This window comes from Rhea americana, unplaced genomic scaffold (genome assembly GCF_003343005.1).
Source record: "Rhea americana isolate MKP2758 unplaced genomic scaffold, rheAme1 scaffold_144, whole genome shotgun sequence".
NCBI lineage: Eukaryota > Metazoa > Chordata > Aves > Rheiformes > Rheidae > Rhea > Rhea americana.
Genome location: NW_028185528.1, coordinates 2,314,093 through 2,458,271, shown reverse-complemented (window position 1 = coordinate 2,458,271; position 144,179 = coordinate 2,314,093).

Genomic DNA, 144,179 nt, shown 5'->3' with positions numbered 1-144,179 from the left:
GCACTACGTTATATCAATAGACAGATATTCAAAAGGAGATTTAACACATACAGATATAGTCCTTTAGAAAAGCTCATGGAAACGCTCTGGCAGGTATGAGAACACATTTTTGAAAGGGGTACTGAAATCTAATSCCTTCATAACAGAAAGGATAAAACTCTTGATACTGTAGTAAATTCACACCTATTTTACTCTAAAGGGAAGCTACAGCCTTTAGTCTCTACCACATTCAACAGGAACCATGTCAGAGTTTAACACAATACTGTATTAGTGCATGATGTAAAATAGAGTTATCATCAGAAGAACCTGCAATAAATTTTTTGAGCCTATGAGCAATAAGTCAGCAGCTGGTGTGTRCCACCACTATGCTGCGGAAAACATATACAGACTTTTCTTTGAAATAGCAGCAACTCAGAAATATGTTTGCTTAAAAAAAAAAARAGAGAGAYAACATGCTGTCTGGWACCAAAGAAAAGAATGTTTGGGCATTTTCAGAAATAGTTCATTCATGTGGAAGGGACACTTGTGCATTGTGGCCAAGGTCATGGAGTCCTTGAGTAATTCATTAAGAAAGACATCACAAGCTAAAGTGCCTTAGAAACAGAATTAACAATAGCACAAACTTTCCACACTGAAAACACGAGAGGAATAGCTTGCTTCTTGCAAGGTGCACGTCACTCCTGCTGATATTAATGATATGGCTTCCTGTATCTACCATCAATATTAATGAGGTGCATGTGCCACTAATGTTAATGGGAAATACACATGCGTGTAACTCCCATTAACGATCATTAGATATCCACAGGAGAACCCTCATTAATGCTAATGAGTGTTGCACATACATGTAATTCCCATCAGTATTAACCAGCGATCTATGCGCATGTATTGCCCATTAGTGTGAATGARAGATATACATGCATGTGGTTGAAACTGTCATTAATGTTAACACAATGTGTGCAGGAACCGACAAAAAATGATGCTTTATCATGATAACCATAGCTTGCCCTTTGTGTTTAGGTTCTAGTGCATCTTTAGGAAATTAGTTGCTTTCTATTAATAATCTAGYTTGGGTAATACTATGGCCTTCTATCTAAGTGTCATGCAAAAATGAGACAAACTGCTGAGATTTGTTTTTCAAAAGTTGTTCAGTCTCTCTCTCTCTCTCACAGATGAGAGTATGGCAATTCRTGGGTCTATGCCAGGGTGGTCAAGATGTTAAAGCTAGCAAGTACATGCTTTGCTTCTATGGGTTTTCATCAAAACTGTACTTCTTAATTGCAATAAATCTCATACARTAAAGCTGTACTTACTCTGATAGGCTGTTAGGTAGCTGAGATCTACCTTGAACTTTCCTTTCACTGGAGAATCACTGGGGTCTGCAAAATTTGTGGCAATTTCTGGTAGAGATTGTCAGTCCCTAGTTGATTGGAGGTGTGTCTGGAGGATGAATTGGCTTGAGTGAGCTTTTTCCTTAAGTGGAAAGAGTCAGTGGACTTACAGCCTGGAAACATATTGTCCCTTTGCTGTTACCAAGGGACATTGCCATCTTCTAAGCCTGCCTCTTTAGGATTAAGTCATCTGAATTTTACAGCATTTCTTTCATATTATGCTAAAAGCCCATAGACATTCAGGCAGCAAGGAGAGAARACTGTGAGGAGAGGTGTTAAAATAAATGTTGAAAAATAAATTTCTGCTAAATCCTTCTTATTTAAAATTTTAAACAGGGCATGTCACACAGTCTTAGAAAATCTCAAAGCCTCTTTAGAGGAAAGAAGTAAAACTTCTTCACTGAAAATACCTTGTACAGTCACTTATGGCTTACAAAGTAAGTGCAACAAAACAGCAAGGTAGAACATCACACCTACTTTGCACCATATACACCAGTCCACAGAGAAATACCTGAGGAGGGTGGGGGGTCCATGGGAGCCATGGCGCTGCACATCCTTTTAATTGCCCTATCTGTTTTAGCAATAGTCTTATTTATTAGGGCTGGGAGAAAACAGACTGATCAAAAAGAGAACTTGACAGCTCAATGAGCCATATGCTTGTAAGAAAAGTAAGTTTTCTGTGAATAAATAAGCCTGCTGCAACATTGTTTTATGCTCACAAACACTTTGGGCAAACTGACACTTAATACTACTGTCTGTAATGGAGGGTCACGCTGCAGCTATGCTCATTAGTGAATCCAGACCAAGAAATTCTTGTTCCCCACTTTATCCCACACCAGCCATTTAATCCCTTCCTCACACCACAGCCCCCCAGTCATGCCAAAACTGTGAAACAGCGCTATGAACAACATCACTGCAATTGAATGGTTTAGAGAAAGYGCATAGCACTAGGCTGGTTTGGGGCTGGGGTTGTTCTTTTCCTATTAGCCAGATCATTTGATAATCCAAGTTACCACAAAGGGTCRTATCAGCATAGCTGCAGCAGGAGGGTAGAGATAAAAACCACCTGCACAGTGCAGGAACAAGCATTTTGGGAAAGGTATTTAGCATAAAGGAAAAACATCTTACAGCTCTGCATTCTCAGGTCCACCAGTGAACACCCTGAGGGACTTCTGGAGGCAGTAGAAATGCAGCATCCACTGGATTTTCAAGGACCAGTCCCRCACCCTAGAAAACAATTAAAAACCCTCTGAAAACACACACAACAGGTTCTTCCTATTAACCACTTTTGTAGATGCCCCATTATGTCATGTGAGCTACACTTGGTCTTAATTGCATTAGTGCTACCAAGCAGGAAGCAGAGGTTCCAAMTTAGGGGAGCAAATACAAGATTAAAGCCAAAAGCCCCTCCAAACCTAGAGAAAATAACCACAAAGTTAACTCCTGGAACAGCACGCACTTGAATCTAGAGAATAGAGAGTTTAATTTGGCACGGTGCTTCACATTAACAGCAGACTAAGAACTAACAAAAGTGTACCACAAAAACATTACTTAGGGCTCAATWTTCCTTTCTGAGCATGTAACCTTTGTTTACATATTTGCAGCTCTGGGGCTCAGCAGGGTAATCAAGTGCTCCTGATTTTAATTAAGGGAGTAAAATTTGCATATGAAACCCCTCTCTTAGTGGTGTTAATGCTGYAGCAATGCCAGCAGCATTGAAAGAACTAAGAAAAAAGGCAGAAATCCAAAAAAGCAACATTTAATCAATTTTGCATCATTAAAGTAAGGGAAGGAACAGAGACAGCAATATAAATATTTCCAATAATATCGTTAACAAGCCTGAACCGAGATTCTGGTCTGGCTTTTAACTGAAAAGGTGTTTTCATGGGTGATACCAGATACTCATGCTGTCACAGAGAGCCTGAGATAAATGACACAAGCTGGGATTTTGCCATTCCATGGGAAAACTGCTCAGGTGAAAAGCTGTGTTGTCTTGAGCAACTGCTATTCACAGAAGTGCCTTCCCAACCTAGAAAGAAAGAGAAGAGGGAGAAGAGTTATTAATGATTGAGAAGTGAACTCATACATCTTAGGCATTCACATGACACTCCAGCTTGCTGCTATGGCTTCCCTTCTTCAGGATCACTAGAAACATGCAGATCCTCTATGGGGGATGATGATAAGTATTAGTGCTAGACAAAGTCTGGTATATGCATTATCTCAAAAACAGAATAAATCCTGTGTGGTTGAGATAATGACATTGAGATATTCACAAATACAGCAGAAACCTGAGATTTTTCAAGCAAGCATGCATGGGGTAACGGGATTGGAAGGAGTTACAGGTTTTCCATGTTAGTATATAGGTTTCTCCACCAGAATTTGGGCAGTGGCATAATTCCCACTGACCTGCAGAAGGCCCCTCCTTTCAATAGAGAGAGACATTGGCACTATACAATACTGTGCCATACTGCTTGGAGAAATCTAATTTTCCATCCAAGCACCTGAGTGGTTACACGAGTTACAYGATGAAGGTGCACAGCATGGAGCTCGGTGTGTCTGCGTTAGCACTGGAGATGCCCCATGCTGGAGCATGCAGTACACAGAACAAGCTCCAGAGGAGCCGTTGTAGTCTGTTGGGTAAAATATGCCTTTTTAGAATTGCTAAAATGCAAATTTACATGACAGACTGAAAATACAGAGCTGGACTACTGAATAAACACTGCAGCAAGCTTCAGAGCTGTTACGGTTTAGTGAGTAAATAATAAGTTTTAAAATGGTCCAAGTATGTATTTTCACAATAGGACAGAATCGCTTCAGAGGAAACTATTGTGTCAATGTCTGTGAGTGACCATTCTTTTCCTTTTTGTTTCACCATTTAGCCTAGCTAAATGACATAGACCTTACATAAATACATACATACATATACACATATATACATATATTATACATAAATAACATATACTGCTTGCATAATGGTACATGGTTCTCTCCAGACCCTGGTCACAAATTACAAGAATCTCCCTGGAAATTCAGCCTGTACTGAAGACATGCTATCTTAAATGCTGGGATTTTAGGAAAAGGCTTCAGCGACTACTGTAATATAAGCCTGGGGTAAGGGGAATGAAAGGTGGTGATGAGATGGAAATTGGGAAGAGTTGAAATGATTTCATATACATCTACCGCAGACTGTAGTCTTCCCTTTATTTTCTGTTGTTATTTTCAACTTGACTCTTCCTTCCTAAACTGATAATGGAAGGAAATCCTTCCATAACACTCCATTTCATGGTAGAGATAAAACACATTTTCATCCATAGCCACAGCTAGGTTCAGTCGCCATTTTRTTTCATCCTATGACTTCAAAGGGCTTTCAGAGAATAAAACTAATCACAAGTCTGATTCACCTACTCTGTGAAATACAATAAATTAAGACCATCCAAAGAATTGATTCCTACTAGCAGTTAGCAGCAAGTTTGTTGTCTAATTATCCAGTGCCAAACTATTCATAACTGACATTCTCACAGCCTAGAAACAGCTAAATTAAYAGGGCTACGTCTTGTTCTCACGTCTCAGGCAGGAGATACTCCACTAGATTTTACAGCGGCAGCTGCGAGCAGAATATTTGCCTGTGAGGTGCTCTGCTGCCTCGTCCCAGGAGCTCTGCTAGAAGGCTTCCCYGGGGAGGAACGTTCCTGGTCCCACAGAGAGCAGTCAGCCAGCTCCAGGGAGAGCGTCTGCACTGAGCCCGCTAAGCAGCATCGCTCGGCGGGGAGGCAGGCAAGCGCCCCGGCGCCTGTGGTACCGAGCAGCGGAGACAGACCTCCGCAGCCTCCTCTTCGCTCACGTGCCAGTGGGTCGAAAGTACAGAGAGTGGAAGCCGTAGCAGGAGCACGCTGTTCCTAGAACAGAGTGTGAAGATAAACAGGAGGCAGTGCACTATCCTGCTGAAAGGGAGACGGCAGGATGTCTGCAAGGAGTTATGGAAATTTAACGTAAGGAACCCRGAGAATGAGAATGAGTTCCAGAAACGGGTAATGTCTCGGCTAAGTGTCTCAGCCACAGTCCCCTGCGTTTGTCTCCGGAGACAGAGAGAAAAGCAGCTCCAGGACGGGACTCCTCTCCCCTCGCCCTGCAACCTGCAGACCGTACACAGAGCTGTGTGCCGATGAACTTAGGCAATCGGTTTGAAACAGATGCTTTACTTTTCAGACTGCTTAGGTTAAATGAGATTAATTCGGTACATGGCATGACATGGGGCTGATGTTTCAAGAAATATATCAAATGTAGATGCTTGGCACCACAGACTATTGGCAAACAAGAATTTTCTACACCTGGTTGGTGCTTAACAATACAGCAACAYAGCGCTCGCTCAGCTTTTGGGGTGACTTTCAGTTAAGTATAAGAACCAAACCCAAAGTTTTCTATAGCCCAGAAATTGTTGACAGTTGAAAAGAAAACTACAGAAACACTGAACTTTTATGGAAGCTCTGTGAACTCAGAGGTGGAATACACTTTGAATGATTTTAATTTTGCAGTGTATATTTCAAACAGCTCTAATGAGACACAGCTTCCAGCAATCACCAGATCCATTGCACAGGATATGTAAAAGGATTTCTCATATGGAGAACCATACTTCTCGTATCAAAAGAAATAGTAATTTTGAAAAGAATGCTCAAATAGTTTCTGAGATCACCTACTGGTTTCATGGGGGCTGGYTTGAGTTTTTATTCAGAAATGATTTCCCAGTATCTCTAGGTTTCTCCATACGAGAGAAATGGTAAATTCTCTTTGGTCCCACAGTAAAATAAAAAAATCTTGATCAGCTATATAGCAAAGATGTAAATCATTAATGAACATCTGTGTGCTTTTCATTTTAATATCCTGTTATGGAAAATAAAATGATTTCCAATATTTACTGATGTGATTATTTTTCTGGAAGCGAAATCAAAGAGTTTGTGTTTTTTTTCCTGTGAATATATGATTTGTCAGTGGCCAGAAAATTGCCATTCTTATGGAAAAGGCATGCATTTGTATGCTATTATATTACAATTAAGTGAATTGTTCAAGGCTATCTGAGGAGAGAAAGCAGTAACACTTCCATCTATGCACTGAGTCCATCAAGCTGCAGTGCCTCTCAAAAKTAAAAATAGAATTAATTCTTCCACCAACTGCAGTTGTAATTTAGCAGAACTCCTGCTTTGTACTTTGCTCCACCACAGTCCAAGGAGACTTACTGATTCACATGGAAAGGTCTGCTTGGGCCCATGCACACCCGGCATTAGGTTTGCAAGGCTCTGGCAAGGAAGAAGCMTCTGCAAGACAGTTTGCTGGAGACAGAGACAGGCTCTCAAACACAGCTAAAGGTGTGAYGTCTTGCACTGGGGAAAACTGGGCTGAAAGTGCCCCTCCATCCCCCGGCTGCTATGGAGTGATCAGGCCCGCAACTGGGAGGTCTGGCATGGTATTGGGTGCCTAGCTATACGGTGAAATGCCCGTACTCACCCGGCTGCTTCGAGCTGCAGAAACCTCCCGCGAGCAGCCCAGCGGCCAGCGGGGCTTGGCCGCGGCACGGCGCGAAGCGATGGTTTGGTGCGCTGCCTGCTCGCTGGTCCTGCCGCAGGCAGCGCCGCTGGAGCTCAGCCGCCCTGGGCTGAACAGCCAGCGACCTCGGAAAATATGCTTCTTGCTCTTTGTTGGGCAACTTACCTGGTTAAAAAAATAGCTTGGGATTTCACACCTACTTGTCACCTGGCTAAACACCACTTTATCCGGCAGAAACAGAATGTGACCTCTTAAGCAGAACATAGGCCAAGGCTGTCCTGATTAAGGAACAGTCGTTACCATACACTGTCATCAGTTTCCACGGAGACAGACCCAGTAAAGCAGCTATCCCTATTCAGCATTCCCAATTACGTAGAGTATACAGTAATAATATTTTACATTTATATAAAGCATTCATGCATTCATCCTCAAGCACTTTATAACAGTGTTCGGATACCACTGTGACGAGTGTATTATAAATACCTCCATGTAGCCGCACTGAACTGCACTAGCTTTTCAAGGGGAAGGCAGCAGCCAACTGGCATCCTGTTTTCCGAGCTACCATGGCTGTGAGAACAACATTGCAGTGCCCTGAAATAGAAAAACCCATGCTATTAAAAAAAAAAAAAAAAAGTTATGGAGTTTCTGACTCTCCCTTGGGCAGAAAGATACTCAGTTTTAGATCTAATCAGAATAAATCCATGTAATATAATGCACAGAACTCAATCAATTTAATTTGAGAAAACAGCCAAGACATCTCTTCCTATGTACAAATCCACAGATCCTGAAGATTAAATATTTCAAAATCTGATGTTTGGACTGCTAAGCTCCCTTTTCTGATGGCTGAATGCTGATTGTCGAATGCACTTTCCTGTTTTCAGTGTCTAATTTCACTTTTATTTCATTCTTACACTGTAGAAGGAAGGTATTTCTCACTAACCTCCCATTTCTTCCACTCTTCATTTTTGGTTATGATTCTCTGTTCAGTGAATCCAGAGAATATCTTGTCTCCACATTCCATTTATAAATGAAAAGGGAAAYGACAATGAGGTATTGAGTACTTAGCTACCACCTTTCTGTGCAAGTTCTGTGCAGTAATGGGAGGAGACTTATCACCCTTGAAGTCTTCACGCTTGAAGTGCCTGTAGTTTAACAAACAGCCCAGCTGTTTATTGCGAACAACCCTTTCCATCTGCCCCCTTCAACATATATTACTCTCAGCTAATAGAAAAGCTAAACAATTTGTTTAGGTGGTCCTGTCTGCAGTTGGATCACATGTGCATTTCTCCAGAAGAAAGCTGTTTTTTTTTTCATCAAAGATGCTGATAAACTTCTGCAGACTTACTGCATTAGGAGACATCAGCTTTCAGTTCTTCCGCACTTCTGCTGTGTTTTGTATATCCTGTGAAAATACTGTTTGTAAAGTGCCCTATTTTAATATACTTTTACAGAGAGAAATTCAATAAGATTATGAGTTACAGGATTCAGGAAAGATGAATATATTTAGTTTCCTTTTCTTTAACACTGACCATGCACTGGATAGGAAATGAGGGGTAACACACTGACACTGTATAAAAACAGCTGCTGGCCATTCCTGTTGTTCATACCTAGTCTATACATTTTGCTGCGCTATCATCCATCAGGGCTCTTGTGTTGAGGAGGTTCCTTATGGATGAATTCCTCTCCAGTGAACGGCTCAAAGCTGCAGGGTGGCCAGCAGCCCCGGAGAGTTTAGACCATGTCAATCCAAGTCCCATGGCATGTCCATCTCCAGCCTCTCATCCCACCAGTTTTAGCTGTTTGACCCAACATTTCTGGGTAGGCAGTTGCCCAAGCAGTACACAGCTGTGGAGTTATGCACATTACAGTCATACTAACAACTACAACTTTTATGTAGATACAGAATAGCATAAGTTGCATTATTGTGTAACTTTGGTATTTAACAAAGACCTGTTATTCACAGCACCACTCCTTATGTCAGAATATGGGCTTGAACCTTATAGGAGCAGTCAATTGAGTTATGCTCCAACAAAGCCACTGTTAACACATCTTTTTCACAGTGGGAAGGAATATAGTTTRTTGCCATTCTCTCATTACTCAAAAATGGATGAGGAGGTTTTGCTCAAACTTGTAGAAATAAAAATATTACTTCTGAGAAGGACTAGGTTCAGAAGGCTATTTAAGTACCTGGTTAACTCTGGCATATGTTTACCACTGGTTGTGAGGGGACTTAATTCACTTTCACTTAGCATGTGCTTTTTGAATAGAGACATTTTTCAGAACCAGAGTAGAAGTACAGCAAAGTTTAGCTCCATAGGTGACTGTTTTGGAAGGTTAATAGCCTGTGGAAATAGAGGAGCCCTATGTTATGTTTAGTACTCACTACGGCTGAAGGATGAAATAGAGACTCACTTCATCCAGCCGCTGAAATGCAGCCACCTGTGGGGAGTAATGTGCCAGCTCTTTAGCGCAACAGTGCAAAACCGTTTAAGCGGGAAGTGAAGCGTTGTGCCATAGTCCAAAGGGAGTGTTTGCTGTTGTTGTTACTGAACAGCATGACATTTTTCTCTGGGCAGAAGGAGGTGTTCGTATAATGCTTCCTTCAAAAGGATTTGGGTTTGGATGCTCAGGAAATGGGATCACGCCATCAGCTAATCAATAACTCACTGCCATGGACCAATCTCCCTACTTAGCATTGGAAGACAACCAGCAGAGACAACAACATGGGCAAAGTGAATGTTAGCTAATGTGAGTGCCTGCACAGAAGGGTGTTTTTATTTGTCAGTCCTACAGAACTCTTAAAAGACACTCAAATATTTGGTACAATGAAATGGCTTTAGTATTTCTCCTATAGCTTAAGGTCACAGTTTAACTGATGTAACGTTTCTTCTCTTTTTTAGCAGAATTTGTTGCTTCTTCATAATTAAAATGAAGTGAGTTTCTCCTATAAGCTCAGGTTTAAATCTGATCTGAATTTCAATCAATCCAGATCTATTCACTTTACGGATCATCTTTATCTTTCCAGGCTAGGATGGGAAGGGCAAAGTGAAAGTCTAGGAAAACTTCTGCAAGGGACAAGGCAACAGAAAACGTAAACTGCAGAAGACCAAAAAGCATAATTCTAATTCTCTGAGATGATTCATTAAAGGAAACCACCCTTCCTATGGGTTAAATATATTGACTGTGTTATTTTTATTCCCTCTGCTTTTCTTTTGTTAGGCTCAAGGAACTGAATTCCCCCAGATTCACAAGTTCCCCACATCCTACTCCCCAAGCAAAAGCACTAAAGTGGTTTTAAAGACTGAAAAATTGCAAAACACAGGATTCTGTGTTGACCACATCTCCCTAAAAGCTTGTATACGCTTCGGCCTGAAGGTGGCAACATTGAATAATATTCTGAGGAAAGACTTTTCAGATATAATGTCGTTAATTAAAGTTTTATATTTTTAAACGAATATTCTTCTCTCACCTTATTTACTCACAATGTGTTGGGAGAGAAATATGATGGGGTATCATACATTTGTTTCAAATAACCTTGAGTGCACGTTATGCAAAATTATTTGTAAATTAAAATGAAAGCAGATGCACATGTAATGTATACATAAGCCAAGCCCTCCAGCTCCTCAGTTTAAAAGCAATTTAAAGTATTATAGGCTCTATGTCCTTTTCATAATATTACTATCAATAGATGCTCTTAACTCCAAATCAAAATCAGTGCTGATTCTTTCAAATCGGAGCTTGCCTTTATGCTAAGTTATTTCACCTGTATTCAGTAAATGTTGTGTTATAGAACGTGATGCATTAATCAAGTAATAGGACCTGGCAGTCTGCGCCTTGCGCTGCAGCACGGCGCAAGCCGGGTGCATTGCAGAGCAGCGGGTGAAGCCCTGTGCTGCCAGTTCACTCGAGGTGGGCTTCGCGTCAGCAAAGCAGCCTGGCCCCAATTGTTTTGGGGAAAATACAAAACCCAAAGGATATTAAATACTATTTCTAAGTTCTTAGCTTAAAGAAGTTTTTAACTTTGTTCCTAAGAAGGAAACCTCTAAACTCTTAAAAATAAATCTACAAGTAGATACCTGACTTTGGATTATGAAGAAGATGCTTCAACATCCCTTGAATTTCTTAATCTTTCTTTCATATTTCATTTTTCACTGATTTCCACAGTGCTCTGTGATTTTTCTTTTGACTTCTGGAAAATTCAATGTTTTCTGTTGTCCCACTGATTACTGTCCTTGAGGATACTTGAAGAAAATTGTTATACATAAATACACGTATAAAAATAATAGTTTTACATAGTCCTCACTGGTAAGGCTACATCTGCCCTGCTCTGAGCATTCCTTGGTATGAAAGAGTGGTAGATTAAAAAGGAAATTAAAACACAACACTAACTCCAACAATACTTAACTAGGGCAGTCCACAGAAGAAAGAAAAAGAAGAGAAAGAGAAAGAGAAAGAGAAAGAGAAAGAGAAAGAGAAAGAGAAAGAGAAAGAGAAAGAGAAAGAGAAAGAGAAAGAGAAGAAGAGGCTCAAAGTTCAGAAGGCAGTAACTACTGTATTAAGAAGGGCTAGGAGAAAAAATCCACTGTTGAATTTGCCCTGTCTAGAGAGAAGATGACATGATAACAGGCTGCAAGTACTTACAAAGAATTAATAAAAAGGAGGGGGTGGAGGCTGATGTGRGAGGATTGTTGGCAGCACTGGGAAAGCAGGCAGAAGTATAGTAATAGCTTAAAATTACTGAAGGGAAAAAGGTAGATTAAACAGTACAAAATGAGAGAACAGGGAGGTAATATGGCAGAGGGTTGCTGATTTCAAGGCAGATGCTCATCCCTGAGGAGCATGTCAACCTATGCTGTCTGCAGAGGCTGGACTAGGTGACTCCAGAGGTGCTTTCAACTCCAGTGCATGAATCACATCGCTCTTCTTTATGGCAGTAATGCAAGGACTGTTTCACACAGAGCACGGGGCTGCYGGAGGGCGCTAAGCAAGCCGGGAGCTCGGCTACGTGCACCCCGCTGGTTCCTGCACCTTTCTAACAGCCCTAAGCTTTGCACAGCCTTTTCCAGCCTGCAACAGCAGAGGAATCCCTTGCAAACGATTGCCCCGCTTGGCTCTGGAGAGAAACCGATATAAATAAAGCGTAAACAAGAGCTCCAGTTGGAGCAGTTAGACGGACACCATTAGTTCAGCTGCAAAAAGTGCTGCCAACGAATYGTTGACGTATAAAAACAAATAGGTTGCATCATCTCTGACAGAGGGTTAGATTTTGACTGCATATCCGCCCCTGAGCAAAGGGAGCAGTAATTATCACCCGTCCAAGCCAGAAACAAAGGGCACCGAGGAGGAAGGAGCTGAAAAAAGGCTCCAGCCTTTCCCTGCCTACTCTTACCCTCCGCCTCGTCTAGGGGCAGGCATAGGCAGATGAATGCTCTGATACTGTTATACCTCTGGAAAAGAGATACAAACCAGGCCCCTTAGGGCTTAAGGGGGGTTCCTGCTGCCTGACACCACAGTCACAGCCTTGCTCTTGAAGATTAGTGACTTTTCTGATGGGGTTTCAAATGCTTTTCGGGGGCAAGCTCTGAACTACTTTTTAATGCCTAAATCCACTCTGTGATTTTGAATGCACTTAGTCATTAAAGCAGACTTACTACCTTTGGCATTTCTATTAAAAYTGCATGTTCAGAGAAGGAGCAGTGGCACAGTGAATCACTGACACACACAGGTATCAAAGGGAGGAAAAAAAGATGATYATTTCCAGGCATATTCTCTAGGAAATTGAACAGACTGGATGAAGAATTGGCAAAGTTGTAATATAAACCACAACATCATGAGGTAACGGAGCAGAAAAGCAAAATTAACACGATCCCAGCCCTATATATTCAGCTCAGACTCCATRTTCTGAAAGAAATCATAAAGAAATGAAAGAAAAATTTCCTGTTCAGTGTGGTACCAGACCATTCGCAAAAGCAAACATGACATTAAATGGTCATGAGCAACGGTGTAGGCAGCCTGCTTTGGCGAGACAGCCATAGCTAGAAAAGCTCTCAAGCTGCAGCTGCAGGGATGAATTAAGTGCATGAGTAAACAGGATCATCTCAATACAGGAATCGCACAACAGCACAGGTTAAGATGAATTAAACAACGRAAACACAGGAGTGAAAATAACATATTATAGATAAACACAGCTAACTCTCTATGGCCTCTGGAAAGCTTTGTTTCAAATAGAAATATCTTTATCAGAGTGTTAAAGCAAATGCCGCCATTGGCCTTTCTCAGCTCTGGTGGGATTTCATTTTGCAGGCTGAGAACAGAGAAGGCAGGTGCTGCCCACAGCTCCCCCAGTCCACGCCTGGCACCCCGAGGAGCAGAGGCAAAAAGTAGTGCTGGACTCCCTGTTCCCAGAGCTAGTATAGGGATGGATCTGTCCCAGGCACGCTCTTGTGCAGGCTCAGGGTGCATATCTCCTGCYGATCCTCGGGAAGTCACTCTGCCTCTGTGTCCTGAGCACATCAACTCCAGCCTCTTCTCATTCTCCAGATGGCCACTGCTTCCCCTAAGGTAACTTTCAAAGGCACCCTATGGGCCATGACGTGTTCTACGCAGGTAAGAGTGGACTAGTGCAGACCACCCTTATTCTGACTCTCTGCTGGGGCAGTCTGAAGCTCACTYGATGGGACTTCCTAGACCACAAAGTAGCTTTATGGAGCCAGACTCCTGCCCTACCCCACTCACCCTGATGTCTTTGCAAGGTGCAGAGCTCCAGAACACCCAAAGCCCCATACCAGAATACTTCATCAAGCTAAAGCATCTCAGAAGCTACAACAGATTTTACAAAGCATAGTTCGGTAGTAAATTTTAATGAAATCACATGCTCCAATTATTTGTGCTCTAATTAAGATGTCTCTGTTACTCTCCTGAACTGTGTGCATTTTTTTCTCAGTAAGCACACTTTTGATGAACATGAATTAAAGCCTGTGATACTTATTTTGTAAGAACAAAAGTTTTCACACCTAACAAAATGAAGACTGGGTAAATCAGCAAGAATTTGTCAAGCTCGGTGCTGGCTGTAATGACCCATGGTTTTGGCAAGGTCTCTTTTAATAAGAGAACCTTAGTAAACCTTGCTTTTCTTGGTGAAATTGCATCTTAACCTGCCTTTGGGACAATGTCTTCATCTGCTTAATGAGACACATATTTCACACATGTAGACATAGCTACAATGCAATTTCTTTTTCTTTTTTAAAAAAAGCTTGCACAGAAAAAATGATTTGCTGTGTGGATTGTCTTACCAGTTAGTTCTTGGGCCCTGGGAATGGTTTTATTTTCTTAGCCAGTGGGTTATCTCTATTATCTCAGATGAAATATACTGTACCATTTATAGGACTATCTCTGAAAATATTTTCTGTATTTCCTAATTTCCCTGTCCCAAAAGAACCCAGGGAAATCAGGAAAAAAAATCAACTTCAAGTTGAAAAAACCATTAATAAAACGAAGAAATACTATGGCAGGTTGTTCTGTAAGATTCATTTGCTAAATTTTAATGTATGCCACAGCAGGATGGCATGAGTCTAATTGGATTTGAAAGCTGTGTGAATCTCTTGTAATAAAAGGCATATTTGCCAGGGCAGCAACAAGAAAACATTATTCCTATTGGGTATTTAGGGGAAAGCAGAATGAAAGAATGAAAAAAAAAAAAAAAAGGCAATTCTAGTAAATATCCTTCCATATGACTGTGGAATACAGTGCAACTTCAAGTCACAGCTTCAAAAACCAGGATTTATATTAAGTTTATTTAAGTTGTCTCCAACCAGCAACCTCGTATTGATACCCTACCTGGGGGGAAGCTTTAAGGGAGATTAGCAAAATAATCCTTTCATGCTGGGAGTTGCATTTCTCCACTTAAATGGCTATTGCTAGCAATGAAAATGCAGGCAAAACTGACAGCAAAGAGGATATCAATAAAAGTCAGAATCCTGAGTGTTTTCTGGAATCAGCTTAAATTATTTGTTAACAGGCAGCTGCTACACACTCTTCTGACTTCCAGTGAAAATGTATGATGTATATTACACCAGTATCATCTGTTAATGAAGTTTCATTAACACAGATGTCATATGATTTGAACCATGTATTTATTTATTTTTTTTCCTAGGGAAAAGTTATCTGAAAGTTAGCATTCAAAATTYCCTTTTATTTCCAGTTAAACACATTTTGAGACATACAAAAGAATTCCACAAGCACTGTCTATATCTTGTGAGGGACATAAAGGATTTCTCACAATACTTAATAAAGCCAAGCTTTTCTCAGCTCTATCTGCAATGACAGATCAAGGAGATTTTTGTTGTTAAAAAAGACTGCCTCCAGATAGCTTTCTTTCTTTAAAGGACAATGTATGGATAAGAGGTGAGCACAACTGTTACGGTCAAACGTGTAAACAACAGTATTTGACGTGGCAACCCCATCGAATAGAAATATGCATTCTCCTTAAAAGATAACATAAACATAACACAAACAAATGGAAATCACAGTCTTGAGTGCTTTTTTGTTTCTTTGTCTTTCCTTATTCCTGCAAGAATAAAACAARAATAACTCCATTTTCCTAACTAGTATTTCACCATTTTATTTTTTTGTGTATGACCCTACTCYAGGCACAGTCTCATGAATAATGTAGCTGATCTCTCAAGATAGCCATAGGTAATGTTCTTATTACCCAATCATATTTTATATTACCCTTGCTGTAAAATAAGCAACAGAGCAAAGAAAGCAAAACACGGCACCACTTAGGATCAAACCCTGCACCACTCAGGACGGATCTATAGTCTTTGCAAGAAGTAATGGGAAAAGACCTTGGGGATAAAACTGCTTGTTTCTGCCTAAGGGAAGGTTTATTTTTAGCCAGGCCTAACCCAACTATGAGGAGATTTGTGGGCTGAAATATCAGTTACTGTTTTTCTATGCGAGTCTCCCATAACCGCTGTTTTGGCAAAACTGCAGAGATTCGTCTTCCACAGCATGGATTTGCTGCTGCTCTTTGCCAGTTTAAACCTTTCCAGATACTATTGCCAGATCATGTTCAGATCTGTGTCGCAGACTTGCAGTTCCTTTTCCTGGATGGCAACAACAGCCAACAGAGATAGGAATATTTATTCTACTTCAGCGGCTCTCTCTACAGCGGATGTAATGAATTTTCCTATATCTCTGTACCAAAACCAACCTTTGCCATATTCAAAWTACAGCCTCTGCTGTATTCAAAATACCAAGGAAGAATTCCTTTACGGAATCTCTTTTATTGATAGTCTTCTCCCCTCAGATTTTGAATTTTTGTAAAGCTTAAGGAGTGAGAAGAACCACTTGAGGCGGATGCCGACTTGGTTGTGTGTGCGCCAAACTTTCCAGTAGCAGTCACCRATTCAGAGAGTTCTCAGCCTTGCTGAGACCAGCCCCTGTCATTTTCCTCACCTGGGCAAAGTTGGGATGACTTGGACACAAATGGTAGATTTACATATTTTGTGACAAAATATCTTCTGTTCTATTTGAGTGTGGGCTCCTCCTTGTCCAGTGCCTTTTGTTGTAAGGATTAGTGGTTCCTACACTGAATTTTGACATGAAAATACACTTTAAAAGTTATGCTCACTGAAATTTCATTCCTACAGCTTTCCTGAGAACTCCCTGTTATAGCTGCATAGGGTAAYACTGGGAGAAAAAGAGGCTAGGCCTTGTTAAGCTTGCTTCAGAGGGGAAAAATTCAGAGTAGGCAACAAGCCTTATACGATACAAACTAGTGGGGCTTCATTGAAGGAAACTGAGGGAAGAAAAGCTCATATCATTTCCTTCCTGCATGGCAGACATCAGTCTCAGACTGAAGGGCTACACTACAGAATTTCTACCATGGGTCAGAAGGTCAGAAAGGATCTTTTTCTTTTTTTTTTTCCCTAGTTAATGTCAATCCTGAGATGCTCACATCACAACAACACATTTTCAAAGTAGCAAACTGGTGATTTGTTGGAAGTAAAAAACCTTTACACAGTTTTATTTGACTATATAAGATGCAACACAATGGGAAAGCAGGCTAGTTTCCTCTCTTTATAAGCATCCAAAACCAAAAGGGAGAAAAAAAGAGTAATAGCAAACTAGGGACCTGACTATGATCTAACTCTACTTCTTTTATCCTGAAGTAAGTTACTTGGTTGCAGTGTACTTTCATTTAGGTCAATATGAGAATGGAATCAGGCCAAATGGATTTACATCAGTATAAGCTTTTACAGTTACTATGAAAAACATTCCTTGTCTCCCGTGCCCCTGTGTAATACAAGCCAAGACTAAGCCAATGAATTTACAATTAAAAAAAAATTTTTTTTTTCACCAGAGTAATGCTAGGGAGACTTAAGTACATTGAAAGGAAACACTGAGACTGATGGCTGCATCCGCCGCTGTGTTCCTCATCARATACAATCTCCATCATTACTGTAACGTTAACCTTGACTGCCTTTCAGGGGTTGCTGCTATTTTCAAATGGTGCCAGATGCTAGGACACTGGGTGCTAGTATAGATTAAGCCACATCCCTAAATGCCATAAAATCACCCTAGCTACCTGCAGATGTATTAGTACTTGGCTAGTAGTCCAATATCTCAAGGGCACTGATATTTATATTTAAGGCAAAATCTCTCCAAATTTCTCTCAGCCTCCAAGTTTTCCTATCCTCCAAAGTTACTGGGATCTCACAGTAGGCAGCTCAAACCTTTAGTGCTTCCTTTTCTGGCCCAGATCCTATCTTCTGCTATCAGTGGACTTTGAGGCTTCTCAGCACCTCAGAAGACTAATTGCGAATCAACATTTCATCTCTCACACTGAAATCAGCAATCTGATGCATCTTTCTGTTAACTAAAAACTATATTCCACAGAGATCTTTGAGAACTTTGTGCTGATACATCTAAACAGCAAAACAGTTTAAGGCAAGATAGCCATTTTCCAGCTGGCTAACCCCAACTAATAAAAAAACATAATTGTGTTTACTCTACTTCATTTTTGTTCACYACTCAAACTCTCTTAGCCAATGCAYATATAAAAAGAGACCTCCTGTAATAGCYACTATCTCTGGCAAATGGAAAGCATTAAAGAAAAGATCCCTACGCATTGTAATGTATTGCTCTCAACTTACCTGTATCTTAAACTCTTAATGGTGGACAGGGTGAAATACATGGAAAGCACAAACAAAGGTATTGCTGCTGTAAAGATGACTTGGAGGTGCAAAAGGAATGAGATTTTTTTTCTTTTTTTTWAATAATTGATCAGAAGCAGGTCAGTCCCAGAAAATAGCCAGTGACAGAKGGCATACACTCTGATTTCTTGATGGTTTTAGCTTGTCTGAATTAGACTRATCATCTCAAAGCTGCAAGTACCTGAAAAGCCTGTGCTTCCCTTCCCSTTCCTTTCTTGCATTCTTTCTCTTTCTTGCTTTGCTGCATTCTTTACATACGTGTTGTGYCAACCTTAGAAAATCTTTCTTGATCTCATTCTCCTCATAAGGGAGGGAGAAAAGATATTTTCTTTCACATATATGAAGAATAACTTATTTTTTCCATCTTTATGATAATTTTGATATAATTAAGGAAAGACAATTTTCTGCCTGTGCTGGAAAATCAACAGGATAATTAAAATACTATTGCACATAGAATCAAAGAGAGAGAGTGAAGAGCAAAGGGGAATATAACAGTCAAATAGATACAACAATCAAATAGTCTTTAGTCAAAATTAAAGATTGTATTGAGAATATGTTATATATCTTTCCAGATTTTTAGAATAAAAACACAGATAATTACACTGCAACAATCTTTCCAGATGCTTAAACGATTTCATCACACCAGCATCTGAGACTTTGATTCAAAGGACAGTACATTGGTCCAGTTCATAGTCAAATTAAACCTTCATTCAGGAGTACACACAATATCCCCAACATCTGGCATCTAACTGCCTCAGAACTTTGATGAAATTTAGTGTTACATCTTTGTGTAGTAAGCAAGATTAGTGCCATTGCCAGTGTACAGATAAGGGAATGAGGAATGCAGGTTTTGACACCCAGATCCCCTAGTTCTTTATACATCTAATTCCCTACACAAGAACCTGTGTTCAGGACCACTGCTGATGGCACAGGGGACTGCAGTTAGATCCAATAAGCTCCATCCAGCTAGAGTCACAAGACCAGTCTTTCTCCTGTTGTATTCAATGATGATAAATTTTTCTAGATAATTGTCATGTAGCTAACTAACTTTAAAAAAATGCTTACGGCTGATTAAATCTTACGTATGCAGGATTTTAAATTTCAGAATAATCAATATTTTTGAAAACAGAGGCAGACAGTCAGGAGCTTGATAGGAAAATATTGTAATTAAAACTACACTGAAGGCATGGGAATGTTGAGCTTCCTCATAGAAAATATTGAGACAATATTTAAGTCCCACATACCAACTATGATTTTTCAATTATCTGTAAATGAAAAAAATTTATGAGAACTTTCAGATAAAATTTCATAGAGAAAAGTTTAATCTTATATATATATTAATTCAGTCATGACAATTTGATGTTTTTTTTTTTTTACAAACATCTTGTAGTGAAGGAATCTGTACTGAACCCTCTCTATTTTTTAAAAATCTTTTTAAATTAAACAAAGAATCCTAATTTGTACAATTCATAGTTAGCTATATTACTTGTTCATGCTGTCATTTTCCTCTTCACATTACTTGGTGATAAGAGATTTTATTATCTTTTTTTAACCTTTTACTGATGAGTTTTATTGTTATGGCACTTTAAAGCCATGGATTTCAGAGTCAGTTTGAAGATAAGACAAATAGTTCGTGGCTAAGTGGAATTTGYCCAACATTGCCTGTCAGTTGCTTTCACTAGACATTTAATTAGCACTAAAACAAGCAAGAATACAACATTAAACAAATCATGAGGATACTTGATGACTCCTCTGACAGAAAAGATTTAAAATAATGTTCAAAGGAATAGGATACAGAAATCAACKCATAGTGAAACTTGCTCGTCTCAAAACCAAAGTAGGAAAAAAAAGATTATGTTTTTCAGAGCTGGAAGAATGAGTTCTTGGGAAACATCAAAATGTGAACTAACTGACAAATCATGTTATATAATTGCCTCATGTTAAATGTGGCTTTAACTTAGATTATAATTATTTGGGAATTAGAATTCACTGAAGAACCAAACATTTCCTAATTTGTACAGCTTGCTTTATTTCTGAATTGGTAGAGCCTGGAGTGTCTCATTTCATGTCAACTTTAAAGCAGAGAGTGTAGAGAAATAGGCTGTGATTCAGAAGTCCTAGACCTGCTGCAAACGCTTTCCTTATGGTGGACCAGTAGACTTATTTCTTTGCTCATTTTCTTGATGAGCCTGCTTAGACATTAATAGATCTGGTTGACATCGGAGTTGGACTCAATTGGATTAGTGCAGCAGAATAAAGAGGGACACCTCTGTAGACCCAAATAATGAAACTTCTTTTTTAAGACTGGAAATTATTATTAACTAAACCAAAGGCTTTCAGCTTCACATTTGGAATGTTTTGCAAATAAGTTCAAGCACAATGAAGCAGGAACCCTGGTCTAAAGCTATATCAGAACATGAGCAGCATATTCTTCTTTACCAGCTACCAGCTTGGTGTTCCTTTAATTAGTATTTTGAAGCTCTACGTTATTAGGTATTATTGCTATAATTAGCTTTGTCTCCTTCTCTGAAGTATTAAGTATATTTGATTGTTAGAAATGTCTAGAACTAGTAGTAAAAGCAAAGTCTGGAAACAGATCTAAGCCAAATTTTGGCCTCAGCTGGATTCCTTATCTGTTCTTATTCCTTTTTTTCCTCTTTTCCCATTCCAAATGGAGATAGGACTATTGAACGAAGTTGCACTATGACATTCTCTAATAAAGAAAACAATGACTAAGGGAAAATTTTGACAGCGAAGCTGATAGCTTCTGCTCTTCTGAATCACAGAGAGAGATCAGGCTCTACTGGAATCGGAAGAAAAAAATACTCTGTACAAATGACCATTACCTGCCTAAGTTGGATCCTGTACAGAGAACAACTCAGACCTAGGTCTTGCATCAAAGAAAAGGAAGAACTTGAAACATGGAATCCAAACATAGCTGAACCAGGAGGTTTGAACTTTCCCAGGCCTATGTTTATTTGGATTGACTACATTATATTGAAGGCATATTAATGACAGCCTAATTCCAGGCTGTGGGATTTGGACATCATCAGACATCAGCAGTTACTGCTGATTAAAAATATCTTACTTTCACTAAAAGTATTTCGCTTATTATTCTCTTATTCTCTTAAGTATTTTCTTATTATATTTCTCTTTTAATTTTTACAAAATGGCTGGATACAGGAAACATTAGAAARCTTCCTTAATCTCAGAATATGACAAGTGTACTATCAGATCAAAGCTAGCTACAGTTTTTAGAAAGAAAAATTGTGTCCCCATCCCTTTTGAAGTCTATCTRTATGTATGACCATTGAAACAAATTTTTTTTGAGTTTGATTTATAAGTATAYTGAGACCTAAAGTGCTCTTGGGGCTCTGAGAGGGTATCTCCATTTTGCGTTGTGTCCAAAACTATCTCTGAGGCTTTCTGAATGTATGTCCACACAGGTTAAGCAATAGTCCTGCCTCAGGCAGTTCTTGCGTGGCTGCAGATGCCAAGGTTTTAGAACAGAATTAGGTGTCCAATGCGCTGGGTGATCAGAATAGAAATGGAGGAGGTGTTTTGTCTCAGCTAAGAAGAGGTTCTGAAACCACCCTTCTACAGCAATTGACCACGAAGTTGCTACCAGTCTATTTCAGTACAAAGTCAGTGTAAGTCAGAAATAAACTGAGGTCCACGTGCTTGATTCTAAGCAGGACTTACCTCGGTTCAGACAGCAGAGCTAGTGATCCAGACACCACAAAGAAGGGAGCTCCGGGGCGGTGAGGAAGGCCCATCTTTCACTGCCTTTTCCCCCAAGGAGAACTTCCAGGCACGATCATCACAGGCACTGGGAAAAGGGCCCAAAGTTTAATGGGTTTGTATTCAAGTACAAACAGGCAGAGCTTAAACAGTGTGAACGTACTCTGGGGATTACATTTATCATTTCTTCTGTTAGGTATAATGTACTACTCTCATTTGTTAGCATTTGTATACTTGCTCTGCACAGGTATATATGAAGGCAGTATAGAATTAAGCCCCAAACACAGATTATGATGCAAATATTCACAGTTAAAGCTATATTCCAAATTGTGATTTTTACAAAGGTAACATAAAACCTGCCCTTATTGATACCTTGCTGTTGTCATCACTGTGATATTATATGACGCTGTAGCACTCAGTCTCACTGGCACTGGGCTAGAAACTGCATGGCTTTTTGAACACAAAAAAGATGCATTAGCTTCTYCTACGTCTAATACAGTGACATATGCAAGACTCTTCACCACTACGTTCTGTGGTGGGAGATGAGTAGTCCTGTTCGGGTGGAAGAAGAATAAATATAAATAAAACAYATAATTTACCAGTGACTAATAAATAAATCTCATTGAATGCCATTAAATTCAGATGATTGAATAAAAAACAGCTTCTAGAGTTAAAAAGCTTGTATTCAGGTAATACATACTCGTATCGTGCAATACGTYCCACTTTCTGTAACATCCCATGATTTCTTTCATTGATCCATCCTGTCATTCAGGCAACATAGGGTTCAAAATCTTTTTCTCACCATTATTAATGAACTCTTGCATACCCTGGGAGATCGTCTTCTTTATATATAAGAATACTTTACCAAAGCCTTTACTGGCACTAAGCATGAAGGGACATCTCTACCACTTAATAAACACAGAACAGATTTAGCAAGGAGATTCAGAAAAGTAAGGAAAAGTAGGTAAAAATGTACTTCAGCATTAAAAGGGATAGTCTTGAGACTCAACACAGAAGATTAAAGGATTACTTCTATCTTGGAAGCTTTTGAGAGTGAAGGATCTAGCTAATCTATGTACCACTAGCACTGTTTAACTCTCTGATACAGTCTTACTTTTCTGTTTTTCTCCATAAGATTAAGTAGTTATCTGAATGATAGTCCTAATGTATTTTAAATAATGAATCCACTATTAATAAGGTTGGAATAAATTAAAAGGTGGGGAGTATAGTTTAATGAAATCKCATTTTGCTGTAATCCACTTCATATTTTTATTATTTGTCTAGGAGATGTAGTACATATGAATTTTCTTTTGGTCTACAAAATACTATTTATATTATACATATTATCCACTGGGAAGCAAGGTGTACTTTTTGGAAATGATTAGAATAGTCTATATTAAAATATAATCATGATGCTCCAGTGTGGCAGTAAAGTATTCAACAGCCCTAGATAACACCAGATTTTTCCAGTGGAGAAGGCAAAGATTTCCATCTACATCAGATATCAGTAAAAATGACAGTTATAGTATAGTACAATATAATATAATAAGGAATTAGGCTTCACTTTCTCATCTTATTTTKTACTGATATTTGTAGATGGTTATGCATTTGAATTGTTAAGGGATTCTTCTGTTAAAGCCTTATTCTAACTAGTGTAGTACCTGTTCTAACAGCTTCTTTGCATACCTCATCAATGTCACCCTTCATGTCAACGCATTTTCCTGTTCAYACTTCCATTACCAGAAAATACCTAGAACTTCAGATAAACAGCTCACTGAATGAACTGATAGGCTAGTGGGTCCACTTTGTAATGCCAAAGCCAAACAGACAGGAGAATCCTTGTAAGTACCTGCATTTTGGTAATGACCAAAAGAATGTTTATACTCATTTACTTTATGCCTTTCAAGGAAATAGTGCATCTGCATCAGCAGAATATACTTTTATCAACACACTTCATATCCACTCTGAGCACCGCCGGTGCAGCGGTATCAGGATGAGCGTGTAGCTTAGGCAACCTCTGCATCCTCGTAACGGAGTTCAAATGCAGGCTGCAATCTAGTGCATCCAGAACATTGGCTAACCCCCCTTCAAAGTCAGGGAGTGAGCAAAGGGTAACTAGGAAACTGGGAGAGAACTGACCCACTTAAAAGTGAATTTTACATTTTGAACATTTCAGAGACAGTTAACCACTTTTAAATAGAACAAAAGCATAAGGTCACCACAACATTGCAAACAACAAGGTAATGAGCCTCACCAGCATGGTACAGAGTGCCTTCAGCTKCAGAAGGAGGTGAGAGCCTGCAATACTGAGCAAGTGACATTTAACAGCTTGCTGGATTTGGGCTTTGAAAATTGACTCCCAGTTTTGGCTTGTCAAAGTAGATGATCTAGTTGTTTTTATTAAAGAAGGAAACAGTTGTATAGAAGGTTTGAGGGTCAGGGAGATAACTTGCTTCTGTAAATTACATAAAGATGGGACGTGGCCCTGAAAGCATGTGTAATTCAATTTCTGAGTAGTTTTGCTAACAAGTATTACAACATCTTCTCCATCTTTCCAGTTTTCAAGGACTAGTAAAGCTTAAACATTTGCTTTGAACTTCCAGGTCATCTAATTCAGTTCTCATAAAAGAAGCATGAAGTGCATGTAGGTATCACACTGATGTCAATCACTAAAGCAGACTTGTATGCAAATGTTTTTTTTTCAGCATAATGTAATAGGATTTTATTATGACAATCAGATTTACAAGGAACTGCCTCTGTCATAACTTTRGGTAGAAAAGCTGAGAAGTCTATTTAACCTAAGTTATCATCATGCAAATTCATATAAAGTAATAGTCAAAATTAATTTTCTTGCCAAATGAAAGAGAAAAAGAGACTCATTTTGCTCGGTTATGTCTTACACATTAAGGTACCAGACATTCTAGAAATAGCTAGCATATTATTTCTTCCTACATTATCATAAGCAACGAATACACTGAATGAATGCCACTGAATATGTGCATATGTATCTGTTTTCCAATGAACAATGCCTACTTGTTAACGTTAAAAAATGCTAAGATATACAGTCGGAAAATGTCCCCATTTGCAATGGTGAACAGCCAATGAGTTCGCTGAAGTTCTTTCTTATTTATCTCTGTATGCTGTTTGAAAGGAGAATCAGAGCCAAAATTAATCAAGAATGAAAATCACATTAGTGTACTTGGACAAAACTGATCCTTGCACAAGCCATCTTAACTGTGAAGTTCATGCAGGAGGGAGAAACTTATTGCTAGTGATTTTCCCTGATTTAAATTTCATTTAGTTGGACCAAAAACAAAATTAGAGTACGGCACTCAACCTCACTGTCTCTTCAAATGCACCCTGAAAGCAACTCTGAAACATACTTAATGGCCTGAGCTATGTATTCTGCAGGTCAATAATYTTCAAGAATCAAAAGTGAAAGAAAACGTTGAATAGATATCCTTCCAATGAGACTGTCRTGCTTCCAAGTGCCGAAATCCTTACAGAGGGTTGTCTCAAATGCCTCAGCTCATTTTGGTGACAAGGACAGAGTCCGAAGAAAGAGGCAGATTCAAAAGATGCAAAGAAGAAACTAAAACCAGGAACCTGTTCTGATTACGGAAGCAGTACACGAAATCTATTTAACACATGATAATATGCTCTACTCCCTACAATGCTGCTGAGCTGAAACTTGAAAATTAACTTTACAAAATGCTCAGTGTAATTTAACCTGGAAACAAAAAAGCATGGGGAACTATTGTGAGAGACTCAGACAGAAAAGAGCACAAGCTCTTTGCCGGCTGAAGATGGAAAAAGTGCTTTTGGCTGCTGTCTGGACATCCACAACAGGTGAATATCCAATAAGACACTTTGACTGTGAGCTTTATTAAGAAAACAGTGTGCTTTTAGTTCAGATTTCTTTCCATTAATGGCACAAAAAACTTATTCATTATTTGTCCAAGCTATTTCAATTCATAGGTATAATCTGTCTTCTTCTTATATGTACACCTTTACCAGCAACCCAAAGAAAGTCAGAATTTTAACACCAGTATTTGAAGTCTGTATCACTATGGATGTAAGAATGAGAATCCTTGACATCCTCAAAATGTCATTCCCCATTAGCATCAGGGAATACTGGTTGTGGAGTAGATCTGCCCCAGATCTACTTTTCAACAGGTAAAAAACAGGTAACAAAATATTTTCATGTTCACACTTTCATTAACATTTCCTTTCACATGGATATCCAGATGCCTCCTAATCTGCACCGCTTCCCTGTCTTACCTGGCAAAGTGACAACTCAGTCAATCTGTATTCACCATCAGCAATATTGCTATTCTGTAAATAAAGAGAAAAAAAAAAAAAAAAAAGAGAGACTGTTGTGAACTTGGTTAGATCAATTATGTGCTCTTATCAACTGTGGTGCTACAGTGATCCATCTTTCCAGCCTCCTAATTTATGAAGGACATAACTTACTAATAGATATAAATCATCTCCATATTTTCTAAATCTGTTCCCTGTTTTCTCTCTGCCCTGTACTCATACATACATAAATATCTCCATATTCATAACAAGACAGACACAGTACTATTGCTACTATTTCCTTAGTGTCTCCTTCATACTCTAAGGAAATATTCAACACTTATAACATAAACATTTATGTCTTTTCTATGACATACTTACAAAAGCATCTGCTGAAGCAACTCTCAGAGTATAAAATGACAATACTATTTTAAAACTGTTTTTGGATGAGGTTTTGAGATCTGAAATTAAAAAAAAAATCCCATAATATATAGCTTCAGTGCATCAGGAGTAATTTCCCTACTAATGGAGGAATATTTAGAAACAAAAACAACTTTTCTTTATTCAACACTTACTTAGTTTATTTGAGAGCGCCATATTTGCTCTGTAATCAGTGTATAATTGAAGAGCAGGGAAAAATAAAGAATAAACAAGAGTAGTTCGTTTTCAGAAGTCTCGAAAACTTTAATAAAATGATCTCAGAACTGCCCACACATATGTTGGTGCTTCTCTAACAGGAGAAATGAGAGSTCTTGAGTTTAATTTTCCTCTAAAATGGCTTCCAAATACAGCCCAACTAATTCAGTCTGGATTAGATCTTGAATCAATCTTGTGTTCCTGAAAGACTGCAGGGAACACGAGCCCTCCTGCTGGGACCTGGTGCCAGTGGACGTAGGAGCCATTTCTCCTTTTCTTCCCCAAACAGTGGCAGGACCTTCTCATTTTAGCAGCTGTTGGAAAACACAAAGGGAGGAATAATAGAAGAAAATGAAGTGTTGCTTCTGAGCTCTGCACCACCCTACTGCATGATAAGGTTATGCATGGTAAGGTTGCGGTCAATGAGTATGACCATTTATAAGAAAGTTTTTTTTCTGTTTTGATCACTAGCTCTGCCCAGCCAGAACATCCAGCAATGAGCAGCAATGAGCACGCAGTCCATCCTTGTATGGAGATGTGAGTAGACCCTCAAGAAGAAATGGAAAAACTCAATTAACATTTAAAGGTAAAAACATTTTTGTCAACTGCCCTTTTTCACAAGAGTTAATGTTCCAGACCTTCTTTCAAGATATGCTGCCATGCTTATCTTTACATGGGTCTTGAAAACACAGTGCCAGCAAACATGTCTAGCACCCCAGACAGTCCTTCTGGGGTGCTGGGGAAGTCTTCCTGTTTGCACACCCCTGCATTTAACATCTCTTTACYTTTACTTTCAGCTGCACCATGTCTGTGGAGTCCTTCTTTATAGCATCTCTAAAAGTGGGACAAAAAGTATCAGAAACTCTGATAATGTTAAAATGTGATGAGTAAGTTAAGTAAAATGAAAAAGGGAAAGAAAAAAAAMCCCAAACCTGCTCTGCTTTTTAGCTATAGTCATTTCAAGGGCTTCATGTAACAAGAGAAGACACCAAATTTTCAGATGGAAATGTGATTTTCAAGTTGACAATACAGCTTTAATTAAATGAGAGTCCAAGGAAAGAACATATCACTGAGAAATAAATAGGCTATAAAAGAAGAAAACCACTAGTGTGGATAACCAAGGAAATTAAGGGAGAGAACAGGAATCAGCAAAGACCATATGAGACATCTATTACAAAACATMAAGGTCAATGCTACAAGTGGTGACATGGACAGGTAAAGTGATAGAATTTACAAAAACGATCAAGGAAGCAAAGCTCAAACGTAAAAAGCAAACTGGCAGATTCTTACTCTTGTGCATGCTGACCTGTCCAGAACTGCAAAAAGAAGATTTTTTTGTGTTAAAATATTTGTGTCAGGAAAAAAAAAACAAAAACAAAAACCTACATTGAGGAATGTCATAGTAYTAAGTAAGAATCAGACATCAACTTCAAAGTATAAGCAACTATGGAAAATAATTTTTTCAATATTCTAAGTAAAGTTACAGACTCTTTTCCACTTTAAAAACTTCATGCTAGATGAACACTCCAAAAAAAGCAGCAGACAGTGTTTGAAGCACCAAACTTGGAACTGGCAATTTTCAAAGTGCRGTTCCAGCTCCTATCTCAAGACCTGTATGTACCTGAACATTCTGGATTTTCTGTGTTCCTCAAAATAAAAATTCTGAAGGAAAACATTCTGCAGCTAAGGAGAAGCTGTGATGGGCAGCATGGAGCATCAGAAGCCAGAGCTCCTGCGGTGGCTCCAAGCTGGAACCAGGCACCCGGGAAGCCTGGGCTGTGGGATAGTCCAACCGGCAAACCAACATTTACTGCTAAGATTGTGCTATGCTGGGAAATGAGTATCTCACATAACTTCCACTTCAAAGTTGCTCAGTTGTAATTCTACTACATTTTACTCTCATAATGGTGATAATCATATTACTCCTCCTGGTAACCATGCCTCTCCATGCTACTTTTGTCTCCTTCTAGTTGTTTAGTTACTTTTTCTTTCTGTCATACSTTTGCTGTTGTTACTCATTTATCTCAGCTAAGCCCAAATCAAGGAGCTACCAGTCAGATCTCAAACAGATAATTGTGAAGGACATTTGCTATTCCAGAGAGCTTATACTTCATGTCTCAGGAAGATATGCACGTTTGTACACCATATCCAATAAATCTGGCTTGAATGGAGTACCYATTAATCCAGTCATTTTGACACGTCACTTGTTTTATCAATAAGAATAATAACTGTATAAACAACAGGCACAAACACAGATATTCACTGCACACTTGAATGAGGGTTTTTTTTTGACTCTCTGTTAGAATGACTTTACMAATTTTTAACAATTATATTGCCCTAATTTAAGGACTCTCTGTCTGTCTTTCATCTGCGCTCTTCCTCTTCCAAATTCTAGCTTCTACTTTTAGCTCTCAAATTGTAGTCTTAGGCTTCCGGTTCTTGTATTTGACCCTAYAGTTTAACAAGATTTCCTCTTTGAGATAAAAATAAAACATACTAAATCTGACGAGTTCTGAGTCAGCCCATCTTTTTTTCTCTGTCCTAAGGAGAAAATTTCAAAAGAACAGCCCTATCCCTGTTCCTGTGATTATAACAATCATTTTCTGAGGAGGATAATGTTATATCCACAACTCACCAGTTGTAGCAAATTTAAACTGAAGCAAGAAAAAGTAATTAAAGAGTGTCTATTTTTTCTTCAAAAGAATTAAAGAAATCTATTCTTACAAGATTTATGYACTCATGCTTTAGTTGCATTTGTCTCCACGGGCTAGATTCCCTAGGGGCTTAGGAACAGAGCTTGTGGTCATGGGAGCACAGGGGAGTGGGCGCTCCCGTCCCCTGGAGGAAGGCACACTGCCCATGCCCGACCTCCAAGGCAAGCGGGAAGGAACAGGACTGCTACCACCAGCTTTACCTGAGAGCACCATGGCTTAATTTGCTGGCTAGTTCCAGAAAACGACTGTGGTTGTTGATCTTGTGCTTGAAGCCCCAGTTCTCCTTGGTGAGCTACWCYAGTTTCGTTAGTCTTCAGCATTTTYCTCTTCTGGTTGCTCCCTACGGCATGTGCACGCTGGGAGGCTTATCCATCCCCGGGCACTCGTCCCTCCCTGCAACGCACAGGGARCCTGGGTGCCTTTGCCTGTGAATCTCATCAAGCCACAGCACACCTGACCATGAGCCACTGCAAAACTAAGCTTAAAACTTCTGTGGAGCTAGCCTGACAGATATCTATTTTTTGGCAATATTCTTAGTAATATCAGAGGAAATCTTGAAATATAGCCAAACATAAATAAAGATGCAATTTGCATTGCTTTTGAATGCACTTATATCATTCTTACACAGGTACACTGAGAATATATTCAGAGTTGGGCACTGGGAGATACTGCCAAATTACAGAGAATATAAAGAACACCAGAAAAGGGAACCAGTGTGCTTGAATTTGAGGAATATTTAGAAGAATAATATATATTCACAAGAGCTTAACTAAGCAGAAACTAAGTAGATATATGACCACAGTCTACAAATATTTGAAGGGTATAAGCACTGCATTAGGAAAGGAATTATTCGTCATAAACATTAAGGAAGCAATGTGAAAAATGGATGAATATCTGGACACTGTGAGTTCTCCTAGCTTGTGAAGTATAAACTTGTATAAACACTAATACATTTACCATAAGGCGTAATTTTAGGAAGGTAGCCTGAGTGACTATTTGATTATCACAGAAAAACACTGAAACATTAAATAAGTTTTGTTTCAAGTGTCTTCTCCAAGTCTAAATTTGTATGGGTTAAAAAACATAAGAAACTTTTCTGTCAGTTATCCTCTTCCAATTTTTTCCCCYCATTTAAATGAGAAGAACCCTGTGACCACTTTAAACTATGCTGGTCAATACTTTCTCACGCAAAAAATTACTGTTCAACTAGAGCAAATAATAGATTAATTTTGGATCCCTTGAACCTGTCTCACTTCACTGGGATATGTTTTGACAACGCAGGAACGGAGTGCAAATACAGCAAGCTTTGAAYGGTAGGGTCAGTGAGCAGTCATGACAGAATGAGTCCTTCAGATTTACTTGAAACAATATTTYATTTCTTTCTAGCTCTTGAAGCAAAACAGAGTCTGTTTTTTTTTCACTGCAGTCACAGACACTCACACTAAATAAACCTACACCTACTCCGCTGGGGTAGCCAGCAGACAGCAGTGAATCAACGCATCTCTTGCCTGGCTTGGCTATGGCCTTTCCAAGGCAGAGCGTGTCTGTATATTAAACCTTCTCAGCAGCATATTCTGGGGCTAAAATAAGAAAAATTGGGAGACTATAATCTATTCCTGACAGTCTTTCTCATCCTCAGTTTAGGGTGGGTTCAGATCCATGACTAACATCATCTGCTGGCAATGTCTTTCTTATTTATTTTTACAGCTTAACCAGCCGTTTTGAAATAGATTGAATAGCCAGCTCAGACCAAGTTGTGTATGACATTAACAGAGGAGTAAAACATCAAGGATCAAAAATGCGTTGCCATTAAGAACTTTCATAAGGCCATTAAATCTATGTTTAACAGCTCAGTTTCTCATACATCCTCTCCCATATCTTCTGGATCGAGTCAAGATCAAATTTTTGTTTCACAGTCCCCAAATTTCATGCTATGTTGTATCACAAGCTTCATTAACATTTATATTTACATATATAAAAAGCAAATTTACATAAGGATGAACTCATTGTAGAAAAGAGCAGGCCCTAGTAATTKCTTGTTTGGGTCACATTATTTTAAACATAATAAATACTTTTATTTTTTTCTCTTTTTTAATATATTATTACCAGCAGTATATTTAGGGCTCTATAGCACATAGGAAGTTCCTATTCCAAGGAGCTTCTCTTTTATGTACCTCTATACTTGTATCAATCCTTCTAATAAAAGCTGTGTCTCACCGTGCTTTATTTTTTATTATACACATAGAAAAAATTAAACGAGCTTGTTCAATTTTAAATATGGACCATGTAGCAATAACTATATAAATAACTTCAATTAAACTTAAATCTGTGCTAAATTTTTGGCCTGTCAAAGAATACATATTTTGATTTTATAAAATCTTAAAAAAAGGGTTGTTCCTGTAATTGTCCTTTTTTGCATTGCTGTCTACCTAATTGTTATAACAGTTCTATATGCTTGTGAAACACAAACATTACTTCTGTGCTGTTGTATATTTTATATAAGTATACTCTAGGGACCGCTTATATAAACATAAATCCCTTGTACCGGAAATAGAAAATGCAACAACGACTGAAGAACTCCTCCTGTATTTTAAGAGGATCCTCTGCTACTGAATCCTGAAGTGCCTGCGTCTGCCGTGTAAACTGAACACACTGAGCCCAGCAAGAGAGCGGAAAGGGTACTTTTGCTTCATTTTATCCTCTTAATGCAGCTCCAAGGTAGCAGTCACCTCACACTGCAGTTTGCCCTATCCACCCCGAGAGACTTTACAATGCGGTTTCGTTAAGGAATTTTACATTTCTGACTTAAATAAATCCTTTCCAAATATAGGAGAGTTAAAGTATCTAACCTTCTCGTTCATTTCCTTTTGTAACATGTTGAACTTGCTACTTAGCGTGTTGCTACTTACCATAATGATGCTCTATTTATTACAAATGCCCCGAGTCTTTGCCGCCGTGTAAAATGTGCTTTGCAGAGCCATCAGTGGGGTCTGACTCACCTCACGCTTAGACAAGTTTGACTCCTGTGTAATGGCAATGACTTCAGCGACGTCCTTCCAGGTTTACACTGCCATACTGGGGAGAAAAATAGGGTCCAGCTCCACTCTAAAGCAATATTAGAACTACTACTAAGAGAAATAAGATTAATGCTTAATGCTTTGCACTCGTTTCCTAAAGGTGTACGGCCGAGAGGYGCGTTAGGTCAGGAGCCACATGTGGAGAGCAGCAGGACTCTCCAGTCGCACTTCCTGCAATTCTGGCTCGCTTCGATAAGCAGCCTCACAGCCAGCTGCAAAACGCTGCTGCCAACACTGGCATGAAAGGCTTGCATGTCTCTGCTGCTTATATCGTGTGTGCATGTGTTACTTGAAGCAAGTGTTCATGAAGTAACTTGCATTAAATTACCCAGACGTAATATTTTGCAAACTGCCAATGAAAAATATGATGAGCGTTCCTAATTAGCTGATCATCAAGCTATAATCATTTCAGGATAAATTAAGCTATGGATATTATAGAAAAGTAATGAAGTGCTAGGTATTTTCTGTAGCTGTTTTTTTATACGGTACAGTCAGATGAGAGAGGCAGAGGATGTTTATTTGCCTTTAACCTCTGTTTGCTTGTAGTAAGCAAATATGAATTTCCCAAGGCTCAGAACACAACTCTGGCTTAAACTGAACATTTCATTACCAAACAGGTTTCTCGGCAGTGAATAATCACTTGTCTTTCTCTATTTTGAACCTACTTGTCTTCATCAAGTTACTTTTTGGATGATGACTTTTGACTTTTATGACGGCCTTCAACAAAAAAAAATGACGTACTGATTTAAGCGGCTCTGAATGGTTTTCTCAGAAGTTACACTGGTATCCTGAAAAAAATTAATGAAGCAGGATCATCTTCCCTCTTATGACATTTCAGTCACTGATAACATATTACTAAAAAATCTATGATATAAATGGACTTAAATTAGATTAATAGTCTTTAAAAAAAAGAAAAAAGGTATCTAGATTCATAATTAGCTAACCAAATACTGAATGCCAGCATGTGTAATAATGCAAAGGATCCAATGATAGTGTATTGTGACAGCTACTAGCCAATTTAAAAGAAATTAAAAATGCATAACCTAAAACACATGGAAATCTTCAGTATATTAGAGGTCTTTAAACCCATTTTAAAAAGGAAAACTGTTCAATAGCAATATAAATTGTGGACATTCTAATAATACTTTTTGACTTTTGATATCTAGGGCCATTTCAGAAGGCCTTGTTTATATGGGTTCTACTTGATTAAGTTCTCTGTTTATACACAAACCATGGCAATTTCAATTTACATTTCACAGACATGGCCCTCGAAGCCTTGCTGAAGATTTTAGCTCTAAAGTAATTATGCTTTATAATACATTTGGGCCCTCAAGTTTGAATGAGGTCGGCATGGTAGATTAGCACATACTAGATTCATTTCACAAATGCTTCGGATTTCCTCCACTCTGGCATAAAGTGAAGAAAATTTCCAGTGATGATGAATTTAGAATTTTAATAGACTGCAATTAATCTTTTGTCGCTCTTTTCCTAAATGTGGATCTAACATATTTGCCTTCCATCCTAATTTTAAGACTGGCTGTAACAGTATAATTTGCCATGCAAAACAGCTGTTTCTGGATCTTCTGTTATACTGAAGTCAAGGAACTGAAGTGGAGATACATTTGGAGCCAGGGAATGTTGACATATAATAAATTACAATCCAATTTTTTTTTAATATGGGCCTGAAAGAGATGAAGTCTGAACAGCAGAGACATTGTAAAAGTTCTTTTAAATACTGCTCTTACTACCTGCTCTCTCTGACTTTCTGAATATTGATGGCTCTGCAGGACCATGGTAAAAAGAGAGTGTTTTATATAAGACTAAATTTGACTACAGCTTGTAAGGAAGCTACGTGTAAACAGGTCAGTGATCATAAAAAATACAATGAGCAAGGTCTTAGCAACGATAAACGATGCAGCATTTATCAGTTTTCAGAGTTGTTCAAACACTAACTAACCCTCATCAAAAACCCTCTGAGAAAGGCAAGTATTATCACCATTCCGTGCAGCAGCTGATCATCCCAGAGTCCCTTTGGGACTCCACCTTGATTTTACACGATGATGAGAAACAGCAGCATGAAACGCTGAGGAGAGGAGGCAGATCAAAGGCTGGACAGTAGCACTGCATGGGTTTTTGCCAAGTTCGAGAGGAGGTGCCACAGGACACATCTCGAAGATGACGAGTACTCTGGTAGTTAACCTACCATCTTAGCTCTGACTGGCAACCAAGGAGAGCATATTCGTCTACTTTTCACTTTAAGCCCTACTACAAACAAATAAAACAACGCCTTCCTTGAAGCCTGCTGTGCCTTTTAAGARAAAGAAGAAAACAACCAATGGATACACACCACACACAAATCCAGAACMTGAGGACCAATTTTTCTAACGGCCAGGTGACCACAAGCATGTGTTTTCAGATGCTCAGCCTGAGCTACCTTGCACCAGGCTTTGACAAATTGAAGGCAGCTGCAGCCCATGCTACCTTTCAAATAAAATGTGACGTTCATCAGCTCTGAAAATCCAGCTTCCTAGAGGTTCAATTAGGACACTTAAAAGTGAGGCTCCAAAACTGTAATACAATTCTGTGGTGGCACACAGTGGTGTGCTTTTTTTTTTTTGGCGGGGGGGCTCTTATTGAGTTTTAATTAAAATGAAATATTTAATATGAAAGTAAGTTCTTTTTACCTATGGATAAGAATTTTAAATAAAATATGAAATGCTGAAATGAAATGTAGACACATGAACTGATTTGTCATTTTAAAATGTTTTATTCATTCCACTATCACTAGTCTCATGGAGTAGAAATCAACTTTTTCAGCTGATACACATAGTTCTGCACACTTCATTTAAGAAGTGGAAAAAATCAAACTAAGAATTAGTGATGGTCCAAACTCTATCAGCTTAGTGCTCATAACTATCCAAAAGTGTAATTCCTTACCCAAATTGACTGAATATACAGGAAGCCTTAACTCAGTCAACCCCACTCTTTTCCAGGCAAGAACTTTTTGCTGCAGACACTGACTGCTCTAATATCCTTTCAGTGAATGAAAGGAGTCAAATGGTCTGCTACAGGCCTCAAACCTGCTTCAGTCATATACAAACAGTGCAAAATAACTGAGAAGTCTGAAAAGGTCATGACAGAGTGTTTGGTTGACATTTATGCACATCTAATGCATGACACAGATGCAAGACAGAAACAAACTTTACTTCTAAAGCTTTTTCTTGATTATAAGTGGTTATTATTGTTGGAGAAGGATCCATTATTTTAAAGTACTGCAGAGAATTTCTATGGGGTTTTCAGTAACATCAAAGCTGTTGATCTGAATTGCTATATTAGTAATAATATCTGAGTTAATTGTATATTTAAAATCTCTTCTACTATTAATGATTTGCTTGATGCATATTTTAATGTATTTGCTTGACAGAACAGCTTCAGTTTCAGGCACCTTCTGATATGATTCAACCAACATCTTGGTAGACAATAGATTTATCAAGTCTTTAGCAATGACGCTCCTGGACTCCCTAAGAAAGTTCCCTGGTGCTTCTCAAAGTTTCCCACAATCATGCAAACTCTCAGATTATTTGGTAGCATAAGGACCTTTGCTTGCTTGGCTCAAGTTATGGTGCAACACTAGTCATTAATACAGAGCTAGACAAGATCATCACAATCACTGAATTTGATCTGGAACAGATCTCATTTTTATTGAATTAGCCAAAAATTGTATTTTATGACAACTTCATGTTTTACACCAGCTGCCAAGGGCAGATGATGCTTGATCTGGCTCTATATTGACTGATGAGAAGTTAACCCATCAAATTTTTTGTATCTTATTGCTAGGACACTTTTATCAGGAGTCCTGAAGCCAGATTTACTGTGTCATTGTCTTAACATTGAAGGTCTTTATTTACCAAACTTAGTCTAAGCTATTGTGTTGAAATTTCACTAGCAGGTGGTATGACAAAGCTGGAAGTCTCAAGGAACTTTTGTACAGAAGAGAAGCAGTTTTGTGTTTAGTGAAGGCTCTGATTTTATTTATTTTTTTTTGTCGCTATGTGCCATAGTGAATCAACTATCTGTATTAACATTAAATAAATTACTTTGTTACGTTTTTGCCTGTACCACCACAAATACAACCTCCTACTGGACTTCAGCTTTGGGGAGGAGTAGTGGACGGCTAAAAAGAGGAAAAAAAAATCCACTCCTCCTAACAAGCTGTGCTGCCAGAGCACCGCAGGACTAAAGGAAGCAATTATGATAGACTACAAATAACAGGAACAATCTGAAAAGCTATCAAAGATGAAGCACAGACCTGGTGAAAGTAAATGCAGATTGGTGGCTACGTCACAAAGTGAGTCAGTGCTTGAATTCAGAGCAACTGGGCCAAAAAGCTATCCTAGTTTGGGGAGTGAGAGTATTTCTCTTTGGTAAAAAAAAAGAAATAGTCTTCCATTCAACAAGAACCTTGGCAGTGAATGCTGAGTAGTTCTAAAGATCTCTGCAAGATTTTTCATGTCAGAAAGCTGCAAAACTTCAAATGTTTCATTTCAGAAAAAGAAAACTCTCTCTCTCTCTCTCTCTCTCCCCTCCCCCATAAATAATCACAGATCTGACCAGATCTTAGTATGACACTGCTGAAAACTAAACTTTTCCTCCTCTTCCATAGCAGCCAAGTAAGTGGAAGTTATTTGATAATTTTTTAAGCAGGATTCACAAACATCCAAGAGCTCTCCAAAGCTTTGCAGTTTGTTCTTCAAGAAGAATTGCTGAGTATCATTTCTCAGTTACTTCCAATAAAAGATTTGCCTCTGCAATCAAATATCTCACTGATCTCTTTATTTGCATAGTGAGGAATCCTGTCAGCACTCCATTACTGTTGTCTCGTTTGATTAAAGCCCAGATTTTAAACTCAACCTACTAAGGTCTATTTATGAGAGGAATTGGCCCCTGCCCCAGTAAGCTGAGACAAGACAAAACAAAGCTAAATAGAACAGTATTAATTTTTTTTACGATTATCTCTGATAGTTTCAGAAAAGATTTTGTAGGAAATGGTGAATGGTAACAGTTTCAAAACTTTTTCAAAACATCTGTAATCTCTCCTTTCTTTTCTCAGGTTTTTGCTGTTGGATTTCGATTTATTTGGTTATTTAATTATTCTTCTATTTGCAATTTATTTCCTTTCTAAAATGGAAAATTCTAAACTGATAGTGGCTACTGGTAATCCAGCCTCTCCTTCCGCTGCTCTCATACACAGTGGATCGTGATTTCACCGCCTCTTCCTCCACCTCATACACAAAAAACACTAAAGAGTTAGTAAAATCAATAGGCCTGAGTTAATCACTGTCATACTGGAAAAGACTCCATCTTTCAACATTCCTGGTTTTATTTATTGGATATTTTTCTTGGCTAAATATTTATATCCACCACCGCTGGCAGAACTCAAACCTGTCAGAACTTTGACTGCACCTCAGACCTCTCCATGCAAGAAATCAATATTACTGATTCATCAAAAGTATCATTCATCAAACCTAGCTCTGGCATACAACACTGTGGTTGACTAAATAAATTTGTTGTCTTATCCTTTAGCCCGCTGCCTCTTATGTTTGGCATAGTGGATCACTTCATTATTTGCCAATACCCACCATTTTCATATGTTTTAGCTGGTAAAACAAGAAATTCTGAAGGTGTCTATTTGAATGTTTCTTTTATAAAAATATGTCTTGCTATAAAAATATGCCTTAATTCTAGCAAAAGAACAAGGCTATAAACAATAGCTTCAACTATTTTTAGTGAAAAAATACAGTAAGTAAAATTTAGTCAAAACTGGTGGGAAGAAACAGTACTGTGCATGCACAAAGGTAATAAAAACTAAAATAATTTCACATTTGGAGAGTTATATTAGTGTCTGACCATTAAAATGTTAACATGATGATAATCAATCTTAAATCAATTACTGTGTAATTGCTGAGTCAATAAAAGCGTAGTTAAATATTGATAAGTGTCTAAAAGCTCTATCAGGACATATTGACAACTAGAGAGATGAATGGAGGCCTGTGCAGGAGGAAAGTCTGGCTTGCATTGCTTTGATGGAAAACAGCACAAGGTTGAGTTTACATTCTTATTACTACCGTTAGACGTGCTGATCGATACAGGCGGCCTCTGCCCTGTCAGCACGGAGCAGTGGAGATGTCAAGGTGTTATTTCCAGTCTTTTCATCTTTACAAGTATTTGGAGATGACCAAGCAACACCCAGTGTAGCAGAGGGCAAAAGACTTCACAATCAAAAGATTTTTTTTTTTTTTAAAAAAGTGTATTTATCAAATGATATGAAGGAAAAAAAATATTTATGTCTAGAAGGGACACTGCTGTTTCTGTTTAGCATTCCTGGGTGATTGCAAAGGTAGTTGCAGTAGCCTGCAGCCAAACTTGCTGCAGTGGCTATGGTTATAAATTATGAATTAAGACTCCTTTTATTTTAATAGATATGAGCAAAATAGCTCCAAGGATTTACACTAATTCCACAATTAGATAAAGTCAAGACACATTTTAATTACACATAGTTTTAGTTTTGCTTATCAAAAGAGTCACTAGTTTCATTCCATGATGAAAGTGGAGCAGTTAGCCTTATCGTGCTCTTGAACACATAAAAACTCTCTTTGTCTCCACTATATTAAGCTATTTCTGTTCAAGTTTGCCTATGTTGAAGAATATATCCTTTACTATTCCTTTTGTACCTATGAGTGGGTGAATAATTGGTGTCTAGATACCAATATTCTTTGAACGAACCATGTTCAATTTTATCTGTAGCCAGCAGCAAAATATACAAGAATAGAGAACAGAACCATTTGTTGTTGGATTTGGGTCAGATAAGATACATTACTACAGTAAGCTCCAGGTAGCACAAGCTGTTCAGGTTATGTCAGGAATGTCATTATAACTTTCTGTTTCTTTCATGCTAATAACTTTTTGAAACATTCTCTTCTGCTGAAATTTTCCTACTTTATGCCAGTCCAGAGGCAAATTGTTTTTAGCAAGTTTCAGCTGAAACTGTTCAGCTGTTTCACTTTACAGAAAGATTAAATTCAACCTCCTTTCCAATCCCCTTAATAAATATTAAGGCACAATTTTGTTCTTGCAGCAACTGCTGAATGAATCTTTCAGGTCAGGCCTTGGTCTGTGCCTGCCCCTCGTGGTTGGCGCTTAGGCACAAAGCTTCTTCCAGATGCTGAAGCCACTAGCAGACAATGCAGTGACTTCAAGAAATCAGTCATGGGCCCCAAAAGCCCCAAAAGTTGAAAAGTTGCTCTGCAGAGCTCAGTTCAGAAGGAGTTTTTGAGAAGATATCTCCTCTGACTTGTAATGTATCTTCTCTTTCCCAGGTACAAGTTTGAAACTTTGCTGCTAGACACTTGCCCTGGAGTGCTGACAAACCCTATGGATCCTGCCCAGTGTGGAGGAGCCTTCCCAAATTCCAGTCCCACCAGCTCTCTCCAGGTCATCATGAGGCTCAATATGAACCCAGCCACCAGAGCTCCCACTTACCCACTTTGAGGTCTCACGAGCCTCAAAGGCTTCCAGTGCTCATGAGCACACAACTGCTCGTGGCTTTGGTTGCTATCGCATTGCTCAGCAAAAAAAAGGGCGAGCAGTTCTCAGTGACAGTGGTTGTTTAGCTCCCTAAGTCTTAAATGAACTTTGACAAGATATGCAAAGAAGGAAAAGACAATTTGCCTGCAAACAGAGCAGTGGTTTGCTGAGGAAAATTAAATTCAACCATGCTGGTCATTGCTTAGCGAAATATGTCTTAATTTACAACCTGCTTATCTTGTTGAATTTGCTTCTGATGGGGAAAAAAGGAGCCCTTTTACAGCTTCAGTTTTAGCTCCATCATTTAATGAGAAAACCAAATTTTGTTTGGAACATAGGTAATTCTAGGAGTGAAACAACTGGCATCACTCAGTAGAACTATTTGACAAACAGGCTGAGGCCAACACCCAACACACCACTTTAAAGATAGGAGAATTTTTTTCTGTTGTCATTAAGTTTATATGTCTACTCAGTGGTTGCAATACACACCACCAAGCGGCAACCTACGTTCAAGAATATAGAATCATAGAATTAGTAAAGTTGGAAGGGACCTCCGGAGATCATCTAGTCCAAACTCCCTAACTCAGCAGGGTCACCTAGAGCATGGTAGACAGGGTTGCATCCAGGTGGGCCTTGAACATCTCCAGAGAAGGAGACTCCACAACCTCTCTGGGCAACCTGGTCCAGGGCTCCGTCACTCTCACAGGGAAGAAATTCCCCCTCACGGTCAGGCAGAACTTCCTGTGCTTCAATTTCTGCCCATTGCCTCTTGTCCTGTCACACGGGACAACTGAAAAGAGTTTGTCCCCATCCCCTTGACACCCTCCCTTCAGGTACCTGTACACATTGATAAGATCCCCCCTCAGTCTCCTCTTCCCCAGGCTGAAGAGGCCCAGCTCTCGCAGCCGTTCCTCACAGGAGAGATGCTCCAGCCCTCTGATCATCTTTGTAGCCCTACCCTGGACTCTCTCCAGCAGCTCCATGTCTCTCTTGTACTGGGGAGCCCAGAACTGGACACAGTACTCGAGATGAGGCCTCCCCAGGGCTGTGTAGAGGGGCAGGATCACCTCCCTCAACCTGCTGGTGACAGTCTTCCTAATGCACCCCAGGAGACCATTGGCCTTCCTGGCCACAAGGGCACATTGCCGGCTCATGGTCAACTTGTCACCCACCAGCACTCCCAGGTCCTTCTCTGCAGAGCTGCTCTCCAGCAGGTCAGCCCCCAGCCTGTACTGGTGCCTAGGGTTATTTTTCCCTAGGAAATATATAATACAAAATCTACAATCTAAATCGTAGATAGACGCAAGCAGTACCCTACAACTCTGACAGGCATGGTAAACAAACATTCATGACTCTGGAATAGCATTTTGTTCTATCTGCCCCTTAGTGAAAGATATACACCTAAGACTCAAGTATCTTCTTTAAGTTCAGAATACAAATGTGATAATTTTCTATTGGGGATGGATTCTCTACATACTATCATTGCTGTTGAAGAAAAAGTAACTTTAATGGAGAAGAAATGCTACTACTCCTAAAATATGTATTTTTTTTAAATGTCAAGGACTCTCTTCTAATACTCTTCAGTGAAATATCTCTGCTTAGAGAGCTGAAACTGCGTCAGGCTACAGACCATTTTTATCAACTGTGCACACCAGTATGTTACATGATCTTCTGTGTTAAGAATCATTAAAAAAAACCAAACAATAAATTGTAGCTTAATGTCTCTGCTAATGAGATTTCCAGTTAGTTTTAAAAAAAGAAATAAAGAAAGTCCTATAATAGATAAAGTAGGTGGAAATTCAATAGTCCCAATTTTTTCACTTTTCCTTCTATAACAATAAACGCACTTCTTAAAGGGTAAAACCTAACAGCGCTGTCCTTACTCAGGCAGTCTAATAAATATCAGTAAATATGGTTTGTATTTTTGAAAATAGGTTGAATTCAGCCTCCCAAAGAGACAGCAGTTTTATTTTATGGATTAAAAAGAAAGATTTAAGCCACTTACTGAAGCTTAGAGGTGGAACAGCGGTGCCTCGGTCTCCATTACGCTCTAGACGCTTTGTGGGCTTGCACGAGGTCTCCTAACAGCATGGTCTGGTGGTGGGCACCTGGGTAGAAGAGAACGAAGTGTTTGAACTTGATCAGTTCTCTGCTACGTCTGCCTTTCCCTGCTGGGGGAGCGAGCTGGTGTCCTCCACACAGGAGCCAGACTGAACCAGCGTGGGGATGACAAGCTTTGGCTCAAGGCTCCAGCTGACAGGAGATCCCCAAAATCTAGCTGCCAGGGTTAACCACCATAGCATATTATTTGTTTTGAAGAGCTGATGTATAGCTCTTCAAAATGGGCTTGCAGGATTAAACTGAAATGTACAGTGATATTTCTTTCTGTGCACCTACATGTAGGGAAGTAGGTATCTGACAAGTTTTAGTAACTCTAAGGAGCAAATTACAAACTMTTAATACTAAAGCACTCTTGAAATAAAGTATGACATCAGAATAACATCTGGACCTATGACTCTCACGAATTCAGTTTGACAGAATAGAATTTTCAATGCAGGTCTCAAAACAGAAAGTGAGAAATGCCCAACAGCCATTTCTGTTTCCCAGMACACACTTTGACGAGAAAGGCTACGGCTGAACATTTTAAAGTTGGCTGATTCTCTCAGAAATCTGAGTGCAGTTTTTTTGAAAACGTATTTAAGACTTATGTACCCACCTCTTGTTCTGAAAAAGAGCAACAGACTACAGTTCAGAGATATTGAAGTTATTTAAACAGCAAACTGATTTACTATGAGGTGAGCATTGTTTATTTCAGCATACTTAATGTATATTTAAATGAAACAACTGAGAGCCTAAAAGCACATACGAATTTAGCTTTAAAATTCCTAACCACTGGATAGATCACCTTCAAATCTGACTTTATCTTTCTCTCTTCATTAACATAAGCTTCATGTATCAAACAAGAAATTGTTTTTTAAAATGTAAGCTTTAATACATTTTAATAATAAAAATGTCATATATCATGTGGTATATGCACCTTAGCCACATTACACTTAGAACAACCCAACCTTCTAAAATATTCTGATTTTTGAATGCTTGCTATACAGGGCTAACACTGCATTAATGTAGCATTTAGAAGCTCATACTGTTTGTATTCCTTATTGAATTTCTAAAAGAGAGCCTGTACTCCTTTAGAAGTGTGAAGAAGTATTCTATATATACCCTGATATTCTTGCTAGGCCTTTGTTTTTCAAAGACCAACTGCAAAATCAGAAGAGGCGTGACGCTTCTTTACAAACACGATAGGGAGCCTGTTCAATATTTATGACCTTCAGATGTAAAAATGCTCCTTACCCACTCCTGTTTTGCATTCTGTTCAGCTGCAGTCATGTCACAGGTCAGCTAAAAAGACTATCACTAGTGCCAGATAAATAAGCAGCTATCAGTATACAGGAAAGACTGTACGTAACAGAGCAGTCTAAATGTATAAGGTGTAGGATTTGCTTTTACAGAAAAAGACAAAGTCTCTTGAAAATGACTAATATGAGGTGATTTAAGTTTTTATTTGTTTTTCTTGTTTGTAGTCACAGTGCTTTGCACAAAATATCTATGACAGTAACAGAGGGACAGAGGATGTGCTTCAGGTGCATTATTCTTAATCGCAGTAACAGACGGGTGTTCTCACGGTGCATTCAAGAATGGACCATTTGTCAGACACTTATGTCTTCTTTTATCGCTGTCCCCGTTTCACTATGCCTCTGCATGTATACCTCCAAAATTCATCTAATGCAAACTGTTGTTTTGATGAAAATTCAAAGTCTGCTGCTGTCCCACCTCCTCCGCTGCAGATTAGGAAGCATCATGCAGAATAAGGTGTGCACTCCAGCAACTGGCTCAGCAGGAAGCAGGTGACAAAGAAAGGCCTGTGAAAACGCCTCCTGTTTGCTGGCATCATGCTGAATCCCAGGGGATCCACCTTCTGCTAGAACAGCCGTTCTTTAATGTACTATATTGGTCTCAATCCCCAGCCAAGGCAAAGCCCTGACCCAAACAAAACCAAGGTTTTAAAGGTTTCTTCTGGTTATTTTCTCTAATAATATACTGACTGTGCAGAAACATTAAGAAAAGTTCAGCTATTAATCATTTGACAGTATATTTTAAGAAATCTCAAAATGGAAAATTTTGTGTGCTTACTTTGAATTTGCTCTTTCTATCTGTCGAGGAAGTAATCAGGCCTAGCCCCAGGCTTTGATTTGCTGGATTGGCATTCCTGTGACGTGAAAGCTGCCTAATGCTCCTCCAGCAGCAAAGAGGCACCACCATAACATGGAGGGACACTTCAGGGTTCCTCTGGCACAAGTGCAGAATCAGGCCCAGCTTTTTTGGGGAATCATACTTAATCATATGACTGTCCAAACAAATAAGGACTATTACAAAGAAAACATTCAAATACCTTCCAGTCTTCAGCTGAACAAACTCCAAAAGGAGGCTGGAGACATAGGTCTCCTCAGGTTCTGCTTAGTAAGTTTAAGAATCTGTGATCTTTCTATTTTCAATTATAGAGAAAATATTTCCCACAGTATTAGGAGATAAATTACTGTTTGCATAAATTATAGAGTATGCTGGGGCATCTCAAAGAAAGAGCTAGTTAAAACAGTGCTGGGTTTAAGTGGATGCTACTATTTTTTTGCAATATATATTATCTAACAGCATTCATGAAGATTTCAGATTGATTCCTAGGCCTCCTTTTCAAGTCGTAAGTTAAGCGAGCTGAGTGATTTCACAATGTAAGTGCTGGCCATAGAGAAATCAGTGCATCCTCTTTTCAGCAGAGAACATTTGTCACAAGAGTTGGCTGATGGTGAACAGCTACAGTGTACATATCCAACTTTTTAGAGATAAAACAGAGAGAGGGTGGGAGAGCTCAAAATGCAACAGTATGCTAGGAAAGATTTTAAGTGTCCCAGGAAAGTCCTGTCTTAGACAATCTCTCTGTTAACTGAAAATGAAAATTCAGATTATTACCCCATCATCGCTCTAGTAATTTTTTTAACAAGATAAATCTGTTTCAGGTCTCAGCAGAAAACGAAATCTGTCATCTTTTTATTCATCACACATTTTCTCACAAGGCGTATTCAATCATTTATTTCAAGCCTTAATCATTTAAGGCAATAAAATTGATTCAAAATAGAGGTCAGCATACAGGTATATTCTGACTTCACCTGTGGAATGCTAGTGCATTCAGCTGCACAGAGCTTTCCACAGCAGAGTCCGCCCTGAGACTGAGCAAAGGCAGAACAGTGTTCCTGACTAAGCCAGTGCTGGGCACCACAAGTAAGGCACAGTGCAAACATACAGCTGCAGTTTAAACTGAAAAGGTTAAAGAAAAATTCACTTCAGGAGATGTTTTTTAGTACCATAAATAGCATAAATAGTAGCTGCTGTTTAAAATCTGCCATGGCAGTATTAGCTTTGTATTCTGAAAGAACACTAAGTAATCCAAGGTTTTTAAAGGCATCTTCAGGTTATTTTCTGTAATAGCATGTTATTTATGCAGAAAGCATGAAGAGAAATGTTACACTGAATGTCTCCATGAACTCTATATTTTCCCTCTAGAAAGCATTGTATTTATTTCATTGAGCTGTTTTCAATATCGGTGGTAGAGAAATTTTCGGGTAATGATCCCAGACAAGCCTTCCCCTAGGTACTCTGGATGCTGACTAAGGACATTAAACTGAGGTAGACTTTATTCCACAGCCAGCAGAACCCACAAACTCTGCCTATACCACTGCTAATGACATATTGCAGAGAGGATCACAGATCTGTCCTCCTAAATGCGGCCTCTGGTTTCAACCTCGATAGGCAGAGCACCACGTTCCCTGCTGGGAGCTGGCTGTCTGCTTTTCCTGCRTCCTCTCATTTGCCCCTTTCAAGGCTAACAGTAGCATCATCTTGGAGCACTACTCTGGGAATTTCTGAGGCATGCGTGTATACATTAACTAGCCCATGAGTCAGCTACGCTATTTCGGTAGCAGTATTTCTACTCTGATGATCTGAAGCCGTAAGAGAGGCAAGGTACAGTGGAAGAGGTACTATCCGCTAAAACACTAACAGTGAYGGATAGGCAACCAAACTTTAATGCAACCGAGTCCTCTGTTTTAAATATACCAGAGCACACATATCCAAATGCATCTTCCCCCCGCCGCCCTCTGTATCAGGTGTTATTAAGAGACCCTACTTCTTCCTGCAAACTTTGGCAATGGCATCGCAGGCACGGCTGAGATCACTTAGCAATGAAGCAGAGGGAAATCTGAGTGAGTGAATTATGAATCTGCAAAATTAGTCTACAGCTTTTCTCAGTTCTGCAAAACTACACTGAATTTAAACCACTATGGTGCTCCTCTTAAATTTATCACTTGCTAGCAGGAGAAAAGGAATTCTGAAAAAGAACATAACTTTCTTTTCATGTCGACCATTGTAGGACACCAGAGCTACAGTACTATGGTGACAGAAGGAAAAAAAAACATCTGTTTGAATCATTGCTTGAGAATGACAGCTGATCAAGCCTTCCAACTTTGTTGTGCCTTTCAACAGAAAATTTACTCTGGAAACATGGTGAAAATTCCTGGTCATATAGGGTGACTGACAACCGCCCCACCCCTTTATATATGTCTTTGTAAAAGAGAATATAGTTAAGAATTTGCAATGTTTCACATAAATCTATTATCGTACCTATTCAGCCAATTTAGGCTCCTTTATAGCAAGGTAGTTGCATATAATTCCAGATGACCTCTGGCAACACAGAAATAGATTATCTCCATATGAGTGGCATATTACTGTGTAGAGTTTACTAAGATCTTCTGGTAGGTCATCTGGTAATGGTTTACATTTTTGAACTGGAARACCAAAGTTCTATTGCTTAGTAATAAATTTGAAGATTTTTAAAATAAAAGTAATAAATCATTTGGACGCTAGTGTCCTATTTATGCGTTTGAAGTCTTGTGATTTTCATTTGCTCTTGATGAACTTTATTGAACTGGGGAAGTATCAAAGTGCATTTAAAAGACCTTGACTCTATCTCAGATATGTATGGTACACCTTGCAAAAAGAGGCTGTTGTTTGTATATGCTATTTGTGATAAAATCCTGGAGATGAAGAGTCTGAAGGGACCTGAAGAAATCATCTAGTCTTTCCTTTTACTCTGAGATAGAATCAAATACGTTTATCAAGCCTACTATCTCTTGTATGTCTCCAGTGGCAAAAATACCTGCTTCTTACAAATTTAATTGCTTTCTCTTGGCCTATCCTTCACTGATGTGGGAGACATTTGAACATCATTGTCTGCAGCACCTGTTGTAAATAAAAAATCAAAAAGCTGCTGTCATGTCTGTAGTTTGTCTTTTCTCTCCGACATTAAATGAATATTATTCTTTCAAACTTTGTTCATGTTTTCTAAACACAAACTCGTCTTCCCCGTCTCTGCATCTTGAGCTGTAGAGACTCGTCTCAAACTGCATGTACTGCTCTAGCTACAGTCTCATCAGTGCTGAACAGAGCAGAATAATTATGCCTTGCCTTCCACATATACCCCTCTCGCCCCGTGCCTCCGTCTGCTGTTTGTATTTTGACAAACAGCATCAGATCTAATTCATGTTTTGTTTAGCCACTGTAAGTTCCAAAACTGCTTTTGCAGTCGTATTGCCTAGTCAGTTGTGCTGCATTTGGATTGGGACATTTGAGTTTTCTCCTTGTGTTTACTGCATTGATTTCTGCATCTTTCTCTAGCTTAACAACTTTATTCTGAATTCTAACTCCCAAGCATCTTTAATGGTTGTGGTGCTGTGTCATTTGTTGATTTTATAAAACTACTTTCAAATTACAGATAATGACTTCTCTCTCAGCTTATCTTTCAACAGCTTATGCATCTACCTTATATTAACTTTGTTAATTTTCTGTTGATAAGTTTGCATGTGGCAGTATCAAGATATATCACGTCTATGGCTAACCCCCTACCACTAAACCAGTTTGCTTGCAGATTAGATTAGGTTGGCCTCATTTGATTTCAGGCTAGCTGAGATTTCCTGTAGCCTAGTAAATATCCTGATGCTTAAAGCTCTATTTTTTAGTATGTTGATCTGGTATCTTTCCATGGAACGCAAATCTGATGACTAGTATATATTTAAAAGGAAAGATCTACTGTTCTGTAGATTATAGATGTCAGGTCTGCTTTTCTCCACTTTGTCTCTTTTGTCCCTCAAGACAAAGGAGGAGAGAGGCTGCCTCACCTAGTCCCTCAGGAACTCTGCACTAAGTTTTCTTTACTTGCTTGACCGTAGCACCTCTGATTTCCCTAAAAATTGTCCTGTGGCTCTTCTTTCCTTACCTTTGACATAGTCTTCTTATCCTTGTTAGTTTTAACTGTATTAACACCTAGTCACATTAAAGCATTTTGTAAATCAGCAGCAAAAGAGTGTTAAACATTCAGCATTTTCCATATCATCCATTATTTGCTGCCTCTTAAGTAACAGACATATATTTCCCTAAGCCTTTCCCCTACTTTTAGTAAAATTATTCTCTTTGATTCATGAGCAGTATATTACAGCTGAGAACATTTAGACAAAAGCAACCCCAAAAGAGCTATACTTTCTTCTTTGAAACTTCTCTTGACTTGCAGGCATTAGATAACATTATCTAATGTGTTGTTACAGTAAGAATAGACAGAAGAGCACAGACTAAGATATGAAAGTCCAAATGTACCCAAAAAAAAAAAAAAATCAGAAACCAAGACAACACTGAAATTTTTAAATGAGCCATCACTTCCATTGACTTGTGCGTGGGTGTGTAAGAATTTTACTTTAACTTACTCCGTTATAGAGTGCTTTGTAGCTCTTCCCTGGCGATGTCATTTTGCGGTACCGGGACTTTTTATAGTAGTAAGCATGTTAATGTCTTCAGTGCCAGCATTCGTTTTTCAGCTCTCTCCCGTTATTCCATTCTTCTTATATCAATCCTCATGGTGCTGTCAAACAGAGAAAGCTTTGTGTTAGACACTGACAAAACCTTTCTTCAAACCAGGGAACAATAGCTGGAACAAGGACATTCTGCACAAYGAGCAGATGACAACAACGGCCCGGACAGCAATAGTGCGGCCAAATTGCTTACATTTACGTTTATCAATTGACACACTTTTGTGTAGCAGTTGTGTGATGTGCGCACCCAATGCAGCATCTGCATCAGGTAAAAGATCTCAAAAATTTGACTGAATTTCCTTAAGTTTGTGTATTTGTTTTTGATTCYTCATAAAACACTCATCCTTGATGAGTATTTTCTGTTTTAACATATGTGTCTATGGAGATATGGCTTTTAAAGGATTGCTGTTAGCTCAGCATTTCCAAGCACCTGTCTGAAAAAGGTAAACTATCACAGGGCTCAGGTGACAGCTTTCCATTGGTTTTGATGACAAGCAAATATTGAACTAGGTTTAGAAATGCAGTCATTAAGAACAGTGGAAGATTCATCAAGCCTTAACTAGTCTTTGCGAACAAGTAAGCTTTAGTAAGCTGTGAATATTCATTGTTTTCAGGAGCAAACTTTATCTTTCTGGAAAACAACTGACTGCTGAACCTCTATATACTACCTTCCTACAAAGAAAGGTAACAACATCGTGAATTACTCTTGATTTTCAGTTGAGACAGAAATCAAGTGCATCATTACTGCTGAGTGGGAAAAAGGAGGAGTTTCCAAAAGCATACGCTTAGACTTATATTATGTATTTCCGTGTGATAGTACAGGCCTAGAAAAAGAGAGAGAGAGAGAAAAGAAAATCTAGTTTCTTAAATACGCTAGTTTAGATCTGGTCAGAATTCTTCCCATAMATGTAAAAAAGTGCATACATGAGGAAACACGTGTGCAATTAGCTATCATTGCTGTTGTACTCTATAGCGCAGCGCTGTTATGTATTATCCTTGGATAAACRAGAAGCAGCTTTGGCTCCAGACTGCTAAGACTCCTAGAAAGGAAGAAAAATAATTCTCATCASTGCTTATTGCTATTCTAAACAGTAGCCTAATGCAACAGAAAACAGGAGGAGTTACTGTCCTATTCCTGACAATTCCTTTTATAGGCCTACTGGTTTGTACTCACAATTTAGGCAGGAGAAACACTTCCTTTTGCCTCTGAGTTCATTTTGATCTCCCTGGACTACTTGTAGCGCACCATCACACTAATATGAAAAGAGACATCATCTGGTGCAAGTATGCAGAGTACACTTGTCTGTGTTTATGATTACAGAAGTCAAGCTGCTTTCAAGTCACATTCAAAACCGTTGAAAACGCGTGTCTTTTGATAGTCTGCCAGCAGTGTATAGATATATAACCAGTACGGCTACAGCACATCATAAAATTTTATTTCCTGTAGATTTGTCTGCCACAGAACATTTACTTGCTGTCAAAAAGGTAAAAAATATGCTAACAGCCCTGGGTTTTCTCTACATGCACTGCAATTTCTGAAACCATCCCTACGGCTACTATTTTTTCATAATCCTTTTTGCAATATTTGATGTACTCTACTTCTGAGGTGTGGGGAAAATTTATCTTCAGAAATGGAATATTTTCATATTGGTCTCTAGGGAACAGCAACTTCCGGAGCTGTGATTTAATTTGGGCCTCCTCTGTGACGTTTAGGCATGAGTCTGTCACATGGCACTGAATGTCTCATTTTTATTGGAAAGCGTCATCATGGGAGTGACATTTATGTGGTTTATTAGATCTATATATTGTTACAGTCAAGCTCATTTCAGCCGATATGAATACAGAGCAGGCCCATTGCCAGTTCTGTTGTTTCACTTCTGCCAAACATAGAAGAGCTAAAAATGTCTCACTAAAAATGTCCAGTGTGGTAAGTCCTTGCCTTCTGAGTTTTTGTTGCAAGGCTTTTAGTACAAAACTGAAATTCAGCAAGAAAGCAACTGAAAAGTGGGTTCAACTGCCAAGAGCTAAAATTACTTAGCGACCCATCCTGTGACACCAGYGCTAACTTCAACAGGAAAACTGGTTCTTAAACTCTGGCAGGAGCTAGTGGAAATCTTTCCACTTACTTCAATGAAGCTATCTGTATCAACTTAGCTGAAGATTATTATGTTAAATTTGCTAATAACATACTCCCTCTCAAACATGCATTTAGGTGTTACCTCCTACTGCAGTGTTAAGAAAGGCCGGGTATGACCTCATGCGCCAGATGAAATTTTTCCGTTCATGGCATACATGAGCACAAAATAGCATCAGCCACCGAGGATTTTACTTGGCTGAGTAGAGAGAACAGACGTGACACTGAAAACTGCGGAAATCTCGTATCTAGAGCGTCATATTAGCCAAATCACTTCAAGAAGTTAGGCCTGTTTGGAAAAAATTCACTCTTTATGTGAATGTTTAATAAGGCTGAACATCCTTTTCTTATCCTTTTTAGATCATTTTAAATATTTATCTTTAATATCTTCATTTCTAGTATATTTAAGAAACATAAAAAGCAACATAAAAAGATAAGAAGGAATACATATATCCAACTTCACCCTGTTCAGTTATAATTTTGCTGAAGGTTTCTAGTGATTTAAAGTTACTTATTCTTGTCACCATAAGAATATAAGACACATCACCAGGCTTTCCAAAGCATATTCATGAGGTTAATCACTTTCTAACACAAGAAATCTCATCTTGAGCTCTATTTTAATTCACGATTAAACAACAGCAAATAATGAAGTTATYTGACTGGAAGAGTGCCATTAGAAAAACGCTACTTGGGGGCTGAAGCTGCAGCCTCTGTGGGACATCATCCAGCCTCACTTCAACACTCGGCAACTCTGCCTGGGATCTCTAAGAGCTTTTGTAGAAAAGGCCTTAAGGTTATTTCACCTCCACGTCCTACCTGTTCAGTTTTTCCCAGCTGTAAGAACGAGCACCCCGGGGGCGTGCAAAGCTCGGTCAGGCACGGCTGCTTCCCGGGGCGCCGCGCAGAGCCCTCCAGCTCCGGCCACCGCAGCGCGGCTCGGCAGAGCGCTTACGCCCCGCTGCGAGCGCCAGCGCAGGKGCCAGGCCGCGCGTCTTGAGGTTTGTCAAGGTGACGGACAAGATTACGGGCAGAACAGTTTTCTGTGTTTTCCCTGTGCGATGTCAAARCTTGCTGTTTTAGGGTCCGTTGAGTCATCTGACAATTAGCCACCAAAGGTGGCCAGAAAGGACCATTCTGACATAGGAGAAATATCTGGTTTTACTTTCTAGCCCTGCCATGGATTTCTGCCACAGCTTTGGCAGCGTCCTAAGCGCCCCTTCCTGAGGGACCCTGGGGGCTTCGACRGAAACACTGCTGGGGCCACAGCGAGTCTTTCTGGACGACGACGTCCGCAAGGAAGCTGGGCCGCGCACTCTGAGTAACGCGGGCACGAAGTCGGCAGAGTTGAGCCCCGCGCGATGTTACGTTAACCGTGTGTCRCCTGCGATGGCTTCTGTCAGTACGGCACGGTATTTACGTTCGTTTGGGTGTCCCCTCATTACGAAAGCACAATAACGTGCCTCTAATCCCTGGTAACGAAGCCTCGTTTAAACACAGACCTTGGAAAGCTACAATTGCGCTGAAAACAGTCTTAGTATCTAGGGTTTGCAGCTAGTCATAATATTTGTATTTTTATTGTCATTGTGTCTCTTTACAAATTTCTAAGTACTCGCAGAATAAATACTTCCAATTCCCTGTGGAGTTTTYCAGTACAATAGACATTTATGACAAGTAAATTGCCAAAAAAACATTTACAATGCATATAATTTTCATGTTAAATCAGACCTTTAAAATAGAAATAATTTTTTTCAGACTTTCACAATTTTTACAGCAAAGGATTGAGAAGAGAGTGTTTCCCTTTTGAGAAATAAAGTACTATGATAATTGCAGGGCTGCTGTGAACCATTTGGCAAAAGCTGCTCGCCATCTTTGAGATTATCCCTATGGTAGGCTTTACTTTTTCCTCATAAACTTTAGAGCAGCTATTAGATGAATAATAAAGAACAAGCCTGGAGAAAGACCTATATTTTGCTGTGAAGCCAAAGGAATATTGACATGTTACCATTTTGCTCTAAGGAGCTAATGGAAACGCAGAAATAAAAGATTAACTGAAAAAGAAAATTACTGGTTCTTTTTCTTTATGAATACAAGATAAGTCTTAACCAGGACAGCAACTAGGAGTGGAAGACTTTTTTTTTTTTTGATAAGAGAATCAGCCTATTTCTCGTTTAATAATGCGATATCYTCTTATTGTTCCATCTGGTAAATTATAAGTTAAAAGGAAAGAAAAACTCACAGGTAAGAACGACAGAGTCTCCAATCTGCGCTGGTTATTTTCAAATGTTCCCCCCGCGTTTTCATTCGATGCAAGACCAGACGGCTGGAAATCTGGATGACCGYGGGCTACCATGAGCAGGCAGACGTACGGTCTAAATTACACAGGAATGAGAGCTGCATTTCATGAACCAGGAAATTAAAAATAAACAAATAACTATTAGCACTGGAAAGTGCCGGTTTCACACGTTCCAGCAGTGTATAACATGTGTTGCTAGCTCCAGGAATTAGTGATATAATGCCATTTACAGCAACCGGTTGCTCATTTCAGGCCAAAGCAGGGCAGCAAAGCGCGCTCGGCGGAGAAGCCAGGACGCTTTCCCCCCATACCCAGCTCTCAGCCGCTCTGCTGTAACGCCGCAAACACAACTGCTAAAACCTGTAGCAAATCTCTGCAAACGCATAAGATGCTTATTCTGCAGTTAAGAGGCTTATTCGTCAGTTCAGCTGTTTCCCTGACACACCTGTTAGGAAGGCTGGAGGTAAAACTACAGCAATCATGCATATTTTTGAACAACTGCTTTTTACTATGGGCTGCAAGTYCTATCATGTCTTTAATTTGGACTGACAAAGCCACTGACATTTCTAAATGTGCTGTTGAACACACCGTGCTATATAATCRTTTTCCAAAATGTTGATGTTTCTGAAATATGAATCTATACATATAATCTCTACAGCTAAGGAAAAAAATATATAGCCCTAAATTAGTCTTTAGCGTAATAAACCTGTAAATGAATTTAGCTTTCTATCCCAAATAGCAGCTCAGTCACGGAGATYGAATGTTGACTCTGATCTTCATTGTGCGTTATGAGGAAAAATACTGACTTTTCAAAGCCTTCAAGCTCCAAACAGTTCAAAAAAAAGAAAAGCTTACTGCATTCATTGTTGTGTGCTCCTGAGGGTCCCCTGCGACTACAGGGAAAACATTTCTCTCTTCACCACATTTAATAGTATGATCATAAACTAAACAAAAACYATAGTAAATCACATTTCTGACATGCCAATGCAAATAATGTTTTGGCTGTTTCAGACTATATTTTGTGCAGTGCAGTAGGATTTCTTTGAATTTCTTTGTGCACATTTTAGACAATATATTTTAATCTCAGGATTTCACACAGCAATTATGTAGACTTTGTGGCTGTTGTCACCTCTCCTCCAGTTTTATAAATCCAGTAAATTATATTAAATACATTTTGGGTTTCAGTCTAGGCTTGAAGACATACTGTATGAAATTAGAATATGTTGTAAAACAAGAGATGGAATTACATGACACCAGGTATTAATCACAGATTATGACAAGTATAGGCTATTGTGAGCTACACTTACGTTTTAGAGAGCTCTTTACAGCACCTTCTGTTAGGCAGTAGTGGTTTCGTACTTATTCCTTAGAATAATGTGTACAAAAGACTAACAGGAGAAAATACCTAGTGGAATTTCTGGTGAAAACCTAAGGACACTAACCTCTTCTGTGATGGCACTTACAGTCTTATTAACCATTTTTAGTAGTCTCATTGACAGGAAAATTGTATGCTCTTGCACTGAGCGGGTAATACTAGACACAAGTAAAGGTGCGCTTCTGCACATCCTGTCTTATGGGAAAAAGGTAAATTACTGTTGAMTTTTGGGAAGCTATTTAAAACAAAAAATGAAATTCTGCTGTAGAGGAGTCCTGTAATGACTACGCTTGCATGGATAAATGACTGTGTGTGTACAATGCTTTTAATATGTATGACTTGACTCCTGTCCCTCCAGATTGTCATAAAAATGTGATGTTATTCTTTCTGAAGATGCTAGAAAATAATATTTTAAGCAAAGTCAGCACAGCTAAAAGGGACTATCAGCCTAATCCAGAATTAATGTGTCATAACCATGTCCTATATTCAGAAGAAAAGCAACCAAATATCATTATAATGCAACAAAAGCTAAATTATGCAGTCTGTACATATACAGACGATAAGAAATTGATATGATTTAGATCCTCTTGCATTCAAGGACAGTCAAAGGCATAAAGGCTTTAATATCACAGTAGTATTTTAKGCATCTGGCACTGCTTGTGTAATGCAGCAATATGTTTAAACGTGTCATGTTATTAGCAGCGTCATCATCTGCAGCGAGAAGCTGATTCAGGTTCAACCCAGCCTTGCTCAAGAGGAGCCGAAATAGCAAGAACACTTTCTCAAAAGGCCTCACATCTTGCAGGCAGCAGAGGGCTGATTCAAAGCAGCATTTACCCTGCAACCCACAAAAATGGCCCTGCTCATGGCTCRACTTTATAAGGAAATAAGCCAGTGTAGATGGGAATTGCTGCTAAATAACATTTCTATGCAACATCCTCCAAGAGGACAATATCCCTGGGGATGTGGGCAGCTCTTGTCCATGTTCCCAGAAGTTCCTGCTTTGCATTTGAGAAGATGTTTGCAGAATGAAATTTGGCTAAAAGTGCAGGTGAGCATTTTCATTACATGATGGCTCTACCAAACCAGATAAAGGTATATCTTCAGCAAGTGTTCTGTAAAACCTGACAAATAGCTTGGCTCCCTGTTTATTTTTGATGTCCAAATATTTCCTTTTGGAACTCCAGTGCTTCAGGAATTACATATCTATGCCTCTTGCYTTCCTTGTAATTCACCAACATCTTTGCAGAGAAAGTGATATAAGTCTTTTATATACATGGCTGCAAACTTCTGGATAATTTCTGTATTGACTGAACTTTCCTTGAAGACACACACACCCACAAATATTCCCCTATCTTCAGCTTTAGCATCAGCAATTAGAATACATTGAGATTAAACAGCAAAGCAACACAATTTAAGAAGTTGCCTCACTTTTAAAGTTAAATTATCACCTAAAAATATATAAAATATTCACTGATTATACTTCAAAAAGACACTAATGGGAAATTCTCATTAATTTCAAAAGTTAAAATAGTAGCTTTGTCAGACAATTTTATCTAGGTCTCAAACAACTGATCAGAGTATACAAATACTCTGATACAAATACCCAGAAATGCAAAGCAGAGTAAGAATCAGATATGGACAAGTAAGACATCACATTTCTTTGTAAATTCATCAAGAATCAGCTCCATGCATGACTTTTCATAAAAATTGTCAAGCTTCTCCAAATTTATTTGGAGACTGCCAGTTGTAAATGCAGAGGTTTCTGCTTAACAATTCACCCAGATGACTCATATTTCCTTTGGGATTTTCTGCAAGGGCTACACTTCCCCTTACAGCCTCCCTTCGGGTTAGCAAGAGACCACTGCATCAAGGAAAAAAGTGAAAAGGCCACAGAGTGTGTATTTTCAAATTATTTGATAAAAATACTGAAAAATAGTAACAACAAACATAAAAGGAATGCTAGCTAATTTGCTATTTGTATATATTATGATACATCCTACTAGACTTAAAGTAGATGCCCAAGTCATACTACTTGGACTCATTAGGTAGGAAAAAATGCCCAGTGTGTCTGGGTAACCCCTGAGGGAAAAAGGAAGGAAAACAGTTACCTTCCAATTATTATTCTTCCTTATGTCCTTGGGGAGGGCAAAGATCACCATATGCTTTCTATGACTATCTCAAAACAGTGGACTAGAGATTTTGGTACATGTTAACAAGAATTTAAACTTACCTTTCTAAATGTAAAGGGATTATTTTATTGCAGCTTATTCCTCTGATGGGAGTGGCTTATTTTTGTGTTTTGATATCAAACTTTGTTCCACAGTACAAACCAATATATAAATTGGATCTGGATTTATAAATTTGCTTACTTTGTCTTTAATCTTTTCCAAAAATGTGAAAGCACTTTTTTATATTTACAGATTTTTTTTCCTTTTAGATCATCTTTTCTTCTTTTCCTCCTTTCCCTTTAATGTAGTTTTTAAGGCAGAAAAAGTTTAAGTAGTTATATCTTTGCCAAAGATAGCAAGGTCTTTGTTATCCATCTTCCAATTAAAAGTAAACTCTTACTCTGACCTGTATGCCCTTTTGCAATGTACCTCCCTTTCTACAAAAAGTCATTTATACAGTGGGAAGGTGCTACTTCCCACTTCTACTTTGAGTTTGGGGCAGTAGCCACTTTACTTTCCTTTCTTGAAAACTTAAATCTCTCTCTGGTTGTTACATTCTTTTTTGCCTGCTGYTTCCTAATCTCGTTTTTCTTTTGCTGTGCTTGGACTCACTTATAATAAGCCATTTTAATTAAAGCTTTCCATCTGTTAGGTCAAAAGAAAAGAYGCAAAAGATGATATAATTTGGATAAAAATACATTTATTTTGTTRTATTAGTGGAATCTGTGCTATGTATCTGTGCTAAATCCATCTATCATATGCCAACAGTTAACCTGTCAATCTAAATCTCGCTTGCACYGCAGCTAGTTTCCTTCCTTGTAAAGGACAGCTGCTCCTGGGTCTATGAGACATAATTATTTGTCTGCTCCTGTACACTGAAGTATTGAAAAAACAGATTTTTTCAGAGGAAATGGTTCTAGGCTCTTTAGAGTATTTTTCTTCTATCTACTCAAAACAGATTAATTATATAAGGTACCTTCTAGATGGMATAACAACAAATCTTCTTGACTCCAGATGGGCTTATTTTAATTGTTCTGAGCAAAACTTTGAATACCAGGTATGTSGCAAGACTCCATTAGTTCAAATGGTAGGAGAATCAAATGCGAGGACATGTGATAGATAAGAWGAAAAATACTTATCCCATATTAAGCAACCACAATCATCAGAAACTTTTTTTTTCTTATTGTAAAGAAAATGATATGGCAACTGTGGCAAGTCTTCAAAATAGCTTTCTTGTTCATCTAATCATCTTATGCTTGCATAAGTCAACACACTGTTTTGCTAGTCATAGAATGTAATTTCTAGGAGAAAATGAGTTTTTAGTATCCACAGTATAGCACTTTCTCATTATATCATTGCCAGAGGATGTGTGAATACCAAGAGAATAACAGAGATAGGCAGGCCTGCATGATATAAGCAGAATATATGGTAAAGATGGGATAAAAGTCTTTTTTGAAGAATGTGTGAGGAGTCACACATTCTGCCACCCTTAACCACAGTGGACCATTCTAGATACTAATGTGGATGATAACAACTATCTGGATTTTTTGYAGCAGATTGCAGGATAATTACAAACTAGCCCTCTAAAGCCACTGTGAAACAGGTAGAAATCGTTTTAGAATACACAAAAAAGGAGTGCAGATTTCTAAACAAATGATGTAATACTCTTGCCTCCCTCACTTGTGGGAGGTGAAAAACTGTCAAGTTTTGGATATCAGCTTTCAAGATGTGGGGTAATTGGAGAGACCCAGAGGAGAACAAGAATGATAGAAAAATACGATCCAAAGAGAAAGGCTGAAAGAGTGCTAGCCTTTAAGGAAAAGACAACTAGGGAGAGCATAAAGACAGCTCCCAGCCATAAAGGGATGGGGCATGAAGAAGGGATAACCTGATTCCCATACCCATGATTACTAAAACAAGGATTCATTTCACTAAGGAGATAGGCTAGACATTCAGAATAACAGCTTAAACAGAAAACTGCTAGGTCTGACCTAGCTATAATTAATCCTGCTTGGAACAGGACACGAACACAAGGTGAGCTCTAGAGGTTTCTTCCAACTTTAGTTTTCTATAATTCTGTGTTTTTCTAGGAGACTTAGATCAGAAAAGCATGTACTTGCAGGATACTGCACCACTTTATAAGCGGGTTCACCTGTGTGGAAAGCATGGGCTAGTAGGAGAAAGCAGATGTCTTGTAATAGATTTCAGGTGTAACAATGACCTCTTAACCTACACCTGGGCAAAACAGTGAGCTGCTCATAGTTATACAGTCACTCAGAATCCAAGTCTTTTTTTTTTTTTTTTTTTTTTTTTAAGGGTATTGGACAGTGGGGCAGACTGCATTAGCACATCCAGCTGTACTCTCTGCGTGAAGGTGGCATCCTTTTGCAGTCCAGTTGTCAGGGCCAGATGTTCTGATAAGCACATTTCAATTAATCAACTCTATCTTCCAGTGAGGCTAAGAAAAAGTTGTTCTTTGGCTTAATTGCTGATAGAAAGAGGCACACTTCTGCACTGAGCATCACTGAAATAGTGTATGCCTAACTAGGAGAGGATTCCTTGTTAATAATCTTCAGGAAATACTGAAGATACTAGAACAAAGAGTCCATTTAGATACATAAATGTTTTCAGAAAAAAACAACTAACGAAAAGAAAGATCTTGGATAGACTTTTTTTTTCTTAAGTGATGAAAGACATGAATATTTTAATCAATAAAAATATTTACTACGAAGACAGCAACTGTGTACCTACAACAYTTGTATAATTTCCAGAGATTATAAATAGGATTGGAAAAAAATAGCCTGTTTCTGGATTTCCTCAAAGTGTCCTGAAAATTTGGAACCAGGTTGTAAAGTTGAGGAAAATACAGAGGAGTACATCCAGGAAATATGAAGCATGAGGATAGATGGACAGACTGAGTGGGTTACTGAAATTCTTCCTTGCAGCTCTAGCATGGATAATGATAAACAGGGCTCTGAACACCTTAGAAATAACAGTTTGCTGTGTAGGTAAAAGTAGTAGTATTTAACCCAGCACAGAAACTGGTAMGTCTTGCAGCAAAATCCAACCAATCTACTTTTTTCTTTTGACAACACAGACCTTGTACCAGGTTAAAAAAATACATTTTAAAAAACATTGTAATCCCYTTTTTTCTGCCACCTCTCCACAGTGTGCAGAAAGGCCCACTAATTTCCTTGCTCATTTAGTTCAGCCCAGCTAGCCCAGAGTAATCCTAGCCAGGAAGCAAAATAAGGCAAAGCAAAATAAATATCATTTGATTTAGGTGAAGAGTCACAATCACAACTAAATTCCAGTGTCAAACATCGCATATCAAATACTCTCAGCAACTGTTTGCCATCCAAGTCATTCCGTCCCTGAAGGCAGAAAACCAGTGCAATAGATCACCAGCATATAACGTAAAATGGAGTTGCCTTGCAAGCAGAATAAAAGGTTCTCTTAATTGGCTCCAGGAAGCCTATTCTACACAAAAAGGACAAAGGCTCAATGAAGTAAATTCTGTACCTTTTATAGACACACTTCAAAATTACAGAAAGACAGAGATTGCACTGAGAGGAAAGAGAATACATCTAGGAACCCCTTTATTTCATCAAGACTTGACTGCACTTTCATTGCCTATAGTTGCTGCTTTTTGGAATTGCTCCTGTCCTCCTCCTAACGCAGAGAGAAACTCACTTGCACATCACTGTGGCAGGGATTATAAGAGCAAAATGTGTATTTGGCTATGTTTACAAACACACATGCATTCCCCAAACACTTTTGAGTAATCCACAGTGCTAMTTCACCATTCATTCTCATGACCATTTGCTTTGAATTACCTGGGCACTGCATGCCTAGGGAAGCATTCTCCGTGTTATTCTTCTTCCTTAGATGAATGGTGCTTACAAGGAAGTGCAGCACATGCTGTTCACTTGTGGTACCTAGCCTTTTCTTGGGCAACCATCATTTGTTAGGCAGCAAGATTTCAGTCTGTATTGAATAAATTTCACATCACTACATCAAGGAACTTCACTTACATGTATGATATTCAGTAGTKTTCTTTCATTTTTTTTYYTTTTTTTTTTGAAGGGACATAGAAAAGTTAACCTGGCCAATATATTAGCTCAAACCTGGAAACCTGTGCCAAACTCACATGCATCTGATATTGAAATACAAAGGACAAAAGATGGTTCCTGTTTTAGTTTGTTTACTGTTAGTGCTTCTCTATTTGCTACAGAAATACTGAAATGCCACTATACCCTTTGAATACTCCTAGCCTGATTTCCACATCTGAGAATTTCAGTAGTTTTGGRTGAACATTTGAACACCAAGTATGAGCCAAACTCCATTTCTTTTCAGGGTACTTCATCAGTGTGAAGATGACTTGACTGGTCCAGTTAATAAACCAGAACTGAACATTATTCTCCCTGAATGGCTTTCTAGAATGAACAGCAGCAGTTGGACTTCCAAAATTGCAAAATACCATAGTCCCAGATGAAGTCAGTACAAGTTCTGGGTGCTCAGGCTTAATTCTGAGAGAGAGAAAAATAAATCYTCCGATTTAGCCCCCATGAATGCAAGGGATCAGTAGTTCAATCATTGCACTTGCAGGAAGGAACAGGTTTATGATCTGCACCATTCCTGCTGGCTTCACAGTGGCATTATGATTTTTTTTTCTTCTAATGCATAGTTTTTATCATCTATCTAGTCTCTAACAGTGATCAGTATARAGCTGATAATAATGTAAAGACTTTATTTAAAGGCTTAAAGGCTTCTGAGTTGGTGAATTTCAAATGAATCTGAATGGGATGTATTTAAAAGGTTTTCACCTACAATAACTCTTTCATGGCAAAATGATGAGAGCAAAAAAGCAATGATGAGACAAGACTTTGAAAGAAGCAGATGTTGAAAAGACGAACAGTTGATATTAAAGCATTCTTCCAGAATAAAGCAGCTGATGGAGACAGCCTATAGCCTTGCCAGTGATGGCCTGGCTCCCAGCACTGTGCTGTGAGAAAACAGGCTGATCTCTTTTCTCCGTGACATTAGTTAAGGCCCCTCTGTGGCTCTGTTTCTTGTTTCGTAGGGTCTGATAGAGCGCAGTCTGAAAGCTTATTTCTGACAAAGCTTCCACGGGAGCTTGTGCCTAGGCTCACCGGGAGGCCCCTCTGGCTATCCATCTACGCGCTAGTGAACAGAATACTTTTCAAAATCTGGCTTTRTGTTACCAGTTTGCAGGAGAGATTGAATTCATGAGAAAAACTATGGGGAGAAAAACGCGCAGGCACACATTCGCAAAGTGMGAGTTTTCTTTGTGGTCTGGTCCCTCACGCTGCCCAAGCGTCGTAAAGCAGACCGAGCCCGTCCACAGCAGGCAGGCAGAGGGCTGTTCCCACGCACGCAAGCACTGCGCTATACAACGCTGTTTGAGCCATCTCCCCAGATCAGCAATGCCACCACCTTCAGCAGCAAAGGAAAAAGGAAGGAAGCTTCAGAAAAGAAAGCACAACACCTTTGGCCTAGGAGCCAGATGCAAGTTCTGCTTTGTTTTTAAAAAGAATTTATTGCAGTGGCACCAGTGTGATCTYTGCAACCATGACTTTGTAATCTGTGCTTACACATTCTGTCTGGAACAGAAAAGCTTCTGTTTCAGACAGAGGCTCAGTTTTAGCTGTGTTTGAACAATATTCACAACTTTAATGTGAATAATAATATTACTGCAGATTATGCTGACATTTCTCTTAATCAGAAGAGCAAGACTGACATTTTAACTGTCATCTGCAATATTGTACTCTCATTTCATTTAAATACCTCTAAGTGCTGAATTAGAAAGCGACATAATTGTGACTGCTAGATTAGTGCTGTAGTTCTTAGGCTTCACCTGATTCCCTTGCCTTTGTTTTGATAATGCTATTGGTTACAATTTTATYACTCTTGCTTTAATAATGTGGAGTCTGCTCTTAGCCCATTGATGGGTCATTTTATCTCATAGCATGTCAGTAGCATGCGGTATATCTGGCACAGATTAATATTTCACGGCCAATCTAATGAGACAAAGAATATTATATTGCATCATCTTACACCATCACAGACTAGCAAAACACGCTCYGATGTGCAAATGATCAAGTGCTTACTCTATAAGCAGACGGAGATGGCCATCTGCAGGCACAGATAGTTCTGTGTGTGTCATACATTGCAAAGAGTCAGATGTCATCGTCTTTCTACCGCTTGGCATTACAAAAAGTGTACATTTGCATGAATGATGACTGACTACAACAGTTCTGACATTGTCAGAAAATGCTGCTATTGTAAGATATGCAAAGTACAGTTTCCAGCAGAGACCCACACTGCATGATTCTTGAAAGCCTGGCCAGAAAGTTTCTCCTTCAAGTTATTCAGCAGAACCCTTCTTCCTTGAGCCACATGGTTTGAGCACAACTGCAAGAACCTAGACTTTAAATAAGTTCCAGGGACAATGACAAATTGAGGATACTTCATGAGCTATATTTTTCTTTATACTGGGCTAAATTCATTGATACCTCACATGCCACTGGGATCACTCCAGATAGTAGGATTCCAGGAGAGTGTGGAGCCTGAGCTCTGTACGTTGAGTTCTGTCCAAATGCCAGAGAAGAAAATATCGTCCCACTTTTACAAATAGATTATAGCTACAAGATAGATGCTGACAGTTGAATAAGTTTTCTCCAGTGTATAACTTCAGGCAATCTCATGGAAATAGCATATTCCTTGCTTTCAAAAGTTTGAATAGATATAAGCACGTTGCACTGAGAAGTGGATCAATGATGCAGCCTGGTTGTGCTTCACTGAATTTAATAAACAACAATTTAAAGTAATAATCCTTTAAAAAAAAAAAAAAAAAAAAAAAAAGAAAAGCTTGTTTTTTGTAACCTCAGGGTTTCTAAATTACATCCCAGCTGATCACAGCCCTTCTCCACTTCTCCAGAAAACACCTCCTAGCCATTCATGCCATGAACTCGATGACTTGTTGAAGACACTTGACCTCAGCAAAGAGGAATGCTCTCAGATAGTGCTGTGTGTAGTTTATTGACTAAAAGAAGTAGATGAGAATCAATGAAAAAAAGGCTCTAATGGTTAATGAGTAAGAATCTGATCTGCTCATTGAACTTAATAGCCTTTTTTACTGATTTCAAATGGACATTGGCTTACACACAGAACCCCCTCCCAACCCCACCAACTGTCAAGCAAGAGAGGCAGCATGTTCACAATTCACCAATTGCATACAACTCTGTTCCCCTTGAAAAACTTGTATGATTAATAAAAYATGCTGAAAGGAAAGAAATTTTCCAATTTTCCTGGTCACCAATCAGCAGTGTTTAAAAAATAAATATTTAAAATACTGATGTTTGGTTTCATGCTCTATCAACCCAACCCCTTTAGATTTTTTCTTTCACTGCTGGTRTTAATTTAGAGTTATATTTTCAGCTCCAAGAAATCTATTGATGTGAATGCTCGACATCAGCCAGTCACCATTTTTTCTTTAATCTTTTACTGTTTGCATCTTGAATGATTTGGTTGACTGTGCGTACTTAATCCACATTTTTACCTCACGTGTATCAGTTCTTCCTCCTTTTGAAAATAGCTTCTTTGTTACAACACATTAAAATGTGATACGTTATTCTGATAAACCATTATGAGTTCCTAGTAATTCAGCTATACARAAATACTTTTGTCATTTTTAATATCCTTGATGCTGTAATTCAGTTTCAAAGCAGCATAATCACATATAAAGATACCTTACTTTGGCAGCTAACATTAGGGGAATACAGCTTCAATATCCTAGCTAAGAATTCTCACAAGTCACCTACCTAATTTTCCATGTATCCTAGAGAGACTTACCCCTTCCTATCAGGATACAACATACCAACCCCTCAGATAAGCCTGTTCTTTTGAAGTAGAAATACCTCTTTTGCATTTGACTTCTCCCTCTTTCAGGTTTACATGCCCCTTGGAGGCAAGCTAGCAAATTACACAGGAAAATTTATGTGATAAGTCAGTCATTTCTTATGCAAATATTATGTTCTGCTTCAGGGTGTATCCTTAAGCTGCATCAGATATTTACCTCATAGTTTTTGAAAGTGTTTCTTCTCCTATAGCAAAATGATAATGTCTTGTAGAAGGGAAATTATACTGAGGTTTRTGATGAAACAATCTGCAGGCATTTTGAAAGGCGTTATTACTAGAATTGGTGAAGAATACTCAACAAGATTTTGCTGCCTAGGAATTGTCTACCCRTTTACAATTCATATTGGGTCACTGAAGATTAAAGGGATGAAAGAAAYCAAGGGAGTTTACTCCTCAGATTACATTAGCCATTTCACCACGTGGCAATATATTTGTTTAACCTTTTCTGTCCTTAGTCACACTTTCCTGTCTCTGACCCGTTTGGTGTGAAGCAGTATGAATTTATTTTCTCRTCATCTTTCTTACTATAATTTGTTTACTTTGTCCAATTAGTAATCAACATTTTTCTTGACAGCACATGACAATGAGAAATATACAAAATGACCTGATTTTCTAATTTGTTGACTAGACTCATAATTAGCATAATTAATCTCGATGTTAGCACTTCTGAAATTAAAATGACTTGATTTTGAGTTCCTGAAGTTAAACTTTATGTCCCAATTTTAGAGATACCGGCTTACAAATCTAGTCTACATCAAAGCATAAATATCTCAGGAATACCATTCAGAAGGGACGGGAAGAAAGTCCTAGCTATAAGGGCTTATTTCTGGGAAAACACACATTTGAATTGGGTGGGAATATGCAAGAACATTTTCAGAGGCTGGAGTTTCCTGGTGTGACTGCCCAGAYGTAGCCGCTACCACGACACAAAACRCCRGGGTGGGGGGTTGGCATCAAGGCAAACGTTCAAGGTTACTTTAACGTAGCTTTTTCTGTATTTGGTAATACCTATCTTTTGAAAGGACAAGTTAGTTTAGAACTTCTCCTGCCCTACGCTGCAATTATTCTTTTTCATCAGCTGGAGCAGCTGCCAATTTACCGCACTTTGCGACCTGCATTTGCTTGCTTTAGAAGCCAATCTAGCAGCAATCGGCCTTTCCGAACGGAAAGAGCCTCGGCGTTCCCTTTGGAAGGGATGAAGAGAGGTGGGATCACGAACAGCGCCTGGCAGAYGCAAGTGCAAACCCAGGCCTGCCTCTGCACTCCGAGAGCCGCCCATGGACTAGCTGCCCCACAACATTTTACCTAAAAACTTCTTTAAAACAAGTGATGCATTATGTTCAAGAAAAAATTGCATTCACGTTAGTTACTAGTATTCATTGGTGTTTTCATTATAGGTATTTCATTAAGTACGTCACATTTGACAGTGCCATTGTGCACAAGTATATGACAGTGATGAAGTTAACACAGTACCTCTGGAGATGCAAAAAAGCACATAAATAGTGACCTGCATACATAATTACATTTACAGAAAATAATCATTATTGAGAGTTTATTAGTAAAGTCAAGAACTAATAAATACCCAGTAAGAAACCAAGCCCACCTCTCTTTCTGAAAAATATTTTTCACTGCGTTATTTAATACTGATGTTAGATTTGACATTACAGGAAACATTTTTAGATGCATTGGTAGACAGCAGGTTGGAATTGCTTTTTTCCTTGAGGTTTATCAGGTAGCATACTGTGAATATCATGGTTAAAAGCACTCTGTGTAATCAAAAAATTTATATATATTTTGGCAGCGGTAGTAATTATTAGAGTATCATAAACAAATCACAACTCTGCCTTTATAAAAACTAGGCAATACCTATTTATCTGGGAATTGACTCTGGGATAAATATCCCTGGAAAGCAAAAACTCACCACTTCTGCTACAAGTGCAAAACATATCTTTGATTTCACTTTCTTAGCACAAATAAATAGATCATACATTTAAAAAACATCACCAACAACAAAAAATACAAAAAGAAAATATTCCACTATGAGCCTAAGGAGAACGTAAGAAAGCAAAGAATCCATGACAGACTTAGTTGCCTAATGTACTGCTGGGAGATGCTCAGATCCTGAGGTAATAAACACAATACAAAAATTCCTACAGAACAGAAGAGTCCAATTCATATGCAAAGCATCATGCCCAAAGCATTAGGTGTTCCCAGGAGGGGCATAATACAGTAGTAATGAGAATAGCTGAAGAAAAGAAGAAAATGCGTTTAGAATAACTAACCAGAAGTCAGAGCACTCGGCACATCTCACTGAAACAGAATAAAGACAAAGAGGTAGAAAAAGGCAATGGTACTGGGCAGTCAAAAGCTCCACAGTTCGATCTGGACCAGACATCCCATGGGAATCAAGGCATGTCACTGGGTATATTAAGATACATAGAGAGTCTATGAAGGARTCCAGTGTCAAGGAAGAAATATCCTATATTTTCTCTCAGTTACAAAAACAAGAATACAGTTTCAGACCTTGTGCAGGGCTCACAAATGGCTGTGACTAGACCTCATTTTTTTCCCCCCCAGGAGAGGGATGATTCCAGTTCTAGTTTGCTTCTATTCTTCTACTAGTCTATATGTGTAAATATGATTACAGTGATCACAGGTGAAAAAGATGGATGCTGTGCTTTGCAACCTAGACAGTTTTTGATGAGAAAGGCTCTGACCRCAGCAGCTGCACTCAGATACAAGCAGGGTCATCTGGCTGATGAGGTGGTATGAGAAGCCCACCGTTGTAGGGACAATTTGATATCTGGGACCCAGTGAGTTTGCACTGGTCACACCTGCAAAACATCACCCCTGACTGTGCCTTCAAACAGGTCGAAAACCATAAGATACAGAGAGCAGCTGGGGAAAACAGTATTCTTTCACAAGAACATTATTAAAGAGCCATTATTTCAGCCTAGCTGCACTTTTCTGGGGAAAATTAGGATACCAATAGTTACCACATATATATGCAATACATACAAAAGTAGCATAGGTTATAATTAGCTCAGCTACTGGTGTTAGAGAGACATAAATTAAAAGGCATGGGGACATTGTGATTGCTTTCTTCTTKAAAATATCTACTTTTCTGCATTTTCATTTTCAACCGCAACCAAACAGCTATATTTGAACATCTTGTTTAAATGTGGGAAATGCTGAAATTAAGGAACAACAGCTCACAAGACATATTTCCAGGTCAGTTTTCTACAGTGTCACACGTGTAGTATTTTCACATAAGGTGTTTTTTAGAAAAGTGGTAAGCACTTTTCTAAAACATCCAGCTCTTCAGTTAAAAGAAGATTACAAAGAACAGAACATCAGGAGTCATAAATTAAAGGCATAGTATAAACTTTCTGAATTTCTAGAACCTCAAAATTATAATGAACTCAGATTCAGGGTGTTGGTTCAATTCACTACAGAGCTAAGCTGAAGACCATTTAYGTGGTTCAGATTTGCATTTAGGTTCAGATTCTGAACATCACTATGGGCCAGATATTCAGGTCCACATGCTTTGGGTCCATCTCAGACAAATACAGCCAGGGAGCATKGACTGGTTGTAAAGTTCTGCTACAGTAAGCATTTTATTTTATATGCTGAATATAAGAGATACATTTATTAATACATAAAATGGATCAAGTTGTTATTGCCTGGCTACCTGGGGTAACCATTTTTACAGTACATTTGTGTTGAGATTCAGACATCTTTACAACTAAACTGATTCTTCTTTATGTATGAAACATGCTTGGAATAGAGGATTCTGCTGAAAAACGGAGTGATTTGTAGCAACGCTAAGTGTTGTGGGTATACCAGTAGAGATACTTACCTCGTATGACCATGTTTCAAGGACACATATGGCAAACTTCAGCTATTTCTCTCTCAAGAGGAATATTGGAATGCTTGATCATACATTTTTCCTTAATAAAAAGCCTCTCTTTATATATAACAAAAGCAAAACGGGGAATAAGCATCCCTGTTTCTGTTTAAAAAGACAGATACATATTGTTTTTCATATTAATTTTATTTTCAGTTTCTCTAAATGATAATTCCTCTGTGATCAAATATAATTTAATAGATATGATATCTATTAAAAAAACATCATCTTCTTTATTACCCCATTTTGCTCTGTATGTGTGCATAGATGAGTGTATCTTGGAAGACTGTGCCCTACGCAGCTATTGCATAAATTCAAAGATTATGGTATTACTTTCGCTCTTCGAGATAAGAAAATTAATGAGCTTTACATCTTAGGTAAAGGTGATTTGGAAACTGTTAGTATCTTTTTTAAAGGTAAAGTAGCTACTACTACCTAAGGATATGAGGCTTAAACAGGTTATTTTTATATTATATAGCTTTGGTAAAGATAAAAACTAATGATTACAAATTCCCATAATTAGAAAAATGTGAGTTAATAAAAATTGCATTAGGGAAAATATTGCAGACTTCTTGGTACAGAAGGTGTCACAGATGTGGACGTTACAAGATACATTTTCTCCTGAGCCAATCTGGAGCACACACAGGGAAAAGTCATGGCCTTAGACCAACAACTGAACTGACCTAAGCTATATCGCTATAGCCTCGGTGGAGAAACAATATTTTCTCACACCATTGACAGTTTAGTGCCTGTAAGCGTGTAGAAAAACCATAGACTGGTGGATGCAAGCTGTACTTCTTTTGGAAACACACCCTGCTACTGCTCCATTGCCTCCAAACGATAGCACCGGCAAACACCAGTTATTGCGTGTTGAGAAAGCTGATCATTTTAAAGTGTCAATGTGTGAAGTAGTACTGTCAAACATGCTTACATCTATTATGGTCCCYCTAAAATGCAGTTTTCAAGATGAAAAAGAATTAGCTAAAAGTAGCTTAAATACATTTCTATGGATCATTTTACAATCACARTTTTGATTTCATAGTTATAAGATCGTCACCTAGGAGTACAAACAAATATGCAAATATGAACAGGGATCATATGCAATTAGGCAGCAACAAAAGGCTAGTGGTAGTATACAACAAACAATAATAATAATAAAAAATCCTTACTCAAACAAATGAGATTAAAAAAAGGGTCAATTCCCTTGAAGAAGAATTGCTAGTTCATAAGTCTAACATGGTAAATCCGCTCTCTGTCAAAGCATTTATCACAATACTAATCCCAAGACATTTACTAATGTTCAAATATTTATATTTTCTCTGCTCTTAAGTAGACTGTATTTGTAATCAGATTTGCTTGGTGAACGTCAACAATGGTGACTGTCAGTAAAGGATATTTCATTTTGGGTCTACTTGCTCAGACAGGAATAAGCTGAGCAAGTATTTCCAAWGTGCTACTATACTTTGAGTTATAATCAGATGGGTTTGCTTTAAGTGATTTATGAAGAAATGCAATTATCTAGCAAAAATTGACCTAAGAGACAATATTAACTTCTACTGAAATRAGAATTATAAAGAACAGAAACATCAGGAGAAAACCATACAGAAGAAGGGTACCTAATGGCTTCCCCAGGGAAAGTCTATGATTTTTTAAACATAAAAAATTTTTCATCTCTTTCAAGCTAGAGATACAAAGTGATACCAGACTTACACTCAGCTGGAATTTCAATATTAGACCATTAAAACTTATGAGATATTTTAATTACTAGTCTGAGGACAACTCTTTTTTACTTTTTAAATAACATTTTCAAATATTAGGATTCTTCCTAAATGTGACAAACTGCTCAGATATAATGAGAAACCTTTATGTTGTCATGTTAACTGATTTAGTCATATAATTTAATGATGCCRTGTTATGTAGACAGTGATTTCTCTGGACACATACTGTCTTTACTATTTGTCTATTTAGTAGTGAACAAAATGGAGCCTGACCCTGTAATAGCAAATGTTGATATTATTTATTGTTCATTTAATAATTTTAAACACATCTCAGGTTACTCACAGCCATTTGATACCATGGTTAATGGAAAAGGTCTTTTATATATTTCATTTCTTTCACATGATACTTTTTGTTTTCTAAGCTGAAACCATAACTAGCTGTAGAAATTGCTATTTTTGCCTGGCCTGAAGTGCAGAAAGGCTTCCTCTCTTCCCTAATTCTGTGCCAGGGAGGAATCACAATTACTCAAGACTATCTCCATCGCTATCTTCAAAGATAATCCTTTGGATATCTTGCAAGAAGGAAGCATAAGGTACGCTATAACATTGACGAGATGAATAGTTAACAAAAGGGTGCTTCAGAAGCCCAGGTACCAAGGCGAATAATTGCTACTAATATTCAGAAAAAGGCAGATACGCAGATGACTGGTGCTTCTTTCCTTCAAAGGAATCTACTGTGCATAGTTCCAGATTCTCATTATTATTAGCAGTCCTGTCTCTTGCTCAAATGGGTATATACCAGAACTAACCCCTTCTCCCTCCTCCCACCTGCTGCTGTCCTCATTACCAGCATTTAAAGCTCTAATCAGCACCATGACCAGATGGACTCAGTCCTCGTATCTGACTCCCRTTCAGCTCTTTTTCCCTAACATCACTGGAAAAGCGGGAAGTACGATCTTTTCTCTTTTGTAAAGTGGAAGTTAATCCAACAAGAATGAGCTTGAGACCAACAATTAATTTCACTTGGAGCAGGTAATGCAATCTTATTATACTTTCATTCATACACATTTAGCTAAGGATCACAGACATTGATCTAGCCAAGCCTAAACCTGCAAAACCTTCATATCCCATTAGAAGTCATCTTAGTTCACTTTAGGTATCTATCAATAAGGTTTGATGTCACTAGATTTCAATTAGGGCAGGACTGAGATTACTATTTGCAAAACTACTAGCATCTACATTACTTTTCCGCCCTGGTATCCAAAATGAGAATTTAAAAAAGCRAAGAAAGAAAGAAAAAATGTATTGTAGAAAAATATAAGGCTTAGAAAAAACTGGTTTCCTCAAGGAGAAAACCCCTCTGAAGGTTAAGTCTTTGAAGGTTGTTTTCCATTGCCTTTATTTTTCAAATGTGCTAATGTCCTTTTGTAAGCACCCCAGAAAGAGTTTACAACCTTCTCCCAGGGACTGTAAATCCACTGCTTTTCTCCTCTAAATTTTTTAACGGATACCATTGTTTCCTCAAATTGCACACTAGGGGGTTCAAAGAATCAAGATTATTCTCAAGTACATCAAATTCAGYTTCAAGGGCCTTTATGACACAGAAAACTGTATCAAGGGATGTTTAATAGGCACAACAGATTCAATCCTGAAAGGTGAGAGCACTGCACCAGTAGATAAATAATGTTAACCATACCCACAGTGGGAAGCAGCCGGGRTAGAAATGCGGTGACCAAGGAGTTGCTGCTAAAGCACCACAAAGCCATTCGTTAATAACAATATTAGTTATAATGGTTCCCTTTATTTCAGGGTCTTTAGGAATCAGGAGAGAGAAGCGTCTGGCAGGACGTGCTGTTCTCTCGCTGAGCCCTCTGTGCAGGCAGCAGAGCTGCAGACACGATCCAGACAGGGCAGGGCACTGCCCCTTCCGAGCAAATCGTAAGGTGGGAAAGCCCTGAACCGCCCCCTTCAAAAATTAGAGGCTAACCTTTGAAGCAAATCCAGTTAGTCACCACTTAACTAATAGTTGAAAGTCAGAACRTCATTAAGGGGTAAGCTAGAGAGTTGTGTTTATGAGCCTGTTCAGCCTGGTTGGAAACACWGTCTATAGTTGGATTTTAGAGTAAGTCATACTGTTAAATATTACATGAGAACTAAAACTTGAGTATAAAGTTTAACAATGCTGCTTCTTCCAGAGAAAATAATTCACAATAGCACAAGTTATTTCTACTATTTCACTCCACAAAATATTTAATTTTTTTCCATGTATCATGTCCTAGAGAGTCCTTCCAGMTTGCTTTTTTCAGGAAATTTCATAAGTTTACAAATATTTTGTTACTCCTTTGGATCATAGTCACTGGCAGAAAATTAACTCCAATATACATAATTAAGGAACACCTCCAGCCTGGTAAATTCCACTCTTCGTATACCCCTTGACTTCTCCTCTCTAAGCAGCTCTTCAGCCATGTTATATTTCTCATGCTGGTCCTCATTTTGTTCCAGCTACATGATTCCCCAGGTGAGAGCATATCAAAAGCTTTACTGAAGTCCAGTAGCATTTCTTTCAAGCCTTTGTTGCTGGAGTACATTCCAAGTTAGTAAAAAACTTTGCTACACAGAGGCTACTTCTCAAAGGAAGAGGAGACATTGGAGGTATGTTGTAAGGCACATACAACTTTGATTTTGCTTTCCACAGGAAATTAAATATGTAAAGATAAAGATGTCTCTCCTATTTTTGCATGCACATTATTTTAAGTTTGTTGCTACCTGCAACTAAAGATTAGATASGGAGGAAACAGACTCTGCACTAGCTTTGCACTACTTGGCTGCTGCATATGGATGCATGCAATAAAAATGAAGAATAATGCAAAAAGGTATTTTGTTTTGACTGACTAACAGTCGTAGTGGAACAAGGTAAAGGTACTACTATTACAGATGCTTCACTGTAGTGCTTCTTCCTAGAATTTTTTGCATCTTCATTCCTATCTGGCTTACTGCCAGTTACATGTATTTTATACGTTTCATAAACATAAACAGAAAGACTCTATAAATATTGCCTTATATTTCTGATTTATGAACTGACCAAAAATCTTAAAAAGAAATTATTCAATCTTCCCCTTGCTARAGCATTTACACAGTGACTAAACATATTTCTCTCTATGTTTTAATTTCTCCAATAAGGTTGACAATTTTACACAGTACGCATATGCAAAAGCACTTTCTGTTATTATTCTACAAAGCAAGATTAGTGATTCTTATACTGAATATTTTTAACTATTCTAAGTCAATACTAATGCATATCATGGGCACTTAATATCTCAGAAAAATCTGTCTTATATTTACAGATATTATACTATAAAATGAGGTCTGGCCATTCCATATTTAGTAAGAATGAATAAAACACTTGAAAGTTGAAGAGCTTTAAAAATTCCTCTATGCAACCTTTGTGTTTAAGTTCCATGGCTGGCTTTCACTGGAGCCGTCAAGCTGCATTACACATTTTTATTTCCCTTCGAACACATCAGTCTAGCTGTTTGCTAAAGTCACCCAGAACAGCTGATCATATCTCACAGGTGGGCAGCAAGTAACCACACGAGCCATGGGGTGGGTGCTGCCCTGACTGCAAAACACTGGAAATACTTTTCTACTCTCATGGAAGCCTAGCAAACCTCTGTATCTTTTATACACAACAAAGATGATTTTCACCGATCAGATTTAAAGCATTAGAAACCAGAAATAATCTGCTGAGCCTCAAAGCTTATTTGCATGTCTCTTGTTTAATGACTGACAGCATATGCTGCTTATGACATAATATTGGAAGGATTTAAGATATTTACCTTGAAGTGAGTTAGAAAAGAATAGCAAAACCCAGAAGTGAGAATGCTGTAGTTCAGAAAGGAGTACAAGCAATACATTAATAATTATATCTGTTTGCCCCATCTCAAACATTCACAGTCTCTTAGTATCCTGGAAAAATTTGCCACCTTCTTTTCTGTAATTAATAGGAAATGAAAAGAGCAAAGAAAAAAAACCCAATAAACTGAACCCAATAAACTGAACACATAAATATGTCAAACTTAATATAAAACCAAGATCTTAATTGTGTATAAAATTAATGGGCAGATCGCAGAGCTTTTATGGTGACTGCTGCTGTACTACAACAGAGGACACAGTGCCTTCAGATGGAGGAATAAAATAGCAGGTTCAAGCATAAACAAATGGCCCTCCTATCCCACTCCAAGTTGCAGCCTCTGAGACTGCAGGGGTGGATGCTGCAGGTCTGAATGACCTCGGACCAGTAAAGCCTATATCACTTTTGAAAATGGGCCGCTATTGGAGTTTAGGCTTAGATATCAAAAGCTAGGTACCCTAGCTTGAAATTTTGGCAGTAAGTTTTTTTTTTTTTTTTTTTTTTCTCCCTTCTTCAATCTTGAAGTCTCTGACTCTGAGAAATCATTTCTCTCTTTTTGCTTTGCTCTTTAGTTCACAAATTCATCTCTCCTCTTTGTTTTTAGTTGCTTTGGTTCTCTTTTTTCCTTCAGGTCTCTTCAGTTTCTTACTCACTTATTATTCAGTTGCTCATTTCAAAGCATTTTGCAATCCYTGCTAGTCTGCGCACATTTTCACAGTGTTGAGCAGTCACACCAGGAATCCTTGTCTCCTCATGGCACGAATTTATCAAAATATCTGCTTAGTTTTCAAGTGCTTGGCCTGGCAGCTCTTCCAAATTACATTCCAACAATAGAGAGAAAATTTTGGATTTCTTCCCCGGAGTATGACTCGCAGCATGGCTATACAGTTGAAGAGCAGAGATGCTGGAGCCAAGACTTCTGGCCTCTGTTTGTAAACACATTCCCTGCCATTCAAAGTGTGTGTAGCACAGTGTAACATAACATGTAACGATTGCATTGTCATAACTGTAATAAATTATTCTTTCATCCTCTTCTGCTGCTGGTGTATGGAAATGGGATAGGACTCTGATTAGGACCTGCCAGAAGAGTTTTACCTTTGTTAACTCTTCTCCTAAATTGAGACAGCCTGTGTAGAGACCCAAGGTATATCTTAGGGGTGATGTATCCGCTCCAATACCTGCCGACCCTTGTAATTAGATTGGCCATCCTGCGAGGAAAATATACCCTGAGCTTCTCAGACCACCCTCTGATTACTCCCGCTCCCTGGCAAATACTTCCTCTGGCAGAGCGGCTGGCCAGGTTTCCCAAGCGTTCAAACACAGAACTGGGACTGACAAGGTGGCCCAGGAAATCAAGCAGCAAGATGCCTTATAAAGATGCACAGTAAAGTCGGCTCCAATTGCAGATGCTACTCTGGGTTCTCCCCTATATTTTTKGGGTTTCCACTTACCATACCCCATTTCTCTTCCCTCCTGCTACTCAGTTTGCCATAGGGGCTGTGCACGTCCATGAGAATGCAGGGTAAACCACGGACAGAATCCGATTTCAAGAGCAAAGCTTCTTGCCTTGCTGCTTAGACAGTTTCAAGTCACTTGATACTCAGCCTTCCTTTCCCTATGCTGAACCATTCCAGTACTTTTCAGACTGTTGCATGGCTCTCAATAGTTTCTAAATCACATGCCATAAGAAGTAATATATAAGGATCTTATTACCTCCACAGTCTTCAACATATCCCCAGCATTTCAGAGAGAATAAACATGACAAATTGATAACAAAAGAAGCAGCAGCAATGCTGTTCCTCAGTYGCTGTTAAGTTTCAGGGTAGCTGGCATTCATGCACAATGCAGACCAACGGGGCAAAATAACCTACATGAATATTACAGACCTACTGGGCTACATACATGCTACATCTGAGCACTATGTAAAGAAACTAGACTAGTTTTATGGTAAAAAAAGATTAATCAAGAATGGGTTCTGCTCCACCCTYCTTCCGGAATAGGTGCTAGTGTCCCTTATCAGCTAGATAAGACCTAATGTATGACTGTATCATGCGGACTTTCAACCTAATGTAGGACCGATGTGGCTCTCTATGCYGTCCTGTGTTATGTGGTGTGCACATCTCTGTGCTGGAGGAGCCAGACTGTGGAATGACATTTAGCAGTAACCTATTTCACATAGGTAAGGCATCAAAGATTGAATTATTTAGCATCAGTGTAAAGCTTTGAGATCTTAAATATGTCTTCCTATACGTAGTCCATGTCCTATCTAATCTCAGTCACTATCAGAGTAGACAAACTCAAAGCAATGCATATTATTTTCAAAGCATACTGAGTTAAATTACCATTTTACAAGCCTATACAGCTTTACATCTTTCAGAGAGAAAAAAAAATAATTTTCTATTTCCCATTCTTTTTAAAACGAGAATAGCATACTCTTAGATGATTTGTGTCAAAAGCCAGTCAGCTAAAGATATGGTAGTTTGGATTATTTAGTGTGAAGAACACACATTACATGCTATGCCTCTATACATCACATTCTTGAAAGGGATGATTTACTCAGGTGGTCTTTGAGCTGAAATACGTAGGTATCAGAGGAAGGGGATATACTCAGGCAAGCATTCAGAAGGCAGAGGCTAGCTAGCTATTCTTTCCAGGCTATTATTAGATTTGCTGTACTTTCTGTAGTAGCAGCCTGCTGCTTCCCAACCAGCCGGTTATCATCTTCAAAGCTCATCCAAATTCTTTCAGGGTATTCTTTGGACCTCCCTCTGGAAAAATTCCATTTTCTTTGGAGTTAAGGGACATCAAAAGATTAGATTGCGTCAGTTTTTTAAGAGCTAGTTTTATTCATCTCAAAGCAAAAGCAGAATTATCAAGCCACATCTGACCATTCCAGCCTTTTCAAAGTCTTTTAAAAAATGCTGTTAAAGAAATACTAGCCAAGTCTGATCATAACCCCGTTCTATTTTTACCTCTAAAGGTATCTTAAAGGCATATGGAAATCTGAAATTAGGATAAGAAGTCTCCAAATCAGAGAAATCAAACTGAGAGGAATTTCATTGCAGGGTAAATAGTGGGCCTGGGCTATCTGTTTTTAATTAAGCCAGCAAAAAAATAGATTCATTTCATCTGAACTAATAGTTTCACTCCAAACAGATGTCTACTGGATAAACTATGCTAATGCATATAGTAACATCATAATTYCTTTATGAGCAGATATCTATGCAACACTATGAATGTGCAACACAAGCACAGAACTGAATACCATGTAACTAAATGGCTGGATGTAGAAAATATTAGCAAAAGTTACAGCAGTGTAGAACACCAGGCTGAACACAAGTACAGTATATGAGACATTTGTGTTCTTACTTTGACGCATATCTGCTTTGGAAACACTTTAAGTGAAATACTTATTGTCCTGCCTATTTAAACTACCAGATCTGAAGAGGAGGAACTCTTGGCCACTACGGTTATGCACACAATACAGATCAAAGCAGAGAAAACCAGGCAAACCTGGCTCTCAGCWTGCATGCATACAGCTGTGTAAGTGCAGAACTTTTCCCAGGCTTTTTTCTCAGCAGCTCCGTGGCTGTAAAGCCTCGTGTCTGAGCCAGCCTGTAACAAAAATACTTCTCAGGCATCTCTACACAGTACTGCACCATATCGTGTAGACAATTTTATACCCTTTATGTGCCCATACGTGCCTAAGACACTAGGTCCCGAACTTAGTCTGAACTTCCAGATATTACTGTTGTATTAAAAATAAKCCTCATTTTTTAAAGCCAGCATTTATGTCTTTGTCCTGATACATGACAAGTAGCATTGCACAAAAGGTGTTGAGCCAGGCTCACACCACACACACTTATTAGCAGAGTCCATAGTTCATGGGATACACCAATTTCAAAGTTACCTTTGGATAAAAGCAAAGACAAGAAAGAGAGAGAAATAAATAAATAAATAAAAATAAAAATAAAAAAAAAAGGAAAGAAGTCTCTCCCCAGTGGCCAGTGGGGAAAATCAGTGATGGGGTACCCAGACAGACGTCTCCCTCTAGGCTATCTCTGCAGAGCAGTGTGCAGTGATGATGATGACAATTTCCCTTAGCATTGTATATTTTTCATCAGGACCCACTCAAACTCCCTGTTGGTGGTTGCTGTCTATGATGCTTTTAGTGGGATTTTGGAGTATCCTTAAGGGGCCTGCTGACATGCATGCTGCACACTCGCTGAATACTAAGCTTCTCTGCGTAAGTAATTCTTATTGGATATTCAGGTGACTACCAATTACTTTGTTTTGCACTAAATTTTGGTTCTCTTCCAGTATAAACTAAACCCCACAAAATAATGAGTAAGAAAAGGTGGGGGAAGCAGAGACGGTTTTCACACTGGTGGCAGCTGCTTCCCGTGAGAACCTGCTGCAGCAACGGCAGCAGGGTTTGCAGCTGCAYGGCCAGGAGGACCATGGCCCGAGAGCAGCAGCACGAACCACGTGAAAGGAGCTGCCCCAAAGGCTTTGGGAAATTTGGGAAATCGCTGCTACGGCAGCTTATGCCAAAGGCTGCAGCGCTGGGAGCAAAAGGCAGGCTACGGGCTGGGAAATGGGAAGCCCTTAGCATGGCAAAGGATCAGGCATCTACGGCGCTGTGACACGAGAGGTTTGGCACACTGGGAGAGAGAAGCCAGGCAAGCTTGGATAAAGTTTGGAGAGAGCTCTGCTGTGGGGCCATCGGCGGACTGCAGCCCCCTGCCCTGCTGAGCTGCGCRTATTTGTGAGTGCTTTCCACAGCCTGGAAGCACAGGCTTGGCTCCAGCRGGAGCCGAGAGCGCTGCCGCTCCCCGGGGCGGGCTGCTCTGCTATTCCCGCAGGAGCGCTCTGCGGGGCAGGGGCACCCCAGCGCCCCGCGGCCGAGACCGCTCCCCAGCGTGGACCCACCTCCTGCGCTTCCTGAGACTCTTTTTGCACGCGCACCAAGTAGAATACTGGAAACACCTGTCTCTCTCTCTCTCTCAAAAAAAAAAAAAAAAGAAAAAAAAATTAGAGAACACCCAAATTGTATTTTTACCACCAACACTTACTTATAATAAGGTACTTTTTTTTCATTAGATTCAGCCATTCTTTGATATCCTTGTGTTCATCTTTCTATCCAGCACTGTGCTATGTTACTCATATATATTTAGAAGGTGATATTTTATACATTTATTTGCACAAAGTATAACCAAGGACAAGATTTCTCTGGTTCCAATGGCTTGTACCAGACTTAAGGAGATGTAAAATTGCTTCATTTAATTTACTGAGATAAAGAATCTGTGTGTATCTGTCCCCCAAATTTAGGAAGTACATAACATACTAATTTGCATATTTCATAAATGATTTGATGCTATTTCTTGCATATTTAATATTGTATTTATTCATACTTGGAATAATAGCAGTAAAAATTGCTACAGGTCACCACTTTTTTGGATCATGAGAAAACTGTACCTTAAATTGTTTTATTGGCTATGCACCATAAACACCTAATGCAGCATTCTCACTTGAAATGTTCAGGTCGGTAAAGAGACATTTTTGCATTTCCACTGATAYAAAATGCTACTGATGTTTTATACTCCATGAGGTCCCCTAAATGCCTAGAAGATTTATTTGGATAACTCCTGTTAATGCTAACTGTCAGAATACACACAAATTACCTATCTATTAATGGAAAAAAAAAATCTCTACAATGCTCTCCATTTGCAAAATCTTAAGTATGTACGGGTTTTGAAGGAGAATTACATGCTTGTTTTTAAATAACCAGTATTTATCCTCCTCAAAGATTTTGTGTTTCCAACTATAAAATATACTTAACTTTTACAACTACAGGTACAGGAATGTTCCTCTGCCTCACAAATATTCTGTTTTTAACATTGCAATACCTTACTAATGAGTCCCGATAAGAAAAATTTTAACTTTAATTTATGAAAAAAAAATGGTTTTTAGCATAAAGAGCATAAACATGTAAACTGACATTAGCAATTATTTTGCTACGTAAAATGGGTTGACTTATAAGTAGCCTGATACAAATACAAAATTAAAAATATAGCAGTACAAATCCACCCAATTCTTTTAGACTTAATTTAGCAGGTAAGTGAGTAAGGTCACAATCTGGACTGCACACCTGCACTTCATTAATAAGTAATTCTCAAAATAAATGTTATGCATTTAAAACTAAATTAATAGAAAACACTACTGAAGTGTGACAGCCCTCAAATCTCTCTTTAGTACAGGGATTCTGTCCAACATTGTCAACTGAAAACTCCAATTCCTGTGCTGCTGCCTGTTGAACAAGAAGCATTTCATAATTCCTGAAGAGTTTAAATTCTTGTTTGACATGATACGCAAATACACTCCAGGAAGATGAGCGTTCCCTAAATGATTTTACGCAGCAATAAATACTAAATTAGAAAAATGCAGTCCAATTAAATGTATGAGKATTGTAGATTATTAATAAATACACRTTGGCGCTGACACCAGYTCCTTTTTCACCTGGTGCAAGTCATCTGATGTCACTGCTCATCTTTTTTCTGGAGGAAAAAAGAGAGAAAAAAAGAGGAAAAAAGAAAGAGGTGGTGTCAACCTCGGGTTGGTATTTTATGAACGTTACCTGCTCTCTGTTCAGAACCAACGCAAATGTACACAACATTCCCTTCGTATTGGTAAAATRTGCATTGTACAACATTCACTAAACATATTAAAGAAAAGTTCTCAAAATAAGGCGAAGGTTATTTCTCATGTCCTGTCTAGGTTAAACAACGAACAAAACAGCTTTGCGACAGAAAAGAAGTGCAAATTATAAAACCAGCTTCACGGAGCCACCAATCCGGATTGGCATCGTGTCCTTCCCGGCGCCGAGCTGCAGCAGGTGAGGTCCACGACGGGTGGGACCTGCTGCTTTCCAGCGCGGTTAAAGAACACTCCTAWCAGAGCCCACGGCCCGCGGGAAGGTTCCCCCGGAGCGGCGGAGCTCTGGGGCAGGAGGAATTTCACGCGCAGTTACGCGCCGGAGCGGGCAGGCCTGCTTGCTGCTTCCAACAGCCAGCGGCAGCAGCTTCCGACGTAGCAATCGCGCAAGAARGGGAACCAGCCGGCTCTTAAAGCGCAGCTAAACGGCTATTCTGTTTAGCAAGCACTTTTTAACGTTAACTAAAAAGAGATATATRTCAGCTTCTGCTACAACGGAGAGCTTGTGCGGAGCACTCGCTCATTCCACACGCGCTCTGCAACCGAAAAGGATATTCGATGTGCATGAAAGCTGCTCTCTCTAGGAAGAAAAAGCAACAGCAAGAACAAACAGGGAGTTTACAGCCCATATATGACTGATCTGTGTAYGTTAATCGTTTAACCTTACTACCAAAATTCAGACTCATATTGCAAAAATACATTACAAATTTGTCAGGGACAAATTAAATATACTATTTTAAATCTTTTAATTGTTATGTGCTTGTTAAATATATTTTAATGACAAAGAGGCCCTAGCTGTATTCCATAATCATAAAGGAAAGACAAACTTAGACCTYCTCAAAATTTAACATTTGGAAAACAGGATAGAGGAATAAGGGATACATGCAAGAATACTCAAGAAACAGCTCACACCATCTGATTTAATTGGGTTATAGAATTAAGTCGTGCCAAGAAAGAAATTCAGACTTTGCATTCATTTTAACAGCTAAGGATAGATAGTTTAAAGGCCATCAAAGTGGAAGCTCATGATAAAATGAGTCATAGAACTGAAGCTGCCAAAAAATGTGAAGGGCATACATAATAAGAATCTACTAAGGCTGCTCAGCTATTTGGTACGTGCTGTATGATCGACTATTGAATGCACCATTATAAAAATGCAGAACAAAAAGGATAAATAAAGAAGCAGAATCCTTGCAAAAGCTTTTGTTCAGCTGAAGCTAATTGTTACAAAAATGTCTCAATATTCTGCTTTGTTCTCTCTTTTGGCAGGACATTTTTTTTTTTTTAACTAGTTCACCCTCTTTAATTGATTTGTTTTCTTATGTTTCTTAGCTTAATGTTTTTATTTGATGAGCTTGAAAGGGAAAGTGAGGTTAATGACCCACCAAAATATAATAGAGACACTAGTAAATATTTTAGATGGGTTTGGCTACAGAACAGGCAATATAAAATATATGGCCTAATACGGCCTATATTTAGCTCTTGTATGATGGATGAAAAAGGTAGCTGCAAAGGCTTTCCCCCCTGGCTTCAGAAATGGCATGACCTTGACTCACCGTGAAGGGAAGACCCTGGTTTAGGTTCTAGTGGACAATATATTGATAGCTCCTTGGTGCTGCAAACTTGYCCACATAAACAGTGAAGGGTCAAGCTTCTTTGCTCCATATTTAGTCAATGTTTGTCCTTTTTTAAATAAAGGAGTGAAGGATATCTGCTAGTGATCAAATAGAGGCATTTGAATTCAGAGGCATAACCTCATTTAACCGCTTATCTGACTCAGGTTCCAGCCTCCTGGGAATGAAGAAGTTGACCATGCTCAGTAGATGGTAGGATCAGCAATGGGTTTCCCCTCACAGCTAAGCTCCCCTCAATGCTAAGCACACACACACACACAATATGTAAGAAAAATATTCAAAATAATAAATCTATCCCTCATGTGGAGTTTTAACATACTAAAGTTTCTTAATACTTATAAAAAATTTTCCGGTGTGAGGACATTAGAAGAGATCTGTTTTTTCTTTTTTTTTTTTAAAAAGGATGCTCAAAGTACCCCACACATTAACCTCCTGGGGTGCAAAGCACAGGTGCACAACCCTTCCTCTGCTCTGCTTCCTTCTGGAGACAACCCCTCTTCAGAGGCCAAACAGAAGCCTTTTTCCTTTGAACTGGCTGGTTTCCCTAAATATATCCAACTAGGTCTCACCCACACAGGGAAAGTGCAAGATCCTGTCTATAAACAGCATGGCTTTTTGTGGTTTTGTGAGAGCAGTAGAGAGAAACGCAAACAGGGTTAACAGCTTCCAAATTAGATCAATGCTGGTAGCAATTAACTGTAGCACGGTAATCTGCTGTGAGGATGTATTTATTTAACTCGGGGAGATAAACTAAACTTACTGCCAAAGAGGACGAGACGGGAAAGGCGTGTGTTGGAAAGCCGTTGGGAGCGTGGCAGGCAAGCCGCGGCACGCCGCTGCGCCCGGGGAGCCGGGACGCGTGAGGAAACAGTGGTTTGTCCTTGTCCTCAGGCAAGCACGGGCACAGAAAAAGGAAAAGGAAGCAATGAAGTCACGCACACTTACAACACTAGCTAGCTGCTGGGGTGATGTCAGACAGGCGCCATCCCACCACCACCGCCAATAATCACCCAGGCGGCCCCAAACGGCAGCTGGGCGAAGGCAAGAGAGGATTTGGGGGCACCACACTTGCACTTGGGTGAGGCCAGTGGAGTAGGGCCTGGCTGAGAGCTGCTGTCCCCAGCACCACGTCTCCTTGTGGAGGATGGTGCACTCAGCCAAAAGCAACAGGCAAGTGCTCCATCAGGCACTTTCTGCAAACGTGAACTGATATCAGACCTATGCAGAAATATCTCAAGACCAATGGGATCCACCAGCCCTGCATACCTGCTTGCCTTCCTCTTTCTCCCTGCACACTGGCGCTCCCTTTAACACATGCAGCAGTTTTGTGCTGGTGATTTAGAGATGGTTCACACAGAGAAATCGCTCCCTCACTACCATTTCTTTCTTGTATCTGGGGTCACGAGGTTATTCTGGCCATCATTTCAGCAGTTACTCAGGCACACCTTCAACTTCTGAAGCACGACTTCCACCAAGCCAAGTGGCTGCTTCAGTGTTGCGCTGGCCAGTCTTCGACTCATCTCTCTTTGTGAAGGGCATGTCTGAAACGCAACCTGCTCAGGTGGTCTAGAAGAGCATTGCCCACAGCCACACAGCCAAATTCCTCCTGCCATCTGTAATATTTTACTGCATGTCCTATTTGGGTAGGAAATGATCACTGGCAGGGCAATCAGGCTCCCCAAAGCTTTGCGCTACAGAAAGCCATCACCAATATCTTGAGGCTTGGAGACATCATGCACAGCTCATCAAGAAAGTTTCCTCTATTGTTCATAGGCATCAAGGGACATCTCCCTGCTAAGAATAATGGCTTTTCACATCGCTGTGGCCTGGGTAATTGAATTTGAACTGTTTATGTAAGCAAAGGGGAGAAGGAAAGATATTTGAAAAAAAAATCAAATGAATGGATCAACCACAAGACCTCAGCAACTGAGTATTTCCCTTGGTAGTTGGTGAGTTCAATGCAATTTAGATTACAGTCAGTAAGTAAAACTTTGGCTTGTGGTATTAATGGACTCATAATAGCCTCCTGTGGGATATATATTACTTACACTCTTGTTAAAAGTTCCTTTGATAACTTATTCATCACTTTGCCTGCTAAGAGGTGCAGCATGTTTCTTAATATATTTAGTATGCAAGTTCTTCTGGAAAAAGGTTTTTGACCTTAGGTAATCTGGACTCTCATGATTTATTGTGACAAAACAAAAGATGATAATTTCAAATGTACTATTTGAAAAGATCTAGGAAGAGACAAGAGAAGAAATAAAAAATCACTATGGACAAAGACTATACACTCAAAATAATTTGGCCTTCATTAACCAAGAATATTCTAGATTAATTACAAGCAGATAGTATAGAAACAGACTGTAGATAAAGAATCCCAGGAATAGGAAGATATTGATTCAAAAAAACAAGGTATATGCAAACAAGACAACATTGCAATACTTAGCATTACTGAGCATTTTTCAAGCAGCTATGTAAATATTACCAGTCTTACATCTAATAATTTTGACAAATAATTCTTTTCAGAAAACACATGGCTTGAAAAAAATTGCTGTCCCCTCTTGCAATATTGTTCAGAGGAAACGAGGGCCAATGAAAATGTAGTGAAGTTAAGACTGATTTACAACCTACTTAACACATATTGTATCTAAATATATCCATCTATTAAAGAATTTTAATCTATTTTATGTCACTTTGAAAATGCTTCCAGGTGCATACACACCAGTAAAACAGAAGCCTTTTAAAAGCAGGGAAATTGAGGGAGAGACRTCAAGATACCAGAATCCCCAAAGCACAGAGGTTCTTAGATAAGATTCAGTGTTTCACATTGCACAAAATGAAGGAATGAATAAAATCAGACACTTGATGGATAGGTAGGTGAAACCTAATTTAAAAGGAAACATAAAGAACGTCCACTTTCAGGTTTCCCCTTTGAGGGAAGGGAGCGAACAGAGCGCTTGAAGAGAGACAGTTGCTTCGCAGCATCTCGCTGGGCACAGCGTTGTAGCTGTGTTAAATGCGAGGCAGCCTACGTCTCCTCCACTGTGGGACAAGTTATCCATCTCACTTATACGGCAGAAAATGTTTAATTGTAACAGAAAAGCTGATAAGTAGAAAAATCACAACATAGATTACCCAGTGGTAATTGCATATGCCCACACCTTATGTTTCTCGAGTCAGACATTCACRTGAAAAAGCATGTGAATTTGAGAGCTAGTATTCAGACATACTTTCTGGTTACATGTGCAGCTGCGTGCAGCAGAGCAAATCTTGTTTTCTAATTAAAGTCCTGATTCATAAGGAAAATATGAATTGCAGAGCGTGTTGTGAGAGTATCATGATTCTGTCAGATTAAAAAAAAATGGCCAAAATATGTCAAATTATTAATCTCTTCGGCAACACGAAAACCCTCAAAACAGTGGAAAATGGACCTATCCACTGTAGCAATACCATTTCTTTCTTCATGCCAGTAGCATACTTTAAGTCCTATTCAGACTGCAAATAACAAGTCATTGAGGGAGCAGTACATAGTTTCTTAGGTTTGAAGTAAAAGCTCAGGGCTGTATTGGCAGCATCTCCATCAATAATATCTACCTCCCCCAGTGATCTGTGCACACACTAAAATAGGGAAACAACATCACACATGCACAAAGCTTCTGCTAAGACAAGCCTCTTGGATATCCCAGAATGAAACAAAATGGAAACRCATAAAACCAACATCAAACTGCTGTATTCATCAGCAGCCACATTTCAGATTTTGTGGCAGATGGCGCTTGAATCTGCGGTCACCAGGCTGACCTGACCCTTGGGCTGGTGGGAGAAATATTACTTAATGTCTCTAGTACAGACTGCCTCACAGAATTCTGTTAAAATAAGACTACCAAATGAAATCTAATTTATTTCTCTTCCCTAAGCACGGAAGCATATAATTCTCTCTTATATCCCTAATTCCAACATACCTCTCCTAAAAAGGCTCATCAATTGGCCAGCAACAACACCCTGCAAGATGTACCAGTTCAGAGTTTGACAGATAAAGATTTCACACCTTTTGCTACCATCTCCAGAGGGAATTTCAGCTTCTGTTGCTAGTATACTTGAGACAAGATGAATCTAATTTACTGCTACTCTTATTATTTTATTTGAATGTAGTTTGAACTTAGTACTCTGATAGAGTCAGTACAGACCTTCAACCTGATAGTTTTCTTCAGAAAATAACATTCAGAAAAATTTATTTCTATTACCTACAGTAAAGGACATATACAATGAGCACTCTTATTTCAGAATTTCAGGCCTTAYGGAAACAAAACAAAACCTTAGTCATCATTTTTCTGTCACTTTTACTAGTTCTACTTCACTGTCACCCTGTTAACACAGTGAATTTACTGACTGGCAGAGATGCTAGCATTTTCAGTTTAACACAAGCATCTTTCAGACAAAGGAGAGCTGCCTGCTATAAAGAGAAACTTATTTTACTTCACTTTTCAAACAGAGCATAGACTGAAATTTTTATTGTGGAGTTGAATTATACATTCGAGTATGTTGAAATAGAAATAAAAAGAGTGTGTCAAAGGAACCAATACAGAGTATATAGGAAAGTGTGCCAGCAAGGCCAGCTGACCTGGCAGTAACTGATGGTGTTATTATTGCTTTCCATGGTTAATGCAAGTGTKAAAGTACAAGACGCCTGAATCTTCCAGGTAGTGCTACAAAATTGTCAGGTGTGTGTGCGTGCATACTGGGGGGAGTTAAGCTCTGATACTACGTCCTTTCGTATGTCAGCCTGCCTGGACATTTCTGTTTCTCACTCAGAGAAGAAACATAACATCTGGCAGAGGTTAACTTGCATCAGGATTACTAGAGTTACCTAAATAAACGTTCATATGGTTTGACATAGAGGTTAGATTTCCACTCCTCTAAAAATTAAAATTTGAGAATTTGGTTGTGCAAAAAACAGAAGGAAAGGATGAGGCAAAAAGGGACCCTTCCGGAGTACTTTATAGAAATAGGTACTTCTAACATCTTTGAACCTCTTGAACATTATGAGTCGAATTTTGATTCCTGAAGAATACTTCAGGTACCAAAGAATATTTCTGTGCAGTATTACCTGTACTTGAATCTGAAGGCTACARAGATGGGTATTTTGGGGATCTATACTTTTCAAACCTTTATCCCTACATCCRAACATGTTTAATAACTGAGTAAATCATTAATCTGTTTTGTTCTGCTGGTGCATTAACAGCATACTGATCATAACAGTTTCAGTGACTTAAAAAATATAACCACATAATAGGGCATTTCTGGATTTTTAACTCATTCTGAAAAATACATCCAAAGATAGTCTACAAAACCAATAATTAATTACTCTGCCTCATTTCTACAAATTAGAGGCTGCCATGAAATTACCATTTTGCTGTATTACTTATCATTATAAAACTGAAGTGTGCTTTTTGCAGGCTATTTCATGTGCTGCTTATGAGTAGGATTGTGTCAATTTTTCCACTGCAGAAATTAGCAAATATTGTTTGTGTGTGATATCAGCTTTTAAATCCCAGTACTTTAGGCCACTGCATGAGTAAYCCGATATATGTATTCCCATCTCTGAACACAACATATATGACCCAAAGGACCCTTAGGTACCATTCAGTGCAAACCCCTATTATAACATATTGTCTTACATAATCTCTTTCCAGCTCTTCTTTTGCTAGCATATCCCCCCCAAAGAGTTTTCACTGCAAGGCAGATATTGCCAAGATACAAACATGGAGGCTGAACTTTTTTCTTCTCTCTCTAGCAGTACAATTCACACAGTGGGAAAAWACACACTCCCTTAAACCCAGACCAAGCAGTGGCAAGAACTACTCAGAAGGAAAACTCTATATCACAGTCCAAGCAATAGTGTTCCTGCCACAGGGTAATACACCAGACAAAATCCTTAAGGGCAGATTTATAACCTAATAAAGACCTTTTTCCTCTTTTCCTTTCCAGAGTCTAATAGAGGCCTCTAGTTCCACAGTTGCACCTACCTCAAAACCTTCCTACTTCACCTGTTCCAACATCTTTGGAATACATTTAACCAGAGAAGGTTACAACATGCTGGAAAAGCTCTAATATTACCTCAGCCAAGAGAGGTTCAGCTGACACATTTGTGTCTTTCACAGCTGCATCTCACAGCTGGTTCTAGTCAACCTCTAATAATTAATGCACCAAGGCCCTTCTGTGCTTGTGGCCCCCTTAGTCGAAGAGTTCCTAGCTTATTGCTGAAAATCTTGTGTTAAATTCTTCAGCTTTGCATTTTGTAGCATTACACCCATGTCTCATTTGTTGCATTCCAGGCCTCAGGAATTGTGTCATTTGTACATTTCATTGCCACACTATCACTGTTTCTCAAATTCTGTGCAGAAGCCCTCTGTACCTTTTTTTAGATCAAACAGTATATAATTGCCCAGCAACACCCAGTCCACTTCCTATGGCCCCTCTTTTTTTGAAATGTAACACTCTACTTCTAAGGCAGAGGGTAGATCCCCACTTCTGCTGCTGGAAGGAAAGTTAAGCCCTGTCATCTGMGGCACTGCAACTCCCATTCCCACAGAGTTCAACCACGAACAGCAAGGATGAGGAGTTCTATGCTTGAGAGAACTTTCCTCTCACTCTGGGGCCAAATGCAGACAATCCACTGCTATCTGGTTTCAGCTGTYTGCTTGAATTCAGTCTTATTTTCTTCTACTTCAAAAAAGACACAGGACCGTGGTCTAGAAATGGAAATCTCAGAGTCTGTGGCCCAACATTGGTTCTCCATGACCAAATCATAGCACTTTGTGTTGGCTTATTTGACTTTGCTTTCAATTAATACTTTATTCATCAGGAAAATTAATTCATTCTTGTTCAAGGACCATGCGTGGGCCCAATCTAAACCACCTAAATGTTTATATCACATCCTACACACCCCAGAACAACAAAACACCTTTGAGGTAAAAAGTATGATTACTTCATCACAGGAATGGGCTTTCATGAGTACTGCTAACTTGAGATTTGGTTTAGGATTGTAGTGAGACCAGTCAGAAATAGATACCGGCATCCTGGAACTGAGGATATGAGGACCTCTACCAACAACTATTTATCATAACAATACTTACACAGTTTTTCTAACCAACATTAAGATTATGACAAATTGCTCAAAGTTGTGTTGGAGTGTGATTCAGTGACTTAAGGGCTCTCACTTCTATCTTCTCTGGTTCATCAAGCCTGAGGCTAACCTCAGCCTCTCTGAAGACAAAGTCTATGATTCTTCCAGTGTATCAGATATTGGTTTCACTATTTAACATGACTGAGAAAAAAATAAAGAAAAAAGATTCAGCAAGAAAAAGGGAAAGAAGCTTCACATCAATGGATCATTGTTCAAGGAAAATTAAAAGTCCTTGAAAATATGATTCTTCCACTATCCTGTACAACATTAGTTGTATAAACAACTAATATAAACAACATTCAGTATTACAGTTTTTATTCTTCTTCATATCACAATGTGTAGATAATTTCATCACTTAAATATGATTGATAAAGCACAGCTTAAAATAATAATAGTGTAAATGGACTGACAGTAGGTGTATTGGACCTCCAGGCTTTTAACCCCTTACACTCTGCTTCTTCATGTGCTATATGTTCAGCRAGTGCCTATTAACTGCATTTAGGGAAAAATCGTCATTCTTTTGAGTAGTTTACTTCCTGATGTTGAAGCCAGTTTCTGCTATGTTATGTTCAGGTTACAGATCATGATACAATCAAGACCTAGGTCACCTGAGTATCACCATTTTTCACAGAGAAAAGAAATCTGTCTCGTGACACCACTATGATTTGGCATTTATGAATCTTTTCATTCTGCACTTGCTTCTTCCCTCTTATTTTCCAGTGACACTAACAATTTGCCTCTTGCCAAGTCCCTTTCTTCTGTAGGTACTACTTTCTCTCTCCAAAGTAAAGCATCTTCAAAGGGGTATTAAGTTGTTCCCTTATCATCTAGCACCCCTTCAATTTATATAGAGCAAGAGCAATGAACAAAGTAGGCTAAGTGAAAATGTGAATTGACAGTTAACATGGTAGTTTAAGAATTTAATGTAGATTCCTAATATGCACAGAAAATCTGTTACAGAATTGCAAAAACTTCATTTCCTGTATATGAAACTGTGTTAACAGAAGAAGAGAACTTGAATTCTGTATACAAAAAAAAATGACATTTCAAATTTCTTTCTCTTATTCAGAATGAAAAGCAAACAAAATTATCTGAAGTGTCTCATAAATATGCAATTACCAAAATAGTCAATAGATAGATTTACTTCATTTATGCATTTGAACCCAGCTCTCCTACATTCAAACTGACCCATCAACCTGAATTTTTTGCTCCCTTTATTTTCTTCTAAAATTAGAACTGCCCTGGGTAAACCTTTGTTTTGATCCATTATATTTATTCTGATTTTAGAAGTTTTTATCAGAAAATATTCTTCTTTATATAGGCAATACCAATCCCCTTACATCAAAGAGAAAATTGTGGGAATTATAAAAGATATAAAGATTGTAAGCTGTCCACCTACTGTGGCAGTGAGAGTCTGGGGAGATATAAAACCAGTCTTGGTTATCATATCCATACTTTAAGGAACTTTTAAAGTTCGTTAGGTCAAACGTTATTAAATGGCTTCAGTGATTGTCTGTGAACAGATATGCTCTGTCCTTGTCCCTGATGGATGATAAATGACAGATGGCTTCATAGTAGAGAATACGTTCTCTCATGCTTGCAAAAGCTTGAACAGTCAAAATTCCTCTTACCTCTAAAACATCTAACTCTGCTGRTATAGAGAAAAGATAGAATTTTGAAGAGTTTACTGATTCATCAGGTAGAGATCTTCATTTTCTGATTGCTTCTTAGTATCAGGTTTGGACTCATCCCACCCTACCTTTAAGTGGCAAAAAAAGGAAGACTGTAAAGCGGATTTTTATATGTCCCCTCAGTGTCTCTGCAGTACTAGGTTTGAGCCATGATCCTATGCCCTTCACTATATTAAACACTTGAAAATCCTTGTGGGGTAACAGTGAGGAAACTATTTGATGGTAAACACTCCTATTTGTCTCCCTGATAATTGCAATCTTCACTCATCAGCAGTAGGTAGTGGCTTGTGCTCATCTTTTTCTGCAAATTCAAATGCATGTATAGCTCACTAGGCTATTAGCCTCCTTTTTTCCTCTGAAAAAGTGTGGCTGATATTTTTCAATAGACCTTGCTTTTTTTAATCAATTGTTTTAGATTTTATAGGCATTGGAAGCTTTACTATATTAAAAACTTTATTGTGTTAAACAAATGCGTACCTAATTTACATATGTATGGGGAAGTGCACATTTCCTAGAGTACTCCAACTCCTGCTTTCCTGTGTGCACTCTAATGAACATTAGGCACTGCACTACTTAATGCACCTGATGTAACTGCAGTAGTATCACTACTGTATTGAATTTGGGGATATCACATAATCACACTCACAGGAAGTAGTGAATGAACAGACTACAGAACCCTGAAGGTCAAGTAAAATAAATCAATAAGAAAAAAATAGTGGCACCTATAGGGCGTAACTGCGCCGCCAGTACTGCCTGGCTCCCGCGGTCACTGTTGAACAGTGCGTACACRCTGCTGACTTGAAATCCTCTCTCTACATGGATGGGAATTTGACATCTTAATTTTATTTTATTCTGATGTCCATCTGACTTTCTTGGAAATAGATTTTAACCTAAGAACCTAAGAAGTATAAACTATTCTGATTAACAGACTTAGGACTTTTTTTTTGGGGGGGGGGGAGGAAGGGGGAGATGAGGCTGCTGGTGAGTGGTGAGCTGTAAATGTGTATTTGTTCCTCTTTGAATGATCTCTCATCTACATTACTTGGAACTACTAGAGCAGCAACTAGCAATTCCTAAGGTCAGTTTAAATCAATGTTATTTACCTCCYACACTTCTATTCCTGTTCTCCCTATCATTCAAAATAACACTATGGTTGCTGCTACTTACTGGACTTTACGTTTCCTTCTTCCTAATACTTCTGTAAATTTAGCTTCTCAAAATGTCTCACTTTATTTACCTATTCTTTCCTTTTTAAAAAAATAAAAAAAAGATTCTGCTCCATTAAGTATATCAATAAGAATACAATCGATACTTGGAAAATTTTCAAAATCTTAAACAAATCACATAATAAAGATGAAGGCAAGAAGTATAGGCAGATCTGGTGCCCACCAAAATCACCAAAGTATTCTCCTTGTCCTCAGTGGACATGAAATTAAATCYTACATGATTGGCAATGTTTCAGCAGTACTGAAATTTAAAACTTACTACCTTTCAAAGAAAGCAAGTGACTTCACCATCATGTTATGCCATGTAATTTAGGTGTCATTTCATGGCTGGTCAGAAAAGCTTAAGAAGAGCTGAGAAATCTAACACATTTTCTAACAGAACATCTGTGTGCTGCAGCAAACAAAATGTTTTTTTAAATACCAAAAATCTGTGTGTTGCCTATGACTTAAYGATAGGCAGAAATGTCCTCATCTCCTCTTTCCACTTAAAAATATCATAAATAAGACTGTAGTTTCTAGTATCTATTCAGTCTTTGTCAGAATTCTAGCTTTATATTTAAATAACACAAAAGAGTTCAATTTCTAGTTCAGTAATTGTAACTGATTTAAAATTTGAAAGAAAGCTGATGATATATGCTTGTTAATCAATGTTCTTGTACATACATGGTTTATGTCTCTTCAGATATTCCATTTCTTTGGTAACAGTTTGGCTGTTTGAAAATTCATTTAATTACAGAAAAAAAAGACATAAACAAACTATCTTTTGTTCCCAAATACCTTTTAGTCTTGCTCTTCTCAAAACCTTTTAACCAGCTCTAACGTTAGTTAGTTACCCTCTGAGTTTCTGCATTGTTTGATAGGAAAACCATGACCATTCTGAAAATAAGATTAACCATTTTCTCTAGTTATAAGTTATAACTCTGTGTCATCTTTGCTACAAAAGATTAATTCTTAAGTTATATACCAAAATTTTCACACCTCCACTGTACAACTGTTTTTACTGAAGTCTGCCATATATAATATTCACACAAATCCCCTCCTGCTCATTTGTCCTTAAATAAATCCTGTAAAAAGTTCTGGCGTTTTTGTGTTTCTAGTAACCAATAATTTGTAATTTATTCAGAAGGATGTATGACTCAGTTGTATGAAGACAAAGACAAAAGTTATCTGAGAATTTATGAAGACAAGCATTTTTTCCTGAACTCAGCAGAAATTAAAATCTTTCAAAAAGTTTCTTTTAACTATGTTAAAAACTCTTTTCTTACTTTAATCCCTTGATATACTGCCCTAAAAATGCTATCCAAACACAGATGCTTTAAGCAATGTGCATTTCAGCATAGTTAATCATTTATCAAAGCAGACTGTTACTGTCAGGCATGCTCTGTATTGAACCAAAGGTCCTCCACTTTGCTATCAAACCTATAGGTCCTCAGGCATTAAGCATGACTGCAACACCTGTTTTTTTTTTTTTTTTTTTTTTTTTTTTTTTTTTTTTTTTTTTTTTTTTTTTTTTTTTTTTTTTCTGGTCTTAATGGAAAACAATAATGACATTCATTTACATGTCTTCGGTAAAGTAAAAATAAAATCCAGCAATAGATCAGAAATATAATTATGGCAACTGCTTCCTAATGTTTTCACAATTCTCATAGGCTAGAATGAGATACAAGAGAGTCTATCATTAGGGTTAAAATAGACACAAGCTTTTTTTTTTTTTTTTACTGCAGATTTTGGAGCTGAAGCATGTTACCTACCCATCATAACAGCCTTTCCAAGAATAGGTTAACTACCTAACAAACTTAGAATTCCAGTTTCATCTTAGAATAAAAATTATCTTGAGAAAATTTTGAAAGAGAAAATACACAATGGAAACAACGTTTTCTTAGTGAAAAGCTGTTAAAAGTCAGGAAGATCCCCATAGAGTAGACGACAGTATAAATACCTGGGCTTATTGACATAGACCGGAATTTTTTTCCTTCCAAAAAGTCAGATTTTCAAAACTATTTAACATTTGTTAAACTATTTAACGAGTAAAACTTTGGAGTTATAAAAAAAACAAATAAAGAACAGTAGTTCTCATCATTTGTTATATAGCAATAATTATATTTCCCTCAGCAATATTTTTTATGAGACCTGTGACTGCCTGCAWACAAGTCACAGGTCTCCAGAGAGATGGTGCAGATGAGACGCTAAAGTTGAGGAGGCCAAACTAAGGTTCTTGAACAGCATGTGGCCTCTCAGCTGTTCAGCCATGGTTGTAACGCAGGAGATATTTTTATATGACTAACAACAGAACTGAACCTCCTGGAGAGCTACTCAAAATCCAACGAACCAAGAGCAGAAGCCAGTCCCTGCACCTGCCTGTGGTCCTACCCTTCCCATGGTGGGCTGGTGCTCCAGGAGAACCATTTCTAYATCCTGCTGAGGAACTGTTGCTATTCCTCTCTTCAGGTCACCAGCAGATCTGCTTAGTGTTCTGTGGCTCTTAGCTATGTGCAGAATTTCATAGCTCATGAGTTAGGAACTGCTACATCACGCATATGATGTAAGCCAGCAAAATTCAGATATTTAAATATTCAGTCACTTTTTTTTCTTTTTTTTTTCTTTTTTTTAGTTATGTCTTGGTAGCTGAGAGGAACTAGAAGCAAAATGTGAAATTGCTTAAAGAACGAATTTRGTTTTTTACTGACATAGAATTTTTATGGTTTCTTAGATGAGACTAGAATTCCACTCCAAATGCTGAAGTCCAAGATTTGAATGCACTGATGTAATTATTTCAAAGAAGTTACTAATAGAATTATATAACAGCTTAATTAAGTATGAAATGAAAGCGCCACAAGATCTTCAAAACTTTTTGAAATGCTGCATTGACAATACTAAACTGCTGACATACATTTTGTGATTCTCTCCCTTTACCATTTATTTTGAAAAATATTAGCATAAAAAAATCTACAGCTTTTACTAATTCATCTGATCTGCATTCTTTTTCCTTGCATGAAATTAAATTTCCCTAATTAAGACATCATTATCATCTGGACACAGACAACTTGTGCTATCACCATAGCACCATGCAGAGGTTGATTGAAAGGCTTAAGTATCACGAGCTTTTGAGGAAGCAACGCAAGGAAAACAAATCTCATCATTAAASATACGTCTACAAAACAAGAAAGCACCAACCTTAGTCTATAAGTAAAAGAGATCTTGGTTTGTTGGAAGGGAAATCTTGAGCAGGCACCAGGTGGGCCCCAAGGTTTGCTAATAACCCTGTTGTCACCTTCAGTCCACATTCAAAAGCTCATAAGGATCTAGCAAGAAGTTTCAGATCAAAAACTAATAATAAAATTAAAAAAATACTTCTCACTCTGAAGTCTAAATTATCGATAAAAAATTGCTTAAAACTTAAAAGAAGTTGACMTAGAGACTCTTACAAATGCAGAGAAAATGCGATAGAGCCAATAGTAGCCAGCTGGTTTTCTCACTTTGCTACTAAGAAATTAATCCAGAAGTAATTAATAAGGAAGTAAAGCAAGACATCCAACGTATTTTCCTTTCCCTTGAAATAACCTTTGTGCTGTATCTAATTGCAGGGATGGAATTGGAGTAAAGGCTTCAAAAGCTCACTATTATATTRTATCACAGTTATTACATGAAATTAAATAATACTTTTAGCTTATACTCAGCATATTCAATGTTTTGTGGGCCTCCCTCATGTGAAAGAGAACCAGGCTCAGAAGATTTCCTTTCGACCAGAAAGGTTGATACGAAAAATAAAACAAATAGTTAGGATGTATTAGTTGCTAGCTTTCCTAATACTGATGCAACCCTGCAAATTTGAGAAATTTTCAATTTCCCCGTTAATTTTCTTTATTTATTTACAAAAATGGACTTACAATTGATGCCAACAGTGGTTGTAAAAGTCAGTTTGTTGGAGATGTAGCTCTACAAGGAACTGAACTTAGACAACACCATCCATAGAGTCCACCAATAAAGGCAGTACTCAAACTTTCAGAAATTACCACTGTAGAACAAGATTATCTTTAACTTTGTATTGATGCTTTGCTTCATCTGTAATTCCTCCAAGATCAGATTCCTCAAGTCAAATAAGCAGGCTGGATTGCTAGATAACAGTTTAAAAATTCCGATCTTATGATCACTACAGGTGATAAGGTTACAAGAAACAGTTACTATGCCAATATTTTGAAGCACTTTTTCTGTTAGAGTGTTTTAATTATTGGCTTGCAGCTGCAAAGTAATTCAGATAGCGTATTCGAAAATTCCCTCACAAAGAGGCAGAATATTCAAATTATTCCTCTRTAAATCTTGGCTGCTTCCCAAGGAGAACAGGTCTGGAGTAAGTATGTCTAGGCTCATGAGGAGACRGGGGGCTTAAAAGTAAACAGTTATGTTTTTCCTATCCTATGTTATGACCTACGGTCATACATGTGGGAGGCACAGACCGCTGTTAGGATTACAGAGCACTTTAGGAAAGCTGACTAATCATAGATTGACTTTCAGTCAATGCTCCCAAATTAATTAATTTAGTGATTGGTATTGGTCACTCTTTGTGACAAGTCAATGCTAGTGCATGCGGTGCTTGGTCCAGAAGTGCAATCTGAAGGACATTTTAACGACAAGGACAAGCCTATGATCTAGAGGGAGTTCTCAGGAATATATACAAGGAGCATGGTACAAGACGCAGCTACTTCTGGGCTGCAACGTACACTACTGTAAGGAGAAAGCACAGCAGGGATGGGTAGGATCTGGAGATATACCAAGATATTAATCCAGCAGCCTTACGTGATGGAGTACCTCACAGAAGAGCTCCCAGAAGCTATGTGCAAAATTGTGTTTTCCCTTACAAGAACAGCTTACTGCACTGATATGCAAACATATGGGGGCAGTTTTCTCCCTCCTACAGATGTGCTTTCCAAGAGAAATTGGGTTCAGAGCTTCAGAGCTTCTCTTCCCCCTGCTGCCATGGCTAGCAGGCTGGGGGGGGGGGAGCTTCATTTCCAGCCCATGCACCCCTACATGGGCTAGTGAGAATCTGACCACCACAGTTCACGAGCTTCCCCTTCTGTTTTGATTTTAGTATTAAATCTTACATTGAATTTTATTTCTTTGCCAAGATTTGGTGGATATCATGTGCAGTGCTCTCCAAGTGAACTTCTTCATTTGTGTTTCTCATATTTGACTGTCTTAACTATATTCTGCTTCCCTTTAACATTGTTTCCTTAATCCTAGCATTTTGTGGCACTAGTAAAATAGACTAACGAGTTTGATTCCTTACAATGTTTTAAGTAAAATATTCAGATTACCTGGAGGTATGCATGCCTTAAAGATGACTGCTGATCAACTAAAGTACAATAAAATCAGATTGTATAAGTAATAAAGTCTCCAAACAAGTCCTTTTTARGTTGTGTAGAGAACATACTGAATAGCAGTTAGCCTCTTTTGGGTTATACTTGACACAGTTCATACTTTGTTCTGTGCTTTTGTTTATCTCTCTAGGTGATTTATGCAGTATCTTAGACCTTCTTATCAAATGTTGTACCTCCAAGGCACCTGGAATCAAAATCAGATTATCTGTCAACTACTAAGAACTGGAATATTGACTTGTGGGGCAAGAGCCTTTTTCAGTGTGGATTCACCCTCAGTCAGCAGGGTAGCTACGTATATGACTGTCATTCTCAAAAGCAATTTTTTCCACTTAGAAGTTGCTTTTCTTTTACATCTTAACTACAATTTGGAAGATCTCTTAATTGGTTTTGATTCTTATGTGCATATGTAGCTCTTTGAAATGTTTTTATGAATGGCTACACATAATTTCTTCACAATTTTATGTTGTAGGCTTTTTATTGCTAATAGGTAATGGAAATGGGATCAGATGCAACTTCTAAAATTCCAAAGATCAATATAAAAAAAAATTTTAAAATAGACACCCTGCCACACCTCCTGCTCTAAAAATAAATCTAAGTGTTACAATCCTAAGGATATTTGGTCACCTGCACGTTTACATTAGGTACGTTGGTGAGGAGTACCTGATATAATTAGCATTTGAAAGTAACTGTGTGATTTTCTTTATAATTTCACAAGACTGCAAAATGAGCAGATAATGTGCAAGTAGTTTCTGTTCTCACATGTTAATGCTCAACTTTATGTTCTTTCATGAGCATATAAAACAAGCATTAAAACAAGAAACACAGCACCAGTGTATATTGTCAAGAATCTATCACACATTCTGCAATTTTCTGTGAACTGCTTCTTGCAGTTTGGTTCCTCTGAGCCCTTTTTTGTCTTCTCTGAAGGGTCTTTTTAATGCAATTTCTTGTGAGCAGAATAGGAAAAAGCTCTTATCTTTATAACACACCTATTTTAATGTCTTTGATGCATGGTAATCCAATATGCATGTAACCTGGGGCTGCTTTCTAAAAAGATCTGCAAATGATAACAGCCATATAATTCAGCATGACAATTTTAAAAAGGAGTTTGCAAGGCTAGTTATTAGAGGGATGGAAACTATCCTTTCATCTTGGTATTGATAGGATGGATCAAGCCGGTTAGACATAGACTGAGTAATTTTACATTAGTGGATCAACAACTTTACAGCAGATGTGTTTAATTTTTCATAGCCTCATTTGTGAGTGCTTAAAAAGGAAAGTGGTAATAGTCCATTCCATAAATTCAGCAACTGTATTTCTATGCACAGACACGCACACGTGTACATAATGTGCGGCTACCAAAAATTCCCTTGGAGCAAGGGACATTAAGAAGTCTGTTAATAGCAACAACAGTGTCGCTTTCATAGAAAAATAACTTTTCCAAAGAGTAGCTTGGGAATTAAATGTCAACAAGAAGAGTATTAAAATAATATTGCTCTCCCTGTGTTGCTTCATTGTTGGTTACACATGGACTGTTTTACCACTGCATGAACAAGAGCTGCGACACTAAACTAGCCTCGCTGACAGAACCAAATGTAGCTGCCTTTCAAGCACACAAAAGTGCTGGTTTCAAACTAAAGWAGTGAGAAAAGAATCAAGTAACAACTACTAGAGACTCAAAAATAAATAAATACACCTGGCATCAATTTAAGACTTCCAGCACTGGTTTTCCTCACTGAACGCCAAGCTATCTTATGCTTATGGATGCTTCCAGGAACAGGAAACATCTAAAAGCTGGTAGATCTTCTAGGGCAAGCTCACCCACCACTCCAGATCTACCCTGGATAAATATGAATAAATGTCCGGGCTGTGAATGTTGAGGCTGCTTACTTTTGAGTGCTTATGTTTGAATCTCTTGGCAGCTATTAAAGTAATTAAGTTTTACCCTCATAGATGCTTGAACTGGGAGACAAACATCTTAGAATTTCTGCAAGTAGTATACAAGGGAACCTGCTTGCAAGTGCCATCTTGCTTGGGCAGATTACCTGGGAAAAACTCCTGCCTGAAAGAAGTTCCTGTGAAAAACTGACTACAGAACAAAATCTGTTTTTTAGCTGACATTTTACAACCAAACCTCCCAAGATRAGTATAGTATCTCTATTTGCCTTCTCTACCTAAAATGCCTGAGGTTGCTAACAATTTCCTTACTTCTTGTCCAGCGGTGGAGAGAAAAAAGGCATGGATAAAATAGATAGGTGCCTCAAGCACACGCGAGCACCGAGCCAGCTCTGGGGTGAAGAGGTCTGCCTCTGTATCGTGGCCCTTCGCTTAGCTCGGTAAATGATTCTGTAGTTTCCTCGGTTATATATTTAAGCAGGGAGGAATTACTCCGACCAGCTCCCCCTACGGACTTCCAGCGTGACTTGGATGTTTCTTATTCCTCTGTCTGAGAGGGAGCGGGAATTAACAAAAAAGCGCGGAATGACAAAGAACGACCAGGTGATCCGGCACGTGGAGAAACAGCAGCGTCAGGCCGGGCCAGGAGCAGGGCAGAAACCGGATCCCAAAGAGACATGGGGACCACCCCCAGCCCAGGACAGAGGGAGCAACCTGCYGGAGAGAGCGCGGCTGCCAGCGGCGCAGCCTGGCAGAGCACCGCGCAGAGGCAGGCAGGGACGCGGCGCGTAGCGGCACCAGCTCGGCCCGGCCTGGCGGCCTCTACCTCCCTGCTTATTTCTCACAAAAAAGGCTGATGAAGAGTAGCTGCCGGCACCTCGGCAGCCCCGACTCCCAACGGGCCCGCGCTGGCCGAGCAGGCTCAAACGCGAAACGCGGCTCTTTCTGAGCTCTTACAGCCCCTACAGCTGGGTATTTACGAGCTCTCTCTTACTTGGCGGCATGGTGAAATAGGGCTTTATTTCCCTCGGAGCGATGACAGTGACACGTGGAGGCTGACATTGCCAGTGGGGCACAACACTGCTGGTGGTGCTGGTGGACGTGGGGCACAACAACGCTCATCAGCAAAGCCACCTCAGAGCTCTCTGCCATGTAGATAAGATGGAGTTTTGCGGTGGCAGTGAGACAAAAATTCGTGGGGACATGTCATTTTAAGTGAAGAAATGAGTTCCCCATTGCCACCTGGACACCACTGGAGGAGGCCAGGCTGACGGATCTCCTCATCCTCCATTTGCTCTCCAGTTCTAAGCTGTGACAGACAACCTACTTCCTTCTCCTTCCAAAGGAGGCCCCACTCATCCCTTGCGACAACGCGTTTGCTAGGTTGAGAGAGAGGAGGAGGAGGGGGCGGAGGAGGATCAGGACCAGGATTTGCTCTGACAGCTGCGAGAGTAATCATGGATGGGGCTGAGCTTTCTGCTAAGGCTGGAGGAGGGAGCGGCCTCCCTCCTGCCCTGGCCGCTGCCCAGCGCCCTCCGCAGCTGCCAGGCCGTGGGCGAGGGCAGCCCCGGACGCGGAGGCCCGTGCCTGGAGGCCCGTGCGCAGCGGCAGCCTCCTGCTCCGCTCCCACAGCGGTCGGCCACCGCTGGGCCAGCTCAGCACGCCGGCCCTGCGCCTCCGGCTGTTGTCATTCCCTAAGACACCTTGTTTCCCGAGGACTTGAGTGCTAGGTGAGCRGAAAGAGATGAGAAAAGTTGTCACGGCTTCCAAGCCGGAGGGGAAGAGAGAAGGCAGACGACATATCCCAGAATCGAGTTGTTTTTACTTAAAGAAAAAAGTAAGCGGAGGCAGAGAGAACAGCACCTTTCTTCCTTACAAGTATTTACTGTCTTGAACAGGGATCTAAACGACACAAACATCAAAGCACAGCAGCATCAGCAAGTCTTATAGCTCCCCGGACTCCCGCAGCAGCTGCTTCAGACCTTCAGCCATCACTTACTTTTTGCTTTCCTCAGACACTGTGTTTAAAACTGCTGTGTGTCTTCACGTCTTCACTCCTAAGCTCTGATTACAGAAACGTCGTTGCCGGCAAAATACGTGCCCGTAGAAGAACCCAGCTTGAATTTCAGATTCCAGGTTGATATTGAGAGAGAGATTTTGGGGGCAGAGGAGGGATAAAAATCAACAAAAAACTTGAAAGATGTCCTAATGCAAAAATTTGCTGTTTTCCTTTAAAAAACAGCATTGGTTTATAAAGCAGAATCACTTTCTGAAGCTTCCTAATATAGCAGTGATTCAAATACTTATTAATGATATCAGTCTACAATAATTGCAACAGAAGTAGCTTGTAATACCTGTCTAACATTGCCTTTCTCTTGTATTAAGTTTAGTTTCCTCACCAGAATAAAGACAACGTGCTCACTAACTTTCTTGCACCAGAAATAGCATCACTATTTAGAAGACAGGCATACCTACAACCTTAGAAAAAGATAAGGACCTATGTTTGTGCAGGAGAGAGATGCAAAAATTATTACCTTAATAGTAATTTATAGATATTTTGAATTAAGYGAATTTTCCCATAACAGAATGTTGAGCCATCATAAATAATACAGTTAGGTACTACAAATAAAATCAAACTTTTTAAATTCATTTAGAGAATGTAAAAGCCTACATAGTCATGGCTACATAGTCAGGTACTTACTTCAAATACTTTAACACATGCTTAAATACTTGTTTAACTTAACTGGTGCCTGAAAGGGTGGATCCAGTGTCATGTGGAGAAAATATGTTATTTTGTTGCATTACATATTTCATCCTGCAAGGTTTTGCTGGGTGTTTATAAAACCAGAGAAACTTTTGTAATAGCAAGTACCATAAAATTAAAAAAAAAAAAAAAGTACACGTACAGATTTTGCTATTAACTGCAGGTTAAAGATCTATGTGAAGAGATAAGTGTGTGGCCTGATTCTGCATGGGTCCCAGACACATACTGTAACCTGTGCAATAAACAGGAATGAGTCCTTCATTTGTACAGCTCCAGTTTCATTATTTTAGTATTGTCATAATCAGGGACATTTGTGAGGAAAGTTGCAGTCAGAGAGAAGGGATATAAAAATTTAATATAAACCTTTAGGTTATGTCCAGGTACATACAGGGAGGGATATATAAAATTTTAATTAAAATAGCATTAATTACTCATTGAATAGCTGAATTACTGAGGGAGAATGAGCATGAAGAACCTGTTTTCAGATGGTCTAGCTGGGATAAATTACTCCCTTGAGAGCTATATTGTAGTTGCAAAATCAGAACATTACCGATGTTAGYATATGACAAAGGACAAATGAAGGTCTAGTTAACATTGTGATAGCTTTGTTGAGGAAGAGCACAGATCAGACATTTAGGGAAATCTCCTCACTGTTGAGAATCTTCCCAAAGATTAAACAAAAGCAGAAACCAATTAGAATCATCTTGTATATAACATTAACTTAAAGACTATTTTTGGAATAACCCAGCAGAGGCAGGAAAAATGAGTATTTGGGCAGCATCTGTATTCCATACCATCCATCTTGCCAACATATGCAGCTGTATTATTGCTGTTGATGATGAGAATTTCATGTTTATACYATTATATTATGAAAATACGTATCTGAGAGAAGAAAAAAAAATGCACAAGACTAATTACTGGTGGCTTAGCACCAGTGTAGCTGTACTAGCRAAGTATTACCATAAGATAAATACTCTTTTCAGCCCTGATCCCTGGGAAATGAAGCTTGTATGACTGCACTGCCTGTTTCACTGTTTTCCCTCAGTAACTTAGAAAATCTGCTGTTTAATTTCATCAAAATTCAAAGGACAGGAGGGTGGGGGACAGCAAAATTCTCAAAGATAATTAAGTTCCTACACATTTCAGAAAAAATGGTGGCCAAATAGAGGAAAGGGACCTAAATTAGTACTCCCACGGATGGGAAGGCTGGTAGGTTCATCTCCTCTGTGCAGCTGCCAACCAACCGATCTACCTCCCAGGAACAGCAAACTATCCAGCACACAGACAGCTCCAGACTAACAATGGCAGATCCCATTCCTCGGAGAAAATTAGGTTATTTATAGATATGAGAATTTAAAAAATAAGGACAGGTATTAGTAGGAAAGCAGACTTAGTTATTGCATCCAAAACCCTTGCCAGCTGATTAGCAGCACAGTGTAGAATAAGCAATTGARAATCCAATTCGTATATCATGAAAGAGAGCAGAGGGAAGTCTTACCAAAAGCACAGAGGATAGCCACGCCGTCGTATCAAACATAACATGGTCAGTATCCAAGATCCCAGTAAATATGGTAAATCTGCCACATCTAGATTTTCCACAACTACAKTCAGGCTCCATAAACAGCCTTTTGGCCAAAATATTCCATATGCCAGCATTGCTAGAATTTTTACGAGCAACAGTTCTGAATTAGCACTGAAGTAGACAAAACTGATGTGAACGTATTTAGCACGCTAGAATGCTGTTAATATGCAGAAGTCAAACAAACCAAAATGAGTGGAAACACGCTTAATGTGGATTTTGAAAGCTTAACTGAACTTTGCTTTATTCCTTATGAAATTACCTTTATCTTTTAATCCTTTCATTTCAGCAGGTTCCCAGTCTCTCCCAATAAAATGATTAGGTCCCCTACCTTTTTTATGCCACAGATTTTAGTTTAGTAACCATCCACTGCCCCAGTCCAATTTCTGTATTCTTTCTACCTTAAAAACTGCAGGCACTTCCTCCCTTTGACTTGCCATTTAGTACTGACARCACAAGAGGAACAGGCTTCCTGCTCTCAGATCAAGTGACTGGAACAAGACCTGCATGAACAGAACTAGTGCAGTCCTGCAACTGTTTTCAGAAGGTCATATTCGGCCCCAAGCTGTTGCATATCAGCCACACATGAAGCTTTAGCTGCAAAGCCTGAGCAAATGTTGGTGAAGCTGGGGTGAGCTGCAAAGCTTTCTTAACCAAGTACAAATATCTTTATACAGACAATGTTATAGATGTATGCCTGACAAAATTCACTTGCTGCTAAACTAAAAGGTAAGGTGATGACATGTGATCTAGAAGGAAAACAAAAAAGAAAAAAGAAGAAAAAAGAGAAAACAAAAATCAAAATTATTATTGCAAAAGATTAGTGAAACATATACTGAACGTATTCTCCTTGTATTGTTCTCCAAAAGATTTACGTTTTCAAAATATYTTCTGTTTACACATGCTCTATAAGCCTCATCTTTCTGATTACACTTGCAAGGTTTTAGCTGTAAAAGCACATTTATATGAAACCTGCATTAGAAAAAAAATTATCTCAGTATTATTGTTACTTTCTGCACAAGGGATATATTTGCAAAAATTTACATGGTCTCTTGTAGCTTCATGTCTGTGTTGAATATGAAATTTCATGGCCAAGAAGGAACACTTCAAGTATGTYAAGGATTTAGAGTCTATTTGTTTTTTCAAATCTCTTTGAAACAGCAGCCAGAAGCCAGGGAAGATGGAGCGTTCCTTCTTGGTTGCAAAAGTTTAYATGCTATACAGGCTTGAAGCTGAAGACGACGCCTGGCTCCTYTGCACAGCTGTGCTGTTGATGGAGACTCCAGAAAGTCCATGTAGTACCGGAAAATTGGTTATGCTGGCATAGAACTGGCTTCAAAAGCATTGCAGTACTCCCTTGTATAGACCTTGTTCCCAAGACCTTTGCTTTCTGGCGACCTTTTCCAAGTACAATGGAGAATATAGGTGAATGTGTGTTCATGGGGGAATGCATGACTTAGCACTCTTAAACATTACTGTATTTCATGTTCAGATGTTTTGTTGGGAGGCTTATGGATTTGCTTGTGGCTATTTTGTAATTTGAATGTATTCCCCTTGGAAAAACACAGGGTTTCTTTCCCTTCCTTTCTTCAATTAAAGTATTTACAGGCAAGACAGACAGGCATGCTGCAGCTACTCGCGCCTGCCTGCAYGACGGCTTTTAGGCTATGGAGACAGCTGAAGTTAGAACTGGGAATTTTAAGGCACCAGCTTTTCAAGTTTTGCATTTAAGATTCCTGCCTGCTGCATGTAGTCAGAGCAATAAAACAACTACTGCTTTCACTCACAGTGAAGTGAAGATCTCATTCCTGCTGCATATCAGTACAGTAGGAAACCTCATATTGTACTCTAACTACCAAGTTTTTCGTAGCATTACTGACTTCAAGTTCTGCAGTTTTATTTAGTTGTCACGGCTCAGCTGGCATATGCTGCTATTGAGCTATGTACAATTTGAAAGGACATAAATACAAGGCAGGCCATTTTACTATTAGGAAAATGTAGATTTTAAGCAATACGATCACTGATACTAAGTAGTTTAAAGAGGCAATAAAATGCTACAGTATGTAACACGAGGCTATTTGAAGAATGACACAGCTTACTGCAAAGCAAACACACACACACAAGGTATGGCCTAATATTTTATGTGCAAGCTAGGACTCCTCTGAGAAATGCTATTTCCTAAAATATAGAACAATCATTCAACAYTATATACATGCAGCTGTGTGTCTGCGTATCCATGAGCACACAAGCATGATCTCATGTATACACATGAAGATGACAACTGGGTTTTGAAGTTGCATTTGGCTATTTTAATATAAGACTGCAGTAACAGAAGCRATGCCTAAATAAGCTGCCTTCAAGMRCCTGACGGGTGACAAGCAGATTATTACTTTTCTTTTTCTGCAGCAAATAATATCATAGAGCATATTAATTGTTTGAAGAAAACCATTCATGTCAGGATACAGTGACAAATTTGGTGAATTTTRGTCTTTATTTAACAAGCACTGTCTTGTCATGCTGTTCATGTAGCTTCTCTGTCCAAATATAGGACTACTTATACTGARCCAGTCACTATTTTTTCATTATATCTTAAAATATATCAGCACAAAACTAAGGTAAACTCCTAGCCAAAAAAATGATCTAACACTTTTTAGTACAAAACTTAACTGCTAACGAGAGCCAAACACATGGTAAAGCTGTTTGTGTAACACACAGTGARTATTTCCGAGGCAGGGAGCGTGGTCCGAGGAGCCGAGCGGAGGGTGCGCTGCAGAGCAGGCAGTCAGCAGGGTTGCGGGTAGTTTCTTTGAAGCTAATGCACTCAGGTTTCCTGGGGYTGGTGCAGCCTAAGGGCTGGAGCATCATCTGAACGAGACATATTTCTGTCTAGTCCTGCTGAAGACAGATAAGTCTGCCARCTGAGACTGTGCAGGCCTGACAGCCAACGGCACCAGCTTTGTAATAGCAAAAGATGGATGCTGAAATACTAGAAATGGAACAGCATTTTCTGACAGCAAGAGCTCAACGTGTTTGCCAAGAAATCAGAGGCAAGATCATTTCCAGTCAAGCGAGATGTCTGTTCATAGAAAGTATCAAATTTACCTTGCTAGCAAAGTTCAAGATTCATTTCATTGCTGATGTTTTATGCTCCTTCCTTTCAGAGATATGTTACAATTTAAGGAATCATTGGTGACACTTCTGTATCCCTCATGCTTCTCCACAAGACAATATCCTTTGTCATTTCTCCCCCAGCAGGGGACATCGAATACAGAGTTTAACTGTGGTTCACAAAACACTCCTTAACGTGTTTATGATATTTACTGGCCTCAGTGTTAACTTTCATACATTTCACTATTCATCAAGGTTTGGAATTGATTTAGATAGCTTCTGTTCTTCACTTTTATAATCTTATAATACATATATCCCTTTCATCCTCATTTTCTCCAAAGTTCTGCCTTAATAAATAGGTTTGAAATTCTGGGCCATTTCAGCAAAGGTTTCTCTGAAGGATTCGCAGAAATATCAAACAGACACAGAGATCTGCTAATTCTAACAAATTTGAAATACATCTGAAAAATACCATAAACAACAAATTCTAAAAAAAATCCATGAACTTGGTAGCTATCAAACGCGAGCTAAATTACACTATACAACTTGTGCATCCAGCACTTTTTTGTTCCCAAGTTTCAGACTTCTACACTGAGTTCTGTCTTTTGAGCATCATTTCACTCTGATCAGAAATTACTTTGTGCTACAGCCATTAAATGTCTATGCTCGTATTCTTGTGAGCAATCTGCACGGATTTATATCCAACAGTCTGAATAAGCAGCATMTCCTCATGATTGAGGAGTAGTCAGGAGTTTTGCTCTATGACAATAAAATCTTAAAAAGTAGCTAATCTTCCATTTTAATCTATTTTAAGCATATTGTACTTTTAACTTTTTTTTAAAAAGAAAAACCAGTAAGTAAAATTGAACTGCCTTTTAAATCATAATTGTATTCCAGTACTGTTTGACAGAAGGAAGTACGATTTTGATCTAATACATTAAAACTAGGATGAGGGAAAGTCAGTAGAATAAAAATGTGTTAATAAATAGAATGATACCAGAAATAATTTGGTATTATCRTATAACTTCATAGCTCAAGTCTTGCTTACAGAAAGACTAGAGAAATAAAMACTGCAAATTTAGTTCTAAGCTAAATCTTACTACTTGCCACTAGTACTGATGTTTTCTAATAGTGAAATCTAATAGAGTTGTATTTCTAGAAGACACCTATTGTTTATCTTTTTAGAGGTCCAAGAACAATGAAGGAAATATAAAAACAGATTTCTACAGGTCCTTCAAAGAATAAGATCTGCAGAACTCAGCTACCTCAAAAATGTACAAAATCAGCCTTAATTACAGGAACACCTGTACAGAAATATCTTGCCCTCCAGTTATGCTTAGGTAGAGGTGAACCTGGACTAAAAGATCTCATCTGTGTGAAAAATTATTGACTTTTTAAATTACCACCCCATTGAAATCAAACCCCAAAACATCACCAATTTTCTGACTAAAGAAATAAATCAATTTTTAGCTACTGAACATAAGAGTTATTATTTTATATCTATATTTATATCTGTCTTTAAAGGTATGTAAGGTCTTTATATTTTTATTCATCTTTGTATATCTTGATATTTTTCCCCGTTTTCCCCTTGCTGGACTTCTTCACTTATCAAATGGGCACACTACTCCCTCTCTCTTCCCTCCCCCCCCCCAAAAAAAAGTCTTTTTAAAGCAAATTTAATTTGTCCCGAATCAGTTTGACACTGAATACATGAACAGCAACAAATTATTTTTGCCAGACTACATTACTACACTTTAAATTAACTGTGATTGCTAAGGTCATTGTCATATTAGGTATTTTCTTAGCAAAATATTAATGGCGTTGTTAGCTGCACTCCTACTTCCTATGTGGCAAATGCTTTAACAAAATGGAGGAACTACTCTTGGGGGAAGAACGAAGGAAAAAATGTTAAAACAAAGAGGCTACCACCAGTCTTCTTCAGAGGCTACAGTGGCATTGCATTTTTCAAATTAGCAAAGAAAGCGTCCTGGCTTTATAACAGCCAAATTAGCTACATAAACTATGTAAAGAGGCTAAAAATGAAAAATCCTCTTCTGCTTCTCTTTTACACCTTTTGTTCCAGATACAACTACATCTGCTAATTTATCTAAATAAATAAACAAATAAAGACTTTTATTTAAAAAAAATCCTAATGCATTCTAGCTCTACTTTTTGTTTTCTTGGCTCAAGGATCTAAACAAGTCATTAAGTATTTTATAACCCCATAGACCAAAGCTGGAACAAAGTTTCTAGTCTGAATGGACACCAGTCAGGATATCCATGAGGCCAAAAATCCTTTCTCATTTCTTGTACTCTCATGGATTCAAACAAGAATTGGAAAATCTTCCCTAGGAGATCCTGCCATAGGTGGTAGTCTGAGAGAGCAAGGAATCTTAAATGGGGAAAAYGATAGAACTGGTAAGGTTGGAAGGGACCTCTGGAGAGCATCTGGTCCMACCCTTGAACAAGTGGCTCATTCAGGGATTGAACCMATGACCYTGGCATTATTAGCACCATSCTCTAACCAGCCGAGCTAAACCTMACCTGTTCCATAGCTACGAGGTAAACCAGTGAAGTATAAGCCAGCAACCCATTAGTAATTTCCAGGAGGTTTTCAAAGCAGCAAATCTTAACAATTGGTTATCATACTCACAACTCCCCTGGCTTAATAAAAGCAAAGTGAACAACAGATATCACAGATTTCTCTCCAGRAAAAATCCTTTCTCTAAACTAAATCCTGAAATACAGTTCTATTCTTAAATTCAGTAATTGGCATATGCATTTGCAAACTGTATTCATTGGCCATGCATTCCACACCATATACAGTGTGTTTTGTTAGTAATTACTGTTAAACAATCCCCTTAGAGCATTTAAATATTCCTGTATCCCTGGATAGACAGGCTTGTCAAACATCAGCCTATCAAGACTTCTGAAAACACACTGTGACTGCAATAATGTCCTCTAAGAACAGCTGATGCTTAAACATTTTTATTGTCCAGTTTGCAAACATTTCAAAGCAAACACGTGATGAACAAGATCAGCTGTTCTTATTATTCCATTAACAAGACAGAATCACATTATTTTCTATTTATCGTAATCTTAGGTTATCATAAACCGTTTCATAATTATTTTACTAATACATCCACAGTGCTAATACTCTTCTATCTTCTATAAAAAACTGTGTAATCTTCAGTGCAAAAATGTAACCTTCAGTGCAAAAACCCTTCATACAACCAGCGAATGCCTTAATTTAATCTCCACAGTGGATGTTTGACTCTAGTTATCATACTCAATGGCAAATGGCTGGGTAGTTTGAAATTCCACCTTTGCTATCGACCACATCATTCAATAAAAAGGGGATGATTTAAAAAGAATTTGTAGAAATTTGAAGTGAGCAGAATGCTATAGTGCATGATGGAACATGCTACCTCTCCAAGTGTCACTGTAACAGACTAAACACATCAGAAGCATTCAAAAAGCTCAGTCTTTTCATTTCTTATTTTATATAACATGCTGCATTGTGAACACTGAAATATTGAATAATTTTATGTCTTATCCTGAAAATGCATTGAAACAAGCGAGTTCCAAGAAACATTCCACTGAAAATTTCATTTGCAATCTGATAAGGTCCAATTAAATATTAGAGAGAGTTCAAATGCCATATACTGTTGAACTATGGTATTTGTACAAATACAAACTACTTGTAGTACTGTGCATCCAGCTTGTGTCATACCCTGCCCAAGTTCTGCTGCCTCTTGGCTAATCCAATAACTACAACTGAGTTGCAAGCACAGTAAAAAATAGGAATTGCCATTACAGATYGTATCATTAATCCATCTAGTGCTGTGTCCTACCTCCTGCAGGGACCAGGACATATGCTTCACAAAATATAAAATGCCCTATGGACAGCGTCTATAGTAGAGTACAGAGTGCTAGGTGAAGCTTCTTCTTAATCATATGGTTAGTTGCAAGTGCTGTCAGATATTCTCCAATAAGCAAATAAAATGTGTCCAAATAAGCTCTGTCCTAAATGACCTTACAAAGCTACTGCCTTTATTTACTTGTGTAATAGGGGAGAAGGATACAATAATGTTTAAAACCTTTAACAGTTGTAAGATAAGGAGAATGGAATGCACAGAAATATAAAAATCAGGGCAATACTGAAAATTACTGTCGATTTAGATCCCTCCTTGCCTACAGTTTAGCAAGGCAAATGGGGTAGGCAGCATTTGTAACATATGCAGCCCAGAGAATACAAATAATTTCTGAAAGGCAGTCCTCTTTTTCTAAAGAAATACCATACTTCCAGGGAATTTTCAATGGCGCTGAGGACAGTGAAATACAATGTGCAAAGGGCAAGTGAGTATTAAGTCATGGGGAGAGGAGGATGGAGGCCACAAAGCACAGTAAGAGGAAAAATTAAATGAGACATGAGGATGGAACAGGTATTCTGTAACAGAAACTTATGAATATAAAGACCTCAAAATCAGAACATATTCACGCTAATTAGTTTTGAAAGCAAAGAGYGCAAACAATTTCAGTGCATAGGAAACCCTAGTTTTTAATTAGAATTACCTTGTGTAGGTCACTCTTTTATTTAATGACCAAGTAGTTCAATTGGATGCCATTGAGTTGTTTACCAAATCAAAAATCACTGAAGTGTGGTCACGCAAAGCTGTTTGTAATGTCATTTACTAGCAATTCTTATCTCCTGCCTTTCCCTCTAACAAATTTGTGGCTTCTAAATGGTTATGGAATATGAGTTTGAATTAGAGCTAGGGGGATTTAGGTCTCCACAAGCACCCACAAGATCTTTATTGAGYTATATTTTATATTTTGCTAAATAGTATTCTATAAATATTACTTAAATGAATTAACTGATCTGGTTTCCTRTATTTTTAAAAGCCTTAAAAAGCCTCATGACAGACAGTCAAGCCTTTAGATATAACCTCTATAATATCTTCTGCTTACTGATTTCAAATCATTTTGGAAAAGTTYACATGGATTATAAAAAAATTAATCTCTGCAAGCATCAGTTTCTCATGGTAAGTTACAAAATAAATAGAAGTACATACTTAAAGTTATGAGCAAAAAGCAAAGTCCAACTCATTCACATCTTCGTTAAAACAACCTCTAGCCAAAAAGAAATTGGATGCATTTGGTTTTTAGACATATAATGATGTTATATTTTTAGGAATTATTCTCAGCATGCTACAGTAGACAGCTTTGCTTTATTAACAAGTGTGCTACTGCTGCTTCCAGATTTAGTTTCTCCTTTCTCTCTCTCTCTCTCTTTTTTTTTTTTTTTTTTTTTTAAGAGAAGAATGAAAAAATTAAACAATGCCACGTCATAAGGAGAACAGAAACAGGCTAGTAATTCACTACCTTGACCTTTTGGCAGGAATGTACTGCACCCAAGGTTTCAGGTATTTACCAGAGCTGTAGATAACAGTCTACGTTAAATCTGTGTTGACTGGAGGTATACAGAGCCAGCTTTCCAAAGAGTTTTCATCCACTGAACAGGGCATGCGATTTCACAGTATGCTCTCAGCATGCAAACTACTGTCAAGGACATGGTATGAATCAGGAGAGATGTGATATGTTGTAAAGGTAGAATATATTACAAGTTTGTTGAATGAAATTCCATAATATAGTTTTGGAATACAAATGGATATTCTGCATGTTAACAAAATGAAATTAATTTCCTAAGGACTGGCATGGATCTTATGAATCTCCTAAATATGACGCACAAAGTCAGGTTTTACAGATGGAAAAATAAGATGTATTTTATTTTGTGTATTTCATAAAACATCTCTCCAAAAACTTAAGGAAGAGTAAGCAAGTCTGAAAAATACTACAGAAAAACGAAATAAAATCTGGAAAGAGCAATACTGACATAGCAACCAAGACTACCCTTATAATTTTTGTACACTAAGTAAATTTTTATCCCAATGTATATCCTTTTTAAATTAAAAAAATTACATGGTCACTTGTTTTAATATTCTCAACATTATATCTTTTATTACACATTTAATCTAAAATTTGTCTCCTTTCATGTTTCTTCTTCCTTCCTAACTTCATTTTATTTTCTTTCATTCCACTTCTCTGCAGCAAAAATAAAGGATCAAATTCAGGAATCAGTCTGTACCTAAAATTATTCTTCTACAATTAATTATACTTCCACTGTATTTTCATTCTTGTTTCCTTCTGTTTTATTCTTGATTCACCTTTAGTTTTTATTCTCCTATACTGTAAGTGTATTCTTCTATACCTTTCTTTCMCATGTTCCTTGAGTTTTTGTCTTTTTACCCTCACAATTCTCTATTTTCCAGATGAAAACAAACTCAAATATAAGCACAGAAGGTTTCTCTCCCCAAGTGCCTCTAAAGGCAGGCTGCAAAGCTCTCCTCCCCATTGCCCAAGGCTTCCTCCTCCCTYGTGGACATTGCTCAGAGCAGAGGGCGACAACAGGGCCAACAGTAGCTGATACTCTGCTCCAAATAACCAGGTATCTCCAGAGAAACTCCTATCCAGAGGTTCAAACAAGAGCAACTACAGGGGACATGCTCTTCATAAGGTGACTTTCCTAGCTTTCCTTAGTTGGCAAGCAGAATTCCTCCCTTATCTTAAAGATAATAAATTATCAGGGAAAAGTCAGGTCAAAACTCCAAAGTCTGCATTCCCACTCTTTAAATCAGAGCACAAAGCATCTGCTAGAGAAGAAACACAACGTGCCCAGCTCAAAGCATCTGCTAGAGAAGAAACACAACGTGCCCAGCTCTTCCCCAGAACGGTTTGTGCTTGCACGGCTGGCCAGCGGATGACTTTGAAATCTTGCAAAAAATGAGTCCAACATTACAACAGAGCAAGAAGCAAGATGAGACGACAGAAGATTCCAAAAGTCACTGATTTCCTGAGCTACAAAACAAAACTAAAAATATGAGGTTACTCCAGGAGCTGCTTTGCAAACTAACACTCTTTCCGAGAGGAGGACTGCAGTTGCTCAAAATCTGTCTCTGATGTGGTCCTTCCTTCCAGCTGTGTTTGTTCTGACATGGAAATTCTAGAAAGGAGAAAATGTTGAAGCCAGCCTTAAGCCATTTTTACTGTACTTCCTGTCTCTATCATCATCACAATATTCTTTCTTTCATCAACAACAAAGCAAAGGAGGATTTTTCCAAGAAAAGTTTTTTTTTTTTGTTATGGTGTAACATTTTAATGCAGAGGTACATTTTCCTATTTAAGATGGACAAGTGGTGCTCAAACTTTAAGGATATTCTATTGTTATTTTAAATTAAACATTCACATTTGTGTGCTCAGTTTTGGCAAAACAATAACTAATGCTTGCATAAGTATTGTGTTTTTGGCTAACATACATATTTTGGTTAGTAGTCGCAAGAGAATTTAAAACATAGCTGAAATTTCTAAATCAGTTATGATGATAGGTATCTCATTTAGAAAAAAAAAATCACTATATGCAGGTTAGTACCTCCTCTGTTATTTATTTTCCCTTTTATTTTGCTATATTATCYAAGATCGAAGACAGAAGAAGATTCCATTAGACAAGGGTGAGTAACCTCAGTAATAATTGGGATAGACTGAGAAAAAATGAATTGTGTTTAATGAAAATTTAGTTTTGGTATTTGCTTTTATCCAACATCAGAACAGGCTCTTCTAAAACATTTCAAATCAAGAACATCTGCCCTGCGATAATCAGTTGTCTGCTAGCTTAGGCAGTAAATTACAATGAACAAGTCCTACTCTGCTCCCTACTGCAAACCAAGCAKCTTAGGGTAACTGCTCCAGCCACCAGCTAGCTAGTCTAAAGCTTCTCTCTTGTGTCCACTGTTAACTATGGCTTGGAGCTGAAAAAAATTTCCAGTGATTTTAATCAAAATTAATAAGATTATTTTCATCTATCATTTATAAAAAAAATTCTTCAAAAATTTATTTGGCTGGTGCTAGCTTAGACTATCCAGCCATCTTACCTAGCATGGCTCCTGAAATCGTCAGCTGGAACGGTTTAATACTGAAATGTTAACCATTAGAAGTATTTATAAATACAGTCTATGTGGATTTGGAAATAGCTCATATTAAATGAGATCTCAGTTAAGCACATATCTCCAGAATTTTCTCTTCCTCAGTTCTCCTGGTGAGAAACAACACAATTTCCCTCACCCGCTCCTCCACCTGTTTTATCCTCTCTAGAGGCAAGACCTTTCAGGAAGCAGCCTACTAGGCATTTATGGACAGTGCTAGAGCACAACGTGGCACCAGCCTTGGCTGAACTCCCTAGGCTTTAGAATAACTACAAATAAGGATAAAGATGAGTTGTTCTGAAAGCTTGTTTCTACCRGGCTGTCTGCACTGATATATTGGAGAATATTAGTTCTGGATCTTTTCCTGAGCAACCTTTCATTTCTGAAAAACAAGGCTCATCATAATAGAGACATTTTCAGCAAAGTCAGGCTCAGTATTTCAAAAGACAATATAACAGAAGGTTAAACACTATTTTGAACCATACTTTAAGTGTATTTCTTCCTAATTTCTAGAGACTTGCTCAATTTTGATCCTCAGATCTAGAGGCACCTTAAGGATTGTCGGAGATCTGAATGATGGCAAGACCCTGCCTCCCTTTAGAAAACTCCTCAGCTTTGTGCCTAGGTACGCCAGGGAGATTCAAATCTCAAAACTCTGCTACACTCTTCTGGTAGTCCAGTGTCCTTGAACTTTTTCCACATAAAACACTAGAATTTCTTTCTATAATAAGGAATTGCTTCCACAGACATCCTGGCCAGCCTCCGAACTGTCCATGTTATCTGCGAACTGCTTAAACATCAGCTACCAAATGTTATTGTGGAAAGGTAAGTGACCAGCTGGGATGCCTCTGCTTGTCTTTAACGAACGGAGCTGATTGCAGCTCAGACTGAAGCGACCTCTCTGGCTTCACTGACAACGGGTTACAGTGATAGACACACCTATCCCCAAAGAATGAACGCACCGCTTATGTTGTACAAGAAGGTTTTTTTACTTAACTAGGTGTCTGTGCTGCAAAAATTTGTATGATTAAGTAACTTTCAAAACCTTTCCTTCGTCCCCTCAAACTAAGCAAACTAAGTGTAAAAAAAAAAAAAAAAAAAAAAAGATGATGAATGGCCGTTAGAAACCATTCTTCTTCAACTTCAGGTAGTCCAACCACCTCCCCAGAGAGTATCCCCACACTGAGTAATTTGTAGCCCACTCCTAAGGGAACTTATGGAAAGTGGATTTGTGTCTTCACAGGCAGCAAACTGGATTCACACCTCCCTGTTCTTCTGTAGCTACTTTATCCAGTAGACAACTGCACAGCAAGGGAAGCGTGCCACTGCTGCATAAGCTGCTTTCTTCTTTGACAAAGACACTTAGGAGATCCAGGGAATTCAGGGAAGTACCTCAAGGGCTCAGCTCTGGGCTGTGGGTTAGTACCTAATGTCCCACCTGGGCCTGTCCTGGAGACATACTGGGTCCTGGCAGCGAGGGGCGACCCTGGACGCAGGATTCCAACCTGGAGGCRGGCTGCCCCATCTGTGGGGTCCAGAGCTTTCCTAACAGAGCTAACCCTCATGTTCTTCTGAGAAGCCTAGCTTGAAAAGCTCCATAAGTAAGTCCAGTGGTGTGCTTATACTTTCTTAGAATCCTCTGAAAAACCCCAATTTGAAGGGTAATTCCAGTGACCTAATTAAACACACTGTTAAGTAAAGTCTTAAGGGAGCAAATTATTCAATTCCACAGCTTTGTTGCAGAACTTCGGTTTAGATTAAGCTATTGAGTCCTCCAAAAATGTAGGACTTAAAAGGACAATCAGGCTATCAAGTTTCTGTACAGAGATGTGCAATTCGTCAAAATTCTCCATAACTGTTTTGAGAAGAACTAATTAATATTTTTCACACGTATACACCCCTTCATCACAGTCTGTGAATGCATACTCATTTGTCTTAAGATGAATTATCACACTTTTGTTTAGGGAAGTCTCCTACAATTATACAATGAAGGTAAAAAGCAAGCTTCTTGTCTTTAGAATCAGTGAAATAAGGCTGTTCAGCAAGGTTTTGACAAAACAACCAGTAAATAACGACTATTGCCAAGAAAAATCTGGATGTGAAACTGTTCTGCAATCTCAAAAGTTTTCTCATATCTCATTTAAATCAGGATGAACTCAGGACCATTTCAAGTAGAGCTGATGCATGAAAGAAGGAAAGTCCCTGAGGTGCTCTCCTTGGTTAGATGCAGCTTTATTTGTACCCATCAGCTCTTTTGTCGAGACTGAGGGTTCAGAACTCAATCCTTATCAAAACTATTATATAAATCCCTGCAAAGAAGATGTGATTTTAGTAAATCAGTGTTTCTGAGAAAAAACGCTCAGAACTTCAATCAAGAATATTGTGTAATGCTTTATTATTTCTAGTGATTGCCAAGACTTTTTTCCTTCTTGTTATAGCTGGTTGTAGCTATATTAATTTAAAAATCAATAAGTCCTAGATCTTGAGTCATAATACAGAACAGATAAGCGAACGGCCATGCTTTGCCAGACAGCTCTATTTCAGCACCATTTCAGACAGCATCCAGTTACAGACACTAAGGAAATGATTGTAAGATGTATAAGATAGTCCTTGCCTACCAAACCTTTCCAGCTTCCACCAACCAGTTTAGGCACTTCTTGAGTTCGAGGTTACATCTAGACTACCGTATCAATAGCTGCCCATCTCATACAAATCTGAGAGATTCTTTTTTTGAACCCTTTTACACCTTTTGCTTTTGTGTGGCACAGGATTTACTCCACCACTGGAGTGTGGACCTCCACAACAACATAATGCCCTGGAAGACACTTTGCCACAAACTAAAACRCAGTAGACTCATACAGCATCCCTTAAGATCATCATACACCCTTTGTTAGAAACATGCAGTTATATCTGAGTTCCATCAACATATTAGAAGAAGTAAAAAGTTTCTTCTTAATATCAGAAACCTCTAGGTGATAAGAAAGACGTAATTTGAAAATACAGATGAGGGGGCACTTATGAATGTAATTTGTAACACTGCTTATGAATTATCGTTCCAGGCTTTTTTCTTCTAGGATAATAGAAACAGTCATATATGAATATTCCCATTATTTAATATATACATGGGAGAAAATTTGACAAATAGTGATATCTTCCACCTAAGCAAGGTACTTTCAAGAAGCACAAGAAACAGTGTTTACAGACTGATTTTGTAGAATTATACTCCTTGATTTAATCTCTATGTAGTCTTCAGAAAGATTAACGTATCAAAAAGTTTTTGAACAGGCTTTCTATAGACCTCAAATCAAAGACACATGATTTATTGAGTCCATTATAATTTGAACCTTAATATTTAGGATCAAATCCTATTTGCTTTGGTTTTAAATGAACAGAGCTTGCTGGGTAGCTTCAAAAGCATTTTGCAAGCAAGTCTCATAAGAAGTAGTTGCTTTATCTCTGTATTTGTATATTTATAATTATAAGGTTATTCTGTAATCCAGAGTCTGACTCATCATTTCTGTTTAAGTTTTGCACAGCCTGTACAGACCGCTGTAACGACCTGAATCTGTATTCTGGAACATGTAATGTACTTTTCTGAAAATACTCCTCAGAACGACAGGCCTCTGACAATAATCTTTTAATTCTGCCAAGATAATTTCTGGTAAATAAAATAATAATAATATAGGAAAAAAAAAGACTTATAATATGTCAAAATTATATGAAATTAGCAAAAGCTTCAAAACTATTGACTCTATTCTTTTCTTCTAGGGTGTGATTTATTCCTCCTTACTTTAATCAATGTTGGATCAATGCAGCTTTATTCCCAAGCTTACATCATCATTATAACTAATCTTTGTTTCAGTTTACATAAATGTCCTCCAAAGATCAAGAAAAAAGAATCCAGCCTGTAATAAAAGGGAAACTGATATACTGCATCAACAGCAAAAAACTGAGAATACTAGGAAAATCAATAGGTTTATAGACAGATGGCAGAAAGGAAGGAAGAGAGGAAAAATAACCAGGCCATGCAAACCAGAAAGGATTTATTGATTTGTTTTGAATTAACTAAGCCATTTATACTGCACTGGCTGGAGAAAGAGCTTCTGCAGTATCATTTCTAGTATCAGCACTGGAATTCCAGTTGTTGTACTACATGTTTACACAGAGATAAATGCATATGTAAGCTGAATATCTATGTATAAGAAAATGCGTTGGTAAACAAACTTTATATATGCAAAATATTGTTTCCTGTCCCATTTCTACGATGTGTGTGCTAACTACAAATTAAAAAGTTTCTAGGTAACATACGAGCTTCCTATTGACATAAAATATAGCTTCTCATGGCAGGAGGGACTCAGCATCTAATTATGTTTTCTTTCTATATCAGAGTTCCATTTTGGATACTTGCACAAAAGCTCGATTAGAAAAAACACTCCATTTTATGTTATCAGATGACTACAGGTTGCTCATTCTGCAGCTCAACTGTGGTTATGTATATTTTTCTTGAAAAAAAWCAGTAGAAACCACACATTCGTTCAGTGACATGATATTGCACTGAATGATTCTTCTGATGCATGAGTCAAAAAACTAAACCAAATATACTGACACTAGGATAAAATTATCCTAAGTAATGCACCTCTCTGCAGAAGTTCTCTGCAGTATTATTTTATTCTTGTACTTCCCCCCATTGATAATTGTTGRTAAACTAGAATTAGCCACTACTATTTGTTTATCTTTCCCTGAGGTATTGTCTAGACTGTTTATTCCTATCCAGATAATTGATATTTCTTTAGTGTTTTATAGTCATAGTGATTATTTCTTGGAATATCCTTTCTTCATTCTGCAATCTGTTCTGCTCAAATTCCTTACAGGTTGCATTTTGCCAATTAAAGGCCTTTTGAATATTTATATTCAAAAAGGAAAAAAGGTTTCAACATGTTAATATTTCCCAGGTACCCTGAGAACCCTTCTCTCAGGTACCCTAAGGAATTCTCCCTCTATTTTCATTTAAGCTATTAGCAAGCAATTTTTTTTTTTATCTTTTACTTGCCATTATTATCCCTCTTTAGTGACTACTACATCTAAATGGTTCTAGAAAGATTCTGACCAATTTCTTTCTAAAACAAAACAAACAAACAAAACTTTCTGCACAAACAGGCTTTCTGAAGTCTCTAATGTGAGAAGGGGTTTACACTCTAATGCGATACCTCATCCTTTTCAGCTAGCTTTTCTCCAACGCTATTGTTGAAGGAGCTTTCCAAAGGCAATATCTCTTTAATGGTCAAACTTCTGTCCAGGCCTGTCTGCCTTTGGCCAAGTAGCCAAAGATCTGATGAGGTTAGTATTTACACCAGTTGCACTACTTGACTACTTTAAAAGTGGTTAAAAAAAAAAAAAAGCTTTTAAAATCATTTTAAAAGAAATCTTGGATTTCCAGCCATCATTTCTTTCAGACATTTTTTTTTGTTTGTATTTAAACAGATCCTAGATAGCTCCCTGAGATTAGAGCTTCACTGTTGTGTTTAAGTTTGAGCAGAGGCTCCTGTGTCGTCTTAGCCCCAGCAAAAAGTTATACTTAGCCAAATCAAATTACTAATTTGCGTGTATTATTTATATGTATTAAGTGATATTTTCCTTTTTTCCCCCCCTATAGGTAACTCCTTGCAATTTTTGCCCAACTTAGAAGTGATCTAGATCAGTTTTCACAGGTGACTATATTATGGAAAGAATCATAGGAATCATTGATAGACAGGAAACACCTTCATATGTAAAATACTCCAGAAAACACAACATAATTTATTTCTAATCATAACAAGGCCAGAAAGTTGCTTTCACTGTGATTTTGACAAATTACCTGAAAGGACACTGAAGCCAGCCTTGTGCATCTGTAGAAGCAATGTCAAACACAAGCAGACAGAGCTCTTGCTTGGGGCTTTATTGCCCGCTGCAAGTCAGCTCAGCAAACGCAGCTGAGCGCGTCTCAGGCTCTGCGGTCTGTGGCACGCTGCGGGGGTGAGGGGGGGTCTGTAAAACGCTCTCTGATCGTGCTATCGTGCTTCGGATCTATCTGCTAAGCAGTGTTAACACACAGCTAGCTAAACAACCTCTTCTCCTGGAAAGTGTTAGTGTCTGGCATCATAAGTGTCTTTGATCTATAGGCAATCACAGACCTTGAAGTTGTAAGTGTAGTTAGTATGCTCATCATTCAGGCTGAATAAAAAGCCTGAAACAAAACAATTAAGCTTCTTTATGGAGCAAGATAAAGAAAATAAAAGATGCCACCATTAAAGATGTTGAGCTATGTGGGAATAACAGAGCAAGAACTAACTTGGGGAGAAAAGCGGCTTCCCAAGTGACTACTACACACAGGAGTGGGCAGACATATAGTTTGGAACTGACAACACCAGGGACAGAGAGGAAACTCAAGGGGATGGCTCCAAACGCTGGGAGAAAAACTAAAACCCACGAAGCTGAGGAGGAACAAACAACTCTTCCTTATGGGCACTGCACTGCCTAGAAACTGCGCCAAAAACCATCTACTCTATTCAGGGAAGCRTGACAGCATATACGCACTTTTATAAAGAAATAAAAAAATACCTGATTTACAGCCAATTTTCTTTTCCAGTGAAGACCCCTCAGAGCCAGCATTGGATATTGACCATCTCAGGGATTTGCAAACCTGCTTTGCTCAAGTCCTGGCAAAGGCCAGCAATGGGTGCTGCTAGTGAAAGCGGTGGTGACTGCGGTGTGTACTGGTGGTGGCAGCTACGGACACCAGCCCTGTGCCCAGCAACACACATAAAAATCAGGTATGCTTCCAGCCTTTCTAACCGTACGGTCCAACCGCACATCCTCATGCCCTCCCTGATGAAGGAGCCTTACCTGTCCCTATCAAGCAGATCTTCAACCACCTCTCGGCTGCATTTTCCTACGGTATAGTATGTCTGTCTCTTACCTTGGAGTCAGTCCTACACCTGAAGCCCACTGGTTGGGTATAATGCAAGCACTAGGCCTTCACCTGTGCGTGGGGGCTTGCAGGAACCAGGAGTCAGCTCCTGACTCCCTGCAGTAGTCACAGACACACAGAAACTGAAAAGCAGATTCCAGTTATCCCTGCCTGCTGATTAAAAGGTATCACATGTCAGTGGCATGAAAACTGCACCACATTTACTTGAAATCCCTTGCATTTTTCAGTCAGCTCTGAATAACAAAGCATGCATACAGAATTAATTGCATGTGCATCAGTATAAAGTCCTTTTCCTTACATTCATGCACAGTGGCATTTTCAGCAACACCTTCACTTGAGTATAGGTTGTTTATTCTGCATTAGTCACAATCAGATAAACTTCTTAGGTTTCCCTTTAATAGGCATCTCACGCAAATCAATTTTTTAAAGATTTTTTTCCTGACTCTGGGCTGCTCAGATGTGATTACAGTTTAGCTCCTAAATTTACTCCTGTGAATTTAGCAAGGTGCTGATTTTGAAAGGAATCTTATTTTAGAGATTRGAAAGCTTGATGATTTTGATATTTGAAACCAAAAAACACTTCTTATGGAYGCCTCTGCCAGTTTGCTTCGCGTCTTTCTGGAGTTCAGCGTGGCAGTACAAGCGCAGCGGCTGCGGCTGCCTTCCCGCGCGGGAGCCTGCTCCAGCCAGCCAGGGCCTGCCTCGACTTTACATCCCTCAAGAGCAACGAGTCCAGCAAATTCAGGTTATTTCACTTCTTCGACAGGGAAATGTGTTGTGAAGCAGTGAAGTCACGACTAATGAGACAAGCCCATGGGACTGTACATAGAAGAAATAATGAAAACTCACTATGACTTACTAATTGACTTTTGCATAAAGGTGTATTTCAAAGTGTTATTCTTAGAAAGTCTTCTGATTCTGCTACTAGTGTCATTACTGCAGAGTTTCTAAATATTCAGAGATCTGCAGCACTCAATGCTGTTAGAACCCATGTTGTGGTGGTTTTTTGTTTAGTTTGCTTTTTATCTTTTTTCTCCTCAAGTCTTTGACCACTCTTTAGTGTTACCAAGAGAACACAGAATAGACAGTTTGCCTAATTCCAACAGAAAACACAGGAGATGTTGGTCAATTAGTGAGGCAGTGAGTCAATCATATTTCTCTACAACAGAGTACCACCTGAGAAATAAAATATTGCAATGTAAGCTGAAAAGTGAAGCTGTTTAATTGCTTCCTACTTTCTCTAATTTATAACAAWACTTGCTGAAAATGATTTAGATACAAGTCACAAAAATAAGGAAACATTACCACAGAACCCCATCTACCACAAAAGCTCTACTCCCACTGGCAATAATAATAGTTATTAGGCCTCTTATAGTATTCTCTATGAACATGGGTACATGTCAATGGGTCACAGAGATTTATGCTTTCCTTAATTTTAAAATGTTTCCCCTACCAAAGAATACGTGTCTACACAGAGACTGATTTCCATCAAAAACCTTTCCCTATGCATTTCGGAAGGTTTCTTGAAGGCAGTCAAGCCACTAACAGCCTTCCAATCTAGAAAAATATTACTATCATTTAATAAAACATACCACTTTCCTGCTGGCTTTTGTTAGGGCCTTATACAGAAAGAGCATTTGCCTTTTACATATATTATGATCACAATGACAGCAAGTTCAAGGAGCATACAATATTGAAAATCTGACCTCTTCCGGACTAATGAATCCCTACAWACTGGTGGCGAGTTAGAAAAATGGATATTTTGGGTAAATGGGAAATTTAAAAATGGATATTATGACCTAACTTGAACACATCAACCTACAAATTAGGAAGAAAAAAAAGTCTTAAGTTTAGTGTCATTGTGTACAATGTCGGATGTGGCTCTACTACATAGAGCAGAATTTACTATTAGAATTTTAATTGGACAGAAAGAAATTAAATACAGTATTTAAAATGAGATACACAAAATAAATGTACCTATTTTGTTGAGTTTAACATATATCCAGCTGTTAATCAAATACAAAAGTAAATTGGACAGATGGGAACTGCTTTACTGGCTTTTTTTCTCCTCCTAGGAAGCAGAGCAAGAATTATAAAAATAATTATTCTCCCATGGTTTTGCTATACTCATATTACTCCTGCTGTGTAAATCTGATGTCTTACTGTAATCACAATTAATAAGCTTCTTCAGTAAAACCTGTGAGGGTATAACAAAAATGCCTTAGACTGTGCTGCAGAATACTGGTGTAGAGCAGGGTATTTGAGTTCCTCTGCTATTGATCGTTTCAGCTTAATTATGTTCTCATTTTATTCAACCAAAATCATCAACATGGTTCTTCCAGAATTCATCTAGCCCACCAAAATCCAGCAAGAACATTGAAGAAAAATCTGCTGTGTTATCTGGTTCTGCAGAACAGCTTTTTCAAAGGATACATTACTTTATCTCTCCCTTCCATAAAGGGAGAGCAGAGAATTAATGTAATTTTCATCTTATTTACTCTTCCTTCCATACGCTATCTTGTGATAAAATGGTTATACATTATGTCTAATAGATAAAAAGCCTTTTAGGTTTGATCTAGCCCTTACTGAATGTTATTAGATCATATCTCTTCAATTAAAATATTTCTTTCTGTGCACTATACACTGGCTATTGACAGAATTTAAGCTAAGAGCTTGATCATATAGGTTCCACACACTGTAGCATTTATAGATACCCTGTGAAATTTAAAAGCCAGGAAGCTTTATGTCTACACTACCAGAACAAGTGTCTTGAGCTAACGTGATGCAAGTAGATGGGTGGTGTCACATCTCTCTCTTCTTAATAAAGTAAATTTCTCTTTGGTTTTAGCAAATGTTTGTATCTGGTCAGGGTCTGTTTTGGTACATAAATAACTCAATGAAACGTGAAGATGAGAACAGGCTAGTATTCTGACCCTCAGCTGTGCGACAGGGGTTATTCTGAATTGTGCAGCTATTTACTGTTAGCTACAGTGAGTGACATTCAACAATCTCGGAYGTACGGAGAGCGAAGGAAGGTATGAGAGGGACTTGCGGAAGGCAATCCCCACAGACTGTGTCACTTGACAGGACTAGGGGAAAAGATGAGACACGGAATCAACYTGCCAATGCACGAGTTTACTTTCTTTCCTGTTTCAGAGACCTGTGCAAAGCAGACATGAATGCAAGACAAGTATTTTTGAGATAGTTAAGGATTTGTAGAACTCCCACACTCAAATCTGAGTGCATCCTTTGYGCTTTTGGCTTGTGCTTTAATAAAACAGCCTACCACAATTAATCAGCACTATTTCTAGAAAAAAAAATTGCAGCTTATGTTGAGGACAATATGAGCAGAAACGTACATTTTGCTGGATTTTTATCATAGTTAGACCCTGAAGGGTCAAAAGGCAGAACTGCAGATTGTGTTAGAGCACAGCAAGGAAGCGTACGCACTTTTGAGCACATCAGGACGTGAGAGACGAAGCTAGTGGGGAGAAATTGCCATTTGCAAATATCACCTGACATTGACCGCCATCATCATGGACTGTCAGGAAATCAGTGCCCCCCAGAAGAATCGAGGATGTCTAGGGAGTAAACCACCATGGYCATCTCGGACCTTCCTCGACCCATTGCCTCCCATAGCTGTGCATGCAGCACAAAGTCCAGACTGAACTGGGCACACGGGAAGATACTGGAAAAAAGAGGACAGTGAATACCAGACCAGGTTGTTTTTCTTATGAGAGAAACACCATTTAAGCCGTCTGCTCTAAAATAACAGGATGAGATAATGAGGAAAGAAATAATAAGCAAGATAGCATCAGATGGACGACTCAGATTCGACAGTATGCTGTTCAGTATTGCCATGTTACTATGGAAATGCAARGAGCTACAATTTAAATATCTGCAGCACTATCTGAAATTTTAATCTCATTTTAGAGGCATTCACAAAACTAGTAGTAAAAACATGCATGGTTGTTGCAGTTGCTGATACTGCGCACTTCATCTGCACAGCAGAGCCCTCCAGTCTTTGTTGCTACATTTATATTCAAACTTGCCAGTCAGCTTCTCAGTTACGAATCCAACTTTAATATGCAAGGCAACTTGATAGTAGATAGCAGCATAGGAGTGAATGCATGAATGTTTCCAGAATTTGAACATTCTGCAGAGCACAATACTTATTTATTCTATGAGGTTACATTGACCAAAATAGATTTTTTTTTTTTTAAATATAGTGGGTTATACCCTACCTGAGCTGCTTTTTCAACAGCTGGCATTTTATTCAGCTGGTTAATATATTTTATTTAACCAGCTTCAACTGTAGTTTCTGCAACTGTAAATACTCCCTGGCATTTAAAATACAATTGTATTAACAAAACTAACATTTTACTATGCTTAATCATGTATTTCTGAAAGCACAGTAATAAAGAGGATGTCACAGAGCATGCCTCCATCAGCAAGTACATTGGCACAACRTTTGGCCTCCTGATTATTTCATTTTCTTCCTCCCCTCCCTGTGGGCAGGATCACAACCAGCTACCCTTTACTCAGCCTTATTTGGCAAAGATCTCACAAACACATGTAAGTTATGCATTTTATTGAGAAAGCAAGTGTTTCATGGACTGGAATCCTGCTGATRAAAACTCGTAGTGGATTTCATAACCTGCCTTTTTACCGCTACCTTCCCTGGGCACCTCCGCTTCTAGCGCGTTGCTGCAGCACCCCACGGCAGTCCCGCGGGTGTTGAGCGACCAGCCACGTTCTGGCTTTACAAGTTCATCGACAGCAATGGAAATTAATGTCACCTAAGTCAGAAAGGTATCAGACTTTTTCCTCAGCTGATGCACTTCCCCATTGGACTTTATGCACTAGAGACAAATAGCAGAGAAGGGTCCAAGTAGATGGAGTTTAATCTTAAAAGTTTCAGTGACTYCTTCCCCCTAAAAATGAGGTTTGAGTTTGCATGAGCGAGTGCTTTGAACTCCCTCCTTTAGTTTTATATAAGGAGGGGTTTGTTATGCTCCAATCTACTAACTCAGTTAAAATCATGTTGGTAAAATTAAAGATCCCATTAATAAACTTTCAGCTATGCAGTCAAAGAAGTCTTTGACTGTTTTGATTACCACATTTCCYGACAGCTTCTCCTGCAGCTGTTGCTTTGATGGTGTACGTGACAAGCTGCTCCGGTGTGCGTGCTCTGGCACGCCGAGCCCGGCAGAGGGAGGACTGCTTTCCTCACGGATAAAACATCGTCACGTATGCAACGGGAGACTCACGTTCTTCCTGCGGCACCTTGAGAGCGTTTACTTTTGCCCTCTAACAAATAGCAACTAACACCCCAAAGTGCTGGCGGAAACATTCAGCCGGCCTCAGGCAGGTGGCACCTGCCTCTGGAGGCATCACCACCCTCTCCTGAGGCCGCGGCTCRCTGGAGGAGGCAAGAGCCGTGCTCACCCTCTCGCTGCCCTCTGCGAACTGCAGCACTGTCGTTCGCTTTAGGGACCACCGAGGCAATATTTTATCTGTCCTCTCAGTCTATATAGGAAGAGGTTTCCCAGCTACTTAAAAAAACCTTTCTTTGGCAGAATTCTAATTCAAAGTTGTTATAAACACATTATAAAATATTATTTTTTCACTGATCTATAAGATCTTGCTTGATACTTGCTTCATTTGAAAATTRATTTCTAATGAAAGTGCCTAGGTAGTTTGTAAGAGCAGCTACATTTTTTTAAAAGCAGAATCAGTGAAGAATACTGTAATACTGAATTTAAAGTGAAAGATGATAAAGATTAAGTGAGCAGTAGGAGACTCATTAAACTAAGCACAAATATACAGCCTTGATAAAGAACATGCTCCATAAGATTTACTTTTGAGCTTTTGAAAATTTTTATTTTGCTTGGACAAAAATTAGCAGTCCATAGGGTAGATATTTCAGCCTGATAATCAATAAGCTAATCTAAAATTTCATGCACGTGGACTGAACATAGAAGTTACATAGCAAGCTAAAGTGCTAAATTATCTTTCCAGCTTACCATTTCCTCCAATTAAGAATATATAAACCTCATTACATTTCCATTCAACAATTATGTCATAACAATTTTAGCTAAAACCTGCCGATTTAATTTCATCATTATTCCAGTTCCCTGTTTTATTGTTTAATCATGCTGGAAAAGAACACAACGTGGGCCATAAATCACTCAGTTCTATGAAATGATATATATGCTGTAGGTATTGCTGTGGATAAACATATTTGTTTCTGGCTAAAACAGGCTTTTGCTACTTATGTGTCTTATATAATTTAGCTTTAGGGACCTTTAACAGCTGCTTGTAGCAAACTTGAGCTTTGATTTTTTTTTTCTATAAATCTGAAAATTTGTTTTCAGTATTTTTCCCCCTCAAATCATGTCACACATGTACAAGAGAGAGGAAAAACTTGCATTATAGCATGGCCATAGAAAATTTCCACTGAGGGAAAAAAAAAAAAAAAAAAAAGCCTGTAAAGTCCAAAGTCCACACACTTCAGTTTTACTCCAAATAAGTTGATATAGCACTAAGTAGTCTGAGAGTCTAAGAAACAATTTAATATGCTGTAGGAGACTAGCTATCATATCAAACAATATTTGTTACATTTTGAGAACCACCATTTTCTTGGCAATATATTTTGTTATACAACTTACTTTGTTCAAAACAAGAGACAAAGTAATTTACAATTCCATAAAACAGTTGAAAATTCCAGGAAGGATAAAGTCTACAAAAGTTACCTGAGGAGTTAAACACCCCAAGGTTCCCGGTCGTGCGTTCAAAGACTGACACACGATAGCCTCCTTATTCCAAGGAGCACTTTAGACTCTTGCTACAGACCTCTGCTGTGTTTCAATTTTGTTTATTCAAGTTATGCTTAAATAAATAATCTTAGTACCAAAAGTGATTTGTTCAGGGTAATCTACATTTTTCACAGTCTTTTTTAAGTGAGAAACTAATCGCATCTGGTAAATAGCTTCTAGAGAAATACTATCTTGGGGAAGATGGGCCTCTTAGGAGGGAACTGTTTTGTGCTCGTTTTCTGCGGTGCCACAGAAATCTGTGTGTCAAGAAAATCATGAATTAAAAAATTGGTGTTACAGTTTTTATCTTATTACACTGTTCTAAAAAAAAAAAAAAAAGAAAAAAGAAAGAGGAAAAAAAAAAGAAAAAAATCACCATCCTGTTAAAAATGAGCATTCACAGTCAAGGAGGAGCTTGGAGAAAACAAGGAGGCACATCTGGATGGGCAGAGTCATATTGTTCAGGGTGTCATCCAAACAGCGACAGTGCAATCCGTCGGTACACTATGGTTTTTGAAGATGTATTCTAAGGAATAAGATGACCTTAGCATCTGGCTTAGTGGTCAAATACTTAGGAAACTAGGTACTTCTTTACCTTGCTCTGGTGTGTGAGATGCTCCATTTGGTTTCAGGCCACCTTGCAGGCAAAACATCAGAAACAGGGATTGTTTGCTAAACTGATCCTTAAAATGAAATGATTTCTATGATAGGTAAAAGCTGCCAAGTGGAAACTTTGAGGTGCTGAGCACAAGAGCATATGGGCAGAACTCACCCAGATAACTGGGCGTACTAGGTAACTAATTTCACTGTTGCAATGGGAAAGATGTAGATTGGCCAGTTTTTACTATTTTTGAACACCGATTTTATTCTCCATTCTATCACTGTACCTGACTAGACATACTAATAAATAAGACATTATCTCAAACTGCTTGAGAGCTTAATGTTGCAATGGTTTTAACCAGATTAGGAACAGAACCTGAATGAGCTGCTTTTAATCCATCTGTGATGCAAAACACATTCAGCTGAACTTATTGTTTTATTTAAATAGTTCTTTGATTTACTTTCCCTGCTATGCATCAAGGAGTGCTGAGATATCATTAATGCTAGCACATCTAAACATTATTCATTACAATGTACCATTTCCCAACTGGACAGCTCCACATTTCCTGTGGTCACCTAATTAATGGGTGACTATTAGACCCATCTGCAAATCTTACTGGGTAATACTTTAGCAAAACTAAATTGAGCTTGCCACTGCAGAAATGATGCAGTACTATGGGGTACAATTAACTATACAGAGGCATACTAAGCCTTAGGCACAATCAATAACGAGTTCCTTTTCTGAGATGTTATGGGGTTATAAGCACAAGATGATAGGCTTGAATTACTTAAGTTCTGATGAGTGTTTTTTATTTGGATCCTAATTCTCAGCAAATACGGAGATAAAGTTTTATTACACAGTAAAACTCCCAACTAGTTCTAAAATTAAAAAATTCTAACTGCCTAAAAACAAAGCAGTCTCTCCTGTCTGTGTAAAAACTTAATAGATACAATATTAATAAAACAATATRAGAGCCAACAAACAGTCATCACTTCTTTGGGCACAGAGGACTGCTCTTTGATTTTTCTAAGACACCAGTTTAGGCAAAAGAGAAGCATGTTTTATTTGGCTGATGAGGCTTCAAAGATRCAGCTCAAACCCAGTTCACAGGTCAGAATTTATGAGTCTCACCACTTAATTAACAACAAGAAATACAAGAACAGTGATGAGCCTCAACTGTTGCAAAGGTAGGGGTGAAAAAAAATCATGATCTGACTGACAGGAAGGAATTTCCAGCACAATAACTGCTACATTTTCATTCCCTAGATTCATAATGTGTGGGAAAAAATGGCTGGAAAATAGGTTAGAAAAGTTTGACACTTCAGGACTTCAGAAGGATACACAAGTAAGTGTTATCARTTCATAACTGAAGAATTATAAACATTCGAGTCAGGTAAGTACTGTCAGACCATCTTGTCCAGTTTTTCTTTTAGTGCAAGTCTTTGTAGAGCCACTGAAAACAGTGAGCATTTTGTCTAAACTCACTGTAAATATCCAAGTAGTGGAATTAATGCTCTAAATATTGCACTTTAGAGATTAGTTTTCTCTAATCTCCCAGACAGGACTTAAGTCTCAATAGTTCTATATTGAAGGAAAAAAAGTGTGACCTATTAGCATTTTCTTATTTCATGAGTATTTCTTCTAAATACACTTAAGAGCTCCTCCCTGGAAATTTTTTTTTTCAGTAATGGGATTCACCTATCTTTAGYTGTCTATGGGTAATTACCTACTGCAACTAGCTACATCAGGTCTCACAATAGTCCATACACAGAAGAATGTATATCCCCAAGCAACAATATATCTCACTTGTCTTACTTGAAAATGCATTGGATACCAAGTGYCCACAGAAAGAACCTAGACAACTATCCTAGTCTAAAAAGAGTAGTCATCTAAAAGTTACATAGGAGAGAAAAGATCTTGGCATCCAGGACTCTTCCAAATGCACTTTCCATGAGACTCAAGGTCAGTTCCAATTCTTCAATAGTCTCTTGCTTGCCTGCAAACAGGCATTCAAGTGGAGTGCTAGCATTTTTATAGGAAAGAAAATCAAGCCAAACTATATTCTTCATCCTTGTAACTCTAAGGAGATCACAGGAAAATTGTTCTCATATTTACAAACAAATTTGTTGTAACCATAAAGAAATAACATTAGAACATACAATTTATTATCCAATACTTCAGAAGTCAAATTATTTTAGTAAAAGCCCAAAGGTGATTCTCATGAAAACTATAGTGGTGGGGGGCAAGAGGAGAAAACTAATTTCAAATCTAATTGCAAAGTTTACAGTGTTCATGCCCTTTCCAAGGTTACACAGCAAGGCACATGAAATCAGGGAATACAGCCTGGAGCACAGTAAGAGTAATGATTGGTATGTGCAGTAGATGAATAAGCTACAAAGCCAATTAGCAGATCTGTTGCAATGCATCAACATGTGTATTGGATAAGAGGGCAAAGCTGATTGATTGTGTTTAGACTCAAACTGCTGGACCTATAGCTGTCTTCATGCAGCACTATTATGGCTGTATTAGCTGTGGTCTCCTCACTACAACAACTGTATTTCTGGAGTAAAGGAAACATGAGCAATGCTTCCAAYCACTAAGGGGGTTAGGACCCAGGCAGACTTGGAAAGAAGATCAGATAAGGGTTTGGACCTGGAATCTCCCTTAAGAGAGGGAGTAACTTGTTATACAACCTACCTGAGAACCTTGGTCAGTTTTGTGAATCCCTTACGTAGAGCTACAGAGATGCTGTTTAAAATTCCTGATACAAGCCTAAATGTCCATGTGTAAACCGGTTAACTCTTGTGTCCCCATTCAGACATTAGAGAAGATTAAAGCATTCCTCCAGAGTGATAAGTGGGTTTCCCAGCTTTTCTCTTCATTTCTTATGGGGTTGTGTGGGCCACATAGGGTAGAGAGGTATTCAGTAGTTACTGGATATTTTAATTCTCAAGGATGACAGAAAATAAGAGTTCTAGTCTTCCAATTCCACCAAAATCTAGAACATTTTACCTGGATGGGGTGGTCCCTGAGCAACAAAACACTGCTTCATATGCTATGTCCATTCCTTTCACAATTATGCTTCCCTATACCCCAGAAAACCTCACTTTCCAAGTAGGCTCTTGAGGACACAGGCAGATGAGCATAAAATTGAGCAGCCTAGAGGTAACTGAGATGTGGGATCCATCCTGACCTCTGCTACCCACAGAATTAAAGGAGCTTAATTCAGCTACTGACATATTCAACCCCTCTTTGCTGTTACTAAGACTGAAGACAGTCTCAGGTGGCTTTATAGAGCTCTTTTTTAGGCAGGCTCACAATAGTGTGCAGTATTTATTATCTACCGTAACACATAAACCTTATGAAGCAGAGCTGATTCAGTGACTGCCTTAATTCCAAATTTTCTTTCTGCTCTGTTTTATTTTAGCATTGTTTGTGTTTACTTAAGACATGTGGTAATTCCCCATCCTTCCCAMGGTAAACATCACAGAACCCCGATCTCAAATTGTACGATATCTCCATTAAAGTCACATTTCATCTGAAGCAACAAAATCATTCTATATAAATTCAAAGAGAATGGAAAGATTCCACAGTGAAGTTACCTAACTTTATTTTAATTGACCTTGTGGTTATTTCAATACGCAAAGCTTGTCTACTTGTCTGGCTTTTCATTTGAAACTTTAACAGAAGCCCAAACCAATTTGATTTCAATATGTTAACTGGAAAGAAAAATACTAAGACAGGCTACAGCCTCCTGTATCTCAAGCATTTCACTAAATATCTCCCCGATAATAGATTACGTGGTAAATTAAATATTCACAGTTCTACATAGACCACAAATGTTTTAACAAGATCAGTTTATTCCCTTGGTTAATATCTGTGGCAGATATTAACTTTATTTAGGAACTAGTCTCCAGAATTTATTTGCCTACTATAAAAAGCTGTCTTGTCAGCTTGTTAATATGGTTATACTATGTACACCCACTACTTGCAGGAAAATTTACGTTGTTCCTTACCTACAGTACTGGGTTTTCACAGCTAAGCAGTTTGCATGGTATAGCAAAATACATCAGCAGTGTGGAAGCAAAAGTGATAAATGAGTAGTGGCAATGAAGGAAAAGATGTTTTGAGACTAATGCAGRGGGATGAGAGCCAGGACACCTGGGTTCTGTTCCCAAACTCCCTTTATCTTCTGAAGTGACCTTGGAAAAAACATGTCTACTCTCTAGTTTCTGAAGGGGRTGAGGTAGGGGGAAACCTAACTCACAACTAAGTGAAAGCACCTCTGAGCCTGTGTTTGAAGAAAACTTGAAGCGTCAGCAAAGCASTGCAGTTATACTGCTTACAGACCCTGATGCAACTCATAGCTSTTACCAAAGGGCTAAGAGGTCTGTCCTTGCCTGAGGGCACCTGACACTCCTTCCTCTGCTTGCTGCAAGGTGGCTTCACTCTTCCTACACCTGTTCACCAAGAAGCTGGATGATAAAAAAGTGTGGATTAGCTGCAAGGCAGATGCACCAGCAAGAAGTTCTTGTCAATTAAACACTCTACTGGGCAGCTGTCTGCTTCTTTACACCATGAAGCTGGTACAAAGAGATTGGTACACGGGCTGTGAAGCTAACCTACGGCCAACACATACTAACAGTCAGCCTGAGCCACTTGTTCAGTTCATGTAGTGGTAATCATGAAAGAGACCCTATCCAGGGCCTTAGGCAAAGCACAACAACTGAGAACAGTTCCCGTTATACAAAAGACTGAATAGATCTAGAGCGGAAATAGCGCTTGTAAACACACTGGGAATTGTCTCTTGTGCAGGACAAATGTTTCAATGGGAGAAGGCCTAAAAACTTTTTTCCCGTAGCACTTTATATCATAGTTGTGAATTATAAGCTATGCAGTGCTTCTGATATCTAATAGGCTTTATAAATAATGTTCATGCTCTCCCTTGTCAGCAACTAGATTAACAATAAAACATACAGTAATTTTTCTCCCAATAAAGGAATCACCTAGTACAGGATAAAAATTAATCCCTGTAGYATGGATAAGAACAAGAAGATCCCCAAAAACAACTTTCCAAAAGTACCAAAGGTATATATTGATCTCAGTTCAAAACTCATTTAGAGTTTTGGAGTCCAAGTTTCAACTGATACCAGTTAGGCTAGACTCAAGTAGTCAAAGAGGCAGAGGAAACCCTAGTCTGAATACTCACTTTGCCTGGGTGTTAGCTGTGGTGCTGCATGTATATTCCCTGCTGATGATTAGGGGGTTGTGGGTCTTACAGGCAAAACACTTGCATATCTAGGTTGAAAGGAGCAAATGTCACTAGTAATAGGTGCTGTGCCTATACTTGCCTTAGTAAACCTTGCCTTTAGTGATCCAAGTCTCACTGGAAAAAAGAAAAATAAATAGGTCTCARGTCCAAGAAGTCCAAGGGCATGCATAAATGAATACGTGGAGACAATCCAACACACCTGCTGCCCGTGAAGCGCAGCACAGCGATGTGATCAAGTCACTGCGCGTTTGCATACAACMGGCTTCTTGCAGGCACAGTGAGCACGTGACAGTAGCTCACCTGGAYTGCTGCAGGACCCGCTGTGCTGAGCAGTGCAATGACTAATTTCCTTGAAAGGCTGAGCCTAGAGTGATTCACTCAACTTTTGAAAAAAAAAAAGACACTCTTTTTAAAGTATCTGAATTTAGCTTTATTTAGAGTGAGGTCAACCAACTTCTGCTCAGCTGAAAGACAGCAAAACCCCTTATCTCCAATTTCTATTGGACAGTCCTGGAGCATTGCAGTAGATCACGTCTGGCAACATTTGAAAGCTAACATATAGGGAAAAAAAGTGGGGAGAGACCTTTCACCAAAATACTCCATTGAACTCTATTGAAATGCATTAGTCTAAAATCTTTTGTACTAGGAGAGCTATCTGGGGCACAGAGCGGAAACATGGGTTTCTTTTTATGCAGCAGAGGCAAAATGCTTTCTAAACAGAAGCAGTTCACAATTATAGATACTGTTAATATTTCTAATACTGTGCTTTAACCAAGCCAGTCCTTGTGAATAATCTATTTAGTCATCTTTACAGGATAATTTTGAAAGTAGCTTTGAAACAATGTTTTCATATTTGGTAAATGTTGTGCTTTAAAGGCCAGAATTGAACAGTATAACTATGTAGTTTGATTACTTATGCAGCTCTAGCTATAGATTTTCAGTCAGCATTTTCCTTTACATGTAATTAAAATCTAATTAACTTAATATCATTAATACCTCTAACAAGGCAAAAAGCAGTAATGATCCCCTATAACCATTTTAAGATTTCCAACCAAACATTTCATTTTATTCTGCAACATTTGCTGAACACTGTTGCATATATTTGGGGCTCAATAATAGTTGAAGCAGATTTAGTTCAAAAGAAAGCAAAAGTCAYTTGTGGCTGTGGTGTCTGTAGTGCTAATCCTTCAGCATCCTAATGAGCATCTAAGTTCATATAAATAAGTAAAATTAAGGCTACAACCTAAAAGCAGCATGGCTAAACCRTAATGTAACTGATTTACCTCCGTCTGTGGCAGCCTCTAGGCTGCAGTAGCATTTAACATCCTGCCTCTTCAGTCTCTAGTGGTTCTGCCCAATAAGAGTCACCGAATAGAACTTTGTTGTTTTTTCTTCTTGTTTTTAACCTCTGCAGCTGCACACGCAGCTTCCCACACCTGGCTGCCTCTAGGGGTCTCTCTTGTATTACAGTATTTGAGATAATGTCTAATAAATCGGGTGAACCATTAATTCTGCCACAGTTCAAGTGACATCTAGAATTTCCAGTATTCCCACTATTCCCWGCATGCTTGTAAATAGCTTATTCTGACCAAAGGGTAAAGTAGAGCAGCCTGAAAACATGAGAACAGCAGAAGAACGATCTAAATGCTTTGTGTGTGTGTATATATGTATATATGCGTATATATGTATTAACCAATAGACAARCCATCCATGAAGTGAGTCAAGCCAGCCAATGAGTCTCAGGGGCTGCACTGGGGAGACCAGTATGGCTCGTTGAGCTAACCAAGTGATGCCCACCTCAAACCTGGAAAGCGTCTCGCAAAATGAAGCCGCAGCAGTCTTCACAAGGGAAAAAAGATTATTGGTGTTAAGCTATTGTATTAAATACTATCTTAAAGTAGGGCAATTCCAAAGAAAGCAGCCACATAAAAATAGCATCTCTCTTCTTCACCATTAAGCAAACCACTCTTCAGACAAGGGGGTCGCTTGGATACAAAGAGCTTCCTCCGAAAAACGAGGAGGAGGAACGCCAGCACTTACCCTATACACRCTCATCCCTAAGCAAAAAGGGTGGTGGAACGGAAACACGCGCTTGCAACAGAGAGTGGAAACCTTACTTAGGCTCCGGGTAATTGTACTTTTTGTGTGTGGGGAGTAAAACAAAGGAAYAAAATAGAAACACACATTAGCTGGCTGAAATTATTAGAAGGTAGGATGGTGGGGGTACATTCTATAAGTGATTGCAAAATAGCTTTGAATAAGTCTTCCAGGGGAGCAATGATTTTTATACCTTAGCTTTCACAGTGGTTGGTGTGATAGCTTGCCTTTTATGGCATTGTGCCTGCTGTGGCTCAGCCTAAAAAGTATTCAAGCTTATCTTTTCTCCAAGGGTGATTTTTATACCAGGGCTTAGAATCTTAAATAAAATGCTTTATTCAGTTGTGACTTTGCACACAAGTACATTTTCTATGGCTCTCGCATGCCACAGCTGACACTGAAACTTTTATATTTAGTCAGTGCAAAGCAAATCTTAAGATGTATATTTGTATCCAATAGTGATATAACAAGGTTCTGTGTTGCTCATTGGCCCCAAGAAACATGTTTTCTGCATATAAACTAGCTGATATTTAAAGTCTCTTTCCAAAGACATTAATGATGCACTATTGGAAAAAAAACCCCAAATGATATTGTCCTTCATGCAGTGTCCTTTATGCAGTCCAGTAACAAAACAACTGCCAGTAAAGCTTTTAATAACACATATGCTCAGATTGTACTAGTTTCTGTTAGATTCAGCTATTGATGCGACAGGTCACAATGCAATTTAGAAGCAATTAAAAGGTAATGAATGTGCTGAACTGAAACCTCTGCCTGGGAGGCTTTTTATGTATACAGGGGAAAGTAGATAGATGTGTGTCCTTCAGTAATTTCTGCTTGTGAAATGGCAAAGCAAAATGCTTCTGAAATGGGCCTCAGATGTCTGAAGGACAGTCTATTTTTGTGAATGTGAGGACTGCTAAGGTAGCACGCTACACTAGCTTAAACTACAAAATGCAAAATAATTCAGCGATTTTTAGCCACTATCCAAGCATTCTCTCTCCATAATAAGGATTTGTGGAGGGGAGGGGAAAAAAAAAAACACACACAAACTGGCACCATCCTTTGGATACTGCAGTTCCCATGAAATGTTGCAGAGCTTCCTATAGGGTTGTCATCCTATCAAACAAGTTAGAACTAGCTGTACAGTTAATGACTGTATATGTCAAACTTATAAGAACARAAGTGTCATCTTATTAAGTCATAGAACTTCAGAGTGGTTTATTCTAATTTTAAAGATTTATTTGAAATCACTAATTTCATGGTTAAGCTTTCATTAAAGTTATTGGTCCCTTTATCTTGTAGTGCTTTGCTGTTATTCTATTTTGAATCAATTAGGTGCAAAAATAGCTTCTTTCTACATCTTTTAATTTAGGCATATACTTTTCTTATCTTTTCGGCCTTTTAACCRCTCATACCAGAACTGATAGATTTACTAGCTGCAGACCTCTTCAGTCTGCGAGACATTAAGGAAGTCAATACTTGAGAGTATCAAACTAAGCTTCTAAGGAGACTTTGAAAACAGTTTTATTACAGCTTTTACACATATTCACACACATGATCATGTAAAGCAGCTGTATGTAATCTTTAAATCTACACTAGATGTACATGATGGGTACACAAAGAAATGTCAGAATAGCTAACTATAACATGCAGATAACAAGGTTATGCTTGTGTCTAATAAAATACACATTACATACACACTTATTTTCACATATCTGAGATCCCTGTCTCTTCTCATGATAATTCCTATAGAGTAAAAAGTCAAGAACCAGAGAGGCCATGAGACTGAGCATGTTTCTAGAAGACATACAAGCAGTTTATCCTCTGATTAGCCTCAATCTATTTTAGGTATGTTCTAAACTATTGATCTTAAATTTCTGCAGAGAGCTAATCAAAACACTTATTACAATATACTCTATTTTATGATTTGTGGTTCACAAATCATTTTATGGTTTTACAGTTCACAAGCTCAATTAGATTTCTCAAAACATACTAAGTACTTGGAAAACAGTTTAAAAAGCACTTTCAGGCAGTTGGAGATGAACTGTGTTCATTTTGCTGTTTACAGTACACGGTTCCTCACCTAGGAAAAACTGAGCTACATCTTTTATCTGACTGAAAAATTTGGAATCGGAGGACAGTAGTAAACACTATTTCCAGTTCTTAATTTGAGTATTATTGTCCTCTAAAACTTGCAAAAAGATTGCTGCAAAAAATTGTCTGAATAACCTAGAGCTTCATGAAAAAAGAGCAATTTTTTTTTTTTAACAAAGTAATTAGGATTCCTTTTAAATCCATGACCAGATCAAATACTCCAATGTATCTGGTCAATAGATCGGCATATCCCAACATTAGCAATATCCCTGACCCCAGGGCTGCTGCCTAGGAAGCCTCCACGCAGGGACAGGGGAGAACTGGTGGTCCCCGTGGTGGTGCACCCGGTGGTGGGAGAGCTCCTTCCCATGCCCCCCTTCCACATCCAGGGAGCCACGGGATGGTCTATCCCACCTGAGGTCAGGGCAGGAGTCTCGCCTCTCCTTGCTCCTCTCCRTGGTTGTTAGGCAAGAACAACAGGGGAGCTGGAGCCGAGTTTGGAGAGGTTTCCTCCGCAGCCCCGAGGCGGGCACGGGCTGCCTCTGCTGGCACCAGTGGGTCTACTTCTATCCATAAAAGTGTGTCTTTGCTGCTCGAGAGCAACAACCCTGATCTGGGCTTTTTGTCAAAGACCACTACCACCCATTAAGTACTCATGCTGAAATGCACTCCATGTTCACACTTGCGTAAGAAAGATGCACTCAAATTAGATATTTTATTTACAAATATACGTATTTTTAAAGTATTACAAGATGACTGCTGGCAAGGCTACGAATGGCTTTGTTATTTGGAATAAACAAGAATTAAGAACTTGCCTCAAGAACAGGAGTCAAATCACTAAGTTCAAAATYTGTAGGTTCTAGGGATGATGGGAGAATAAAAATGCGCATCTTYCATCCTGGAATATTTTATGCGCTTTCAATAGTCAAGAAAGCTCAAAAAGTTTAGCTGCATGTATTTTTGCCCACTTAAAGTTTTAAGATAAGAAAACATTCGCATTTAATCTTCTGCTGAGCACACTATTGACACCTCAATGAGAAATCTGTAAGAGGATATCTAATAGTCCATACTAAAACTGAGACTTACTATGCTARTTTTGTGTGTCCATAAAATAAGTCTTATCAAAGCAATTCTTCTATTCAATCCTGATGCTTGCTAAAAGCTTCAGTTAAAGTATATTTTATGCCACAAAAAAAGCTATTATAAGCTAAGAAATGTTCAGGTATTGTCATTAAAAAAAACAGCTTGAAAAATATTCACTGAAAGTTCTTCCAAGTTACATTTTTCTGATATTAGTAAGGGTGGCAGAATCAGACCTAAACAGAGAAAACCTGTATCAAACTACTGTAGTTCAGAGCCATGGATTCTGTTTAAATTGCTGTTTGGAAGGCTAAGAGAGAAACATAAGGAATCTTAAAATGCCTGGGGGTGGCTTCCCAGTTTGCATTTTGTCATTTTGCGAGAGTGAATTATTTCACATGACAGAGGATAACTGCACATAACCCCATTTAATGTGATATGGCACTTTAAGCGATTTATTTCGGCTACTCACAGAAACACACCGAAATCCTATTAAGAAACATATGCCAGGGCTGCCTGTTGTAGACTGTTTACAAATACAGGTATCCTGGCTCTACAGTAAAGGTTAGCTCAGTTACTCTGTAATGCTGAACAGTCAGCCCAGCAGCCAACTCTATGACAGAAATTTTTATGAGAACAAAGTCTAAGTAAATTGCGATTTTGACAGGATATACTGTATTGTTTACAGAGGAAAAGAAAACAGAGTCCAAGAACGAAAGAAAAAGTGACAATAGACTTCTGGTGCACTTTTTTTTAATACTATAAGCAGGATAAAGAGAAACCACGCAATACCTCCAACAGGTAGATAAATAGTTCTGCACTCTGACAAGCGTTAGGGATCAAGCATGAACCTAATCCTTCCAGAACTGCACCAAGACATTGAAATACTATGTTTTCTGCTATATTTAAAGAATTATGATGCAAGAAATGGAAGTAAGCGAAGTGACTTGCCAAGAACGGCTTGAGGGCCTCCAACGCAAGCTTCCTTTTACAGGTTCTGCAGAGATGACCTGCTAGCCTCAGCATATAGATGCAGAAGCAAGACTTTTGAATACAAATACAAACTGGAACAGCTGAAGCAGCTCAGATTAGAGAAAAGAAAGCAGATGAGTCAGCTGACACTTAGGCTGAAGTCATGATTAAGCAGGCTACCAAATAACAGAAGCACCTGCTGCATGATATCCAAAGTCTCACTAATGAAGTCACAGCAGAGCACACAAATCATGCTAACCCTTAACATATCTAGTAATTATTACAAAGAAAGAAAAATAGAAATGCTGGGCTCTTGAAAAGGCTGCTTTACATTTGTTGAATTGTATAAAAGAATAAGGTGAAGAAATCTACTGCCTATTTTTAAGTTTGTTAATTGAAAGCTTGCATAGGCTCAGCTGGTCTGCAGGACTCATGTTCAAGGGCTTTTTCTGCAGTTTCTCAATCACAGCAAAGTTTCTGAAGCAACCTCAGAACACAGATGTGGGACAGCCCTGAGAAGGTGGCCTTGAGTATTGGTAATAGGATGCTGCTGGCCCCAAAACTTTGTGCCCATCAAAAAGGTCATTGCAAATTTTCCCATTGAACCACCTTTTTTTCCTAGCCTTTATACTCTCACTGGGCAGAGAAAAATATATCCCAAGTCAAAAAAAAAATCAGGATAAAAATTTCTTCACTGTTAAATGATTTAGCATAATTCAGGTGTGGTGTCAAGCTATCACAGGATTACTCTCCTTGCAGAGGCTTTGAAATGCTCCAATACTGAGCACTGCATTTTTCTGCTGCTTCTTTGTGTTTCTTTCAGAGTCCTGCCCCAAATCAAGTGCTTTGCTCACAAGGTACTTTTTCTTTCATGATGAAAATGGAAAATCTACTGCTCTGTAATTCTGGAAATCAGCCCCCTGATTTCTGTGAGTGAACACCAGTTTAAAAGTGCAGGCACAAGCCTTCTAGTTAGTCCCTGCTGGGCTCACCCAGCTCCCTGAACCATACGGACGGTGCCCGGCTCCCAGCTTCGTGCTCGCTGCTGCTTGTCCTGGCAACGACAGGTGGGACCATTCAAGTAAAGCCTAAAGGGCATCAGTCCATAGAGTTTCCTGARTTTGGGTGTTTAGCTCCTGTTTCTGTCAGAAAATTTCCTTTCACATTTGATGGAGAGCAGTGATCTGGAAGTGTCATTTAAGAAGTGTCATAAGTTTGCAGTGCGAGCTTAACCAGACCCAATTCCGTCATCCTAGTATGACACTTACTGTCAGAGCAGGCCCGTTATATGTGCTTTTCAACAACACATCTGTAGAGTGAGTCAGAATAAGTTCCTGGAAATGACCCTGGAGGCAACAGTAGCAATAAGATGTAGACCTTTATAATTCAAAATAACAGAAGGGATAATTAGCATAGTGGTCTTGTTAACTTCAGAGAGCACTAACCTCTTTCTTTAAGAGCRGAAAGAATAATTCAATTTTTACAAATCCATAGGTGCAATAAAAATAGCTCTAATTTAGCAAAAAGGCAGAAGTAGGTTCTTGAAGTTTTATGCCACTCCACTGTTAGGGCTGCATAATGTGCCTCTCTTGCTGCAGATATTCAAAAGCAATTCTTTTTCACCTGGGCCTCTCTGTATATTACAGGTCTGATCTATAAGCCACTGAAGCAATGAGTCTTTCCATCAGCTTCAGYAGGCTTTGAATCAGACCATACAAAATCACAGCACAAAGCAAAATTGAGCAGGYAGTCTGGACAAAGAGTAACAAGCGCATGATTAAACTAAGTAAAATAGCCAGAGAGATAAGTGCACAATTCTACAAAAAAAGTTGGAAATTTGTGCTTCCAATAAAATCGTAGTGGACATGATTTATTTCATACAAAAGCAGACATGATTCTTCCAGCATTGTAAAAAAAATACACATGGCCTTTCTTCAAAACTTGCAGGTAGCTCAGAAGTCCTCTTGAARAGTTAATGTGTATAAGGGCTCAGTTAACACTCATAGTTGTGCGCTTTGCCTTTGTACTTCRAATGCACTTAATCTAAGTGCATTGGACTTTGTATGTTTGAAGTTAAGAGCACATATGAAATGCTGGATCAGCAGCTGGTAATCTGTTTTGCTGGGGCCTCACTGCTACCTCCCTCTCCCACTGACCTGCCTCCCCCTGCCATCCCCAACTCTTTCTCTAGCCTTCCTTTCCTCCTTGCCAGACTGCTGCTCCCTTCTCCTACTTACAGGAAAATCCCATCACCTCTCTTCCCCAGCCCTCTCCCTCCAGCAGCCGCAGCTCTGCCTCCACGTCGGAGTTCACGCTGGGGCGCTAGCGCCACGCGCCTTGCTGCATGGCAGCCGGCAGCCTTGGGCAGAGTGCAGGCGCTCGGGATTTTGCAAGGGTGAAACTCTACTGAGGCGCATTTGACTGCATGCTATGAACAGACTCTGGCAATGAA